This window comes from Salvelinus sp. IW2-2015, linkage group LG20 (genome assembly GCF_002910315.2).
Source record: "Salvelinus sp. IW2-2015 linkage group LG20, ASM291031v2, whole genome shotgun sequence".
Classification (NCBI taxonomy): Eukaryota; Metazoa; Chordata; class Actinopteri; order Salmoniformes; family Salmonidae; genus Salvelinus; species Salvelinus sp. IW2-2015.
The window spans coordinates 47,117,466-47,256,259 of record NC_036860.1 but is presented as its reverse complement, the minus strand read 5'-3'; the positions used below and the strand labels follow the sequence as shown (position 1 = coordinate 47,256,259).

Sequence of the window (138,794 nt, the reverse complement as noted above, 5' to 3'; positions counted from 1 at the left end):
TACTTACACCTGTCCAATGCTTGGCTAGACGGATAGACAATTGATATGCAGCCATTGACTTCATGTGGCTTCATCAACAGATGGACTGGACTGTGTCCCAAATGGCACCCTATTCCCTATACATAGTGCACAAATTTTGACCAATGGCCATAGGACTCTGGTCAAACATAGTGCATTATACAGGGCAAAGGATGCCCATTGGGATGCATTGAACCTGTTGAGCCCCACCCTGCCTATAGTAAACCATTTCTCCATCCCATTCCCCCAGTTAAGCAAATGAGGGGGAGAGGCTGCTACTATAATTGATGTAGTAAATTACTTTTCCTGTCAATTACTTTGATTGATAAACTTCCATTATTGTGTAGGTGTGTGTCCCTTTTGAAGGTTTAATAAAAACATTCTGTTAGAGCTGATTTAGACATGTATGTATAAAAGAGAGCCTTAATATGGAATAACTGATAACTGATAACTGACAAAATACACGGTTATTTTAATGTATGCTTTTATATGGTCTGTATCTCTGTATTACAGCAAGTCAAATAAAGATTAGTGCAAACTGGAAGTGTGACTTCTTTCTCCAATGATTTCCTAATGCCCCATCTAGCCTTGAAATGGAATAACTGATAACTGACAAAATACACGGTTATTTTAATGTATGCTTTTATATGGTCTGTATTATTATTCTCCAATGATTGTAGAAAGATGTCACACTTCCAGTTTGCACTAATCTTTATTTGACTTGCTGTAATACAGAGATACAGACCATATAAAAGCATACATTAAATCTCTTAACAATGTCTTAATTGCAAATGAAAGCATAGTCTTCCTTTATTCACCATTTCAATAAGGAAAGCGCTATACCAGTATTAATGGCCAGCAGGTTCAGACAATATCCATAATGACTATAGAGAAAGTACTAACACTTCAAAGCCCTATGGTCAGATGGTTTTTCTTAAAGACGTTGTGGTAAGTAATGGAATTCAAGTTTCTGGGTGTGTGGGGAGTGAGTGACTTGAGGGGGAAAAATAACCATTGGAGGCAGCAACAGGAATGTAGGAGGTAGCGGGGTCCAGTTGGGATTGGGCCAGGCATATTCAAAGCCTCGGGCCCTCTGGAAGTGGAGAAAGAGAAAAGATGAGGCTTAGTGTGAACATGGCTAAGACCGTAGTACACACCACATGCACTGGAGGTAGAGAATAATCAGTAGTGTTGCTGTGGACACTGGATAATCTGACTAACACACACACCTGTTTGACCTCGCTGTGATACTGTAGGCCTACTTATGTATATTTTCTGAGTCAATTCAGGTAGCATTCAATGTCCTGTGTTTGTGTTAACCATGGCAGCCAGCATTACAAATAAAGACAGGGCTGCCAACTTTTGAAGAAAGCTTGGAGTGAGATTTGCTATGTGAATTTCATTGCCCCCTAGCACAACCCCTAGACAGGGAGGACATTTTACTGTTTTAAAGTGGATTTCCTGCAATTCTACTGTTTTTACATGGCTTAGGCGTATGACCAGGGTGGATAAAAAAAAAATTAAACACAGGTCAGGTGTATTCAGGATGCTTTGAACATTAATTGAATGCAAAAAATTGGACGACTTTGTTACTTTGCGATTTTTGAGGGATGATATTTAAAGCAGGGGCGCAACATTCACTGGGACATGTCCCCCCATTCTGAAATTAGATTTTTGTCCCCCACAGTTTTATCATTGGCTCCCGAGTGGCGCAGTGGTCTAAGGCACTGCATCTCAGTGCTAGAGGTGTCACTACAGACCCTGGTTTCGATTCCAGGCTGTATCACAACCAGGCGTGATTGGGAGTCCCATAGGGCGGCTCACAATTGGCCCAGCGTCGTCTGGGTTAAGGTTTGGCCGGGGAAGGCCGTCATTGTAAATAAGAATTTGTTCTTAACTGACTTGCCTAGTTAAATAAAGGTAAAATAAAATAAATTGGAATGTGATACAAAACAGGGTAATGTGTGCTTTAGGACCATGCGGATGCCTCCGAGCAGTCGGGTAGGCTGTTTGGAGTGTTTAATGTGACTGAATTTAAGACCACGTGGACACCAAGGGCGGGCTGACAGGCTGTGTGAAGGCAAAGCTTCTGTTTTGACTGGTTCTGGTTGCACTTTTATAATTATGTTTGGGTGAAAATGAGCTTTCCCAAGCTTCGCCTTCTCAGTGCAAGAGCAGCAGATCTCTGACACAGACACTCAAAAATGAGTTCCAAACAGAAAATGCTTGTTTGTGAGAAGGAAGTATGTTTAACAAATAGTTCTTAAATATAGAGCTTTTTTTCAAATCAAATGTTCTTGTATTTCTTCTTTTTTAAAGGTCTGACAAGACTAAAGTTTGGGCTGTTTTTACTTGATTCTTTGACTGTCTTGAATGTGTTTAAACTGTGCGGGTCAATCTGACCCATACCACAATGGACGTAATTGTTTTCCAGCAAAGCACAAGGGTTAATTTAACAGAAAAAAACGAACCTAGTGTTTATTCGCATTGCTGCGCTAGTATTGTAACTGACATGTAACATTAGCTAATGTTTCATCCCCTCTCGACTGAGGTGGATGAATAAGCTACAGTAAGTAGTGAGTAGCTACCACAGCCAGGTAAGCTCTAGCCTCTAGTTATCTATCAGATAGCTAGCTATATGTAACCCTGAGCCCTAGGACCATGCCTCAGGACTACCTGGCATGATGACTCCTTGCTGTCCCCAGTCCACCTGGCCGTGCTGCTGCTCCAGTTTCAACTGTTCTGCCTGCGGCTATGGAACCCTGACCTGTTCACCGGACGTGCTACCTGTCCCAGACCTGCTGTTTTCAACTCTCTAGAGACCGCAGGAGCGGTAGAGATACTCTTAATGATCGGCTATGAAAAGCCAACTGACATTTACTCCTGAGGTGCTGACTTGCTGCACCCTGACAACCACTGATTATTATTATTTGACCATGCTGGTAATTTATGAACATTTGAACATCTTGGCCATGTTCTGTTATAATCTCCACCCGGCACAGCCAGAAGAGGACTGGCCACCCCTCATAGCCTGGTTTCTTCCTAGGTTTTGGCCATTCTAGGGAGTTTTTCCTAGCCACCGTGCTTCTACACCTGCATTGCTTGCTGTTTGGGGTTTTAGGCTGGGTTTCTGTACAGCACTTTGAGATATCAGCTGATGTAAGAAGGGCTATATAAATACATTTGATTTTGATTTGATGTAACGTTAGAGAGAGAGCTGGCCAAAAGTTGGCTCATTAGCTCTTGTTTTTGCCTCGATCAAACTAGATCCGAATCAAACGATTGAAGATTGATATTCTGACGTTTTTTCAGTGCAATGGGAGTTTTATTAGTCAGTATATCAATGTAACGTTATTGATCTGTCAGTTTACCTAGCTAATTCCCTACTTTTCACACTGACACAATAATGAACAGCTCTAAAGTGTTACAGGCTTCACTGTTATGGTGCACAGTAGAGGTATGCACGGTACCGATTTCTTCATCCCGCTCCTACCCGCTGGCTTTCTGCCCGACTCCCACCTGCTACTGCAAGGACTGGTCCCAAACCCAACCGCATTCCTGCAATGTTATTTTAGGCGTATGTGACGCAGCTCACTTGCCAGCCATGGTCCCAGCTTTTTTGCGCCCTATATAGGCAAATTTAAATCCGCAAAATTAATTTAAGAAATACGTTAAATTACCAGAGATTCTCACATGGCCCTTACATTGTATTAAAGGGCTATATCGGCCAATATGCTAGATGTGTAGATTGAAGAGAGCAGATTTGGAGAGACTTGCACTTTCTATTGAGCTATATTTATAGCCTACTTTTTAGAAGTGGGAAGATTCAGAAATATGGGTAATCAATATTTAGGCCTATTTCTAGGCAATGTAGTAAACTATGTAATCATATGCCTATTTAGGAAGTACATTTCCTTGGAAAGATAAAACTGTCCCGTGCTTCTCAGTCCATGTATAAATAGGCTAGCCTACTCTATTTAATTGAGACCACACGCGCAACTAATCTCGCCGGTATGGCTACTTAACTGGAGGCAGCAAGACGTTGGTTGAGCGCCCTCCACTTCTTTTCACTATCAATATTTATTTACAGACACATATTCAAGTTAACTGCCAAGTGATTATCCGCCCATGTAGGCAGCCCACTCTATTTCAATGAGACCACACATACTTGGCGCACTTGAACTCTCACGCCCAACTAGTAGAGGTAAACTACTTAAATTGATGCAGCGAATTGTGAATAATGCGAAACATATGTGTTTTTAATACAATAGGTAGGCTAACGCATACAAAGCAGAAAGAGGACCATTTCAAAATAATCTGTGGGACAACAAAAATATTGTAATCCCAACGTCGTCAGTCTGACCCCTGGTCCCAGCATGAAACAGTCTGGGATCTGAGAATAATGGTCGTTTCAATTATTGAACCATTGATTCTATTCTTGGATAATATAATGTATAAATGTACACCAAGGTAATTATTTGTCATGTCTCATTTTAGGAGGATCAGATGGTGACGGGTCTCAGAGTTAGGCAGCCAGGGAAGACCAGTCTGACAGGTGAGGTGAATTTTTGAAAATACAACACTTTATTCCTGCAAACTGGACAAGCCAGATGCTATTTTAAGGCAGTCTGACAAACCTCAAGTTGATTTCCAAGCTGTATCAAGGGTTGATAGGGGCTTTTCCCGATGACACAAAACATGTAAAACAAAAATGTGAGGAACAGGGCTCCGGGCAGCCGAGCGGAAATGGAGGAAAACTCGCCTCCCTGCGGACCTGGCATCCTTTCACTCCCTCCTCTCTACATTCTCCTCTTCTGTCTCTGCTGCTAAAGCCACTTTCTACCACTCTAAATTCCAAGCATCTGCCTCTAACCCTAGGAAGCTCTTTGCCACCTTCTCCTCCCTCCTGAATCCTCCTCCCCCCTCTCCCATCTCTCTGCGGATGACTTCGTCAACCATTTTGAAAAGAAGGTGCGACGACATGCCATCCTCGTTTGCTAAGTCAAACGACACCGCTGTTCTGCTCACACTGCCCTACCCTGTTGCTTTGACCTCTTCTCCCCTCTCTCTCCAGATGAAATCTCGCGTCTTGTGACGGCCGGCGCCCAACAACCTGCGCGCTTGACCCTATCCCTCCTCTCTTCTCCCAGACCATTTCCGAGCCTTTCTCCTTACCTCACCTCGTCATCAACTCATTTCCTTTACCGCTTGCTACGTCCCTTCCGTCGTTCAAGAGCGAGAGTTCGACCCTCTGAAACAACCTACACTCGACTCATCCTCGATTCAACAACTACAGACCAGTATCCCTTTCTTTTTTCTCTCTCAAAACTCTTGAACGTGCGTCCTTGGCCAGCTCTCCTGCTATCTCCTCAGAATACCTTCTTGATCCAAATCAGTCAGGTTTCAAGACTAGTCATTCAACTTGAGACTCTCTCTCTGTTGTGTCACGGAGGCGCTCCGCACTGCTAAAGCTAACTCTCTCTCCTCTTGCTCTCATCCTCTAGACCTATCGGCTGCCTTTGATACTGTGAACCATCAGATCCTCCCCTCCACCCTCTCCGAGTTGGGCATCTCCGGCGCGGCCCACGCTTGGATTGCGTCCTACCTGACAGGTCGCTCCTACCAGGTGGCGTGGCGAGAATCTGTCTCCGCACCACTGCTCTCACCACTGGTGTCCCCCAGGGCTCTGTTCTAGGCCCCTCCTATTCTCGCTATTACACCAGTCACTGGCTCTTCATATCCTCACATTGTCTTCCCTATCATTGTTATGCAGACGACACACAATTAATCTCTCCTTTCCCTCTGATACCAGGTGGCGAATCGCATCTCTGCATGTCTGGCAGACATATCAGTGTGGATGACGGATCACCACCTCAAGCTGAACCTCGGCAAGACGGAGGCTTCCTTTTCCTCCCGGGGAGAACTGCCCGTTCCTGATCTCGCCATCACGGTTGACAACTCCATTGTGTCCTCCTCGCGAGTGCGTAAGAACCTTGGCGTGATCCTGGACAACACCCTGTCGTTCTCAACACATCAAGGCGGTGACCCGTTCCTGTAGGTTCATGCTCTACAACATTCGCATAGTACGACCCTGCCTCACACAGGAAGCGGCGCAGGTCCTAATCCCGGCACTGTCATCTCCCGTCTGGATTACTGCAACTCGCTGTTGGCTGGCTCCCTGCCTGTGCCATTAAACCCTACAACTCATCCAGAACGCCGCAGCCCGTCAACCTTCCCAAGTTCTCTCAGTCACCCCGCTCCTCCGCCTCGTCCACTGGCTTCCAGTGAAGCTCCGCACCGCTACAAGACCATGGTGCTTGCCTACGGAGCTGTGAGGGAACGGCACCTCCGTACCTTTCAGGCTCTGATCAGGCCCTACACCCAAACAATGGGGTCTGCGTTCATCCACTCGGTGGTTGACTCGCCTCCCTACCTCTGAGGAAGTACAGTTCCAGCTAGCCCAGTCAAAACTGTTCGCTGCTCTGGCACCCCAATGGTGGAACAAACTCCCTCACACGCCAGGTCAGCGGAGTCAATCACACCTTCCGGAGACACCTGAAACCCCACCTCCTTTAAGGAATACCTAGGATAGGATAAAGTAATCCTTCTAACCCCCCCCCACCCCCTTTATAAAAGTTAGATGACTATGGGAAAGTGTTTTCCATTATATCATAAGGTGAATGCACCAATTTGTAAGTCGCTCTGGATAAGAGCGTCTGCTAAATGACTTAAATGTAAATGTAAATGAATGGATACAGATATGTTAGAATGCCCAGTCATGTTTATATAATCTCAGACATAAATTACGGCAGTTTAAGACCATCCATAGAACGTACTATATGCCAGTGAAACTGAATATCATTCACTCAGAAATTGTATTATTCTGCTGGAGGTCTAAAACACTAAAGGGGACGTATTTGCATATGTTGTGGTCTTGTGAAGGCTGGCTGAATTCTGGCAAAGAGTATGTTCTTTTGTCTCAGCATGTCTACAGATTCTCATTTCTACCTGTTTTTGTTTGCTTGGAAATGTTGATACTGGAGACTGTTATCAGAAGAATCTGTGTAACCTTGCATTTATAGTGGCTAATAAATGAATTGCCAATAATTGGAAGGTTGGTTATCCTCCCACAAAGTATGGAAGAAATGTCAAGTTATGTACAGTATCACTAGATTTGTTTTAAGATTAAGGGTATACTGTGCAACTTTCATACGGTCTGGATGTCTTATATGGATTACTATATGACAAAAGGAGTCTGTATTGAAAACATGCCCACGTCAGGGGAGATTTAGGCAATCCCTATCTGCTGGGCTGCTCAGTCCCGTTGTCACTCTGGCAACGCACCTAACACACCTGAAACCAAAAACTCATGTTTCTCTAAGATCCTTAAGCTGAGTGGGGTGTGTTGGGTTGGGGCGCTACAAGGCCGTGGACCCTTAAGGGCAGGACCGAGTGATTCAGTTATATTGTGTGCAAGTATAAAAAGAGCTCTACAGTACTATTAGGCCTATGATATGAATTATACGGAGGGTGTACTGTTTCTGTGTGTTTGTGTGTTTTCATTCTACTTTTGTTTTCCAAACCTTTCCCTTGAGACATAAAAAAAGATGGGAAAGAAGTTGTGTTGGAGAGAGAGTTGAGTTATTGATTAGACTGGTGGGGGTCGGGCGTGTAGGCGGCRCGGGTTGGCTGGGCGGTCTTGCTGAAGTTTGATACACAGTGCCTTCGGAAAGTATTCAGACCCCTTGACTTTTTCCACATTTTACAGTAGGTTCCAGCCTTATTCTAAAATTGATTATATGTTTTTCCCCTCATCAATCTACACACAATACCCCATAATGACAAAGCAAAAACAATTTTTTCGCAAATGTATTAAAAATAGAAAAAACTGATGTATCACAAAACATAAGTATTCAGACCCTCTACTCAGTACTTTTTTGAAGCACCTTTGGCAGCAATTATAGCCTCGGGTCTTCTTGGGTATGATACTACAAGTTTGGCACACCTGTATTTGGGGAGTTTCTCCCATTCTTCTCTGCAGATCCTCTCAAGCTCTGTCAGGTTGGATGGGGAGCTTCACTGCACAGCTATTTTCAGGTCTTTCCAGAGATGTTCGATCGGGTTCAAGTCCGGGCTCTGGCTGGGCCACTCAAGGACATTCAGAGACTTGACCCAAAGCCACTCATGCATTGTCTTGACTGTTTGCTTAAGGTCGTTGTCCTGTTGAAAGGTGAACCTTCGCCCCAGTCTGAGGTCCTGAACACTCTGGAGCAGGTTTTCATCAAGGATCTCTATGTACTTTGCACCGTTCATCTTTACCTCAATCCTGACTAGTCTCCCAGTCCCTGTCGCGGAAAAACATCCCCACAGCATGATGCTGCCACCACCATGCTTCACTGTAAGGATGGTGCCAGGTTTTCTCCAGATGTGACGCTTGGCATTCAGGCCAAATAGTTAAAAATTGGTTTCATCATACCAGAGAATATTGTTTCTCATGAGTTGAGTCTTTAGGTGCCTTTTGGCAAACTCATAGCGGGATGTCATGTGCCTTTTACTGAGGAGTGACTTCCATCTGGCCACTACCATAAAGGCCTGATTGGTTGAGTGCTGCAGAGATGGTTGTCCTTCTGGAAGGTTCTCCCATCTCCACCGAGGAACTCAAGAGCTCTGACAGAGTGACCATTGAGTTCTTGGTCACCTCTCTGACCAAGGCCCTTTTCCCACGACTGCTCAGTTTTGGCCGGGCGGCCAGCTCTAGGAAGAGTCTTGGTGTTTCAAAACCTCTTCCATTTAAGAATGATGGAGGCCACTGTGTTCTTGGGGACCTTCAATGCTGCAGAAATGTTTTGGTACCCTTCCCCAGATCTGTTACTCGACACAATCCTGTCTTGGAGCTCTACGGACAGTTCCTTCGACCTCATGGCTTGGTTTTTGCTCTGACATTAATTTTCAAAGACACGCGTAGGCATATGAGATTGGGAAGAAATGCAAAATGGTGAAGTGGAATAATAAAATAAGTGTTCGGGAATAACAAGCACAGCAATTACACTATATTTTAGCCTGTTTTTAAGAATAAGAATTGTTCCACGGATCAGACTAAATCAAGTAAATAGAAAATAAAATCTCCTGAAAACAAAATTTCATAAAATCTGCCCCTACACCCTAACCAAATAATTTTAATATTTATTGTCCCCCCTCTAGAATCAATCGTACACTTTGGGTTCACAATCTGTTTGACAAAATTATTACAAATCGGGTCACCCTACCAAACTCCCCTGCTAAAACTTACTGTAGGTCTGTTTGCTGCCTTTTCATTGTCACAGCCTAAATGCCAATCACCAAACGAGGGGAATGATGCAAGTGCCGATTAAATTAAATCGACTTTAGTACATGCCAAAAGGCTGCATTCTCCAATAGGAACGGGAGTAAAAGCAACCAAATCTTGATGACAACWTTGTACATAAAACAGCTCTACCATCCTATTCTTTACAGTTCTATAAACTCAGCGGAGAATGTTCTTGCTCACATTCAGCTTCACGGCTTGTGTACACTAGTACGCGGTAAATTGCCGCGTGCCGCTTAGGCCGCCCAGAGAATCTCGCTTGTGGGCGTGCTGGCAGCATATAGCAGCATGTTGTGCGTCAAGAATTCAGCATAGCAAGTTTGTATGAAAGTCTGGTTATTAAATGGATAAATACCCATTAAATGGGTAAATCCATTCTCCATTTCATGAATTTATTCACAGGTAATAGTAATATGCTCTAAAACGCTCTGGTGACAAACAAACTTTGCTGCCATGTTTCCAATTGTCCACATGGCTGGYAGAACCTTTTCAAGTAAGTAAATTGTGGACTACAGAAAAAGGAGGACCAAGCATGCCCCCATTCTCATCGACGGGGCTGTAGTAGAGCAGGTTGAGAGCTTCAAGTTCCTTGGTGTCCACATCACCAACAAACTATCATCGTCCAAACACACCACGACAGTTGTGAAGAGGGCATGACAACGCCTATTCCCCCTCAGGTGACTGAAAAGATTTGGCATGGGTCCTCAGATCCTCAAAAAGTTCTACAGGTACACCATCGAGAGCATCCTGACTGGTTCCATCACCGCCTGGTATGGCAACTGCTCAGCCTCCGACCGCAAGGCACTACAGAGGGTAGTGCATTTGGCCMAGTACATCACTTCCTGCCATCCAGGACCTCTATACTAGGCAGTGTCAGAGGAAGGCCCAAACAATTGTCAAGGACACCATCCACCCTAGTCATAGACTGGCAAGTGGTACCGGAGTGCAAAGTCTAGGTAAAAAAGGCTTCTTAACAGCTTTTACCCCCAAGCCATAAGTAACTTGTACAGCTAATCAAATGGCTACCTGGCCTATTTGCATTGTCCCACCCCACCCCCCATTTGTACACTGCTGCTACTCTGTTTATTACCCATGCATAGTCACTTTCTCTACCTACATGTACACTACCGTTCAAAAGTTTTGGGACACAGAAATGTTCTTGTTTTTTAAAGAAAAGCACATTTTTTGTCCATTTAAAATAACATAAAATTGATCAGAAATACAGTGTAGACATTGTTAATGTTGTAAATGACTATTGTAGCTGGAAACGGCTGATTTTTAATGGAATATCTACATAGGTGTACAGAGGCCCATTATCAGCAACCATCACTCCTGTGTTCCAATGGCACGTTGTGTTAGCTAATCCAAGTTTATCATTTTAAAAGGCTAATTGATCATTAGAAAACCCTTTTGCAATTCTGTTAGCAGGGCTGAAAACTGTTGTTCTGATTAAAGAAGCAATAAAACTGGCCTTCTTTAGAGTAGTTGAGTATCTGGAGCATCAGCATTTGTGGGTTCGATTACAGGCTCAAAATGGCCAGAAACAAAGACTTTCTTCTGAAACCTGTCAGTCTATTTTTGTTCTGAGAAATGAAGGCTATTCCATGCGAGAAATTGCCAAGAAACTGAAGATCTCATACAACGCTGTGTACTACTCCCTTCGCAGAACAGCGCAAACAGACTCTAACAAGATTAGAAAGAGGAGTGGGAGGACCCGGTGCACAACTGAGCAAGAGGACAAGTACATTAGTGTCTAGTTTGAGAAACAGATGCCTCACAAGTCCTCAACTGGCAGCTTCATTAAATAGTACCCGCAAAACACCAGTCTCAATGTCAACAGTGAAGAGGCGACTCTGGGATGCTGACCTTCTAGGCAAAGTTCCTCTGTCCAGTGTCTGTGTTCTTTTGCCCATCTTTATCTTTTATTGGCCAGTCTGAGATATGGCTTTTTCATTGCAACTCTGCCTAGAAGGCCAGCATCCCGGAGTCGCCTCTTCACTGTTGACGTTGAGACTGGTGTTTTGCGGGTACTATTTAATGAAGTCCATTTAAAGGATTACTGTAGATCATGAGTTATTATTTTTCCTATTGCCATTATTTAAGTTTTTTCCACGTTCATTTTATATCCTGAGATTGTTGAGTATTCTGAAAATATTTTTAACAAGTGGGGCATTGAGTTTTCAATATTAGTCAGGTATATCAAAAGATCGTTGGCAAATAAGTTTACTTTATAGCCAATACTGATACCTGTTACACTTGGCTCCTGTCTAATTCTTTCTGCAAGTGGTTCAATTGCCATTGCAAACAGGAGGGGCAGACAGAACGTCCCTGTCTCGTGCCCCTTTCTAAAGCAATTTAATCAGATAATGTATTATTTGTGTATATGTTTGCTGTAGGATATTTATATATTTTTATGAAATGTATTATTTCAACTGGAAAGTTGAAGCTTCCAATGTTTTGAATAGAAAAGCCATTTCAAGACGGTCAAAAGAGTTTTTGGCATCAACATCCATTATTGATAAATCTACATCTTGTTTTTTAGCATATTGTATTATACTGAAACATGTTCTTGTATTGGTTTGTAAGTGTCTATTTTTAATAAACCCTGTTCAATTAACATGTATCAAGTCTGATAAGACTTTTGCCATTCTGTTGCTTATGAGTGTTATTTTATTGTCACAATTTATTACATTTATGGGTCTGTAGTCTGCCAGGGAACTCTCCAGATTTTCCTGGTTTTAATATACACTGAACAAAACAATAAACGCAACATGTAAAGTGTCCCAGGTTTCATGAGCTGAAATAAAATATCCCAGAAATGTTCCATACGCACAAAAATCTTATTCCTCTCAAATGTTTTGCACACATTTTGTTTACATCTCTGTTAGTGAGCATTTCTCCTTTGCCAAGATAATCCATCCACCTGACAGGTGTGGCATATCAAGAAGCTGATTAAACAGCATTATCATTAAACAGGTGCACCTTGTGCTGGGGACAATAAAAGGCCACTCTAAAATGTGCAGTTCGTCACACAAAATGTTGAGGGAGCGTGCAATTGGCATACTGACTGCAGGAATGTCCACCAGAGCTATTGCCAGATAATTGAATGTTCATTCCTCTACGATAAGCCGCCTCCAACATTGTTTTAGAGAATTTGGCTGTACGTCCAACCGGCCTCACAACAGCAGACCATGTGTAACCATGCCAACCCAGGACCTCCACATCCGGCTTCTTCACCTGCGGGATCGTCTGAGACCAGCCACTTGGACAGCTGATGAAACTGTGGGTTTGCACAACCAAAACATTTCTGCTCAAACTTTTATAAAGAAGGCCCTCATTTATCAATGTTGCGTACCAACAGAAATGTTCGTAAACCATGCGTGCGATCATTTCTAAGCAAAGTGTGGGATTTATCAATTTGTACTTATACTTGAGAATGTGTGTACATTTAATAACACATCTGATCATACGTACGCACAGCACCTTCTGGTAGAAAAGTCAAACTGCTAACGAAATACCATCCACCAAATGGAGAAAGGATACATACTGGACCAAATCATAAACTATGAAGAAAAAAGATAATAGATTAATAGTTTTAAGTGTCTAAAAGAAAAACATGAATAAACTATTAATAGTTTTCTCAGGGTGTTATCGAATTCATAAACATGAAACCATTTAAGCCTAATTGAATAATAAAGTCAATTAGAAAGAGAGTGGAATGCAAGTTGAGGCAATTTAGTTAAACCAGTTAAATAATATAAAACGCAACACTGAGGCATTGTGACTTGTCCAAAATGGCAAATCTTGCATTGCTGGAGGATCTGGCACAAGCTGCATTATGCAGGGAGCGTGTTTTTAATGAGCATGCAGATTTTTTTGCTGAGAGCGACACTTGGCTTATTAGTAGATTTTGTTTTCCAAGGCAAATTTAATTGTCTCTCTGCAACCAACTCTCTCCAGTATTAGAAAGGGAGACGAAACTCACAAATGCCATCCCAATGCATACCTAAGTCCTCGACACCCTGGGATTTTTGGCCACTGGAACATTCCAACGGGAGATTGTGGATCGGTCTGGCATTTCACAACCAACCATGAGTCGAATATTGCCTGCAGTCCTTCATGGCATTATTTCATTGACCCCACAATACATACAGTTTCCGAACACTGCTGTGCAACAGGCCAGAGTGAAAAGGGATTTCCATACCACAGCTGGATTTCCCAATGTCATTGCAGCAATTGACTGCACCCACATCGCAATAAAAGCACCATCATTGAACAAATGAAACTTTGTCAACAGAAAAGGTTTCCATTCTGTCAATGTGCAGGTCTTCTGTGATTCACATTTGGCTTTGTTGAATGTAGTGGCCAAATGTCCAGGTTGGACACATTATTCGTTCATTGTGCAGAACAGTTCAGTCGGCCTTAACCTCCAGGACGGAGCTGTTGAGGAGGGATGGCTTATTGGTAAGTGACTTATGTTTTATTTGCAAGGTTTATTTGCCATGTTAGACCTCTACTGGGAAACAATGTCTGAATGTTGTGTTCATAGCTGCAGGAGACCAGGGCTACCCATTAAAAACATGGCTTATGACTCCCCTCACAGACCAATAAGAGGCAAGGTGGCAAGCCCACGCATGCACAAGAACAATCGAGCACACCATAGGCCTGCTGAAAGGGCATTGGCTGTGCTTGTCTGGTACAGGAGGCACACTACAATACTAGCCTAGCAAGGTTTGCCTCTGAAATGACATTCCTTCAAATGCCATTACGTGAATGTAATACAATGTGTTTGCTACATTGTCAAGGCTTGCAGTGTGCTCCACGACATTGCAATCAAAAATGGCATTCCGCTGACCCGATGAGCCCATGCCTGACAGGGAGTGTTTCCATCCACCCATAGCTCTGGCACTGAAAACAAGAGTCAATATCATGCAACGGTTTTAGGTATCTGTTCTTCCAAATATTGTAATCAAATCGACAAGGAAAACACATTTACATTGCACCAGAAATGAATGTCTCACATGTTTGACACAATCAACAAGTTCTTTCAATTAATGATTTCTCTCAGGCTGTTACATACATCCTCCAGCTGCTGTTTGAGTCCAAGAATTGATGTGTTGATCTCTTGTTGTTTCAGGACTACGTCAAAACATGCGGTGCAGCTGAAGCTCTCGCCAAAGAGGACACCCTTCTGGTAGGCCTGGGGCTGAGGGGTCAGGCACATCTGTGAAGATTATGTTTTGTTATATATATTATATTTATTGACAAAAAATATTTAGTGGTCCATTTCTGAATATTGTAGCGAAAATAAAGCTTGACTTACCATCAGTTGGTGTGTCTGGTATTCCTTCAGGGTCTGGGAGAGGGTTCTCAGTATCACCATCACAAATGATGCCAGACACTGAAGCCATTGAGGACCAAAGTACTGCTGGCTCTCGTTCTCTCTTAATCAGGAAAATTGGATAGCAGGTGGGTGGACTCTGGCCAATCAGTGAATCTTTACACCCAGGTAGAAAACCTGTATAAGCAGAAAACCTGCATTCAAGTACTTGAGGGCAATAGGCAGATTTAATAGCTGGACTAGGGGTTGGTCCTGGATCAGGCCCATCTCTAAATTAAGGATTGAGGGTGGAAGCCCTACATGTTTGTTGGAGTAGTTAGGATTGGTCAGACAGGTCACGTTCCTGGCTGAGACACCAGACAGATATACTGTACAACATTTGGATAGGTATTTAACATATCAGCTAACCACATGATTTAGTAGTCTGACGCCTGACTGTGCGGTCGATGATGTGGCACCCAAGTCCTTTGGTTGATGTAATTCATCATCTATGCTATGTTGATGGCCTGGAAATCAACCAAAGTCTGTCATGGGACGTGATAAGGGTGTCAAAAGAGGTACTTGGGTGTCATCTTCAACGTCATGGTTTCTGGCTCTGGAGGGTTTGAGTGCTGAAATGAATGTACAATCACAAAATACACTCAGTGACCAGTTTATTAGGTACACCATCCGCTCACGAAAATGTTTCACTCCTACAGTGAGTCACGTGGCCGTGGCAAGCTATATAAGGCAGGAAGATAGGCATCGAAGCATTCAGTTACCGCTCGATTGAACATTAGAATGGGAAAAACGACTGACCTAAGCGACTTTGAGCGTGGTATGATCGTCGGTGCCAGGCACGCGCGTCGGTTCCAGTATCTCAGAAACTGCCAGCCTCCTGGGCTTTTTACGCATGACAGTGTCTAGGAATTACAGGGATTAGTGCAACACAACAACAAAAAATACATCCAGTCAGCTGCAATCCTGCGAGTAAAAACAGCATGTTGATGAGAGGTCGAAGGAGAATGGCAAGAATCGTGCAAGCTAACAGACGGGCCAGAAACAGGCAAATAACGTCGCAGTCAGGGTTCGGGTAGTAACGGATTACATGTAATCTATTACATGTAAGGGATTACAAAAAACGTAACTGTAATCTGTTGTTACCAGCAAAATATTGTAATCAGATTACAGATACTTTTGAAAAACTAMAGGATTACTTCGAGAGACTGAAAAACAGCTTCTATCTCAAGGCCATCAGACTGTTAAACAGCCATCACTAACATTGAGTGGCTGCTGCCAACATACTGACTCGAATCTCTAGCCACTTTAATAATAAAAAATTTGATATAAACAATGSCACTTTATATAATGTTTACATWCCCTACATTACTCATCTCATATGTATATACTGTACTCTATACCATCTACTGCATCTTGCCTATGCCGTTCGACCATATATTTATATGTACATATTCTTATTCATTCCTTTACACTTGTGTGTATAAGGTAGTTGTTGTGAAATTGTTAAATTACTTGTTAGATATTACTGCACGGTCGGAACTAGAAGCACAAGCATTTCGCTACACCTCACATTAACATCTGCTAATCATGTGTATGTGACCAATACAATTTGATTTGATTTAGCTATTTGTGCCTTACGGATTGTAGTTGTTGTGGATGGCTGTTCACAAATCTAAATGTGTATTTGAACCCAATAATGGTTGAATTCAAAAAGTTTAAGCTGCCTATCAATCATTGTTTTTTAAACCAGTGGACAGCCAGTAAAAAATAATAATAATAAATAAAAAATAAATAAATAAAAAATATTACAAAATAAATCGCTCTTGCAACAGCTGCATAGTTCGGATCCCAGCCTATGGAAGTGGGATTTTTATTGCTCAATGTAATTAATTCTGATAAAAAAAATAAAAATCCATAGGCCTAATGGGCACATGCTCAAACTTAAAAACAGGCAATCTGTAGTTGCTACATCCATTTTTGAACTTAAAAATGATATATACAGTACCAGTCAAAATTTTGGACAAACCTAATCATTCAAGGATTTTTCTTTATTTTTCTATTTTCTACATTGTAGAATAATAGTGAAGACATCAAAACTATGAAATAGCACATATGAAATTGTGTAGTTAACCAAATAAGTGCTAAATAAATCTAAATATATTTTATATTTGAGATTCTTAAATGTAGCCACCCTATGCCTTGATGACAGCTTTGCACACGCTTGGCATTCCCTCAACCAGCTTCATGAGGTAGTCACCTGGAATGCATTTAAATTAACAGGTGTGCCTTGTTAAAAGTTAATTTGTGGAATTCCTTTCCTTCTTAATGTGTTTGATCCAATCAGTTGTGTTGTGACAAGGTAGGGGTGGTATACAGAAGATAGCCCTATTTGGTAAAAGACCAAGTCCATATTATGGCAAGAACAGCTCAAATAAGCAAAGAGAAATGACAGTCCATCATTACTTTAAGACATGAAGGTCAGTCAATACGGAAAATTTCAAGACCTTTGAAAGGCCTTCATGGTTGAATTGCTGCAAAGAAACCACTACTTAAGGCCACCAATAATAAGAAGAGACTTGCTTGGGCCAAGAAACACGAGCAGTGGACATTAGACCGGTGGAAATCTTTCCTTTGGTCTGGAGTCCAAATTTGAGATCTTTGGTTCCAACCGCCGTGTCTTTGTGAGACGCAGAGTAGGTGAACGGATGATCTCCACATGTGTGGTTCCTACCATGAAGCATGGAGGAAGAGGTGTGATGGTGTGGTGGTGCTTTGCTGGTGACACGGTCAGTGATTTATTTAGAATTCAAGGCACACACCAGCATGGCTACCACAGAATTCTGCAGCGATACGCAGTGGTGGAAAAGTATTCAATTGTCATACTTGTGTAAAAGTAAAGATACCTTCATCGAAAATTACTCAAGTAAAAGTGAAAGTCACCTTGTAAAATACTACTTGAGTAAAAGTCTAAAAGTACTTGGTTTTAAATATACTTAAGCATCAAAAGTAAATGTGACAATGGTCCAACCGCCTTGATTCAGGGTTATGTAGCAAAATTTGAAATAATGTTTTTTATGTTGGATAAAAGCAGAGACCGAGCTACAAAATTGTATTTCATACACTGCATTTGAGGAACAATGGGAAAGTAATTCTGCTTTGAAAGTTGATAAACTTGTAACCTCACTTTTGAGAAAATGGCTTTTGAATGTTTTGGTACCAACTGGAGAGCTCTTCAGTTTCTTGGCAATTTCTCACATGGAATAGCCTTCATTTCTCAGAACAAGAATAGACTGACGAGTTTCAGAAGAAAGTTCTTTGTTTCTGGCCATTTTGAGCCTGTAATCAAACCCAAAAATGCTGATGCTCCAGATACTCAACTAGTCTAAAGGCCAGTTTTATTGCTTCTTTAATCAGAACAACAGTTTTCAGCTGTGCGAACAGAATTGCAAAAGGGGTTTCTAATGATCAATTAGCCTTTTAAAATGATAAACTTGGATTAGCTAACACAACGTGCCATTGGAACACAGGAGTGATGGTTGCCGATAATGGGCCTCTGTACGCCTATGTAGATATTCCATTAAATGTCTACATTGTATTTTTACTTAAGTACTTTACACCACTGGTGATACGCCATCCCATCTGGTTTGCGCTTAGTGGGACTATCATTTGTTTTTCAACCAGTGGCGGTTCTAGACCATTTCAACTGGGGGGGCCAAGCTGGGGCCAGTTGTATTGTTAGAGGGGCCAGTTACATTAGACGTTATTGTTGTCATATCGTTTTCTTCACTGCATTGCAGGCATTAGCAGGCAAAAGACCATGTTCATAATCATTCAACTATTTATTTGCATTTCCATTCTAATTTTTATTTGCATTACATATTCAGTATCAGGTCACATCAACTGTATTCTCCGGTTGTGTTTTTTTGCAAAAAGATCAGCAAATTCATCTAGACTCAATGCTTTTGCCCTCCTTGACTCAATACACCTAAATTGCTTAATCTGTCATCTGACATTGTGGACCTGAGATACATTTTCACCAGCATTAGTGCAGAAAAACTCAGTTCACAAGAAGCAGTACTAACATGGATTGAAACAGCTATCTTGCACAGTTTAAAGAGCTCAAAGAAAACTTCTTTATAAGGCTCAATGAATAATGCCTGCTCTACTACACTGGAGGGTCTCTGCATGCCACTCTGTATTTTCCTTTCTAAAATTCTTCTGAACTGATGTAGTTCATGACCCAAGTCCTCAATATTTGATACATTCATACATTCTAGCAAATGGAAACACAAATGGTTTCACAGTGAGAAACACATCACTTGTAGGGTTTAGAGTTTGGATGCCATTCATTATGTCACAGTTTTTGCTAGGGAACCTTCTGTTAAGCTCATTGAGCATATGATCTAAAACAGGGTAGAAAAGGGTTGTACGAAAACGGCCTTCTTCTTGTTCTGAATCTGACCTCTGACCCACTGTACTGAGTACAGTCTCCATTAAATTGAGAGCTTAGCTTTTTTGGTCGTTTTGCAGGGGGGAGTATTGCAGTATCACATTGCTCAGCTGTGGTCAACACAATCAAAAAATGACTCATCCCTGTAGTCATTCAAAGTTTGAACGAAGGCTTCAACTAAATCAACAGCCTTTGACAGGTCAAGTGATGAAGACTGTAGCATATCTGATAGAAATGTTGCTTCTCCAAACACTTTATGGAGTGTAACAAGGCACACAATGATTTGTAAATCTATCTGTGCAAGCAGACCAAGTGCCTCAACAGATCTGTCACCATTGTGTTCTTGGACTATGTCTTGCAGGACTCGCTTAATGGCAAGTAATCTATCCATAATAGTATGTAGAGCCATATATCGATATGCCCAGCAAGTGTCACTTAGTCTCTGAAGCTCTCTAGGTGCACCTGGGTACATCTCTTTTTGTATGCTAAGCCATTTTTGATTCACATATGACCCAGATGTGAAGATGTAAAGTCTTTCTAGTAAGGAGAAGAACTGTCCTACATCAGGAACAGCTTTGACTGTATCCACTAAAACTAAGTTTAGACAGTGTGCACTGCAGTGGATGTTTAAGGCATGCTTCGCTTGTTCTTTAATGCGTGCCTGGACGCCTGAATGCTTGCCACTCATAACAGAAGCACCGCCATATGCTTGGCCTACTGGGTTGTTTTTGTATTCAAGACCATGACTTTCTAATATGTGTATGATTTTGTCAGAAATCCCTGCTGCATCTAGTCGATCAGCCGATTCAAAGTGGAGAAAGCTCTCATGGACAGCTCCTCTGAAATAGTACCTGAGTACTAGAGATATCTGCTCCTTATTTTTACATATTTTGTTTTGTCTGCCATTATGCTAAAGACCTTTCACACATGCTACGACTTTGTATGTCTAGTAGCAACTCCTTCATCACCCTGTTTTCCCTGAGTAGAATCGTGGATTTTGACCTTTGCTGTGAGTGCCTTGTTCTCTCCTTGGAGCGTGAGAATTTCACTCTGGCTAAACTCCAAACTTCCTCTCAGCCCTGCTACCTCCTCACACAACTTTTCCAGTGTTGCATAGATTCCAGCCAGAGCACTAGCCTCTACTTCAATGGTAAGTAAATCGTCTGTGTCTGTAAATAAATCTGTTTTTCTTTTTTTGTCAGGTTAAAGTTATTTTGTGAGGTAGTCAGATCTTTCCATGATGGAATATGTTGTTCCTCCATAGAGTAAAGCTGTTGGTACTCGTCGATTTCCCTCAGGATCTCCTTAGTATCCAGGTTGGCTCTTTACTGCAATCAGTTGTTTTGTGAAAAGATAACAATGAGTCTTTCCCACGACGACAACAGGTGTCTGTAGTACAGCCAGCTAGCACTCGCGGAATCCACGCAAAAACACGTTAGGTCTGTCTGTGTCTTGCTTGCTTGCCAGCTAACTAGTGTTAGTGCAATGACTGGAAGTCTACTGGAGCAGCTGGTATGCAACTAGACCACGTGTCAAACTCATTCCACGAAAGATAAGGAGATAGAAAACCCCTCTCAATGTGAAGCCCTTGGCGTAGAAATGTATTGATCTGCATAGGCCAGAATGCTGTCGCCAGAAGCTGTCTAATCACTAGATTCCAAGTGAAATGATCTATTATTATTATCTATGCATAGTCACTTTAAAAGCTCTACCTACATGTACATATTACCTCAATTACCTCAACACCTGTACCCCCAGGGTGCTCTTCAATCATTTGTTATTCTTATCTCTTACTTTTTTAGGTATTTTCTTAAAACTGCATTGTTGGTTAAGGGCTTGTAAGTAAGCTTTTCACTGTAAGGTCTGCACCTGTTGTATTCAGTGCATGTGACAAATACAATTTGATTTGAAAATCAAATCAAATCAAATGTATTTATATAGCCCTTCTTACATCAGCTGATATCTCAAAGTGCTGTACAGAAATCCAGCCTAAAACCCCAAACAGCAAGCAATGCAGGTGTAGAAGCACGGAAACCCTTGTTTGCACATATTATATCTCCTCCATCCATGCCTCCTGGTGGAAATGTTCTCTCTTTTCCGTTGTGACTTGTCCACCCCTCCTTACCTTGAGGGAAAAGGGAGGATACAACTAGAGTTGTAGAATGCACCCTGTGTATTTCCATAGCAGTGTTTTGTCTCACCTCCTCCCCAGGTTACATTTAATAAATATTCAGTTGTCTTCCTCTCAGTGGTAGACATTCTTACTCCTCTCACTCAATTACTGAGCATGCTGACCTTGGGTTATGCTGTTACCACAAACAATAGATACACAACATAATATTTTTAATTTGGTTGGAATATTGTTGTTACATTCAACATTCACACATATTCCGATTTCTCTGTTATTTAATTAAAATGTGTGCAACAGTGGATAAGAAAAGTATATGAATATACCTATTGTGCAATGTATATTCCATGCAAATCATGTGTTACAAGACAATACACCAGGATAGTCTGAACTATTTCTCATAAAGAGAAAACGATTGAATGGTGCCATCTGCTGGACTAAGAGCTCTATCAGTTGTACTTCCTTGTGCCAAACCACTAAACATAACATAGGAATAGTTTATGCCATAAAGGATTTTAAAATTGTCTGGCCTACTAATTTATCCAGATAATTCAAACTAAACAGTTTTTACTAAAACTTGATGATAATTAGGCCACTAGTTTGACTGGTCCATGCAAGACTTCTAGAATCTAGAGTAGATCGGTGCGTGGGTAAAATCACTAGGGAAGCCAAGCCAAGCAAAACAAGCCATATTACAACATAAGTGTTGTGATAATTGCGTTGTTTGCTCTATAACCCGTTAATTCTTATACCTTGTTGCCACCGTGATATATAGGCCTAAGGCCGAGACAATAAGAAGACACAGCGGCAGAATATATTCAACCACACCTTTGTTTCATCACAAAACCAGAGATCAACATCTGTCCGGTGGATTCACAAAGCATGTTGCATGTAATAAACAGTTGGTCAATGAAGTTGATGTTTCCAGCACTACTAAACAACTATTGATWTAGAACACCGGAGTTGCTGCAAGTCGCCAAGAAATCAGGAGCTGCCTCCACTATTCCAGGACCATTTCAACTTCAACATTTCAACATCATCAAATCACCTATGCTTAATCTAATTCAGTGACAACTAAAAGATTCCAAAAACAACGTAGTCCAATCAACATAAGCTAAATATCATGTGGCTTTCCATGGTACTGATTTCTCTGTGTGTGTGTGTGTGTTTATGTATGTAAGTAGAAAAAACATGTTGACTCACCCTAATGCCAATACCACCCTCCTCTCTTTCATGGATCAGAATCACCATTGTAATCATTGGCCGGTACAGAGAATTAAGTAAAACCACAAGTAAAAATCCCTATCTCCATCCATGGCTAATTTAGGACAGGGTCAATTTTAGCTAGCTAGCTAGTCACCAGAGGACAACAACACAACAAAATGCAACAATTCAAGTTTTTTCTGTCTATGACTTTTGGCTATTGATGTGATGTGATTGGTGTGAAGCCAAATCCAAACTGGCTTCCCTTGACACTTTTCTTTGGTGCACTAGGACCATTCACAATTGAGCTCACTCAGTTTGTTGATTGGTTATTATTTTATACATTTTTTTTATCAAGGGAGGCCAAATTCTCGCTTGCTTCCCTTGCATTCAATGACCAGACATCATCAGCTAGATGGGCTACACATACAGAGACAGAGGGGAGCTGTTTTGCACGCTCAGATGCTTTCTCCGGTGAGATACATTCAACCTCTTGTGAATTGAAGGAAAATAATGAAACACAAGAGAGATAAAATATACATTATTTTATGTTTTTTTGTGTTTTTGTAAATTTTGCAGGGAAGCCATCCATGAATATACGCCACTGGAATAGATAGATTGTAGTCTCTCTAAACATGTGCCTATTCATCAAAGCAAAATATCTGAAAATAAAAATTATATGAAGTAACATGTTTAGCATTTTGTGGAGTCCTGGGAATGAATCTATTTTCAGACATGCAAACACATGCACAGACTACAATAAATATTTGAACACTTCTTGAAATCTTCAAGATGCATGCAACATAAGGACTGTATACATTCTCAGAAAGAGGTCAATACAGTCCCTACAGAGACGAAAATGGAGACCTCATCTGAAAGCAGCAATCAAAAGCTCATTTTTATTTGATATTTATTCCATAAACATTATTACAAAACTCAGCAAGTTACCAATATTACATTGTCACCATACAGGCTTGTCCACAAATATTTAAACCTTTGCAACAGTTACAACAAAACAAAATAATACTAGAATGATTTACATGAAAATCTATAAAACAGCAATAAATTCACAAACATGTCTTTATTTCAGTTTTTCTTTTTGTTTTATCATACTTTTTACACAGTAGCACTACACTCCCACAACAAGATTGGTCTGATTACAAAACTTCCAACAAAATGTTACAGCTTTTTTCCCAGTGTTTTACCCTCTCCTTTTTTGGAGTTTTTTTGTCATGTTTGTTATTTTGGTTTTTAAAACCAGAGGCATGTCATTACGCATCCCTTTCACTGCCTGTAAAGGTGAAAAAAGAGTATCCACACTCACAAATACTTCACAGCACTTTCTAAGAAAAATATACACTTAGAAAATATTTTACAAATCGTTACACTGAAAAATATACAAGATTCATCGAGGACGTCAAGAGTTCTTTTGGAATCCCTCTGGCAACAACTCTGACAATATTTATAAAGCTCAATATTCTTTTCAACAAAAAAGGCAAAACATAATTTCAATTAATGTCAAAATCATGGCAGAATTAGGCTACATCAAACATAACAGTATCTAATACATTCATAAATAGGGCACAGAAGATTTCTTCATCCTTTTTTCAATTACCTGTAAATTAATTTGCTTTCAAGCACCTTTCCGAGGCAGCTCAACAGTGGTACATCATATACAACTCTTGTTGGAGAGGAAGTACAGTACATTCAATTGACAATGGGCAGGGATGATATAAGGCAGTTTGCTCCACACCACCTAGTGGTGACACTTGTCCTGGTCCCACATCTAAATGGCTAGCCTGGCAACTTGGAGAAGATGGAGGGGAAGGGAGGTTGCGAGAGACAAAGGTCTTCACAATAAATATTGATCTCTGATGGATAGTATCAATTTATGTCAATTGAAATAAATTGTATAAATCTAATATAGAGCTCCATGTTGGTGCAGTGGTAGGTGAATGCATGAGATTACATTCATCTGTGTGCTCATCTTGAGTATAGTACAAATGTAAACCTCAATATTTTGAGCGCTTGGGACTATAAGGTTCTATTTGCAAAAATATGATTCTGAGAGAATTGGCTTTAAAGATCCGAACCCTCATTGGTGTCAATGGTGTCAGCAATTTTTATCTTGTATTCTTTAAAACTTAACAACATGAATTGGTGTATTTACAGTACTATATAGGTAGAGAACATTGAACAGATCAAGGCTATGCCAATAACTACATTTTGACAAAAATGCAGATAGAACCTTGTAGTCCGATGATCTCGATGTAATTAACCTGTTAGAGCATATTTAATCCCCTTCTCTGTATCTCCATGCTGGCTGTGGATTTGGAGTTCAGATGGCAATCATTTCAGAAGAATGTATGAAAGAAAAGACAGTAATTTGCATTTTGGTAAAAGGTGTATCACTGTCAGCTGCAGGTGCTTGGCAAACGGAATAGATCCCAAGTGTAAGATCTCTGGAATGTCGACCTGCCACCATAGTCCAGAACCCCCACCGCACAACCGTAACAAAAAGAACATGAAACAGCCAATATACATACAGATAGAAAATGTTTATACAGGTACTTGATCAACGTTTGGCACATTAATTCCATTTTCAACATTATAATTATTGTCATATTCTGCAAATAGTGCATATGTCTCTGTACAATAGCATTAACAAATTGCAATTTTGGGTACTTACTCCACTTACCCTCCCACCAACTCTCCCCAAACCATGGCAATAAGCCAATGACAAATAATACCATTTAAAGATATTAATACAATTAGGACAGTTTGATAAATTTGTCTTATTGTTAATACAAAAAGAGTCCCTTTTTTAATTATGAAGTCTGGTTCCCAGCAGAACAGCGATACAGTTCTCCAACACCAGTGAAACATCCACAACTGGAATGGCAGGGTGATATCAGTAATGATAGGATAGGCCTACTGTAACTGTTCACTTGTGACTCACTCCACTCTCTCTTCTTACACTGAAGGAAACCACTGTCTGAATGTAAGGATGAACAACTTTTGAACTGTGATTTTATTTTGTGGAGAGCAACAGACGGAATTTTGACATTATTAAGATGGGGCAAGCTGTTCTGCTGAAATGGAGAAATGAAAAAACAAAGCAAACCACTAAGTATCACAAAAAAAATTTTCAAAACAGTTTCAAGGTAATCTTTCTTATTATACAAAAGTCAAACCTAAAGTAACAAAAAAACAAAACAATCTAAAGACCAAGAAAGGTGAATCAAGCAGCAGTCAGAAACAAAATGTAGCCACGGTAGTTTGAAAACCCAGTCAAGCTGAAGACAATCAATCACTCAATAGGTAGTTTCTCAGGAACAAATAAAATCTTACATGCAAGTTATTTCTGCTCTATTTAGGGTAAAATAAGCAGGTGGGGTAGTCAAGGTTAAAGTCTTTGCCATGCAACACTTGGATTTAAGTCAAAAAGGGAGAGCAGTAAGGGAACCCAGGGAACTGAGCAAGGGGCAGGAGGAAATAGAGTGAGTGGGACATACTTTGCAGCCACTGGTACAAAATATTACCTCCGTTTCTCATAAGAGGCCATCAGAGCCACGTTCTTGCTCGAGTCCCGCTTCCCTGTATTGTTTTCGTCTCGAGCAAATTTTGCACCGGTTTTGTGACGGTACATTTTTTTGTGTGCGGGCCCACAGATGCCAGGTATACCGAGGCTGGACTTGTTGAACACGTTGCAGTCCAGCATGAGAGGGGGGAAGAAGGGGTTTGAAGGAATTAACTTGGCTTGGTTTTTGGCTCCCATGCCAGCTGCCTTCCTGCCCCTTCCTGCCACAGCGGAGGTGGTATAACCACCCTTTTTCCTGACGTTAGCTGTTGTTCCCGCCAGGATTTTAAGTGTCTTAGTTTTAAGGCTGTTGGCATCTGGAGGCTGACAGAGTCCAGACATGGGGTCCCACAGTGGCTCGATTGACACCTTCATAAACCTCTGGACCTCTGCCATCCCAGAGGCTATGTTGGACAGGATGTTGGAGGGCTCTTCAAACTCTCGCTGGTCGTCATCCACAGGACTGTTGTTGTTGCCGTCTGCCCAGCCCCCACCATGCTCCTCCAGTAAAGGCCAGTCTTCTGATAGTCCAGCAAGGCCTTCACTTTCTTCACCTTTTGCATTTGCCTTTGCATCAAGCAGGGCTTTTAGCTTTTTGGATGAACTAGAATTCTGTCTAGGGGCTTTGTTCTTCTCTGTCTTGGGGGCCCTTGGAGCCTTGCTTTTCTGTTTACTGGTTGCTTTCCTTTTTGACTTGGGACCTTTAGTTCGACTTCCGATGGATTCGGGCTGCTCATCAAAGACGTTGGGGCCATCAATCTTACCTGTGCCGTCATTGTCATTGAAAGTATGGAACTGGAACTGATGATTGTTTATCGCTCTGCCATCATGGTTTTGTTGTGGCAGGACATTACAGTCCCACTTAGTCCCATCAGGTGTAGCTGAGAGAGTCATGTCTCCTGTCTCTCCCTGAAACTCCCTGGCCTTTCCTAGGCTTTCCATAATTTCTGTCCCCATCACCTGTGGGGAGAGATTTGGTGTGTCAGGTGGCGACATCTCTGACAACGGCGAGTGCCTGAACTTATCAGGGGTGAAGTTGGAGATGTCCAGTAGGTCTGTAGACTCCCTGAGGGGAGTGATTTCATCGGTACTTCGCTGGATCACCAGTTTGGGACTGCAGTGGGCCAAGAAGTTCTCGTTCACATCGTCTTCACTCTCCTTCTCACAGGACTTGAGACTCATAGAGCTGTAGTTGCTGGAGGTGGCAGACAGTGAACTCATAGAGTCATAGCTGGCTAGCCTGCCGTTCTCTGTGTTTAGAGTGACTCTATGGAACTGCACTTGTTCCTCTTTAGCTGACTGGCTGACTTGTAGGCCTGAGTCTAGTCCTGGTGGCTCCTCAGGCAAATATGCCTTATCATACAGCAGTCTGTTGCCATCTACATTGACTTGACTATATCCTGACAACGGCAAGTTGTTTGTCATTGGCAAAGAAATGGTGCTGGAAAAGTCAGAAGGTTCAGGTTTAATATCAGGTGTAAATGATAAATGTTTACCTTCAGACTGCCATGATGTGTGAGTGAAGTTTGGCTCCATCTGATTGGAGCAGTTAGAGGGGGACTGTTGGAGCTCAGACTCTGAGGGTGGGGATAGAACACAGCTCTGGGCCAGCTGTAGGTTAGTGAATGGATTCTCCTCCTGGGAGAAGCCATGAGGAAACTGCTGTCGGGGATGCTGCTGATGCTGCTGGGAGTAATATGTCAGCCCAGTGTTACTGGATGAGTCAGAGGCCTCTAGTAATGTCTGCAGGTAGCCTCCAGGGATGACATGTAGACCACTATTCACATTTACAGGATGGGTCATTGTACTGGAAGGGGAGCAGGGGGCTGGTATAAAAGTGGACTTTTCATTGGGGTCGACACTGACAGTAGAGTCATCACAAATCTGGGGGCTGCCTGCAGTGGAGTAAACTATGTCAGGGTGCGGATTTGGGGATAGTGGGCCAACCTCTTGTAGCTGTATCACAGTTTTACCAACCTCCTGCTGAGCCTCGTTCATTCTTTTCAACCTCAGTCTGGCCTCGCTTTTAAATTTCCTTATTTGCACAGTCTTATTCCCAAGTCTTTTCCCCTCCCTCTCTAGCGATCTGCTTTTTCCTGTCACACTGCCTTGGTCTAATCTAGCAGCACAGTCAGAGGTCGTTGTTGTTATAGATTCCATATCTGTACAGGCAGCTTCATCCTCAGCTGCGCCCACCTCTTGCTTGTGATCGGTGTGGTTTGGCGAGAGCTTTACAGAGTGAATTCTTTGAATCCGGACTCTATTTGCAATCCTGTATTTTCGTTTTGTCAGGCTCGAATTAAGGGAACGCCTGCAGCCATTTGGAAATGTGTTTTTATCACCAGCAGCCAGCATGCGCTGCTCCTGCATTTCCTGGCGCCTCTTTTGCCAGTAGTCTTTCAGAGGAGCCATTCTCTGGTACTTATGAACTAAGTCCTTACTTAAGCTTACTGTTGTCTCTGATGTGTCAATTTTGCCAAGCTTTAATAACATGTGCTTCTCCCCTTTAAATCGGTTTATGATGATGTATTTGATTATCACCGGAGGCTCTTTTCGTGAGGATTTTCTCCTCTTCTTTGGACACCAGTCATCATCCTCCTCTTTTTTTGGGACCACCGTCTGCTTGTCTTTTTTCTCTGTGTTCCTCTCGCTCTCGATAGAATCCACGTCGTACAGATAGTCGTCGCTGTATCTGACTTTTCTCTTGGACCTCAGCCCATAGCTCAGCTGGCTGGAGGAGCTGGAGTTCTCCCTGGAGAGGAAGCAGTGTTTCTGTTTGGTCTGGCAGGTGTCAAGGGAGGATCCAGTACAGGAGCTGTCATCGCTGTACTCTCCAGAGTCCACTGTGGAATTGTTGAAGTCAAACAGGTAGCTGCTCTCTGGACTGACATTCGGCGTCACCTCAGCAGAGCTGCTGCTGTTGTTTTTGTCAACCTTTTCTCCAGCCGCCCAGACTTCAACAATCTCTCCCTTCACCTGTGCTCCTTCAGCTCCCTTCTTCACTGCTCCCTCACCCTCCTTTTTGGCCARGACACTTGGGAAGAAGTTGAACTGGGTTTCCTCCTGAATGGGGTTGGTCTTTTCTCGGACGTTGTCCTGGAAGGACTCGTAGCGGATCTTCAGCGAGCACACGTCGCTGCCCAGGGTGGAGTCCTCGTCCTCATCATCAAACATGTAGTTGTCTACGTCCTCTTCTGAGAAGAGGTTGACAGAGAGCTCGTTCTTAGAGCAGAGGTCCAGCAGCTCGATCTTACTCTCGCTGATAAAGGACTCAAAGCAGCCCCAGTCCTGGCTGGAGTTGGCCAGTAGAGCCTCCTCACCATTGCACTTGTCCAGGAGCAGGCCTTCGTAGATACTCTTCGGCGTGGTGTCCTCCGAGTCGCTGTCCTCCACTGACTTCTCATCATCTGTCTTCTCCTCTGCCCTGATCTTGTGCTCTGGGTAGCTGAGGAGCTGGTCTGAGAGCAGCTGATCCCCGTAGCGGATACCATCCCCAGAACTCATGCACTGCATGGCCATGTCAGGACAGGAGACAGGACAGGGGTCATAGTCCCGGCRCAGGTCCAGCCCTGGCTCAGGCTCTGTAGCGTCCTTGGTCTCGATGAAACAGCCCAGGCATGTGCGGCTTTGTGGCATGAGGCAGTCTCCTCCAGACAGGGCTGATACACTCCCTATCTCCATTATTGTGAAAGCTGCTTTGTTACTACAGTCCTCTGGAAGAGCCCAGGGACTCACCTCTTTTGTTGTGCAAGAGGAGGTGAGGGAGATGGCGTGGATGGAAGAGGAGTCATCAGTGGTAGTGGTGGTGATGCTGGGCTCAGAGGTCTCTGTTGAGCTGAGGGGTGAGAATGGGTTCAGTGAGGTCCTCTCACTCTCATGGCCTCCTTTTGGTTGATTGGCTGTAGGTGAGACGGCGGTGCTGTCTGGCTGCAGATTACTGTCCTGGATGTGTGATTCTGTAGAGCAGAACAGAGAGATGATATCAGATAATAACTAATTCACCAGTGAACTCACTGATGGACAATGTGAGAGTACTTTAATATACTGTCCTATATGGAAGGACATTTTAATATACTCTATTATTTCCTATCTTTAATTATTTTTCATTTTCAGCTCAATGAATGTTCCTAGGCTCTCTTACAGCTGATAAAATGCACAGGTCGTGTTTTTTTAAACAGGCTGCACAAAGTCATCCTTTTGTACAAAGACACYGAATAATATAGCTAATTCAAGCTGAAAAGGTGAATTCTGCTTTTTATTGAGGAAAATGAAATGCTCATCATTTTCTCATCATTGTGTTTCTTGTGCTTTATAATTTGTGATAAGAATACATTGAGAATAAAATACCCAATAGAAAGTAATGGGACAATTATAGTGGAAATATGCCATTAGCCTATTTTTCACTCTTAAATAAGGCCTCTGCTCTGCCTCTTCTATTACTCTGGTTCATGTATTTGTAGGATACATGGAAGGAATGACAAAGGTAATAACCTTTCCCCTGCTCTTTGTGAGTGGTCTTCCCCCTTTGACATTCAGGATCGTTAGGGGTGGGAAAGGATGATAAGTAGTTTCAGAAGTAAAAAATGGAGGAAAACATTCCACACATTGGACCGTCTCTGAGCACTGAAACATTGCTCATCCATTCAGATGCAGCAAAGGTTAAGGTCACTAAATATCAAGYKTGGGGCTTCTTGCCTTTCAGTTCTGTGAAGGTAACAGGTAAACTCAATAGCAGAGGAGGTGAAAACAATGCATAGCATCTTGTTCCATATAAGAACTCTGTACCTCCTTGTAACCAGCAGGACATAATGTACTGTGATAATGTAACAGCATTCCCTCTGTTCCTTAATAGAAACATTTTAAAATGCTAAAACATACAGTATGAAGTGTTGATATACACCTGTGGTGAGGAATTACATCTTGGTGTGTCCATCCTTTTTTTGATTCAAGTAAAGTGTTTCTAGCAAAGCAACATACAAATGTCTTTACCATTCTCATCCTCTTTGTTGATCTGTTCCAGGTTTGGAGCCAGCACAGAAAAGTTGGGTTCTTGAAACACATCCATCAATTTAGCTTGGTTRTAGTTGTCCCTTACACTATTGCCACTATCCAACCTGCAAAAACACAGAGAAAGAGACACAGGAAKAAATAAAAACACTGGAGCTGACAAAAGGAGAAGGCTTATTATGTTATCATAACAATATACACTGTCACATACATCTTTGTGGACCCTCGTCTTTGTCAACTACAATGTATGAAAGGCTTCAAAAGAGCCTAGGGAATGGAGATTTTATGTATGAAAATGTTTTTTTTTAACTATATTTCTCCTCAATACCYTGGCTTTTTGCCCAAGATTCTATTCTTTGTTCCACTAAAATATCTGTCCCAATCTACGGGCTATCAAGGGATATTGGGCACCAATATAGGAGACTGACATATATTGTATCTAGTAGGCTTTTCAACACCTGAGCCTCAGGCTGTATGTAAATTGCAGGCAAATCCTCCTGGCCTTTTGTATATTGCTTTAATCAAGCATTTCTCAGGTCTCAAAACTCCTCAATAACTTGCTTTATGAGAATTGCTCTAAGCAAATGTCAGAAGTAACAATAGTATAAAATCACACCAACAAGATCCGATTTCTGTACCATATTCAATTTTCTTAGCTTGTTCTTAGCTTCTAACTCTCCTGTTTACTCTTTCCCACTCCCCGTCCTCCTCCCCCATCCATTTTCTTGCAACCAAGGAGCAACAACAAATGGCCAGATTAATGAAGATGGAGAAGAAGCAATAAGAGGTTGCATAAAATTAGCCTTCTGTCTAACGATCATGTCCAATTTAACACCTTATTAAGCCATGTTGTTTCATCTCCTGGAGGCCATTTGCGACAAAGATTTGTGAGCCGCATGAAACCAGACTTTCTGCCAGTGCAGTGCTGACTCACTGCCAGCTGGAACGATGCTGGTAACCTGGACTGGCTCTCTGTCTCTGTGTAATTAACCTGGGTCTCTGTGTTAACCTGACCATGGGTCTCTATGTTAACCTGGCCATGGTTCTCTCTCTGTGTTAACCTAGCCATGGGTCTCTGTGTTAACCTGGCCATGGTTCTCTCTCTGTGTTAACCTGACCATGGGTCTCTATGTTAACCTGGCCATGGTTCTCTGTGTTAACCTGGCCATGGTTCTCTTCTCTGTGTTAACCTAGCCATGGGTCTCTGTGTTAACCTAGCCATGGGTCTCTGTGTTAACTGGCCATGGTTCTCTCTCTGTGTTAACCTAGCCATGGGTCTCTATGTTAACCTGGCCATGGTTCTCTCTCTGTGTTAACCTGACCATGGGTCTCTATGTTAACCTGGCCATGGTTCTCTGTGTTAACCTGGCCATGGTTCTCTCTCTGTGTTAACCTAGCCATGGGTCTCTGTGTTTAACCTAGCCATGGGTCTCTATGTTAACCTGGCCATGGTTCTCTCTCTGTGTTAACCTAGCCATGGGTCTCTGTGTTAACCTCCCACTGGGCAAAAACTGGTTGAATCAATGTTGTTTCCACATAGTTTTAACCCCAAAAATGTAATGTGATGACGTTGAATCAATGTAGAAAACTGATTGGATTTGCAAAATGTCATCAGTGTGGGGGAATTGTATCTATTTTTACCCAACCTAAATCCAATGTCAATGTGATTTCACGTTATTTGACAACAAAATAGACGGTGAACTGACGTCTATGCCAGTGGGCTGGCCATGGGTCTCAGTGTTAACCTGACCATGGGTCTCAGTGTTAACCTGACCATGGGTCTCAGTGTTAACCTGACCATGGGTCTCTGTGTTAACCTGACCATGGGTCTCTGTGTTAACCTGACCATGGGTCTCTGTGTTAACCTGACCATGAGTCTCTGTGTTAACCTGACCATGGGTCTCAGTGTTAACCTGTCCATGGGTCTCTGTGTTAACCTGGTGTAACAAATGTCCAGCGTAGACAAAAAGACTGGTCTCGGCACAAGTGTAATAGATGTGATCGTATATCGTAACACTCTTGCGTTGTGATTTTCAAGAAAGGAATACCCAGTCAGCGGGCCAAGTTGATTGGTGTTTGTTCTGAGGATAGACACAAGGGTTGCCCATTAGATGTGCAGGACAACAGTATGTTGATGGCTGTAGATTTGTGATCTATCGCTTGCATGTCAATATCAGAATGGGTATTTTGTAATCAAACATAACCATGATAAAAAGAGTACAAAATACAATAAATGTAAGTACCTGATGATAGACACAAGGAATCACATTAGATGTGCAGGACAACAGTATGTTGATGGCTGTAATTTCATGGTTTGTCTGTTTCATGGTTTGTCTGAAATAACTATGATTTAGCAGGGACTAATGTGACCATTACCATCTTGATCATGCTAGCTAACTCGCTCTTACAGAAATAACATACAAAAGCACATCCCAAGATGCCCCCAATATCTAACAGGTACTGTACACATATTCTTTCAGAAAGTATTCACACTGCTTGACTTTTTCAAAATGTTGTTGCCTTACAAAGTGAGATAAACATTTATTTAATTGTCATTTTTTGTCAACGATCCTCACAAAAAACTATAGTGTCAATGTGGAAGAAAAATTCTAACATTTGTAAAACATTTATGAAGTATAAAACACTAATATATTTTGATTAGATAAGTATTCAACCCCTTGAGTCAATACATGTTAGAATCACCTTTGGCACTGATTACAGCTGTGAGTTTTTCTGGGTAAGTCTCTAAGAGATTTCCACACCTYGATTGTGCAACATTTGCCCGTTATTATTTTCAAAATTCTTCCACCTCTGTCAAATTGGTTGTTGTTCATTGCTAGACAACTATTTTTAGGTCTTGCCATAGCTTTTCAAGCAGATTTAAGTCAAAACTGTAACTCGGCCACTCAGGAACATTCACTGTCCTCTTGGTAAGCAATTCCAGTGTAGATTTGGCCTTGTGTTTTAGGCTATTGTCCTGCTGAAAGGTGAATTCATCTCCCAGTGTCTAGTGGAAAGCAGACTGAACCAGGTTTTCCTCTAGGATTTTGCCTGTGCTTAGCTCCATTCTGTACATGTTTTATCCTGAAAAACATACCAGTCCTTAACGATTACAAGCATACCCATAACATGATGCAGCCAACACTATGAATAAAAATATGGAGTGTGGCACTCAGTAATGTGTTGTATTGGATTTGCCCCAAACATAACACTTTGCTTTCAGGACAAAAACTTAACTGCTTTGCCACATTTTTTAAAGTATTACTTTAGTGCCTTTTAGCAAACAGGATGCATGTTTTGTAATTTTTTACATTTTGTCCAGGCTTCCTTCTAGAAAAACATAATTCCACTTTGACATTATGGGGCATTATTGTGTGTAGGCCAGRGACAATTTTAAATTCCGTCTGTAACACAAGAAAATGTGGAAAAAGTCAAGGGGTGTGAATAATTTCTGAAGGCACTGTATACACATTAGGACATGTATGTAGTGAACTCGTACACATTGTAGAATATAGTATTTCAGAACATGACCTACTGCTTGCATGTCAATATCAGACTGGGAAGAATGTATGTTCGCGATCTCCCCCTATCTGCAAGCATGACTAATGGCATAACACCTTATTGATATGTAAATTCAACCAACTAATAGGAATACAGAAACATCGAATACATATTTCTGCAGTGTCAAGTGGAAACATAACCAACCCCGTTAATAGGATCGGACCCTTTTTTTCAATTTCCGCCTAAAATGACATACCCAAATCTAACTGCCTTTAGCTCAGGACCTGAAGCAAGGATATGCATATTATTGATACCATTTGAAACACTTTGAAGTTCGTGGAAATGTGAAATTAATGTAGGGAATATAACACATTAGATCTGGTAAAAGATAATACAAATAATGTTTTTGTTTTTTTTGTTTTTTTTGTTTTGTTCCATCATCTTTGAAATGCAAGAGAAAGGTCACAATGTATTATTCCAGGTTAGGCTCAATTTCGATTTTGGACACTAGATGGCAGCAGTGTATTTGCAAAGTTTTAGACTGATCAAATGAACCATTGCATTTCTGTTCAAAATGTTTCCCAAATGTGCCTAATTGGTTTATTAATACATTTTCAAATTCATAACTGTGCACTCTCCTCAAACAATAGCATGGTATTATTTCACTGTAATAGCTACTGTGAATTGGACAGAGCAGTTAGATTAACAAGAATTTAAGCTTTCTGCCCATATCAGATATGTCTATGTCCTAGGAAATGATTGTGTTACTTACAACCTCATGCTAATCACATTAGCCTACGTTAGCGCAACCGTCCCACAGGGGGGACACCGATCCTGTAGAGGTTTTAACCWGGTCAAGGGTCTCTGTGTTAACCTGGCCATGGTTCTCTGTCTGTTTTATCGTGGCAAGGGGTCTCTGTTTTGCCCTGGCCACTCTGTCTACCACTGTGCACTAATTTTACTGAAAAGACTCTGGTCTACTCTTAAGTTATCACTATGAGTCATTGGGAAGCGGTATTAAAATCTTAACCGCAGAATTGTCTTATCTCAGCACTGCGTAGAGAGAGACCACTGGAAACAGAGTAGTACAGGGAGAGAGTTTGCAGAGATATGAAACATTATCTTCAGCGGGAGATGCTCAGCATCCTTTTACAACTAAAAACAACACCTGGCAGGCCCAAGATGACAAATGCGTGAAAGTATAACTGCCAGACTTGAATCCATTACTGGCATGGAGTAGCATCTGTGGTTATCAAACCCTTGTGAGGCACATTCAATTTATATATATATTCTTTTAAATGTATGTTTGCAGAGAAAAGGAAAACAGGTCCTATCATCTGAAATGAAGGCCCAGGTTATCATAGCTCTCTCTCTACTCAGAAGGTGTCACTGTTAAACAGAAAGGATCACTGCTAATGCAGGAGAATCACCTTCACTTGTACATGTCCACAATTACGTCCACATCACCTGATCCATCTGCTGCAGTCAGGGCTCTAAATGGGGGGATCTATGACACACACTGACACTACTCTGTGCCTTTCTTCTCAGGAGGAACAACTGACTTCCCAGATAAAACACTGAATTTCATATGAACCAGATATCACATTTTCTTGAAATTTGAAATGGTTACTCTTTGTACTATGTTTTAACTACAGAAGACCTTCTGAAAGACATGCCATATGGTGGTGCTAGACTACAACATAGTCAACATAACGTATAGTTGACCTGTTTCACTTAAAATAATGAAATGCTATGGATTTGTAGTAGGGCATAGCAGTATCCCATTACAGGAGTATGGTGATGTTATAGCAAATTGTCTTCAACATTCAACTTTCAAAATTATACAAAGTTCTGTTTGCAAGATACAACTGAAAACTGTTGTCCTGATTAAAGAAGCAATAAAACTGGCCATCTTTAGACTAGTTGAGTATCTGGAGCATCAGCATTTGTGGGTTTGATTACAGGCTCAAAATGGCCAGAAACAAAGAACTTTCTTCTGAAACTCATCAGTCTATTCTTGTTCTGAGAAATGAAGGCTATTCCATGCGAGAAATTGTCAAGAAACTGAAGATCTCGTACAACACTGTGTACTACTCCCTTCGGAGAACAGAGAAAACTGGCTCTAACCAGAATAGAAAGAGGAGTGGGAGGCCCCGGTGCACAACTGAGCAAGAGGACAAGTACATTAGAGTGTCTAGTTTGAGAAGGCCAGCATCCCGGAGTCGCCTCTTCACTGTTGACGTTGAGACTGGTGTTTTGCGGGTACTATTTAATGAAGCTGCCAGTTGAGGACTTGTGAGGCGTCTGTTTCTCTGGCTGCTCCTGACTGAAGCCCGTCGCTGGAGGCTCCGGACTAGAGGGCGTCGCTGGTCGCTGGAGGCTCCGGACTAGAGGGCGTCGCTGGAGGCTCCAGGAGGCTTCTTGCCATGGAACATCACTGGAGGCTTCGTGCCATGGATTATCACTGGAGGCTTCTTGCCATGGATCATCACTGGAGTCTTCGTGCCATGGATCATCACTGGAGTGGAGAGACACCCAGGAGGCCTGGCTCTGGGAGAAGGCACAGGACTCACCAGGCTGGGGAGACATGCAGGAGGGTTAGAGCTTAGCACATGCATAGAACTCACCAGGCTGGGGAGACATGCAGAAGGCCTTGTCCTGGACCGTGGACCGTGGAGGACCGTGGAGGCGCTGGACCGTGGAGGCGCACTGGCGGTCTCGAGCGCAGAGCTAGCACCACTCGTCCTGGCTGGATCCCCCCTGTAGCCCGGCAAGTGCGGGGAGTTGGAACGGGCCGCACTGGGCTGTGCTGGCGAACTGGGGATACCGTGCGTAGGGCTGGTGCAGTATACCCCGGGCCGAGGAGATGCACTGGAGACCAGATGCGCTGAGCCGGCATCATCCCCCCTGGCTCGATGCCCCCTCTAGCCCGGCCGATTCGAGGAGCTGCGATGTAGCACGGTGCCTGCCCAGTCACTCTCTCGCCACGGTAAGCACGGGGAGTTGGCTCAAGTCTCCTACCTGAGTCCGCCAATCTCCCCGTGAGCCCCCCCCCAAAAAAATTCTGGGGCTGCCTCTCGTGCCCATTACCTCGCGCCAACTCCTCATAGTGTCGCCGCTCCGCTCTAGCTGCCTCCAGCTCCTCTTTAGGACGGCGATACTCTCCCGGCTGTGCCCATGGTCCTTTGCCGCCCAAAATTTCCTCCCATGTCCAGGAGTCCATGTTCCCACGCTGCTTGGTCCTTTGTTGGTGGGGGATTCTGTAACGATTGTCGTCGGGAGAAGGAGAGGAGGACCAAAGTGCAGCGTGGTACGTATCCATAATACTTTTATTCAAGATGAATACACGAACAAAAACAACAAAACGACCAACGAACAGTTCTGACAGGTGCAACAAACACTAACCAGAAAATAATCACCCACAACTCAAAGTGGGAAAACAGGCTACCTAAATATGGTTCTCAATCAGAGACAACGATAGATAGACAGCTGCCTCTGATTGAGAACCACACACGGCCAAACACAAAGAAATAGACAACATAGAACACCAGACATAGAATGCCCACCCAAACTCACGCCCTGACCAACCAAAATAGAGATAAAAAGGATCTCTACGGTCAGGGCGTGACAGTTGTCCATTACTTGAATTTAGAAGCCATTCCAATAGTGCAGTGTTTTAATTCATAGTAATGTTGGCGTAACTTGCTGATGTATTCATATAATTTCTGTAATTAACAGAGAAAAGGTTTCACCCGTCAGATATACAGCAGATTGCAGTATAAAGGGGGAAAACATTTAAAAAGAAAACAGGACTGGGGATTTATTGCAATTTTTTTTTAAACTGAGATAATCAAACCTTCCATACATATCAGGAGGATTATCAAGGCCAAGGAGGAGCAGCTTTTTTTCATATCAAAGCAGCTAATATGAATTCTGATAAGAGAAGCTCTAATCCGTAAATCCATAATAGCACTTTATTGTGACTTCCACAAGCAGCTTAGAAGGGCAGCATACATTTTTATTGAACAGGTGTACTACAGGATTTCAAAGGCCATCTGGGCGACGGGCAACCTTGTACTGTAAATACAGAGTAGACAGGTAGGTTGCAGAGGTGGAAAACCTGCAGTGGAAAACTGGAGGTACTGAGGAGGAAAATATGTTTTATGCTTTTTATTGGATATTTATTACCCCAACCTATACCATTACTTTGAGCATACAGACGATTATATCTGGCGTGTCCCTTCTGTCTTGCATCATATCATGATTAATTGAATCTATTTGCGTGATGGATGGACTACCCGTGCAGACTCGAATTGACAGTCACACTTAGAGTCTTAACTGTATATACACACATTTTGTGTGAGAGTGTGTTTGGTTTTCAACCTGGGGTACTGCAGGTGGTCTAGCCTTATTATTTTTGAAAAATGTTTTCTTCCAAAAATAATAACAGTTGGGAGTATTACCAGTGTTATAAGCGGAGAGATGGAAGTGAAGTGACGTAGTGAGAGAGAAGACAGAGAGAGAGAGAGAGAGAGAGAGAGAGAGAGAGAGAGAGAGAGAGAGAGAGAGGAGAGAGAGAGGAGAGGAGGGGAGAGGGGAGAGAGAGAGAGAGGAGAAGAGAGAGAGAGAGAGAGAAAGAGAGAGAGAAAGAGAGAGAGAGAAGAGAGAGAGAGAGAGAGAGAAGGAAAGAGAGAGAGAGAGAGAGAGAGAGAGAGAGAGAGGAGGAGGAAAGGAGGAAGAGAAGAGGGGTCATGAGCAGATGAGCTCCCACATTTTTCAGCATGTTTAAAAAATAGAAAGATTTAGAGTTTGACAAACGTAGGATATTTGGCAGGACATATACAGGATGCTACGCTAAACAAAATAACTCACTCCAAGTCGAAACTCCAAATTTACAACCTGATTTTGGACGGAATTACCTGGAATGCTTCCTACAACCAAGGATTATTATTCCCAAATTATACAGTAAATGCTCTAGCAAACAAACAGAAACCTGAAAACACCATCCAACCTGGAACTGAGTAAGGAATGCTTAGCCTGAAGCAATTTCTTACTTTCAAAAGCAAGAAGAAAAATACTTTACAGTGATATATTTTACTTTATAAGGACTGAATGCTAAGGCTACCAAGCTTGCTAGGACAAAGAGATACAACTGAAATTAGCACGGATGTGTGAAGCGAGAGGTGTCGAAGCCTTGAGCCCAACAAATGGTAGGCCCCACCCAAATCCAGAGGCCTCGAAGCCTCCTGCGCTGTTCAGAGACCATCCGCTGGCATTTTCACAAGAAATCTGCCTCCAGAAATAAAAGCTTCTCCAAGTGGGTTGTGACACTACTCCCGTTGCCTGCTGCACTGCTGCTTGGATTCCACCTGGCGATCTGTTCACCGTCTGCCCTGGTTGTCTCACACCCCCCCCCCCCCCCCCCCCTGAGCTTTCGCTCACCTCCAGCACACACGCACTGTTGGGGCGAGTGACTCTGAACTTACAATGTCTAACCCCAAGTCGTTATATTACATTTTGTTCTTGTGCATTTTGCTATTTTGCTATTTGCCTCATGACTCCTGCATGCTTTGTTACTACGAACATTTCTACCCAACCGTGGGACAGACTATGTTTGTTCCCACACTCGGGACTCTGACTCTCTATTAATTACACAGACTTTTGGCCTCCCATCCCATTCTAACCATCTCTCGCTGGCTTTATATTCATGTTACCTGATGAAYTTGCTGTACAATATGATCTTGTTGCCATCTGATGCACATTCAGATGTCATAAATCAGCACCGCAGAGCTCTCCCTGTACTATGCCGTGCCTTGATTGTATTACTGTTGATGATATCTGGAAATGTGCATGTACACCCTGGCTTATCTACTGTTGCTAGCCCCAATTCTGACTTGTGCTCAGATATCTGCTTCACTGATTTCTGCTCTCGTAAAAGCCTGGGTTTTCTGCACGTTAACACTAGAAGCTTATTACCTAAAATGGATCAACTGAAAGTGTGGATCCCTWTGTGTTGGTCATTACTGAGACGTGGTTAAGGATGAGTGTTTTGAATACTGATGTTAACCTTTCTGGTTATAACCTTTTTCGGGCAAGACAGATCTTCCAAAGGTGGGGGAGTGGCAATCTTTACCAAGGATCACCTTCAGTGCTCGGTTGTCTCCACCAAGTCTATCCCCAAACAATTTGATTTGCTGGTTTAAATTTTTTTTTTTACTTTCAAATAGCTCTTTGTTGAATGTTGCGGGGTGCTATTGTCCTCCATCAGCACTGGCCTGTACCCTACCTGCCCTAAGCTCTCTCCTGGCCCCTTACACACTGAATTTGTCTTGCTAGGTGATCTAAACTGGAACATGCTTAAACCACCTGACCAATGCCTAAAACAATGGGAATACCTAAATCTTTCTCAGATTATTACCAATCCCACAAGGTATGACTCCAAACACCCAGAAAAGGCTACTCTTCTTGATGTTATCCTCACAAATAATCCCYATAGGTATCAGTCTGGTGTTTTCTGTAATGAACTTAGTGATCACTGTTTTACAGCCTGTGTTCGTAATGGCTGCTCAGTGAAACGACCTGTCCTGACCTGTCATAGACGCTTGCTAAAAAACRCGAATTAACTTTAACGAGAATCAGCTTGAATCCCCTCTGTTGAAGACGCTTGGACCTTCTTTTTTTATATTTTGATTTGGTTCGACCGTGATCTTGCAGAGTTACTCCACCACAAGAATTGCATTTGGCAAAAGGCTCGGCACACGCATACTCGGGCTGAGAATGATAAATAAGTGCACTCAGGCTATCCGGAAGGTCAAAGTTAGTTGCTTTAAGGAGCAGTTCTCTCTCTGTGTGTCCAACCCCAAGAAGTTCTGGAAAACGGTTAAAGACCTGGAGAGTAAACCCTCCTCCTCACATCTGCCCATGTCCCTTAAAGTTGATGATGTGGTTGTTATTGACAAGAAGCACATGGCTAAACTCTTTAATCACCACTTCATTAAGTCAGGATTCCTATTTGACTCAGCCATGCCTCCTTGCTCATCCAACATTTCCTCATCTCCCACCCCTTTTAATGTGACTAACCCCGATGCTTCTCCCTCTTTTCCCCCTGCCTGCAGGCAGTCACTGAGTCCAAGGTGCTAAAGGAGCTCCTTAAACTTGACCCTAAAAAACCATCTGGGTCAAATGGTTTAGACCCTTTCTTCTTTAAGGTTGCTGACCCTATCATCGCCAAGCCTATCTCCGACCTTTTTAACCTGTCTCTCCTTTCTGGGGAGGTTCCCATTGCTTGGAAGGCAGCCACGGTTAATCCTTTATTTAAAGGGAGAGATCAAGCTGATCCTAACTGTTATAGGTGTCACGTTCGTCATAAGTAGTAGACCAAGATGCAGCGTGGTATGTTTCCATCCTTTATTATGGAATAGAAAACTTCAAACAACAAAACAAAACGAACAAACTAAACGTGAAGCTATAATAATGCTCACAGGCAACTAAAGATAGACAAGATCCCACAAAGCACAATGGGAAAATGGCTACCTAAATATGATCCACAATCAGAGACAACGATAAACATCTGCCTCTGATTGGGAACCATACTAGGCCAACATAGAAATATAATTCACCTAGATAACCCACCCTTAAATCACACCCCGACCTAACCAACATATAGAATAAAAGCTCTCTATGGTCAGGGCGTGACAATAGGCCTATTTCTATTTTTCTCTGTTTATCAAAAGTGTTGGAAAAACTTGTCAATAATCAACTGACTGGCTTTCTTTATGTCTATAGTATTCTCTCTGGTATGCAATCTGGTTTCCGCTGATGTTATGGATGTGTCACTGCAACCTTAAAGGTCCTCAATTATGTCACCATTGCCCTTGACTCTAAGAAATGTTGTGTTGCTATTTTTATTGACTTAGCCAAAGCTTTTGATATGGTAGACCATTCCATTCTTGTGGGCCGGCTAAGGAGTATTGGTGTCTCTGAGAGGTCTTTGGCCTGGTTTGCTAACTACCTCTCTCAAAGAGTGCAGTGTATAAAGTCATAAAATCTGCTGTCTCAGCCACTGCCTATCACCAAGAGAGTACCCCAAGGCTCAATCCTAGGCCCCACGGTCTTCTCAATTTACATCAATAACACAGCTCAGGCATTAGGAAGTTCTCTCATCCATTTATATGCAGATGATACAGTCTTATACTCAGTTGGCCCTTCCACAGATTTTGTGTTAAATGCTCTACAACAAAGCTTTCTTAGTGTCCAACAAGCTTTCTATACCCTTAACCTTGTGCTTAACACCTCCACAACAAAGGTCATGTGGTTTGGTAAGAAGAATGCCCCTCTCCCCACAGGTGCGATTACTACCTCTGAGGGTTTAGAGCTTGAGGTAGTCACCTCATACAAGTACTTGGGAGTATGGCTAGACGGTACACTGTCCTTCTCTCTGTCAGGACCCGGTGCGAGAAACAGTCACTAATAATCGTCAGAACCCAGAAGATGAGGCAGACACAGCAGTACTAGAGATGGTGGTTTAATTAAAMAACAAAATCTTCAGGCAAAGAAACTAAATCCACAATGTCCAAAAATAAAGCCAAGAGGCACAAAATGGAAATCCTCCAAAATACAAAAGAAACTCCACAAAGTGGTAAAAAACAGCAGGGAAAAACAAACCTCAAAAGACTACTCAAATAATACACAAGAACTAAACCAGATAACCTCTGGAAAATCCAACAAGAGAAATCTCTGTATAAAACAAGGCTTGGGCTTGGGCTGGGGCTGGGTGCTAACTTACAAACACTGAGCAAGGAACTGGGGAACACACAGGGTTTAAATACTAACAAGGGAATGACCTACAGGTGCAAACAATAATTAGAGCAAGAAAAACAAAAGGTACAAAAAAGGTGCAATGGGGACATCTAGTGACCAAAACCCGAACAGTCTTGGCCAAAACCTGACACTCTCAGCATATATCAAAGCTGCAGGCTAAAGTAAAATCTAGACTTGGTTTCCTCTATTGTAATCGCTCCTCTTTCACCCCATCTGCCAAACACCCTGATTCAGATGACCATCCTACCCATGCTAGATTACGGACACATAATTTATAGATCGGCAGGTAAGGGAGCTCTCGAGCGGCTAGATGGTGTTTACCAATAGGCCATCAGATTTGCCACCAATTCTCCTTATAGGACACATCACTGCACTCTATACTCCTCTGTAAACTGGTCATCTCTGCATACCTGTCGCAAGACCCACTGGTTGATGTTTATTTATGAAACGTTCTTAGGCCTCACTCCCCKCTATCTGAGATATCTACTTCAGCCCTCATCCTCCACATACAACACCTGTTCTGCCAGTCACATTCTGTTAAAGGTCCCCAAAGCACATACATCCCTGGGTCGCTCGTCTTTTCAGTTCGCTGCAGCTAACAACTGGAACGAGCTGCAACAAACCCTCAAACAGGACAGTTTTATCTCAATCTCTTCATTCAAAGACTCAAACATGGACACTCTTACTGACAGTTGTGGCTGCTTTGCGTAATGTATTGTTGTCTCTACCTTCTTGCCCTTTGTGCTGTTGTCTGTGCCCAATAATGTTTGTAACATATTTTGTGCTGCTACCATGTTGTGTTGCTACCATGTTGTTGTCATGTTGTGTTGCTACCATGCTGTGTTGTCATGTGTTTCTGCTTTGCTATGTTGTTGTCTTAGGTCTCTCTTTATGTAGTGTTGTGTTGTCTTTCTTGTCGTGATGTGTGTTTTGTCCTTTATATATTTTAATTTTTTTATTGTTAATCTCAGCCTCCCCGCAGGAGGCCTTTTGCCTTTTGGTAGGCCGTCATTGTAAATAAGAAATTGTTCTTAACTGACTTGCCTAGTAAAATAAAGGTTAAATAAAAATAAATAAATACGCAATTTTACATTAATTTTTACAATGCAAATGGTTTACAATAATAATAACAAAATTATTGTTGCATTCACTGATAAAACTGACTCCAAATTTGACCACCAATATATTTTATGTAAAAACAAATCATCAAATTCGTGAATGGTGGTCTTCAAGAGCTTTTGGCTGTGATTTGGTGGTCTCAGGTTTGGAAAAGTTAGGGAATCGCTGCTGTATAGCACATATACAATAGCTGTAGGTGGGAGGTAGAAGTGATTCAGAAATCCGGTGCAGGAGGGCATCCTGACTAAGTTTAACTCCAAAGTGTTAKGATGCAGGCTGGGAAGGCACTGACTGACTGACTGATGCAACAATCGTATTTTCACTCCAGGGAAATAACCCCACAATCCACCTCACATACTATTACACTGACAGCCATCAGGACAGCACAGAGTGGGGATATGAAAGACTTTCCAAGTGATTCCACTACTGAGGCATAAACACAGAAAAAAATAAAACAAAATAGAATGAAACAAAACTCCACAGAGGGCTGGAGAGGAGGAAGCACCACCCACTAGGGATTAGCATGGGTAACCGGGATCCTCGGGATCCTCGGGAACACTTCATATTTCCAGAAAAAAAGAAAGGACAAGACCCAGGAAATTACTAATAATTTCCCCAATGTCGGCACTAATGCAATTCCACAAAATACACAACATGCGCAGTATCAGATTATCAAAAAAATMTAATATAGCACATTATCCAAACAGGTTGTTGCATGGAAGCCTTTAGCCTAGCGTATTTACTTCACACAAAATCGCCATAAATTCAAAGCGCACGCATAATTGACACTGCCGTACTGCACACGTAAGTGAATAGGGTTTATCAACTGYAGGCAGTTGATAAACCCTACAGGAAAGCTCTACAGTATAGTCTGGAAAAGAACACGTGCCTCTTTGAGCTGTCATTGTGAGTCTTTAGTCACACATTTCATAGGCCTATGCACAATTCACTACATAGGCATCTCTGTCACAGACATGAAGTCTGTTAACAATTCAGAGGCATGAGGGAAAATTATATCTCCTGTCCTATAGCCTAGGCTATTTTTCTGTCCTGTCCTAATCCCACTGATACTCAAAATCCTGACTCCTGTGTCCCATGAAAACTCCTAATTTTATTCTGTAATCCATAGGTTGCATTATCAAAGCACGTCTCTCTCCTATGCATATAAAAATACTGCTAGAACATTTCCCCAGCTTCTCTGCGCTGTCTCGTACGTGCTGCCCATATGAGACCTTCGGTAGAGAATGTGTGATCAACAAACGGTATGAGAGTAGATATGGATATTTTTTTTAAACAGTGTTGGTCCCCGTTAAATTTCAACTTCATCTCCCCATTATTCTTGAGCTGATCTGTTATCTCCATATTCATCTCCCCGTTATTCTTGAGCTGATCTGTTATCTCCATATTCATCTCCCCGTTATTCTTGAGCTGATCTGCTATCTCTATAATCACCAAGGGGTCCTGAGTGGCGCAGCGGTCTAAGGTACTGCATTGCAGTGCTAGAGGTGTCACTACAGACTTGGGTTCGATCCTGGGCTGTATCATGATCCGGAGTCCCATAGAGTGGTACACAATTGGCCCAGCGTTGTCTGGGTTAGGGATGGGTTTGGCAGGGTAAATAAGAATTTGTTCTTAACTGACTTGCCTAGTAAAAAATGTTTTACAAAAATAGATTTTTCTAAATATAGGAGATATTCTGTCATTCATTGAAGGAGGTTATCTAGCAAGTTTAGCAACTTAGGTCATTTGACTTATGTTTGACTGCCGTTACAAAGTTAGAATGATTCGACAACGCACAAAGTGAGCTCCTGAGCACACTCTGTGTCGAGATAGCCTACTGCACTGGTGAACAAAGATAGTTACTCTATCATTACTAAATATCAGTTTAATTTGTTTATTGCCAAGATGACAAGGCGGTGCAGTGCCCCTCTTATTTAGGGAGAACCCTGGCATAGTGACCATATGTTCGTTTTAAACACCTTAAATGGGCACTTCCGACTTTTGCGGTATTTCCTGGGACTCTCTGGATATATATGAATTATTACCGGTACTGAAACTTGATCGATTTAAAAAAAWATATATTTCATCCATACCACCCACATACCGACCGACCAAGACTTTTCTGGCTGAATACACTTGAGTACTACAAACACAACATTTCAGCTACTTTATTACCATCTAGTATGACCCCATTGATCCCTCTTTTTGCTGACTAGAAACACTGGGACACAACCATTGTTTTCTATCTGTCATATCCTGAAACACAAGCCTCTCAATATAGGAGCTGACAACGGATCATTGTGATACATATTTTACAGAGAAAGAATTTCCAGTGTTCAGAATAATCATTGCCCTTACCTTCCCTTCCAATTTGTGTGAATTACTAAGGAACAGTAGCTAGATAATATACAACCAATTTCTAGCTGTTACAGTTCACGTAAAACCACATTTTAAAGCCTGGGGCACTTAGTAAATGAACATACTTTCTCTGTCTGCCAGCTAATGTATGCACAGTTTGACATCACATTAGCATTGCAAATAGGGTTGGGCGATGTGGCCTAAAAATCACATCACAATTTTTTTWAACTTTTGGACGATTCACGATATATATTATATTTATATATTATAATATATGTATATATATTTTTTTCTCTAAATAAGCTTTGTTGCACAATTAAAGGTCAATACACTGCATTTCAAACCGTCCGGAATAATCAAATGAATTCAGGGCTTGTAAAATTATACCTATGCTAAATATAAGCCTTCCACAACCATAAGACCCACTAATAATTTCATTATTTTATCAAAATAGTTTAACGTGCTTTTTTTTGCAACTTTCACTGATCTGGCTTTTAAATCTGTCTATGAAAATGCAATTTTTCTTACAAATTTAACCAGAACCATGCACAATGCACATCCACTAATAATGACCAACTTCTTGTAGCAGGCATTATAGATAATTAACACAGCTCAATAACAATATCTCAAGCACAAGCTCACATGCTAGTGTGTAGCCAGCTAATCTTTATACAGTCAGGTCCATCAGTACTTGGACAGTGACACAATTTGCATAATTTTGGCTCTGTACTCCACCACAATGGATTTGAAAGGAAACAATCAAGATGTGCTTTAAGTGTAGAAGTTCATCTTCAATTTAAGGGTTTTGTCAAAATTATAGGAATTGTAGGAATTGCAACCATTTTTATACATASCCCCCCAATCTTAGCGGCTCAAAGTAATTGGACAAACTAACATAATCATAAATTAAATTGTGAGTTTTAATACTTGGTTGAAAATCCTTTGCAGTAAGGGCTGCCGGAAGTCTGGAACCCATAGACATCCCCAGATGCTGGGGTTCAGAATTCATCCTGCTGCTTTTGTCAGCAGTCACATCATCAATAAATACAAGGGAACCAGTTCCATTGGCAGCCATACATGCTCACGCCATGCTTCACAGATGAGGTGGTATGCTTTGGATCATGAGCAGTTCCTTCCCTTCTCCATACTCTTCTCTTCTTATCATTCTGGTACAAGTTGATCTTTGTCGCATCTGTCCATAGGATGTTGTTCCAGAACTGTACAGGCTTTTTTTTAGATGTTTTTGTGGCAAACTCTGATCTGGTCTTCCTGTTTTTGAGGCTTACCAATGGTTTACATCTTGTGGTAAACCCTCTGTATTTACTCTGGTGAAATCTTCTCTTGATTGTTGACATTGACACAGATATGCCTACCTCCTGGAGGGTGTTATTGATCTGGCCAACAGTTGTGAAGGGGGGTTTCTTCACCAGGGGAGAGAGTCCTTCTGTCATCCACTACAGTTGTTTTCCGTGGTCTTCCGGGCCTTTTGGTGTTCCTGAGCTCACCTGCGCGTTCTTTCTTTTTAAGAATGTACCAAATAGTTGATTTGGCCACACCTAATGTTTTTGCTATCTCTTTGATGGGTTTGTTTAGATTTTTCAGCCTAATCACGGCTTGCTTCACTGGCAGTGACAGCTCTTTGGACTTCATATTGAGGGTTAACAGCAACAGATTCCAAATGCAAATTCCACACTTCAAATCAACTCTAGACCTTTTATCTGCTTATGTTTAAATGAACTAATGAGGAAACAACACACACCTGGCCATGGAACAGCTGAACAGCCAATTTTAGTTGTTGTCCCTTAAAAAGGGGGGGGGGACCACATATAAAAAGTGCTGTAATTCCTACACCGTTCACCCGATATGGATGTAAATACCCTCAAATTAAAACTGAAAGTCTGCACTCATATTCATTATTTAATTTCAACTCCAATATGCTGACAATATGTAGACAGCTAAAATAATAATAACTTTGTCAATGTCCAAATATTTATGGACCTGACTGTATTTAAAATCTAGTCGACAAATCAAAGTTGATTAGTTTATTAGTTAACTAACATGTAGAACAGTTGAACTGTTATGAATACACCCTCCTGTCTGTCTCCAACTGTTTGAACAACACAGCCTGTTCACTTTGTTTAGATCAGGGATTGGCAACCGGCGGCTCATGCGTCCGTCAGATCAATTTAAAATGTGTTTTATTATTTTTAAACTCAGTCGGGGTCTCAATTTACTGTTGCAAGTTAGAATAGTAGAATACACAAGATGCAATTCTATCTTGTTATGTCAGTCACTGATAGTCACTCAATTAGCCAATGTCAGCTCACATTTTTTTGATTGGTAAGTTAGTCTAGGGCCAGCTATCTAAACGTAGTAATCATGGTTGAATTACTGGCCAAGGGGCCCCCATTGATTTTGTTAGTCAGTCTCACTCAGATTATAGGGATGTTGTGGTCATGACATTTTGTCAGGCGGTTATTGTCATGCAAAAGACTGCCGGTCTCACTGTAATTTACTGCTAATTATCATAAACATGTTTAGCATTTCCAGGCCTCCACACATACAAGCTGCAAGAGTCTGATGCACGCCTTTGGAACATCTACATTTAAAAAAGTTGAATAAATCAATTTAATATAGACCTTCACAGTAAATCCATTATTTATTTTAGTCAGGTCTAAAYAAACATTATGATATGAAAAAAAATTATTTCAGAAGYACAGAATATGAGTTGGCCTACTGTATGTTCTCTGGCTATGTGCCATGCCATAGGCATGCTTAGATGACCATAAGCATGCTTGGTCATTTAGCAGACAAGATATGCTTATACATCCTGTGCCATTATGTTATATTATATGATTTTATAGCAAGAAGAATATAATTGAACTTAGCTGAATAAAATAGAAAGGATATTTTCCCCATTCTGGGAATGAGTGCGCATAGCTGCCTGCCATCCAGGACCTCTACACCAGGCGYTGTCAGAGGAAGGCCCTAAAAATTGTCAAAGACCCCAGCCACCCCAGTCATAGACTGTTCTCTCTACTACCGCATGGCAAGCTGTACCGGAGTGCCAAGTCTAGGACAAAAAGGCTTCTCAACAGTTTTTACCCCCAAGCCATAAGACTCCTGAACAGGTAACCAAATGGCTACCCGGACTATTTGCATTGTGTGCCCCCCAACCCCTCTTTTACGCTGCTGCTACTCTCTGTTTATCTTATATGCATAGTCACTTTAACTATACATTCATGTACATACTACCTCAATAAGCCTGACTAACAGGTGTCTGTATATAGCTTTGCTACTCTTTTTTCAAATGTCTTTTTACTGTTGTTTTATTTCTTTACTTACCTACACACACACCCACATTTTTTCCCGCACCATTGGTTAGAGCCTTTAAGTAAGCATTTCACTGTAAGGTCTACACCTGTTGTATTCGGCGCACGTGACAAATAAACTTTGATTTGATTGTTCTGGCACCACTCAGCCAGGTCTCTGACCTCCTCCCTATAGGCTGTCTCGTCGTTGTCGGTGATCGGGCCTACCACTGTTGTGTCGTCTGCAAACTTAATGACGGTGTTGGAGTCGTGCCTGGCCATGCAGTTGTGGGTGAACAGGGAGTACAGAAGGGGACTGAGCACGCACCCCTGGGGAGCTCCAGTGTTGAGGATCAGCGTGGCAGATGTGTTGCTACCTACCCTCACCACCTTGGGGCGGCCCATCAGGAAGTCCAGGATCCAGTTGCAGAGGGAGGTGTTTAGTCCCAGGATCCTTAGCTTAGTGATGAGCTTTGAGGGTACTATGGTGTTGAACGCTGAGCTGTAGTCAATGAATAGCATTCTCACATAAGTGTTCCTTTTGTCCAGGTGGGAAAGGGCAGTGTGGAGTGCAATAGGAGATTGCATCATCTGTGGATCTGTTTGGGCAGTATGCAAATTGGAGTGGGTCTAGGGTTTCTGGGATAAGGTGTTGATGTGAGCCATTACCAACCTTTCAAAGCACTTCATGGCTACGGACGTGAGTGCTACGGGTCTATAGTCATTTAGGCAGGTTGCCTTTGTGTTCTTGGGCACAGGGACTATGGTGGTCTGCTTGAAACATGTTGGTATTACATACTCAATCAGGGACATGTTGAAAATGTCAGTGAAGACACCTGCCAGTTGTCAGCACATGCCCGGAGCACACGTCCTGGTAATCCGTCTGGCCCAGCAGCCTTGTGTATGTTGACCTGTTTAAAGGTCTTACTCACGTCGGCTACGGAGAGTGTGATCACACAGTCATCCGGAACAGCTGATGCTCTCATGCATGCCTCAGTGTTGCTTGCCTCGATGCGAGCATAGAAGTTCGCGGCAGCTCGCGGCTGTGCTTCCCTTTGTAGTTTGTAATAGTTTGCAAGCCCTGCCACGTAAGACGAGCGTCAGAGCCGGTGTAGTATGATTCAATCTTAGCCATGTATTGACGCTTTGCCTGTTTGATGGTTCGTCGGAGGGCATAGCAGGATTTCTTGTAAGCTTCCGGGTTAGAGTCCCACACCTTGAAAGCGGCAGCTCTACCCTTTAGTCAGTGTGAATATTGCCTGTAATCCATGGCTTCTGGATGGGGTATGTACGTATCGTCACTGTGGGGATCACGTCCTCGGACGCACTTATTGATAAAGCCAGTGACTGATGTGGTGTACTCCTCAATGCCATTGGAAGAATCCCGGAACATGTTCCAGTCTGTGATAGCAAAACAGTCTTGTAGTTTAGCATCTGCTTCATCTGACCACTTTTTTATAGACCAAAACACTGGTGTTTCCTGCTTTAATTTTTGCTTGTAAGCAGGAATCAGGAGGATAGAGTTGTGGTCGGATTTACCAAACGGAGGGCGAGGGAGAGCTTTGTACGTGTCTCTGTGTGTGGAGTACAGGTGATCTAGAATTATTTTCCCTCTGGTTGTACATTTAAGATGTTGATAGAAATTTGGTAGAACTGATTTAAGTTTCCCTGCATTAAAGTCTCCGGCCACTAGGAGCGCCGCCAATGGGTGAGTGGTTTCCGGTTTGCTTATTTCCTTATACAGCGGGCTTAGTGCCCGCATCTGTCTGTGGTGGTAAACAAACAGCCACAAAAAGTATAGCTGAAAACTCTCTAGGCCTGCAATTTATCACAATATACTCTACTTCAGGCGAGCAAAATCTAGAGACTTCCTTAGATTTCATGCACCAGCTGTTGTTTACAAATATGCACAGACCGCCCCCCTCTCGTCTTACCGGAGTGTGCTGTTCTATCTTGCCGGTGCAGCATATATCCCGCTAGCTGAATATCCATGTCGTCATTCAGCCACGATTCTGTTAAACTTAGGATATTACAGTTTTTGATGTCCRGTTGGTAGGATATTCGTGATTGTACCTCGTCTAATTTATTGTCCAATGATTGCACGTTGGCGAGTAGTATTGACGGTAATGGCAGCTTTCCCACTCGCCTTCTCCAGGTCCTGARGAGGCATCCGGCTCTTTGTTCTCTGAACCTGCGTTGCTTCCTCTTGCAAATAACGGGGATGTATTTGCAAGAGGCCCTGTCGGGTGTTTGGAGAATGTCCTGTGCGTCCTCCTTGCTGTAGAAAGAATCTTTGTCTAATCCGAGGTGAGTGATCGCTGTCCTGATATCCAGAAGCTCTTTTTTGCCGTAAGATACAGTTGCAGAAACATTATGTACAAAATAAGTTACAAATAACGTGAAAAAKCCCCACATAATAGCACAATTGGTTGGGTGCCCGTAAAACTGCTGCCATTTCTTCCGGTGCCTTTTTGAGGTCATTTTGGAAACCAAGTGAAATCTGTTCAGGAACATCGACATTAACATGTTTAGCACAACTAAACATATTTCACAAAACTGTTGACAGCCCCTCAGTGTGCTCAAGAAAGGAATAAAAGAGAAAGATGAGAAGGAAACTCACAGCACAGCTGTTTTTTTTCAGGTCTCTCCAGAGATTGGAGATTGAGTTCTGGCTCTGGCTGGGCCACTCAAGGACATTCAGAGCCTTGTCCCGAAGCCACTCCTGCGTTGTCTTGGCTGTGTGCTAAGGGTCGTTGTAATGTTGGAAGATAAARCTTCACCCCAGTCTGAGGTCCTGAGTGCTCTAGAGCAGGTTTTGATCAAGGATCCCTCTATCCTGACTAGTCTCCCAGTCCCTGCCGCTGAAAAACATCCCCACAGCATGATGCTGCCACCACCATGCTTCACCGTAGGGATTGTGCCAGGTTTCTTCCAGACGTGACGAGTTTAATCTTCGTTTCATCAGACCAGAGCATGTTTCTCATGGTCTGAGAGTCCTTTAGGTGCCTTTTGGCAAACTCCAAGCGAGCTGTCATGTGCCTTTTACTGAGGAGTGGCTTCCGTCTTGCCACTCTACCATAAAGGCCTGATTAGTGGAGGGCTGCAGGGATGGCTGTCCTTCTGGAAGGTTCTCCCATCTCCACAGAGGAGCTCTGTCAGAGTGGCCATCGGATTCTTGGTCACCTCCCTGACCAAGGCCCTTCTCACCCGATTGCTAAGTATGGCCGGGGCGGCCAGCTCTAGGAAGAGTCTTGGTGGTTCCAAACTTTTTCCATTTAAGAATGATGGAGGCCAATGTGTTCTTGGGGACCTTCAATGCTGCAGACATMTTTTCCTACCCTTCCCCAGATCTCTGCCTCGACACAATCCTGTCTTGGAMCTCTACGGACAATTCCTTCGACCTCYTSGCTTGGTTTTTGCTCTGACATGCACTGTCAACTGTGGGACCTTTTATAGACAGGTGTGTGCCTTTCCAAATCATGTCCAATCAATTGAATTTACCACAGGTGGATTCCAATAAAGTTGTAGAAACATNCAGGTGTGTGCCTTTCCAAATCATGTCCAATCAATTGAATTTACCACAGGTGGATTCCAATAAAGTTGTAGAAACATCTCAAAGATGTTCAATGGAAACAGGATGCACCTGAGCTCAATTTCGAGTTACATAGCAAAGGGTCTGAATACTTATGTAAATAAGATATTTCAGTTTTTATTTTTAAMACATTTGCAAAAATGTCTAAAAACCTGTTTTCCCTTTGTCATTATGGGGTATTATGTGCAGATTGATTAAGAAAAAAAGTAATTTAATAAATTTTAGAATACGGCTGTATCGTAACAAAATGTGGAAAAAGGGAAGGTGTCTGAATACCTTCCCGAATGCACTGTATATAAAGATTTTTTTTAACGTTTTCTCTAAATAAGRTTTGTTGCACAATTAAAGGTCAATACACTGCATGTACAATAATACCTAGGTTAAATATAACCATAATATCCACTATTAATGTAATCAAAAATAGTTTAACCTGCTTTTGTGCAATATGCGTTGATCTGGCTTTCAAGTTGATGAAAATAAAAATGTTGTTAGAAATTTTACCATAAACATGCACAATGCACATCCACTAATAATGACCAACTTTTTGTAGCAGGCATTATAGAAAATGAACACTGGTTTCAAACAATCTCTCAAGCACAAGCCCACATGCTAGTAAGTAGCCAGCTAATCTTTATATTTAAAGTCTAGCCACTTGGATATATTTTCTTGCTAACAAGTTAGAAGAGTTGAACTGTTTTGAATAACATCTTCTATCTGTCTCCAACTGTTTGAACAACATAGCCTGATCACTTTGTTAAGATATTGAAATCAAATGGCCTAGACTGGTTAACATTAGAACGGCCAATGATGTTTGATTTTGTAAATAAAATAAATCTGCCCCTTCAAAAAAGCTATGTCCTGATCCTTCCCTGACTTCCTAAATGTTTGTATTTTACACTGCTTATTTGTCAGAATTTTGAAATCACAAACATAAAACTATTTAGAGCCTTTTTACCTGCTTTTTTCACACCTATTCCCAACTTATCCCGCCAAGACAATGTGCTCTAGGACATTGCTACCCAGCAAGGCGCTAATGCGTCTCTCTCTCCTCACTGACTGAATAACAAATGAATGAATGGGCGATAATTGTGCACCTTACTTCACAACTGAATTTAAATTAGACCTAACTGAATGATAAGGAGGGTGAAGAGGTTGATTTAATTTAGAAAGACAATAGTGATGAGTAATAATGAGTTTGCAAATAATTTGACCGTAAGCCTTGCGGGTTGATACCATTCTCTTTTACATTTAACTTTGTAAAAAGAGGCTGTTATGGGACTGTTGTATTTACTATAACTCTATTACTAATTAAATGTATTGTAAGGGAAACGAAAACATGCTACATGTTGCAGTAGGCCTTTAGAATAATGCAACACATATCCTTGACTCTGTCCAGCGAGGCAAACAATGCCAGCCCACTGAATGAATGACAAATGGATGGAATGGACGATAATTGTGTAAGTTACTTCACAATCAAATTTAAATTGTGGTTGATTTATTTTAAAACAACAATAGTTTAATGATGAGTTTGAGTTATGCCTATTTATCAGCGTTGGCACTCATGTTAATACTGTAATTTGAGTGCACGCCTTGAGGGTTGATACCATTCTCTTTTACATTTTAAGTTGTAAAAATAAGCTGTTACATGACTGTTTTATTTACTGTAACTATATTACTAATCAAATGTATTGTAAGGGAAACTAAAACATGCTACGTGTTGCAGTAGGCCTTTAGAATAATGSAAAACAAAAGTTGATGAGCATCGAAACTACACCTAAACTATATCCCGACACGAATTTCACACATAATAAGAGAGAGCCTATAAACCAGTGGAGGCTCCTCAGAGGAAGAAGTGGAGGACCATCCTCCACATTTTCCAAAACATTTTCGATGTTTAACCAGTTTTATTTTTATGAAATTCACTGAGAATTTCATAAAAATAAAAATGGTAAAACATCGAAAAAGTTAACCTTTTTATAAAACTCTAACAAATATATTCACGTCACCAAATAATTGCTTAAAACACACTGTTTTGCAATGAAGGTCAACAGTAGCCTCAACAGCACTCTGTATGGTAGCACCATGGTATAGCCGGAGGAAAGCTAGCTTCCGTCCTCCTCTTGGTACGTTGACTTCAATACAAAACCTAGGAGGCTCTTGGTTCTCACCCCCTTCCATAGACTTACACAGTAATTATGAGAACTTCCGGAGGACGTCCTCCAACCTATCAGAGCTCTTGCAGCATGAACTGACATGTTGTCCACCCAATCAAAGGATCAGAGAATGAATCTAGTACTGAAAGCATAAGGTACAGCTAGTTAGCACTGCAGTGCATAAAATGTGGTGAGTACTTGAGAGAGAGAGATTTTGTAAATTGTTTTCACTTTCAGTTTCACTTACCTAGCTAGCAAATGCAGCTGGCTAGTTTAGTTACTCAAACACCCCGCTCAAACAGAGGGATGCTATGTTAGCTAGCTGGAACTCTTCCAAGTCAAGGCAAGCTTTTATTGCCACCGGGGCCCTCCGGTGTAACTGCTTACTGACTATACACTGTAATGTTACTGCATGATTGTAGCGGGTTTACTAACGCATTAGTTCTAGTTGAAGTCGGAAGTTTACATACACAAAGGTTGGAGTCATTAAAACTCGTTTATCAACCACTCCACACATTTCTTGTTAACCAACTATAGTTCTGGCAAGTCGGTTAGGACATCTACTTTGTGCATGACACAAGTCATTTTTCCAACAGTTGTTTACAGACAGATTATTTCACTTATAATTCACTGTATCACAARTCCAGTGGGTCAGAAGTTTACATACACTAAGTTGACTGTGCCTTTAAACAGCTTGGAAAATTCCAGAAAATTATGTCATGGCTTTAGAAGCTTCTGATAGGCTAATTGACATAATTTGAGTCAATTGGAGGTGTACCTGTGGATGTATTTCAAGGCCTACCTTCAAACTCAGTGCCTCTTTGCTTGACGTCATGGGAAAATCAAAAGAAATCAGCCAAGACCTCAGAAAAAAATGGTATAACTCCACAAGTCTGATTCATACTTGGGAGCAATTTCCAAACGCTTGAAGGTACCACATTCATCTGTACAAACAATAGAACGCAAGTATAAACACCATGGGACCATGCATCCGTCATACCGCTCAGGAAGGAGACGCGTTCTGTCTCCTAGAGATGAACGTACTTTGGTGTGAAAAGTGCAAATCAATCCCAGAACAACAGCAAAGGACCTTGTGAAGATGCTGGAGGAAACAGGTACAAAAGTATCTATATCCACAATACAACTAGTCCTATATCGACATAACCTGAAAGGCCGCTCAGCAAGAAAGAAGCCACTGCTCCAAAACTGCCATAGAAAAGCCAGACTACGGTTTGCAACTGCACATGGGGACAAAGTTCATACTTTTTGGAGAAATGTCCTCTGGTCTGATGAAACAAAATTAAAACTGTTTGGCCATAATGACCATCGTTATGTTTGGAGCAAAAAAGGGGGATACCTGCAAGCCAAAGAACACCATCCCAACCGTGAAGCACGGGGGTGGTAGCATCATGTTGTGGGGGTGCTTTGCTGCAGGAGGGTGCACTTCACAAAATAGATGGCTTCATGAGGGAGGAAAATTATGTCGATATATTGAAGCAACATCTCAAGACATCAGTCAGGAAGTTAAAGCTTGGTCGCAAATGGGTCTTCCAAATGGACAATGACCCCAGGAGTACTTCCACAGTTGTGGCAAAATGGCTTAAGGACAACAAAGTCAAGGTATTGGAGTGGCCATCACAAAGCCCTGACCTCAATCCCATAGAAAATTTGTGGGCAGAAGCATGTGCGATCAAGGAGGCACCAGCTCTGTCAGGAGGAATGGGCCAACATTCACCCAACTTAATGTGGGAAGCTTGTGGAAGGCTACCCAAAATGTTTGACTCAAGTTCAACAATTTAAAGGCAATGCTACCAAATACTAATTGAGTGTATGTAAACTTCTGACCCACTGGGAATGTGATGAAAGTAATAAAAGCTTAAATAAATAATTATCTCTTCTATTATTCTAACATTTCACATTCTTAAAATAAAGTGGTGATCCTAACTGACCTAAAAAAGGGAATTTCTACAAGGATTAAATGTCAGGAATTGTGAAAAACTGAGTTTAAATGTATTTGGCTAAGGTGTATGTAAACTTCCGACTTCAACTGTATGTTGACTAGGATGTTACTTTTGCTAATTTGGGGACAACGATCTAGGCTGTGTGTAGCGGTTATGATATGGTTTGGCTTGGAAAAGTTTTTTRGCCTGGTCACATACAGCTGATGTGTTGTTCATTGAAGTCCACAAATGAAGGGAAAGGTGAGAGGAGGAGAGTGCATAGAAGCTAGAATGAATATAACGTGGCTGCTATGATCAGGGGTGTATTCATTCCGACAATTCTGTTGAAAAACGTTACTTCAATGAAAGCAAATAAAACAGGGACTGTTGMACTAATGATTACATCCTAGATAAGCTAGATGCAGGCAAGATGGTGCCAGGCGGTATTGAATGTGTCACTGTCTGTTATTTCAAAAWTTTCTCTCAACCTGTGTGAACCTATGTTGTAAACGTTCATTCATAGGCTAGGTTGTAGCAACCACATGATAGGTATAGGGAAAATTCATGTACCATGTAGTAGCCTAAACTACGGTGTTACATTAAGCTGGGTGAATGGAATATGAATGACAACATGCTGTAATAGAAATAAGGCCATGCCCATGAAAAATAAAATTGTCCTCAATCATCATAAACGGCACTGACAGCTACTGCTATAGACAAGATTCAATTGACAATAATCTGATGAGTGACAATATTAGGCTTATCTGTTGTCAAATTGTTGTCAAGGATTTGATAAAGTGATGGTCCTTTCCATGCATCTGTCAATTACATGATGCGCCCTTCACTTCATGTAATTGACAGATGCATGGAAAGGACCATCACTTTATCAAATCCTCCTTCAGAGTCACATGCAGATGAAACATTTTGACTTCTACAGTACCAGTCAAATGTTTGGACACAGCTACTCATTTAAGGGTTTTTCTTTATTTTTTACTATTTTCTACATTGTAGAATAACACATATGGAATCATGTAGTAACCAAAAAAGTCTGAAACAAATTAAAATTMTAGATTCTTCAAAGTAGCTAGTAGTTGCTACCCTTTGCCTTGATGAAAGTTTTACACGCTCTTGAAAATGTTGGGATCTTTTATTTCTGCTCATGAAACATGGGACCAACACTTTACATATTYTGTTTATATTTTGGTTCAGTATATTATCAGAAAGAGCATATTCTGCKGTTTCTATGACACTTACGTTTGTCAAATAACAAAAAAAAAAACTTTTCCCAAGAATATCCGTGCTGTCCATGCATTCAGCACATGACCATTCGCGAGGCAGCATTGCTCTGGCAACTAAGCAAAAACTAGTATCATAATAAACTTAAAATTAAACAATGCTCTTCTGTCGCCATTGGATGAATGGGCAATAGATCCAGCTAGAAACTGATGAAGGTGCATGTGACGTGTTGCATGAACTGAATGATGAGGAAGGTGATGAGGGTGATTGAATTTAGAACAATAGTGTAATGATGATTAAGAATTGTGGGCAGTCTAATTATTTTATTATGAAAGGCTGGAAATGGTATATAATTACCCCTCGGAGATACAACATTCAATGTGTGTAGTTCACAATGGATGCACTGAATGAATGGATGCACTGACAGCATTGCAAATGCTGCAGAATTTAGATGAGTTGTAGTCGGATCAGATATTGAGCTTAAAATCAACGTTGATGATGAAGGGTCTTCATCTAATTCTGATGTTGACTTCAAGCCTCCGCCTCCAATGCCTGAGCCTCGCCGCAGAAAACACAGAACAGAGCCAACTGAGAAGGTGATCCCAACTGCCACGATGAGACAGGAGTCTGGGAGGGAGGCATGGTTTGGGTAGAAAAGAGTGACGAGTTTATGTGACATGCAGATGTTGCAGCACATCAGATATTGCAGCACATCAGATATTAGGACCTAGGACATGTCTATGGATGAACTCAAAGCATTTATTGCACTCTTGTATATCCGTGGGGCATACAGCAGAAAGAGCATGGAAGTGGAGTCTTTTTAGTCTGATAGGTATGGGGTGGACTCTTTCCGAGAGACCATGCCACGCAACCGCTTCAGAGATTATGAGACACCTGCGGCAGGTGCACATGAAACAAGGCCCATGAAAACTGTGTGCAGGGCAACCGATTTGTTTGTGGGGCTTGCTCACACAAAGCCCCGAAGCTGTATGCCGACTGTGGAGCTGAAGCATAAAGAGAAGACGAGATTGATTCATGCGTAAAGGGACACGTACAGTATAAGGGCACAACACAGTGTCTGATACAATCAACAAATTACTGTTTTTATATCTTGTCATGAATATATATCCATTAATATTTATTTATGCAATTCATCCTTTACAATTGTTCATGCACTGGTGCTTTTGTTTAGGAATACGGCAAATGATTTCACCTGTGAACCTGGCTGGTTATATTATTATTAACTTTTTAGTTTCTACTTTGTCTAAAGAAACTGTAACTGGACTTCATTAATTACTGTAACTCAATTACTAATCGAATCTACAAATAAAGTTGATCAAATGGATTACACTGTAGAGTTCTTATTTTAAGGGAAAATAAAATAGGCTATAGGCAGTGGTGTAAGGTACTTAAGTAAAAWTTATTTAAAGTAGTACTTAAATAGTTTTTGTGGGTATCTGTACTTTACTATTTATATTAACTTCTACTTTACTACATTCCTAAAGAAAACAATGTACTTTGTACAATGTACCATACATTTTCCCTGACACCCAAAAATACTTGTTTTTGACAGGAAAATAGTCCAATTCACACACTTTGTCACGTTCTGACCCTAGTTATTGTGTTAATCCTTTGTTTTGTTGGTCAGGACGTGAGCTGGGTGGGCATTCTATGTGTTGTGTTTCTATGTTGGGTTTAATGTGCCTGATATGGTTCTCAATTAGAGGCAGGTGTTTGACGTTCCTCTGATTGAGAACCATATTTAAGGTAGGCTGTTCTCACTGTTTGGTTGTGGGTGATTGTCGCTGTGTCTGTGTTTATTTTGCACCACACGCACCACACGGTACTGTCTCGTTCGTGCTTTCCTGTTCGTGCGTTCTTCATTTTATGTAGTTTGCATGTTCAGGTCAGTCTACGTTGTTTGTTTGTTATTTTGTATTTATCAAGTATAGTTCGGTTCAGTGTTCGTCTTGTCTAATAAATTCATGATGTCGACATACCTCGCTGCGTATTGGTCATCTGATCCCTCTCTCCTCTCCTCGTCTGAGGAGGACGACGACGTAGAATGCCGTTACACACTTATCAAGAGAACATACCTAAACACAAATGCTTCATTTATAAATTAATGTCTGGGTGTTGGAGTGTGCCCCTGGCTATCTGTAAATAAATAAAGAATATACAAATTGTTCCATCTGATTTGCATAATATAAGGAATATGAAATCATTAATACTTTTACTTTTGATACTTAAGTATATTTTAGCAATTCCATTTACTTTTGATACTTAAGTATATTTAAAACCAATGGGGTTGAGGTCAGGGCTCTATGCAGGCCAGTCAAGTTCTTCCACAGTGATCTCGAAAAAACAATTTCTGTATGGACCTCGCTTTGTGCACGGGGGCATTGTCATGCTGAAATAGGAAAGGGCCTTCCTCAAACTGTTGCCACAAATATGGAAGCACAGAATTGTGTAGAATGTAATTGTATCCTGTAGCGTTAAGACTTCCCTTCACTGGAACTAAGYGGCCCAGCCCGAATCATGAAAAACAGCCCCAGACCATTATTCCTCCTCCACCAAACTTTACAGTTGGCACTACAAAMTGGGGCAGGTAGRGTTCTCCTGGCATCCGCCAAACCCAGATTCGTCCGTCGGACTGCCAGATAGTGAAGCGTGATTCATCACTCCAGAGAACGCATTTCCACTGCTCTAGAGTCCAATGGAGACGAGATTAACACCACTCCAGCAGATGCTTGGCATTGCGCATGGTGAATTTAGGCTCTTTTGCAGCAGCTTGGCCATGGAAACCTATTTCATGAAGCTCCTGAGGAACAGTTCTTGTGCTGACGTTGCTTCCAGAGGCATTTTGGAACTCAGTAGAGAGTGTTGCAGCCGAGGACAGAAGCGCTATGCGCTTCAGCACTCGGCTGTCCCGTTCTGTGAGTTTGTATGGCCTATCACTTTGCGGCTAGGCGTTATTGCTCCTAGATGCTTCCACCTTACAATAACAGCACTTATAGTTCTAGCTCTAGCTGGGCAGAAATTTGATGAACTGACTTGTTGGAAAGGTGGCATCCTATGAAGATGCTACGTCTAAAGTCACTGAGCTCTTCAGTAAGGATATTCTACTGCCAATGTTTTTTTTTATTTCACCTTTATTTAACCAGGTAGGCTAGTTGAGAACAAGTTCTCATTTGCAACTGCGACCTGGCCAAGATAAAGCATAGCAATTCGACACATACAACAACACAGAGTTACACATGGAATAAACAAAACATACYGTCAATAATACAGTAGAAAAATAAGTCTATATACAATGTGAGCAAATGAGGTGAGATAAGGGAGGTAAAGGCAAAAAAGGCCATGGTGGRGAGGTAAATACAATATAGCAAGTAAAACACTGGAATGGTAGATTTGCAGCGGAAGAATGTGCAAAGTAGAAATAGAAATAATGGGGTGCAAAGGAGCAAAATAAATAAATAAATACAGTAGGGGAAGAGGTAGTTGTTTGGGCTAAATTATAGATGGGCTATGTACAGGTGCAGTAATCTGTGAGCTGCTCTGACAGCTGGTGCTTAAAGCTAGTGAGGGAGATAAGTGTTTCCAGCTTCAGAGATTTTTGCAGTTCGTTCCAGTCATTGGCAGCAGAGAACTGGAAGGAAAGACGACCAAAGGAAGAATTGGCTTTGGGGGTGACCAGTGAGATATACCTGCTGGAGCGCGTGCTACGAGTGGGTGCTGCTATGGTGACCAGTGAGCTGAGATAAGGCGGGGCTTTACCTAGCAGAGACTTGTAGATAACCTGTGGCCAGGGGTTTGGCGACGAGTATGAAGCAAGGGCCAACCAACGAGAGCGTACAGGTCGCAATGGAGGGTAGTGTATGGGGCTTTGGTGACAAAACGGATGGCACTGTGATAGACTGCATCCAGTTTGTTGAGTAGAGTGTTGGAGGCTATTTTATAGATGACATCACCGAAGTCGAGGATCGGTAGGATGGTCAGTTTTACGAGGGTATGTTTGGCAGCATGAGTGAAGGATGCTTTTTTTGCGATATAGGAAGCCGATTCTAGATTTAATTTTGGATTGGAGATGCTTAGCATGAGTCTGGAAGGAGAGTTTACAGTCTAACCAGACACCTAGGTATTTGTGTTGTCAGTTTTAGTCAGAGCCGTCCAGAGTAGTGATGCTGGACGGGCGAGCAGGTGGGGCAGTGATCGGTTGAATAGCATACATTTAGTTTTACTTGCGTTTAAGAGCAGTTGGAGCCACGGAAGGAGAGTTGTGTGGCATTGAAGCTCGTCTGGAGGTTAGTTAACACAGTGTCCAAAGAGGGGCAGAAGTTTACAGAATGGTGTCGTTTGCGTAGAGGTGTATTAGAGAATCACAAGCAGCAAGAGCAACATCATTGATGTATACAGAGAGAGAGTCGGCCCGAGGATTGAACCCTGTGGCACCCCCATAGAGACTGCCAGAGGTCGGACAACAGGCCCTCCGATTTGACACACTGAACTCTATCGAGAGGTAGTTGGTAAACCAGGCGAGGCAATCATTTGAGAAACCAAGGCTGTCGAGTCTGCCAATAAGAATGTGGGATTGACAGAGTCGAAAGCCTTGGCCAGGTCGATGAACTAAATTGCATCAGATAGATCTTCAGTCGCCACGATATTGTCACCTGGGCAGTCTTAATAACAATCTTCATAGGGAAATAAAATGAATCAAGTTGAAATACGTATAAGAGAAGTGTTCGACACGTTGCAACTAGTATAATGTGTAGGGTCTGTATAAGAAATGTATTTATATAATTTTTCTACAGATAGGAGAGTGTCAGGATTGAGTCACTAGCCCGGCTAGCTGTAAGGGTGGCTGATTTTGAAGCTTGTTATTGAGTTAACATTTAGCTATATTTAGTGAGATTCGGTTGTGTGAAAGGGTGATATTGGCATGAGGTGTGGATTTTTGTGGAGGGGTTATGCTTTCGTGGTTAGCGTGTATGTCCGGCCGCGAGTTTGTGACACAGGATATGGTCATGGTGACGTGAGGCCTAGGATGACGTAAAGCTGGCAGGTAGAGTCATCGCGTAGGTGGAAAATTCTAATTATCGTAGGAACTGCGTCGTATCGGTGGTCGTACAGTTGTCCTCTGTTCCTTTCAGCCTCAAAAGCAGGCACGTGGGCAGCTTTGTAGAGCTAGGATGCTCTGAGTAAGTATCTCGGATCTGGACTTTAAAAAGGTGTCCATTAGTAGGGCAGGAAGTTTCAGTATGTTGAGTTGGTAGCTTTCACGGTAATGACGAAATTTTCTGTTGAAGATAGTAGCTTAGCTTCTCTAGATTGCTTGTTAGATGTTATTATTAAATGCTTCTAATAGCGTGTCACTGACACGTCGCTAATTCGATGGGCAGGATAATTTGTCGCATGCATCTAAAATCAGGTCGAACGCCAATAGCATTGTTTTCTATTATGCGAGTGGACACGGGAGTGGACGAGTTAAGGATGTGAGAATGCCAGAGATGTCTTTCATATGTATTATGGTTCTAGTGTCTAATCTGTGTGTTTATTAACGGGGCTGTGTCCTTTGATGGTGAAGTGTAAGGACTTTTCAGTAAAGATGCCTTGGAATCAATCTTGCTCTGATACGGGAATGGGTCATGATCATTCCAGGATCCCGGCCAGGTCGATTAGACCGTGCTGCTCGCAGAAGTGTTTGCTCTAGGGAGCGTAAATTGATGTGATAGAGGCGGTAGGTGGCGGACAGCTTAGCCTATTATGGCATTCGGGCAGACCAGTTACCGGATGTCCACGGCAACAGAATTGGTGACTCTTGAAGATTGCCATGAGCCATGTCGATGTGGCATCGAGAATTACGCGAAACTCTTTGTGGATAGCAGCTGCTCTATGGTGTGTCTGCATGATATATAATGACTGTATTTATATTATATTTGGGAGATAGGCTGTTGGTCACATAATATATTCTATAATAGTATAGGTTCAGTTTGGAGATGCGTAAAGTACTACTGTCTCGTCATTACGATATCTCTTAGTCAATTAGAATTTGCTGCGCAGATTTTCATAAACTTGCTCTGGATATTTAATTCCTCTAAGGTTAAAATCAATATTCGGTCTTGTGTTTTTTAGAGATGCACCCACATATCATATTTAACGCATATTCGCATTTGATAACGCGAGATAATTGAAGAGAGACTTATTTTATTTCAGCTATATATTTGTTCTGTATCTAATTCCCAGAGGGTAGATGTTATATATACTCACATTTCCTAATTAGTATATATTGTTGTTTGAATTGATCGCATTTATGAATGTATATACTATACAGTGGGGTCCAAAACAGAGTCATGCGGAGTAGAATTTGCGTTGGGAATGAAGACTTGCTTAGACTCAATGATAGCGGATGAGATTCTCTGAGCGCCAGTAGTGTTGCCTGGCCGAGTATTGTGTACATAGGAGTCAGGAGTCGTCGGGTAGGTTCCGCTTAAGTCTAATTGGCTGCTATCGCATATATTAATTCGATATGATTTATACTCCGAGTCAAGTAACCATTAAATATTTATCACTGTAGGGAAGACGATTGTGAGCGCTCAGGATAGTTTGTGGATTGGCTATTCATCGTTTGTTGTTCGTTCTGAAGCTCATTCTATTGTCAGTAGAATGAATTGGAGTATTGCTATTGCGGGGTAGTATTGACTTCACTTTATATGGTACAAAGATAAACATTGTGGCGTCGTATAGTCTTATATTGAATTTAACTTATATTAATTGTTGTTGACAGTATCCGAATAGGTGTACGTAAGACGGGTTAGCAATTAGGAGCCAATGAAGAGTTTTTTTCGTATTGGGAGCCGTGATGCTGTAGAGCGTACATTCTATTCGTTCATTCTCTTATGTTGCATGTACTTGTTTTACGTCTACAGCAGTATAAAAGAAAAGTTTTTACACACAGAATAGCAATGCCATGTAGGCAAGGCGTCTGGCCTGATATCTCTAATTATATAATAAGTGCATAGTTTTATCTCTGACTCTTGTTAACAGAATTTGACTAACGGAAAGTTTATATATTTAATATATATACTGAGATGCAAATTGATTTGTAATTTTATGAAGTATGATGTGTCACATTGTTTGTCTTTGTCGAGGTGATAATGAAAGAATCTGGCAGAACATTATGCTCATTATTCTGTAACCTTGGCGAGCCACGTCAAAACTATCACTTATCCGTACTGTATTTATATACGAGCGTCGTCACGTCTGCAGTTTTGATGGTGTGTTCAAATATAGTATGACTATACTTAATATACGTCTGCAATGCTTTGGAAATGTGTGCGTTTCTATCAAAGTAAGTGCCTTATTATGTTAAAATTGTCTCTGCATGTCGTGTTATGTCGTTTCGACTGTATCATAATATTTTTGTGTATATTCCTTATAACTGCAGACACGCGAGGTAACGTTACTKATTTCATAACCTTTATGGTGTTATACTCAATGCTTAGGTAGCTAGCTACATTCTGCTATTAGCTCTGGAAAACAATGCTAATTGCGTCAGAGAAGTATTAGCATGTGTTGTGTTTTGAAGCTACCCAGGCCTTATGACTCCCAAGTGGCGCAGCTGTCTAAGCCACGGTATCTCAGTTCTAGAGCCGTCACTACAGGCACACAGGTTAAAATCCAGACTGCGTTTCTATCAAAGTAAGTGCCTTATTACGTTAATAGTTTCTGTATGTGATTTGCATGTGAACTGTATGTCCAATTACAAAAAAATCACTTGTTCAGGAATCATCTCACCTGATAGTTGGCGGTGAACTATGTGGCCACTGAGGGCTGCGTTGATCAGATGGAAAAATATCTTCTTATACCACTTGGTCGTTTTCTGAGTGCATTCCACAAAGCTGTTTATCATGTCCGCCTTATCCACTGCCTCCATTTTGAGGTTATAGTCAAGCACGCAGTCTGGTTTGATTTTTCTCTCTCCCGTCAGGTGGTCCACCTTCCCTGTGGCCGACATGGTTGCTGTATGGACAGTGGAGAGGACATGGATGTCTCGTTTGTCATGCCACTTTACTGCCAGCTGTTGACATTTCTTATTTTGTATAACGGGTCATTTAGGATGGCAGTAGCATTGTTGATGAAATGCAGTCATCACAGCAGAACTAGGAAGCAGTCTTGGGAAAAGAGGGTGGCAAGGAAGGGAGTTGCAAACATGGGATCTGTGCTCCAGTATTCTGTTAAGGAGTTCTTCTTTTCTATCCCCATGAGAAGGACTGTCACCAGGAAGGTATACATTTCACTAATTGTGATTGTCCCCCCCCCCCACTCCTGGCTCTCTCTTCTCCTGTAGCTCCAAGGCATAGCGATTGGTCTCTGCTATGTCTCCCACCAGCTCCTCTGTCAGAAACAACTTGAAGCACTCTGCCTCAGATGGAAATGGCAAGGGGCGTTGCACTCCAGACTGAGACTCATCAAAGCAAACAGCAGGGCCGGGAGGGGTGAAATGGCTGGCAGCCTTCCAGCTACCACATAACTCCTGTACTTCATCCACTGTCGGTCTGCCGCCATCACCACCAGCGTCTTCAAAGGGAACTGGGACTTTGTCAGTGGACAAGGGGTCCTCAGATTCAGGGTTCTCAATGGCTGGGGGGCAGCTCCTCACTGTCACTGTCAGAATCTGATTCCTGACTTTCAGACTCATTGTCAGAATTGTTTTAAATCTCCAGAATTTCCGCATTTGTGAGTTGTCTCCTTTTGAAAGACATTGCTAATGCTACAGCTTAGCTCACTAGCTACATACATAAACAACAACACTGAATGGCTCAGAGTGAGAATGAGAGGTTACGTGATTGACTGCCTGCACGCGCCATTTGTATCAATAAATCACTAACAGAAAATGTTTTGTGTGGTAATTATTGATATATTTACTGTTTTATTCACATGTTTTTCAAGTACCAYTGATAAATCATGCATTCCGATTATTGCATAGATTGTAATGGGCACATATTATGTGTGTAAAATACTTTTTTGAAGCTTGTACTGATTATGATGAGCTAAYCTAATTCCAGCTATGTGTGGAGCCATGTTTGTTGACATACAATACATTCTGGGTTTCACGTAATCGTCTGTCGGACCAAAGATGCTGTAACAAAATGAGGTGAGTAAGGGTTCACTCATTTTTTGAGAACTTCAGGAAGTGAATGGTGGGATGTGAACGATGATAGACGACACACCCCTTCAACATGCATACTATTAATAGACCAAACTCATCTTGTCTTCTCTTATCTTTGGTTTCTGTGTGGAAAAAAGGCATGCGGCGCGCTGAAACTAATCATTGTCGGATTACMTTCGATTTCTAGAAAGTGTTTTACTCAATTATTTCGATCAATGGTGAGCTCACCCGTGATGTGATTAATTATAAATAGTAATTTATATTAGCTAATTCATATTGTAGTTTATGTCAGCCGAGAGTTATAAAATATGACCGCTTGTGTTGCGTCAATCTTTCCTCAGTTAGCGCTAGGACAAATGTAGCCTACATTGATGATTATGTTAAGCTATAGATASTTCCAAAAATAAACTGCTCACATTCTGGACATAACTTTGTAAGGACTGTGTTTGTGTAAATAGTTTCTGAAAAAAGTGTGGCCTGCTCAAATGCTGATTGTTGCGTCATTTGAAACTGGCCGTTCTAAATTAGCGTTCTAATCACAAGGGTGTGATCGTACGCTTCAGGGACCACTGCAGAACGATCACACTCATGTGATGGCACGTTTTTAAGGGTTAACTTCCTGTCTGATGTCTTGATATGTTGCTTCAATATATCCACATAATTTTCCATCCTCATGAAGCCATCTATTTTGTGACGTGCACCAGTCCCTCCTGCATCAAAGAACCACCACAACATGATGCAGCCACCCCCGTGCTTCACAGAGATGGTGTTCTTCGGCTTGCAAGCCACCCCCTTTTTCCTCCAAACATAATGATGGTCATTATGAACAAACAGTTCTATTTTTGATGAATCAGACCAGAGGACATTTCTCCAAAAAGTACGATCTTTGTCCCCATGTGCAGTTGTAAACRGTAGTCTGGCTTTTTTATGGCGGTTTTGGAGCAGTGGCTTCTTCCTTGCTGAGCGGCCTTTCAGGTTATGTCGATATAGGACTCGTTTTACTGTGGATATAGATACTTTTGTACCTGTTTCCTCCAGCATCTTCACAAGGTCCTTCGCTGTTGTTCTGGGATTGATTTGCACTTTTGATATGATTTGTATTTCCATTAATATTTCTTCATGCAATTAATCCTTTTCAATAGTTCATGCACTATTTATCAAGCCTTGGTGCTTATGTTTGCGCACCTTGTGGGTTGATATGCTAAAGGCGACGCCCGGCAACATTCTCTCGCGGGTACTTGTAGGCTGAAAGACCAAGCGGTTCTAGTTTTAGGATGCTTATTTCTCAGAATGAYAACAGGTTGCCAATTCCTGATATAAATCAAATCAAATCACAATTTATTTGTCACATGCAACGAATACAACAGGTTTAGACCTTACAGTGAAATGCTTACTTACAAGCCCTTAACTTCACTAGGGTAGGGGGCAGCATTCGGAATTTTGGATGAAATGTATGCCCAAATTAAACTGCCTGCTTCTTGGGCCCAGAAGATATGATATGCATATAACTGGTAGATTTGGATAGAAAACACTCTAAAGTTTCCAAAAACTGTTAAAATAGTGTCTGTGACTATAACAGAACTGATTTGACAGGCGAAAACCTGAGAAAAATCCATTGAGGAAGTAGTTTTTTTTGGGTTTTGTAGTTTTCTATTCAATGCCATTACAGTATCCATTGACTTAGGACTCAAATTGCAGTTTCTATGCCTTCCACTCCTCAACAGTCTTTAGAAATAGTTTCAGGCTTGTATTCTGAAAAATGAAGAAGTAAGAGCAGTCTGAATGAGTGGACCCTAAAGTGTCACGGAGCTTTTTCATGCGCGCGACCGAGAGAGTGCGTTTCTTGTTTACCTTTTAAATTGACGACGTTATTGWKCGGTTGAAATATTATCGATTATTTAGGCTAAAAACAACCTGAGGTTTGAATAMAAACATCGTTTGACATGTTTCTATGAACTTTACGGATACAATTAGGATTTTTTTTGTCTTCCTGTTTTGACTGCGTTTGAGCCTGTGGAGTACTGAAGAAAACGCAGGAACAAAACTGAGGTTTTTGGARATAAAGAGACTTTATCGAACAAAAGGAACATTTATTGAGTAAATGAATGTCTGCTAAGTGCAACCATATGAAGATCATCAAAGGGATACATTTTATCTCTATTTCTGACATGTGTAACTGTTCTACTTGGCTGGCTACTGTTTGTAATGATTTGTCTAGTGGGCTATGTTCTCAAATAATTGTACGGTATGCTTTCGCCGTAAAGCATTTTWWAAATCTGACACCGTGGTTGGATTCACAAGAAGTTKATCTTTAAACCTATGTAAAATATGTTTTGTTTTCTGAATTTTTATAATGAGTATTTCTGTATTTGAATTTGGCGCCCAGCAGTTTCACTGGCTGTTGAAGAGGTGGGACGCTACCGTCTCACGTGCCCAAGAGAGGTTAATTAAAGTACAGTGTATTCGGAAAGTATTCAGACCCCTTTACTTTTTCCAAATTTTGTTACATTACAGCCCTATTCTAAAATGTATTACACAAACCTGTTTTTGCTTTGTCATTATGGGATATTGTGTGTAGATGAGGCGGGAAAAAACTCTGAATAATTTCCGAATGCACTGTATTTACAAAATTAGTTTTGCAGCAAAACAACTCGAATGGAAGGCTACAGCTACTTTTTTTATTTGCGATTCACAAATTATTATTTTGATTCCCATGATTCAATTCACCGCGATTTAACCGGACCCTGAAGCGCATCATTCAATTTGTCATAAATAATAGTTKAAAAATATTTTCATATGAATTAAATGAATCACTATTTATTAATTCGTGTTTACTATTTTGAGAAATGTAAAGAGGGGCATGCGTTATTTAGTAAATCAAATTTGTATGGCCTAAATATGATAAATAGGGGAGCTTTTTGAGCTGTGTGTCTCATGTCTTGACTGCTCTTTCATGCCCAATGACGCACCTGGCCTCTCCGCTGCCTATCAGCTACCTCTATGTTCTTATGGATTTATATAGACAATTGGTGCAGATTTGAATGATTTTATGTGTGGTATGTTTAGGGCTGTGMTGGTCACGAAATTTCGTCAGCCGGTGATTGTCAAGCAAATAACTGTCTCACGGTAATTGACCGTTAATTAACATAAACGCATTTAGCATCTCCTGGCTTCCACACGCCTACAAGCCACTGATGCAGACCTTTGGAACATCTACATTTTAAAAAGTCTAATAAATCCATGTAATATAGCCTACACCTTCACAATAAATCCATTATTTATTTTAGACAGTTCTAAAGAAGCATGATATGAAGAAAACATAGTCTATTTCAGAAGAACAGKATAGCATACTCTGAGTTATCCATGTTAGGTCCTGATGTGGCTATGACAAATAGCTGTGGGCTACACTAGTTCATTTAGCAGACAAGATTTGCTTAGAATTCCGTGTCATTATTTTATATTATTTTATAGTATGAAGAATACAATTGAACACAGCTGAAAAAACTAGAAAGGATATTTTCTCCAAAAGATTTGAGGGAGTGTGTACATGCGACTATTCTGTGTTGATCGGTTAACACCAGGTAGGCTATACTCCTGTTGTAAAGATAAGCAATGTGCTTAATATTAGGAAAGTTGAGAAATAAATATAGCAGGCCTATCCTATTTTTTTTTATGGAGGCCATCACTCTGCCTATATAAATGTTGCGCAACATGAGCTCATGGGCTCTCATGAAGTGTTTGATTAGATTTTCAAATACATTTGCATTGATGTCAGAGTGATTAGAGGGACAATATAGTGCTGAGTACCAGGCAGTTAGTAAGTTAGGTAGGCTACTAATGACCATCAGCAGCATCAGAGCTTGGAGAAGCCTWATTACCGTGACTAAACGGTCACGTGGAATTTGACTGCCTTCATGACCGGGGACCGCCGGTGTGGCGGTAATATGGTCACCGTAACAGCCCTGGGTATGATTGCTAGTTAACCTATTGCAGATCTGGACAAACGATCCACTTACCACTATTGTCACTATGGATAGAGGGCAAGATAGAGTTGACTGTATAGTTCGCAGAAAAGCGTAGTGCATAAGGGAAGTCCCAAAACACCTTGATAAGGGAGGCGCATGCAAGTACAAGAGGGAATTTGGCTATATGAAAGCAATGATGTAGTAAAATCTGTAAAATGGGGAATGTAAACCACAAAAAAAATGCACTACTCTCCCGTGTCCAATAAAAAAAATCACACAAGCCTACCCCAAAGCAATTTTTTTTTGTTATAACACTCCCTATTTTGGACCAGCCCCCCCACCCCAGTAAATTTCGAACTGCCTCTAATTGCAAAATGATCTTGCCCAGAGAGCGACCAAAAGACAGAGAGAGATAAAATTGCTGTTGTACTCATACATACACAGCATATTTTCTTTGTGATCCTGCTCATGGGGATGGGGGTATGGCTGGAGAGTGGAAAATMTAAAATTACACTTATGTATCCTCCTGGGGAAATACCAAAGCTGCAACTGCTTTCCCTTTCTGATGTGGGGCTGTTTATGCATGCAGGCTAGCTGAAATAGTATAGTAATGCACTGGCTACTTAGCCTTCTGACTGCAACCATGTTGTCATTGAATAAGACTGACTGAGAGAGTCGCTGGATTCAAACTTCATATAATTGAAGAGCTAATTCCGAGACATTAAATAATTTTAGAGCCTTCAAATAAATACTGGATAAAATATCCTGAAAGATYTCAGAAAATAAAGCAGAGAAAAAAAGGTTGTAGGCTAGTCGATATGTTTTGGTGACGATTGAAGCACATTTAAATCCTGACAGACTATATTTTGCCCAGTGTCTTTTGTTGGAAGCAAATAGTTGGCGCTCCAATCGACACCCCCGCCCCCTCCAAGCATGGTGTACTAGACTTGGAACGCCTGCKAATTGCCTGCCCTGCATAAACAAAGCAACACAAAAAAAGAAATCAGGTCTTAACAGCGCAGTCAAATGCATCCACCCTCAACTGTCAATTCACCAACTGACTTTTGGAAGGAAAACACAGCACAGGGAAAACACTTGCTGAAGTTATACTCCAAAGTTATACTCATCACAATACGGTTGGACTTTTAGTCTCAATTCTAGATCCAGGAATACCTCATGTACAGATGTTGTATCTTAATTTGATCACTCTGTTGTCGCAAAGAATTGTCCTGCGCAACAGGAAATTTAAATGAACCTTGTGATTTAAATGAACTGAAAACCGCAGTTATTTTTCCCTCACTACATCTCACATGTAAACTATAGCCTACAGTGCAGCCTATCAAAACTAATTCCCATTACAAATTATATTTACATAATTTTTTTTAGAATAAAATCCTCCTGCTGCAGGATTATTTTACATCTGCGAAAAAAATGGGTCAAATTATGATCCGACACCTACATAGGCTATTTCAACTACCCATCCTCTGTATGACCAGACAGCACTGCATCCATCCAAAACYTTCCTTATGTCTGACAAAGACTGCTGTGGCAGACTCACTGCATATGGGACCCTGACAGATCGGGAAACCCACATGGCCGACTGGTCCAGAACAGAGCACAGTCAGAGAGAACAAAAGAGAGGGACCGCATCTAAAAACATCTCAGTAGATCAGCTAGAAAGCACTTGGTTGGTGGTCCACATGCATCTCACTTTAGGAGAATGAACACAAGGCATTTGCGCATGATAAAGCAAGCCAAATGAACTAGCATAGGTTTGGCTAAAAGCATTGAAGCATGTGCAATGACGATTGGATGGATTGGCCAAGATAAGATAAATGTAGGGCCGACATGTAGGGTCCCATAAAATCCGCATTGCAGAAAACGTGGACGGAATCACAGAATCCAGACAATAAAACGGAATTTAACAATATTAGAAAATGTGTTAAACTTAGTAGGAAATCAACTATTGTATTGAACTTATTCGAAAATACATTCATTTTCCCAAGTTGGTCATAAGACATGAACAAAATGCATCAGTGATTCTTATTTCCACGCAACTTTCAGAAACGGCACAGGACTGCCCAGTTTCTGTGCGCATGCGTGCGGGGCGCGCGCATGTCTACACTTTGTGGAGCCGTTAGCTTATGAGGCTAATGATATAACCTTCTTCTGGTAGAAAAGGAAAGGCTTCCCCCAAAACCTTCTCAATTAAAAGTTAACTGCAAAGTAGCCTGGCAGAATTATATCATGATTATTTGCATCAATCCAGTGGCCATTTGTTTTGCAAACTCTGCATTCACATGAGTGCTACAGAAAAATTGCTAACCAAACAACAGTCTCTTCCTTGTTTGCACTTGCATTAAAGGGTAACTACACCCAAATTCCAAATTTCCTATATTTTTCCCAGACCTCAAGTGGTCTCCTGATGCGGTTTAATCATTGTTGTGGACTTACAACATTCAATTTTGTTGTTTTTCTCTTCTCTTTAAAAGCGAACACCTTAGAAAACTGGTGGGAAAACGGAAACGGAATTTGGGAAAAACTAAACAGAATCAGGCAAAAAATACAACAGATTTTATAGGGCCCTACACATGTTAAAATATTGACATCTGTAACTATCATTTTTTAAAGCCACACAGCAAGTTGGCCAGTGTTACCTAGTTTAGATTTTTCAGTAACAGTAACATTTCTAGTGTTGATTCAAGTGTTAAATTAACTCTGTAAGTGTCAAATAAACACTCATTGGTGTAAAATAACCCAAGTGTTGGTGTTAATTTGGGTGCACGTTTTGGTTTTTGTCTTAGCACTACACAGCTGATTCAAATAAACAACTTATCATCAAGCTTTGATTATTTAAATAAAACGTGCACCCAGGGGGGGCCCAAGGACCGAGTTTGGGAAACCCTGGATTCATTAATCTTATGCTACTCAAATATAAAAAAGCATACATTTTTCTAAACAAATTGTTCCAGTTAAGATGGTTTAGGTAGTCTCATATCTTAAGACTTCCCCGCTCTGGCTGGATTCCAAGAGGAATTACACTTCACTTTGCAAGCCAGTATAATGTGACTTGCAGGCCTGAAAACCAGCAGTTTCAGGCCCTCAAAAWAATGCCTTATTAAATAATTCTGTGTTGAATAATTTAATTTTAATGATGACATATTTGCTTAGGATCTCACTTGGTGAAAGCCAAAGGACAAAAAAAAATWGACTGCAACGACCATGTCTCTGTCACTAACAAATACWGTCATGGGGGGTAACTCTACAATTCACCAGAAAGGCAAGGTACTCCGGGAAATTTGAAAATAAGCCTTTACACTAAGCAGTGTATTAATTTAACACTGAAAAGTGTGGATCCGTATAGACACTGGACCAGTGTTAAATTTAACACTGTCYGTAGCTAGGTTTCCATCCAATTGGTGACAGATTWTSAGGCAAATATTCTAAAATCCAAATAAAACAATGTGCGCATTTTGCCACCAGAGATGTGTTTCCATCAAATTGACCTGTTGCGGATAAAAGGCAGTYCGTGATGACTTAGTGCATATAAATAGAACTTTTGTGGTTCAATTTCCATGTACAGAATAAAGAATACAAGTTAAATGGGTTTACATCGCATTTTCAACTCTATTGATGGTTTTGTCAACAAAAATGTTTTCCGTTATATTGCGAATGTGCCCACTCTGGTCTAGGCACGTGGGCTCGAGCCAACAGCTCACAGTGTGAGTAGGATAGCCTATATGATGAAATTATTATGGACAAGAGAGCGAGATCATTTTAATTTGTCAAAAGGCAGCTAAGCATCGATCATCATGTCTCAATCACTGCATGCACTTTCACCACCTTGTGAAGTTCATCATAACTTATTCCATCTGTAGCCTAATAAACTGCATTATTTCCCGAGTCGTAGTGGGAGGATCACACAACATATCGTCGCGTGACTCCAAGTTTATATATCAATATTTGCATTCCCTACATTTCTTTGTGTGCGCCTACATTTTRCAAATTAGGCGAACACATGCTTCTTGTAAAAAAGGTCAGCGTAAAGCCCTGCAGTCATTCAGAGGCCAAGCCCTGAAATACATGACTCTACCTCATATAGAGTAGGGTGTTCAGTCACTGCTGTATAGTGTAGAGAAAAACAGGGCAATTCAAGAGGGTGTTACAAAATGAATGTCAAAACGTAGTTTTCTTTGCCTTATGTCATTATAAATTACATAGAATTAATAATTTGATTGTTCTCCACAACAGTATACCTTAATAAACTTGTCCTTGACAGTGTTGATGAAATAGGAACGTTAATTTGCTGTGACAGTTGCTAGTTTAGACTGCGCTGCTCTTGGTTGTATCTCTTCTATATTTGGTGGTACCATTTGGAGGTGTTTCTGCTGGTTGGACCAATCAAAATCAACTTGATACCTTCATAATTTTCACCTCCAGGGCGCAGATTAACAAAACCTTCTTAAGAAGAAATGTCTTCTTAACTGGCATTTTTCCTTAACGATAGAGTTAAGCAAAGTTGCTATTCCTCAAAAAGGTTCTTGGACATTTTATTTAACTATTTCTTATGTTTCTCCTTAAGCAAAAAGTTAAGAAGAAATTAAATTATTGAAAATAAAGTTCTTGGAAATGTTCTTAATTCCAAGATGGCTAAACCCTTTGTCATGTCTACTCCTGCTCCTCCACTCCGGGCGTTCGACATTGCCGGTTTACTAATCACCGGTCCTGGGAACCATCATTACGCTCACCTGGCTTTCATCATTATGCGCACCTGTGCTTCATCATTAAGCACACCTGGACTCAATTACCTCACTCATTACCTTCCCTTTATCTGGCACTCCCTTAGGTTCCTTCTCCAGGCAGTATTGTTTCTGTTGTTCATGGCTAGATGCTATGCCTACAGTGTATCGCTGTTTGTTATATTAACGTTACCACCTGCTTCATTACAGAATACTGCCTCACAATATGGAAGCAGCATGAAATCAGAACATCTGACGGTTGACGAGCAGGGATACCTACTTTGTCAACACCACGACCAGCTGGCACAACTGGGGACGGGTATGGAAGAGGTTCTTCATTGTTCAATGTCTCGAACATACCCGAGAGGCGTTGCCTTCARCTAGCGGAGGATACTCTACCACCAGTCGACCCAGCGAGCCAGCACACCAGCCCATTCAGTAACCTGCCCAGGCCAGCGATGCCCATTTGTCCCTCCCAGATAAATGATGGCAACCCATCTAAATGCTGTGGCTTTCTACTACAGTGCTCCCTCTACTTTGCACACCAGTTGGGAGCTCCTACCACTGAGAGGTCCAAGGCTGCCACAGTTATTTCTCTGCTGACTGGGAGGGCGTTGAAATGGGCCAATGGGCGAGAGGAGCTGAATTTGTATGAGGGGTTCATGGCTCGGTTCAGAGGTATCTTCGATCCTCCACCGGAGAGCAGAAAGGGGGGGTGAGCGCCTACTCCAACTAGGGCAGGAGGACAAGACGGCTGCCGAGTACACGCRAACCTTCCGGACAATGGCAGCATCCAGCGGATGGAATGAGATGGCGCTTCGTACACTATTCAGAAGAGGACTGCGTGAGGAGGTTCAGACTGAACTGGTCTGTCGAGGCGACAACCTCTCCTTGGCTGCACTCATCGCGGTCGCCATCCATCTGGATAACCTTCTTTGGAAGCGTCGGTACTCATCACTTCTCTCCCTCCCTCAGTACTGTCACGTTTACTCCTCCCCCTCCGGCATTCAACATCGGCGGTTTACTAATCACCAGTCCTGGGAACCATCATTACGTGCACCTGCACTCCATCATTAAGCACACCTGGACTCCATTACCTCCCCTTCTTCTGGCACTCCCTTAGGTTCCTTCCCCAGGCAGTATTGTTTCTGTTTATGTCTAGACGCTACTCCTACGTTGTATCGTTCCATGTTATTTCTTATATTAAACTTACCACCTGCTTCTTGACTTCCAGCGTGTACAGTGGTTCTTCCTTTTAAAAGTTACTAGCTTATGCTGTTAGTGCGGTGCAATGACAGAATGTCTCTTCTCTGGCACTAGAGTCCTGTATCAGGCAAGAACAAACTGTTGGTGGTCCTGGAGTTAGCTTCTTTGGGATAGGGGGCAGTGTTTGGATGAATGAGGTGCCCAAAGTACACTGCCTGTTACTCAGGCCCAGAAGCTAGGATATGCATATCATTGGTAGTACTGGATAGAAAACACTAAAGTTTCCAAAACTGTTAAAATAATGTCTGAGTATGGCAGGTGAAAACCTGAGGACAATACATCCAGATTTCCCCCCCCCCAGCTCACCATTGATTATAATGGCTGTCAATGGGAATATAAAAGTAATACCTCCCAGATTGCAGTTCCTAGATGTCAACAGTCTTTAGAAAGAATTTCAGGCTTATTTTTTTTAATGAGCTAGAGTTTAGTTTTTGTAAGTGGCTCCCATTTTGGCTGTTATCGTTATTTATCTCCGGTAATGAATATACTATTCTCCGTCTTAAATTTTATCATTTATTTACATATTAAGAGAACTTGGGGGAATTACACTTGACATGTGGATTGACGATTTTTGAGAAATTGGCACGGTGGGCTTTTGATTTCTCTCCCTCTAAAAACAAAATTGTAAATAACAAACTGGCTTTATTTACAAATTAGTAAGAATGTCTCACCCCATGTTCAAGAAAGGCTTTTATTCAGTTTACAACCGCTCACTTTCGGTTATTTGAAAATTAAATCTCAAATATATATATATTTTTTAACAAGCCATTGAAAGTTGCTTGCAATTTCAGTTTAATCCAGAAAAGACAGAACAAATAATACAACCAATATTGTGGTTAAACTTAAATATACTAATTGATCAAAAACTTTATCAAGTGGAAGGGGGGAAAGTAAGGAACTTGTCTGTCGGGCCAGCATTAAAGACCAAAATTGGTTAAAGAAAATTGTGATAAAAATGTATACCATTTTCATTTAAGGACCAAAAAATTGATAGCTGTGCCATTTAGATTTGAAAATAGTTGGGAAGAGATTTTTGATGTACCAATTACATGGTTTATGAATTAACATGCAATTTTCTGTTTATGATAACCTACTGCAGGCCTAAAACCTATGGGTTTAACCTTCTGACTTAATGATTATATTGAAGATAYAAGCTGCCTCTTAATGAGTTCCGAGAGCCGATCTGTTATCCAACGTTTATTATTATTATTAACCCTGCATTATAATTATATAAAATCCCCTTAGTTATTCTGTTTTTATTTACAGTAGTGATGAACAGCTTGAGTCATTTTGTTTTTCACAAGCGTAGCGGGCTGTGAATTCTGCAAACGTTTCCAGGATGGGCTATTAGCGGGACAACCTTTACCAAAAAAAAGTACTCTAAAGGTTTAACTCCAAACCTCATGCAACTGCAAAATGTCAGATCAAGGATATACTGTACAGTATTTATGCTTTCGTAAATTATGATAAAAATACTATTTCAAAATGCAGATGTTTATTTCAACTATCAGCAGGACAATAGGGTAAATTGATTGACAAATCAATCAGATTTTTATTTGGAAATGTTAGGATTATTTGGCTCTTCAATGCGTCTTTCCCCGCACTAACTCACTTGCAGTCAGTTAGTAGCTTAGGCCTACTCCCGACCGGTCCCGTTGTACAGTGCCATATTTTCCTAACTGAAACCCTTAATTAAATCGCTTTAGCTGTGATTGTAAAATTAATCAGCTGATGCATTTGTCCAGAGCCAGGTGGTATTGGCAGAGAGTCACTCGTCATTGGCGGCGAGTAAGGCGGCATTGGCAGAGAGTCAGGCGGGGAAAGACGCATTGAAGAGGGCGAGGAATGGGATGGAGTCACAATCCATGCCAAGCACACCTGTGAGCTCTGGAACTCCACCTCCTGTTTGTGGACTATGCAAACAACATGTCCTTGATGGGCTAGAATCCATCCACCCTTGATGGGCTATCAGCAGGACAATAGACGCTTGCCAAGTTTAGGGAATTTAAATGTACAGTATTAATGGATGTTTGCGAGGCATGTCACTTCTCCCATATCTTTTGCATAGCCCACCAAATGCACTGTTTTCTTACCACATCTGGATGGATSCATAACGAATTACTATAGGAATAAATATCGCTGAATGACAGAGCATGGGGACTGGTCTTTATAAATCAATCAGATGTMTATGTGGAAATGTAAGGATTATTTTGCTCTTCACTTGCAGTCACTTAGTAGCTTAGGCCTACTCCCAACCGGTCACGTTGTACAGCGCCATATTTTCCTAACTGAAACCCTTAGTTAAATCGCTTTAGCCGTGATAGTAAAATTAATGAAGGCTCCCATTGTTATTTGGTTTTATAACTAAAATGCTTGACTATATTTAAAGACATGGATGACTTGTATGATGTGTGATGACATACACAAATTAGTGAGTGATTGATTGATGTACTCTATATTTAAGTAGGCCTTCATGCCAATAAGTAAGTTACGCTAAAACAGCTACAGTAACAAATGCATATTCGTTTTCTTGGAATAGAAACACATTGTACAGTGTCATATTTTCCTAACTGAACCCCATTAGCATACAGTACATCGGCTACAGTAAGAAATGCATTTTCATTTTTCTTGGAAGAGAAAAACTATAATATTCATCAAATTAATTAAGCTACATTTGTAAAAATCAATCCCATATTGTCTGTTCTATTCAAGGCTCCCTTTGACTCTTAGGCCTACAGCTATATGTCTCTGGTGGGCAAACTAGCATTAGCTACCATTAATGGCAACAATGGCTGACACTTAAATAACGTGTCACTTAAATAACGTGCCATAGAATTTTGCGGCTAACGACACTACTTTTAAAGGAAGAACCAAAATGTTTAATTCATGTAAGACATTTTTGAAGAAAATCATTAAATCTTAAGATTGTTGAGGAATTGCACTTATTAATTTTTTTAAGAAGCTTCTTACGTTTTTGCGTAAGAAGTGTTTTGTGAATCTGGGCACAGATCCTTGGCTTTCATTGCCTATATTGGCGATCATCTACCTTGAATCAGAAATGCACAATGAAAACTGGTACTGCTAGTCTTCACAGAGTTCTATTGAGCAGTGACAACTTTTTGATCCTGCCTGTGAYGAAATTCCAATCACTCTAAACATGCTAAATTCTCAGAGTAAATCGTATGTAACTTTTTAACCTTATTTGGTAGAGACATGGGGTTTGTACTAGAGGTCGACCGATTATTATTTTTCAACGCCGATACCGATTATTGGAGGACCAAAAAAAGCAGTTACCGATTACTCGGCCGATTGTTTGAATTTATTTGTAAGAATGACAATTACAACAATACTGAATTAACACTTATTTTAACTTAATATAATACATCAATAAAATCAATTTAGCTTCAAATAAATCAAWTTGGTTTAAATAATGCAAAAACAAAGTGTTGGAGAAGAAAGTAAAAGTGCAATATGTGCCATGTAAGAAAGCTAACGTTTAAAGAAATTTTAGGTTGTAGTTATTATAGGAATTATAGGACTATTTCTCTCTATACGATTTGTATTTCACGTCCTGCACGGTGTTGGGCTGTAAGCACAACCCCCACCTGTGGACGTCGGGCCCTCATACCACCCTCATGGAGTCTGTTTCTGACCGTTTGAGCAGACACATGCACATTTGTGGCCTGCTGGAGGTCATTTTGCAGGGCTCTGGCAGTGCTCCTCCTCCTCCTCCTTGCACAAAGGCGGAGGTAGCGGTCCTGCTGCTGGGTTGTTGCCCTCCTACGGCCTCCTCCACGTCTCCTGATGTACTGGCCATTCTCTGGACACTACGCTGACAGACACAGCAAACCTTCTTGCCACAGCTCGCATTGATGTGCCATCCTGGATGAGCTGCACTACCTGAGCCACTTGTGTGGGTTGTAGACTCCGTCTCATGCTACCACTAGAGTGAGAGCACCGCCAGCATTCAAAAGTGACCAAAACATCAGCCAGGAAGCATAGGAACTGAGAAGTGGTCTGTGGTCACCACCTGCAGAACCACTCCTTTATTGGGGGTGTCTTGCTAATTGCCTATAATTTACACCTTTTGTCTATTCCATTTGCACAACAGCATGTGAAATTTATTGTCAATCAGTGTTGCTTCCTAAGTGGACAGTTTGATTTCACAGAAGTGTGATTGACTTGGAGTTACATTGTGTTGTTTAAGTGTTCCCTTTATTTTTTTGAGCAGTGTATTTAAAAACTCGGCAAAATTGGCGTCCAAAATTACCGATTTCCGATTATTATGAAAACTTAAAATCAGCCCTAATTAATCGGCCATTCCAATTAATCGGTCGACCTCTAGTTTGTACTATTGCTTTTCTGACTGAATGTTCTATTGAATGGACATATTTGTATAAACCTTGAAAATGACTCTATACAATCACTCTAAACATTCACCCATAAGAGGATAATTCATTCAAGTATTGAGAAAGGATTTCTGCTGAAGAACGCATGGAAAGTTTAACCAGAAAGAGAGACAACAGAATGTCAATGTGATGTAGGCCTAGTCCTTGACAGAACCCAAAAGAGGGGCCAAAGATTATAGCAACAACCTTGTAAATTAAACAGTTTTGTTTTCAGCCATTCATTTTTCTCCATAAAACATAACGAAGCTAAGGTGACATATTTAACTTTGCTGTAAAGTCAAGACTTTGAAAGCCTCGGCTCTCATCTGGTTCAATAAGCAATTATAATGGCTACAGTTTGAGGCATGACTCATGATTCTGGATTTCTCTTGTATCTATATTATTTCTGCCTTTTAGATATTAATTTAGAGAGAAAACAAATGGAGCAATAAAGGTTATTCAAGGACGCTAAATAGATTTTATTTTAGATTAAATTACAAATACGTTCAAACAACGAATCCACAATATGTGAAATTTTCTGGTCCTTTTTTTCCTGTCTGACGTCTCTTGTAGTTCAAGACTCTTTGGCCCATTTGTGCTGCTGTATTGAGAGGCAAAAACTCAAGCTAATTGAGATTCAGCCTCTCATCTCTGTACCCATACAACCCCCTCCACTAACCCCCTCCAGTTACACAGGCAGGCCACATCTCAAACAGAGTGGGGCGGGTAAGGAGGTGGGTGGAGTGGGGCTAAGGAAGGGGAGTGGGGGGAGGGGTGTGTGACAGAAAGGGGGAAAAAGAACAGAGAAGTAGAGGGGTTGAATGCCGATTGCACGATACAGCCCATATAGGAGATGTCCTGGGTAGAACTGGAGACGTGATGGTTGAGCATGTTTTCTCCCTCTTCCTTCAYGTGGGAACTGGGAAGGAGTACAGCTACATGATAACAGGAGCCTCTGCAGTAAARAGGAGGAGCMCTTCCTTATTACAGTCAATAACACCTCCAGCACACAAACAAACCTAATACACACATAGTGGAAGGGTGCCATTCGCTATCACTCTGACCAGTTTCGGGTGTTAGATTTTGTATTGAWGACAACTGTCAACATTGCTGGCTGACCTGCCCTTTCATTCTCCCATACATCAGCCTCCTCTTATGTTTCACTCCAAATCATTAAACAGCACGTCACAATTAAAAGACGAATGAGCAATTAGGTTAACCTCTTATGAAACATACTGTATGCAATGCATTATTAGAGTATAATCTAATAGAGTATATAATTTAGGCCTTCATGTATTGTGTACATTTTGTACATCATTGAAGAAATGAATTATATTCTTCCCACATTTCCAGTGCAAGAAAAAAAACAAGCAAAAACAGAATTGCTGGTGACTGCATATCCCTTTGTCCTCCATTGTCACAACTTATTTGTCATCATGCGTATGATTATCATTTTATTTCAGATCAAACCAGAGGACACAAGAAGGAAAAACATGGTGACTGTAACAAAGGAGCAAAAGCTCAATATGCTCATTAACATGCAAACGGCCCTCGTCCCAGGGCTTTTGAAATTAGTTTTTCCTTTTACAGTCACAAATGTGATAACTTTTCCATTATAAAGCACAAAGACTTCATTCCAGGGTGCCTGATGCCACAAATGACGGAAATAAAAACAACTCTACAGAGTGAGACATGTCTATCACAAATGAACTTGCCACTTCATCCAGTTTAGAGTGTATCTTTAGTATCTAGAGTTTTCAAAACATGTTTTCAGGAGGGCATTGTGAAAAGGACTAATATACTGAACAAAAATATAAACACAACATGCAACAATTTCAAAGATTTTACTGAGTTACAGTTCATATTAAGAAATCAGTCAATTGAAATAAACTCATTAGGCCCTAATCTATGGATTTCACATGACTGGGAAAACAGATATGCATCTGTTGGTCACAGATAGCTTAATACAAGGTAGGGGCGTGGATGAGAAAACCAGTCAGTATATGGTGTGACCACCATTTTCCTCATGCAGCATGGCACATCTCCTTCGCATAGAGTTGATCAGGCTGTTGAGTGTGGCCTGTGGAATGTCCCACTCCTCTTCAATGGATGTGGGAAGTTGCTGGATATCGGCGGGAACTGGAACTCGCTGTCGTACACGTCGATCCAGAGCATCCCAAACATGCTCAATCTGTGACATGTCTGGTGAGTCTGCAGGCCATGGAAGAGCTAGGACATTTTCAGCTTCCAGGAATTGTMTACAGATTCTTGCGACATAGGGCTGTGCATTATCATGCTGAAACATGAGGTGATGGCAGCAGATGAATGGCACGACAATGGGCCTCAGGATCTTGTCACGGTATCTCTGTGCATTCAAATTGACATTGATCAAATGCAATTGTGTTCATTGTCCGTAGTGTTCATTGTGTTGTGTGTAGTGTTCATTGTGTTCATTGTCCATGTCTGCCTATACCATAACCAATCACCACCATGGGGCACTCTGTTCACAATGTTCACATTAGCAAACCGCTCACCCACACGACGCCATACAGGTGGTCTGCGGTTGTGAGGCCGGTTGAACATACTGCCAAACTCTCTAAAATGACGTTGGATGCGGCTTATGGTAGAGAAATGAACATTCAATCATCTGGCAACAGCTTTGGTGGACATTCCTGCAGTCAGCATGCCAATTTGCTTGCTCTCTCAAAACTTGAGACATCTGTGGCATTGTGTTGCCTCTCCATGTAAGGGGGTTAAAATGGGGGTTAGAAATTAAACAAAGGACTCATAAGGGAAATATTTTGAGTAAATTGGAGGAATARACATGCACGCACGCACGAATACACAAACACACAAATTACATTGCACATACACAATTATTCTGTGATACTGTACTTTTCGATAGATCTTAAAACCTGTTTACTTTGTTAATTTAGTTTAATAATGATGTTTATTTGGTATATCAGTCTTCAAAAAAAATGGATAACTGAAAAAAAGAAAGCACTAAAATCATAATAAGCCATCTGGCTTGCTCACGCTTAACGTAAATGAAACACTAATATTTCAGATAGTGTTGTGAACAATTCACTATTGGTTGACAGTACTTTGGTTTGATTATCATTGTTGCTGAAGAAAACAGCTTCATTCATACATTTCAATTTCTTTCCTGGAGCCGAATACTCCCACTTTATCTTCTGATATAATCATATTGTAACATATTCAGCACCCAGTAGCCTGGATTATGTTAAAATATGAAAATATTGTGATGAATTAAACATATTTGTTGTAAGAGATTAAATAAAATCCTAGACTCAAGGGTTTAAGGCCTCTGCCTCAGGATGAGATGTATTCTGAGATAAACTGTCCTTCTGGCCAATACAGTACAAAGGACATACAGTACAGCTCTGGTGTGGATGTGTAACTGTGAGCATATTGACGCCACCTCTCAATCACTGTACCACAGTAAATATCTTCCTGGGTAAATAATGAGCAGGGGAGCAGTTAACCACCAATCAGAGGTTAGCATGGGGTTAGGCATGTTGCATGGGAGGAGGTGTTGATTTCTCCTGATAGAGTACTGGACAAATACAAACAAATGAAGCATGGCGTGGTGACTCACAGCTCTAATGAAGCAGTGTATTGACTCACTAAATTCCCCCTCTGTCTGCGAGGCGTGCATCCCAGCTGCCCTTCTGAATACCAATTACTGTACCGATGGGCTGCTCTGTCACTCAGCTCAAATGCCAGTGAGCTGGTGTGTGTGTGAGTATGAGAGAGAGAGAGAGAGAGAGAGAGAGAGAGAGAGAGACAGAGACAGAGACAGAGACAGAGACAGAGACAGAGACAGAGACAGAGACAGAGACAGAGACAGAGACAGAGACAGAGAGCTGTGGGTCAAAAGCTCAGAGGATGCAGAGAGGAAGGAACAGAGTGTGTGAATCTAGAGCTTTAGGTTTGCCATCTAACTGAATTCCTTTTCAGTTCCATTTTCATATCCTATCAAACCAACTATCCTCAGAAGATCTTGGAGCGCTGTAATCTATTACTCCTCAGTAATAGAGAACAAAATGCTGATGAACAAAGAGGCTCAAATTGCTACAGAGCCCTTTTCTACTTATATTTGGTGTGATGACGTGCTGACATAATTAGTCAGTAGCATAGTGAGAGGAGAAGATGACAAGCATTTGGCATCTACAGAATCATCGGTACATTGGATTGGTAAAGACTCCCATAATAGTACTGTACCTGAGGCTCAGACTGGGGACAACAATAACTGTTGTTCAATATTATAGCTCCTCTAATTCCCTCCGCACGGTTTTGTGGAAGGTCTTTGTTTGATATCTCTCATCTTCGCCCCAAACAAAAATGAAGGAGCCGAATAAAGAGTGGGCAATATAAATAACGCTGAGCAGCCCAAGGGCAGGGCAGTACAAAGCCTAGTAAACAGCAATTGATTTGAGCAGGGCCAGGGCCGGTCCTCTCTCCGAGGAGGTGCCTCCGCTTCTACTGATGGACGGGCCTGACAGCAGCTCCTTCAGCAAACTCTTTTTATAAAATGTTTTATTAATATTTATCCAGCATTAGAGCCATCCTTAAGACTGAAACTAGATGGACTAGACAGTCCCCCCCCAGACAAGGAGTTATGGAAGAAGGGAAAACCAGCTGAAAGTCATTATTCTTTTTCAAGCCTTGAAGATTTATCTGAATAATGATGTATTGTGTACCATGGTTCGATTGTACTGTATGTCCACGAGGCTGGAGAAAGGAATTTTAGGAATATTAGTTAATCCTCAATAAAAGTGTTATGCAAAGGTCCTGACAGAATTACAGTACATAAAGGTAAATGTCTATGCCGTCAATTTCTTTGTGGGAGGTAGTATTTGCATTTTCTTTATCATATGCTCGATGTAGGGTTTGAAAAGATGATACGTTTCTAGCCATTTTGCTCCCGAGTGGCGCAGCTGTCTAAGGCACTGCATCTCAGTGCTAGCATCTCAGTGCTAAAGGCATCACTACAGACCCTGGTTTGATCCCGGGCTGTATCACAACCAGCCGTGATCGGGAGTCCCATAGGGCAGCGCACAACTGGCAAAGCATCATCCGGGTTAGGGGAGGATTTGGCCGGGGTAGGCCGTCATTGTAAATAAGAATTTGACTTGCCTAGTTAAATCAAATAAAAAGTAGCAGAACAACATTGAGTACAACTTTTTATCCCTACACCGCTTAAAGGTTAATCAAACCTATGACCTATGCACCACTGAACTTTAACCTACAGCGCCTTCAGAAAGTATTCAAACCCCTTGACTTTTTCCATATTTTGTTGTGTTACAGCCTGAATTTAATGGATTCAATTGATATTTTGTGTCACTGGCCTACACACAACATGCCATCATGTCAAAGTGGAATTATGATTTTATACATTTTTACAAATTAATTCATAATGAAAAGCTGAAATGTCTTGAGTCAATACGTATCCAATCCATTTGTTATGGTAAGCCTAAATAGGAGTAAACATTTGCTTAACAAGTCACATAAGTTGCATGGACTCACTCTGTGTGCAATAATAATGTTTAACATGATTTTTGAATGATTACCTCATCTCTCGACCCCACACATACAATTATCTGTAAGGTCCCTGAGTTGAGCAGTGAATTTCAAATACAGATTCAACCACAAAGACCAGGGAGGTTTTCCAATGCCTCGCAAAGAAGGGCACCTACTGTATTGGTAGATGGGTAAAAAAAAAAGCAGACATTGAATATCCCTTTGAGCATGGTGAAATTATTAATTACACTTTGGATGGTGTATCAATACACCCAGTCACTACAAAGATACAGACGTCCTTCCTAACTCAGTTGTCGGAGAGGAAGGAAACCACTCAGGGATTTCACCATGAGGCCAATGGTGACTTTAAAACAGTTACAGAGTCGACAACTAAGAGGTTTTAATGTCCCCTGTTTTGGAGAACTGCTTGGTTCTGGWACTGGTTCTGAACAACATTTTCACTTATAAATCGATCTGTGGACACCATAGATTGGAACGGCTTGCATTGAGCGTTAGCCCTGATTCTCACAGACGCAGGAGTATGTCTCTTTTGCCTGTGTGAAGCAGGATGTGAAATCTGTCACCACTAGAATCTGGGATGTCCCTCCTACCATTTCATTGGCTCTTCAGACTTTCCATCAACTCCTTGCTGAACCCTACGTCACAGCCACAAACAATGCATAAGCCTTGACTCCTTACATCGTAGCGCAGCAGGAGAGAGTGATTTTGTCGCTGAAGCACATTCAGAGATCGATTTAGAGCCAGTAGTCTAATATGAGCCACGATTAATATGAGATGAAAGGTGAGTTCCTAATGAGTTCATGAAGCCACACTAGAGCTCTGTGAGAAGTTCACAGCAATGGGGGCAGACGTTTTMATCAAGAGAGACCTTTAGAAAATATGCACATTTTCTCTAACACTAGACATACAAATATGCATCTTACAGTTATAAGGAAGGTGAAATCTTATAGTTATTCAATTTATAATTTGATTATACTATATTTAGAAAGCATATATGTCATTTCAAGCCTTAGTCATACAGTTTTGTAGAATAGGAAATACATCATAAAATATTTCATATTTTCATATTTTTATCATATTTGTACTGGATACTTGAGCTTGTGTCCTCAAAAATGACTACACCACAGCAATTTATAACCCTTTTTACCAGAAAGGTGAGATTTGAACCTTTCTTGGAGTATGCAGCATTACTAGTTATTGTTTATGGCCCTCTCATAATAAATCATTACTTTGGGGGATTAAGTAGATTACATTTCCGATTACATTTTGTAACGTTTTACTGGTTAATGGCTGTGATAGGAGAAAACTGAGGATGGATTGTGTAGTTACTCCACAATACTAACCTAATAGACAGAGTGAAAAGAAGGAAGCCTGGACAGAATAAACATTTTACAATAAGGCACTAAATTAAAACGGCAAAAATGTGGCAAAGAAATAACCTTTATGTCCTGAATACAATGCGTTATGTTTGATGCAAATCCAACACAACACATCACTGAGTACCACTCTTGATATTTTCAAGCATGGTGGTGGCTGCATCATGTTATGGGTATACTTGTCATCAGCAAGGATGGGGAGTTTTTTAGGATGAAAAGAAATGGAATAGATCTAAGCACAGGCAAAAACCTAGAGGAAAAGCTGGTGCTGTATGTTTTCCAACAGACACTTGGAGACAAATTCACCAGTCAGCACACCAATAACTTAAAACACAAGGCCAAATATACACTGGAGTTGCTTAAATCGGCTTGAAATATATATTTTTTAAGAATAATGTGCAAATATTGTACAATCCAGGTGTGCAAAGCTCTTAGAGACTTACCCAGAAAGACTCACAGCTGTAATTGCTGCCAATGGTGATTCTAACATGTATTGACTCAGGGGTGTGAATACTTATGTGAACAAAATGTGGAAAAAGTCAAGGGGTCTGAATACTTTCCGAATGCACTGTATCAATACAACATGTAATTGAGGAAACACTGACTGAGAGACTGGAGAGTATGGTCAWTTACTGAGAGGTTGACCTGAGAAGTTAACCAAAATGTTGAGGTATCTGATTGTGAGAGACAGGATATAACAACAGCCGTACCTTTGAAACTTGGGCCCTTTCAAAATAGATACGTGAAACATTTTTTTTGTCTGAATGCAAGGAGGAACTTTTCTGATGACGCAAGTCATTAATGGCTGGCAGAACGACTCCTCCCCCTTCACAGCTCTAGTGCATTAAACTGGAGGCTCAATTTTCAAGGGGGGGGGGGGACACACACACACAAAAGCCTCTTGCCAATCCTCTCTGAGTGCATGCCCCTACAACAACAGCACTAGGGCCTCTTTACAGAAAGACCTCTGACGGACAGCCTGACATTCTGCAACAGCCCAGAATGCCAACATGCACTCAGCCTACAATAGCAACACCTTCTCCCTAAATATCATTGTGAACCAAAGCCAATAGTCASATATTTGTTAATAATAGAAACGTGCAAGAGTCCTCAGCTAAGAGACATTGGTAATAGGTTATTTAGCAAATAAGGGTGGAGCTGAGAGAATTTTTTTTTTTTCTAAAGGTACAGATGTAACAACTGTCTTCACTGCTTCTAACTCTCTAATGCCTGGAAGCCTTAGGGAATCTACAAAATGTTAGTTCTTTTTAGAGTGTGTGTGCCATATTTATGCCTTATTAATATACACTGAGTATACAAAACATTAAAAGGGATAATCCACCCCCAGAAATAAAAATCATGAAACTCCAGTCGATTTGGTGAAAGCCTATGTTCTGCCAGTGTGTAAAAAAAATCCCTATGATTTAACTTCTAAGTCAGTGGTCGCCAACTGGTCGATTGACTGGTCGATCTTCCAGGCATTGCTAGTCGATCACCAAACATTTCTGGAGAAAAGCCAACGATAAAGGGGCCAACAGTAGGTGCAAAAACTGGTCAGTCTCACCGGAGGAAAAGAAGGAGAGAACAGGGACCGTGAGAGGCGGACCCTCTGCTGCTCTCTTCCTCCCTCCACTGAGACTAATGCTGTGTTCAAAACAACTGGGAACTCCTATATATCCGACTTCAGACTTCAGTGCGTTCAAAGCAACTGGGAAATCGGAAATAGAAATGAGATCCAACTGGGAATAATAGATTTGAACGGTCATCCAACTCGGAATTCCAAGTCGGACACTCAGGCATCTTTCTAGAGGGCAGACTTTTCAAACTGAATATCACCAACGTCATGATTTGACCTCGTTTTTTCCCCTGAGTTACCGCTATATGTACAAAAGTATGTGGATCCCCCTTCAAATTAGTGGATCTGGCAATTTCAGCCAAACCCATGGCTGACAGGTGTATAAAATCGTGCACACAGCCATGCAATCTCCATAGACAAACACTGGCAGTAGAATGTCCTTATTGAAGAGCTCAGTGACTTTCAAAGTGTCACCGTCATAGAATGCCATCTTTCCAATAAGTCAGTCCGTCAAATTTCTGCCCTGGTCAACTGTAAGTGCTGAAATTGTGAAGTAGAAACGTCTAGGAGCAACAACGGCTCAGCCGCGAAGTAGTAGGCCACACAAGCTCACAGTCAATTTGCTTACCGCGCCAATAGATCCACAGACGATGCAATCGCCATCACACTGCACACTGCCATCTGGACAAGAGGAATACCTATGTAAGAATGCTGTTCATTGACTATAGCTCAGCATTCAACACCATAGTACCCTCCAAGCTCATCATTAAGCCCAGGGCCCTAGGGTCTGAACACGGCCCTGTGCAACTAGGTCCTGGACTTCCTGACGGGCCGCCCCCAGGTGGTGAAGGTAGAAAACAACACCTCCACTTCGATGATCCTCAACACAGTGGCCCCACAAGGGTGCATGCTCAGCCTCCTCCTGTACTCCCTGTTCACCCATGGCTGTGTGGCCACGCATYKCTCCAACTCAATCATCAAGGTTGCAGACGCCACAATAGTAGTAGGCCTGATTACAAACAATGACGAGACAGCCTACAGGGAGGAAGTAAGGGCCCTGGGAGTGTGGTGTCAGGAAAATAACCTCTCACTCAACGTCAACAAAACAAAGGAGCTGATCGTGGACTTCAGGAAACAGCAGAAGGAGCACCCCCCTATCCACATCGACGGGACCACAGTGGAGAAGGTGGAAATCTTAAAGTTCTTTGGCGTACACATCACTGACAAACTGAAATGGTCCACCCACGCAGACAGTGTATTCAACATCAGGAGGCTGAAAAAATTTGGCTTGGCACCTAAAACCCTCACAAACTTTTACAGATGCACAATTGAGAGCATCCTGTCAGGCTGTATCACCGCCTGGCACAGCAACTGCACTGCCCGCAACCACAGGGCTCTCCAGAGGGTGGTGCGGTCTGCCGAATGCATCACCGGGGGCAAACTGCCTGCCCTCCAGGACACCTACAGCACCTAATGTCACAGGAAGGCCAAAAAGATCATCAAGGACCACCCAAGCCACTGCCTGTTCACTCTGCTATCATCCAGAAGGCGAGGTCAGTACAGGTGCAAAGCTGGGACAGAGAGACTGAAAAACAGCTTCTATCTCAAGGCCATCAGACTGTTAAATAGCCATCACTAGCACTTTAGAGGCTGCTGCCCTATATACATAGACTTGAAATCACTTCCTTTAATAATGGAACACTAGTCACTTTAATAATGTTTACATATTTTGCATTACTCATCTCATATGTATATGCCGTATTCTATTTTATTCTACTGTATCTTAGTCTATGCCGCTCCGACATTGCTTATCCAAATATTTATATATTCTTAATTCCATTCCTTTACTTTAGATTTGTGTGTATATACAGTACCAGTCAAGAGTTTGGACACGCCCACTTATTCAAGTTTTTTCTTTATTTGTACTATTTTCTACATTGAAGAATAATAGTGAAGACATCAAAACTATGAAATAACACATATGGAATCATGTAGCAACCAAAAAGTGTTTTGAGATATTTGAGATTCTTCAAAGTAGCCACCCTTTGCCTTGATGACAGCTTTGCACTCTTGGCATTCTGTCAGCCTGTTTTGAGACCCGCATTTCTTTTTTTTTGGGGGGGGGGGGCTTGCCTGTTTTGCATGTTATTTTGGCATTAATACGTGCTACATATCAGTTTGCAAACAATGTAAAAATATATATACACTACCGTTCAAAAGTTTGGGGGTCACTTAGAAATGTTCTTGTTTTTGAAAGAAAAGCAAATTTTTTGTCCATTAAAATAACATAAGATTGATCAGAAATACAGTGTAGACATTGTCAATGTTGTAAATGACTTTTTATGGAATATCTACATACAGCGTACAGAGGCCCATTATCAGCAACCATCACTCCTGTATTCCAATGGCACGTTGTGTTAGCTAATCCAAGTTTATCATTTTAAAAGGCTAATTGATCCTTAGAAAACTKTTTTGCAATTATGTTAGCACAGCTGAAAACTGTTGTCCTGATTAAAGAAGCAATAAAACTGGCCATCTTTAGACTAGTTGAGTATCTGGAGCATCAGCATTTGTGGGTTCGATTACAGGCTCAAATTGACCAGAAACAAAGCACTTTCTTCTGAAACTCATCAGTCTATTCTTGTTCTGAGAAATGAAGGCTTTTCCATGCGAGAAATTGCCAAGAAACTGAAGATCTCGTACAATGCTGTGTACTACTCCCTTCACAGAACAGAGCAAACTGGCTCTAACCAGAATAGAAAGAGGAATGGGAGGCCCCGGTGCACAACTGAGCAAGAGGACAAGTACATTAGAGTGTCTAGTTTGAGAAACTGTCTTCACTGAGGACTTGTGAGGCGTCTGTTTTTCAGTGTCTTCACTGTCACTTTCCAACCTTGTTGAGGATGGCTCGTTGTCATCCTCAACAAGGTTGGAAAGTGACAGTGAAGATGAGTCCTCAGAGTCTGATGTTCAAGAGGTAGGCATTGAGGAGGTCCAGGGAGAAGACATGGAAGCCTGAGAGGAAGACAACCAAAGCTTTAGTTTCTAGACTATTATTCACAGATGTATGTTGAAAACGTTTTTGGGAGATGCGATGAATCATTGGGGATCATTCAATATTCCCTTTCTTTGTTGTTCAGTGAAATCATCCCATGCAAAGAGTCAACTCATTTCATTAAAGTTCAATTCGTAAATTGTAAAAACTAAATTGTTTTTAAAAATTTGTATTGGAAGGATTTAATAATTTGRAGTTATATCTACTTATGATCATGTAAAAGGTTTATGTTCCTGTCTCCATATGATATGGTAAATATATGCTATGCAAACAACATCTACATTTAAATGGTATTAATATTACTTTGCATATATTTCCATTAATTCACATATATACTCGTTAATTCCCATATATTCCCGTTAATTCTCACAGAAGGTTTCCACCTCTGAATATTCCCCAAAGTGTGCAACCCTAATAAGGCAGCTCCATAATGCAGGTGTTTCAGCCTAGCTCAGTGATTTCTGTGGTGGTGGGGCAAGCAGAAGATACGGAGCATTGCCCCGTGATTGGCTCAGTGTTCTGTCACTCGTGGGAACACTACGTCACCACCAAGTCTAACGGTAGAGATCGAAAATTCAAGCCCCTTGGGTGCTGCCATAGAGTTACATTAGAAGTGCTCATCCAAGAAGGCTCAAGGTCATTGGCCACAGATAAAATTAAGTCAAATCACGTTATATCTACAGTAGCTTTGATTGGACTATCAACATCATACTTTCAAAATCTTAGCTAGCAGTCATCATCATGAATCAATTCAACAATCTACTGGCAAATCCTTTTAAATCCTTGTCATATGAAGATAAATAATTATAGATAAAACATATCGGTGCTCATCGGCCATTGGACATAAACATTACACAACAAGTTGGAAATTGCAAATTCAACAATGAGTGGTTTGGAAGGAATCAGTGGATAACTGCAAGCATTGCAAAGCAATTATTAGCCTGCTATTCAGTGGAGTGGCTGTGTGGTCCCAAGTCTAAGTTTAATGATCTCTTTTCCTAGTTTAAAATGATATACATTCATCATTGGCCATGCTGTCAATGAAGCATGATTTGTGCCTCGCTCAAAACAACTGTTAACTCAGAACTACAAAATCTGACTTTCGTGAGTTCAAGATAACTGGGAACTCGGGAAAAACGAGCTTCAACTGGAAAAATACGTTTTGAACTTTCATCCAACTCCGAATTGTAAATCGGGATCTCAGGCCTCTTTCTAGAGCTACGACCAGAAGATCAATGATGTCATCATGATTCAACTTTTTCCAGTTGAGTTCCCAGTTGTCTTGAAAGCACCATAAATCCAGAGAATGCCAGACTTTGATGACAAAGTTTGATGACAAAATTTGCCCACGAAGGACCGCTGCGCCACCTTCCTGTTCAAGTGAGCACAGCACAAAAAAGTGAGTCCAAAAATGTTTTGTATGRTGCTGCATAAATGATGTAATATGCCAGGGAGATATGTATACTGTAGCTAAGAAAGTAATACTAAGTGTATGTTGTGTAGTAAGCTGTTAGTAGCCCATGTGCCTCACCCTAATAATTTGGTCTTTCACCTCTTAATTTCGCCTACTGTTCTGACTTGGTGGTGCACATGTAGCCTATAACCTGTTTTTGAGAAATGTAATCATCAAATACTGTAAGAGCTTTCATTGTCTGCTTATATGCCCCCTTTATTTATCCTACGGTTCTGACTTGGTGTACAGGGAGAACACTGTAAGAACGGCCCATGTTCTGAATTCTGTCYCTGTACATTTCAAAAGTGCTGAACAAATAGTTATACTGACTACGTACGTCCAAGCTTTCTCATTAATGTCTTAATCGAAATTACGGATTGCATCTTATCCGCCCTTATTCCATATTTTGTACATCTCAATTATCAATAGAAACCACATTTGTTTAAACAAGGCAGTAGATGAGGCTGAAAGGCAGTAAATGAGGCTGAATTAACTGTTTAGCTGCCAGACAAGGCTCTGCTGATAGCCAGGTGTAGCAGTGGTAAGGTGTTGGGACTGCTGTTGGGACTCTGCTGTTGGGACAGCTTTAGGTAGGCCCTAACAGTTTGTGGGCACCGTTTGTCACCGTTATAGTGCAATTAATGTATTGTTTAGTGTTGTGTTGTGTAGTAGCTTTGCTGGCATGCATCCCACATTATAATTTGTTTGCCCCACCYAGATTGACGTGCTAAAACCGCCATTGGTTAACTCCAATGCTTCCCACAGTGGTGTCAAGTTGGCTGGATGTTCTTTGGGTGGTGGACCATTCTTGATACACACAGGAAACTGTGACAAAAACCTGTTGCAGTTCTTGACACAAACTGCTGCGCCTGGCACCTACTAGCATARATTGTTCAAAGGCACTTAAATCTTGTGTCTTTCCCATTCACCCTCTGAATGGCACACATACACAATACATGTCTCAAGGCTTAAAAATCATTCTTTAACCTGTCTCCTCCCCTTCATCTACACTAACTGAAGTGGATTTAACAAGTGACATAAATAAGGGCTCATAGCTTTTACCTGGATTCACCTGGTCAATCTATGTCATGGAAAGAGCAGGTGCTCTTAATGTTTTGTATACTCAGTGTATAATACCATATGCAAAAGTCTCACAGAGGATATTTTCAATAAAGAAATACAGCTAGTGATTCCTTCATAATTTGACATAGAGAGAAAGACAAGAGTCATCCAGGACCACAGCAGTGGGGTTGGTGTTTGTATCTGCCTGCCAGTGAGGAGGATAGTGGTTAGAAGCATTGTGAATGTTACAGGCCCAGCATGGGCAGCTAAAGATCTCAGCACTCTGCTCTGCTCTAGTGTCTGTCTGTCTGTCCCACTAGAGAGGAAGCTCAGTTCAGACTCTTTCCCTGGTGTCATGAAAGTAATCAAAAAGGGCTGAGCCACCCATCTCACGGGGTCGTTACCTTTCTGTTAATTACAGCATGCTACCTCAACTCCCTCCGATGCCGAGCAGCACCAGTCACCGCAACAATGCAGTACTGAGGGAGGGAGGGGGTTATCTCTGAGTGAATTAATGAATGAATGACAGATAACCAGGCACAAAAACATTTGCCCACTATTCAACAGGTTAAATCGTATGAAAACATGTCTGTTCATGTTCTGTATGGTCATTTTAACTGGTGGGAAATACCGGTTGATACCATACATACCGGCTCCTATATAGAAGACTGAAATGTGTTAATCAGTGTGACGTCTGCCCAGGTATTGGTACAACCTTTCACCCAACCTCCCAGGCAGCCTCGCTCCTCCCCCTCTGGCACTACTTTCAGATAAACACAATGCAGTGCTGTGTGCAGCCCAGCCTTCAAGGACCTGCTCTCTCTCTAGTTCTCTCTGAGAACCTTGGGCTGCTGAAGTAAGGAAGACAAAACCCATAGAACGGAGGCACAGAGGACTACATTAAGTGGATTGTTGTTGTCTCACCCTGAACATGCCTAATCCTATTCACTTTCAAACATAATAGGCAAAATGGGATGGGGAAAAACAGCATATTTCTTCAAAACTATTTTAGTACCTTATAACATCAATGGAGTGACCTGGGGCTGGGCAACCAAACAACACCTTGGGACAGTAAAGGAAACGTACTAGGTCTGGCACTGGGATGGGTAGCTCTTAGCAGGAACCCTGCTTGAGTTGATATACAGACCTGATCAAATGAAAGGATTTTCAGTGCCGATTGTTGGGGACACTCTGGGCTAAATTAAGAGGGTGTATTTCGTCCTCTTATCTACTGTATTTTCAAAAACATGAAACCAAAAAAATGACCTTCAATTTCAAATTAACACTTGTGCATAATTAAGCCTGATAAACAATTCCCCAGCCCTTTCACAAAGGAATGTTGTTGAGTTAAACTCTGCCTCTTAGGGACAACCACCTGTGAAAGATAGCTTTATCCAGGCATTATTCTGGAAAGAGGGTGAATCATTTAGTTGAGCTATCCCTGCAATTTGGCAGAGAGCTCCATATATGTTATTGCCATCCATGTGAGAAGTAGGATAGAGATTACATCTTACAATGATAATAATACTGTAATAACAATAATGTTGAGACAATTTTTATTTGCTTGTCCTTTTTGTAAACCCTAAGAGTGTATTTATGCGAGTTCGACAGGTCTGACCTTATGTCACATACAAATATGAACGGAAATTGAACACAGCATCTAACCACAGGGAAAGAAGAAAAGCTGGGAACTCCATGCTGAAAATAAATGAATCTGGGAGCACAGAGCAATGGTCGATTTCATGCCAAGGGGAGCACATTATTCAGTGAAATGTTCAAGTTTAAGCATCTTGTTTATTGAACTAAGCACTGCCAAATACTGCAAAGGTTGTCCAGGATCTGGACTGACAATTCTCATATTGCCTGTGTGTTGTGTGTCTGTGTGTTTTGGGGGATGGGATATGGGGTGCAGTTTGCTGGTACCTCTAATGCTCCAATGTAGGGTATCACTTTTTTCTTAATAAGGAATGTTGTCTTTCAATGCATTTTATGACAATTGCTTTTCTGCACAGTTTAAAAGTGAAGTAACTGTATTCAATTAAATACATTCTTAAAGATACAAACACAACAGATTAATGTTGATTTAACGTGATACATGAAATACCCTCCCCCCTTTTCTCTCGAATGCAGCCGAAGAAATTGTAGGCTATTTGACGTTGCATATTCTTTATGCAAGTGTGTTGCCCTGAGCTGAGAACCATATTCGTCATTGTACAACATTTAACTTACCTCTCTTTTCACACGGGCTGCGCTTTTCCCGTCGCCATCATTCCATTTACAGTTATTTATTTGACAGATGGAAACTGTATCTTCTCCTCAATGCAGCGAGTGCGACCTCACCATATTTTTCCCAAGCCCGGACTCCCTGTATCAGCAGGTGGACGCGCCTCCCTATGATGGAGACAGCGCGCCTTTACCCCCCTACCACTCCATTTTATTGTACACTCTTCTTCGTAGTCCAGCAAACAAAAAAATATATTGGCCATTCCATGTGTCGTGTACATTATGTTATATAAAGGAGCGCCATGTTCGTGTTCGTTTTCTATGACGCACCCTGGATCAATGTACACCGAAACTGGATGATGCTATTGTTATGTCCTATCTTTTTTTCCACAGATGCACCCCGTCCCTGACAACGACGGTAGGCTCGTGKCAGTTTGCTCCCCCTCTTTTGCGACGTGCCATAAAGAGCGCGCCCACAAATTTCACTCGGGACCGCGCTTCTCCATGCCCAGTATAACAGGTGCAGTTTGGTTCTCAAGGAAATTAACTATTACAATATCATCACTCGAGTTGACACTTTAATTGACAAGCAGAGCTCTCTTCTCTTACAATTTATATTTAGCTAAACCCGGAGCCTAGTTTTGGGGCTTTATAAATTGGATGGATTGTATACTGAACAAAAATATAAACGCAACATGCAACAATTTCAAATATTTGACTGAGTTACAGTTRATATAAGGAAATCGGTCAATTTAAATACATTCATTAGGCCCTAGTCTATGTATTTCACATGACTGGGAATACAGATGTGCATCTGTTGGTCACAGATACCTTAAAAAAAAGSTAGGGGCACGGATCAGCAAACCAGTCAGTATCCGGTGTGACCACCACTTGCCTCATGCAACGTGACATGTCCTTCGCATAGAGTTGATCAGGCTGTTGATTGTGGCCTGTGGAATGTTGTCCCACTCCTCTTCAAAGACTTTGCAAAGTTGCTGGATATTGATGGGAACTGGAACACGCTGTCGTACATGTTGATCCAGAGCATCCCAAAATGCTCAATGGGTGACATGTCTGGTGAGTATGCAGGCCATGAAAGAACTATGCCATTCTCAGCTTCCAGGAATTGTGTACAGATCCTTGCGACATGAGAGGACAGTTAGAACAGTTAGTTGCTAACCAGTCAATGTTCAGGTCACCCAAAAAATAGACCTCTTAACATCACACACACAATCAAGCATTTTACACACATTATCTAGATACTGACTGTTAGCACTTGATGGCCTATATAAAACACCCTAAAATCATAGGCTTTAGATGAGGCAGGTAAACTTGCAACTACAACACTTCAACACTTGACATGAGATAATCTCTAAGTATTATAGGGATATGGCTCTGAACATATACCGCAACAGTGATGTGTTGTGTTGGATTTGCCCCAAACATAACGTTTGTATTCAGGACATAAAGTTAATTTCTTTGCTACATTTTTTGCAGTTTTACTTTAGTGACTTATTGCAAACAGGATGCATGTTTTTGTCAGATCTCCCCAAGGAGATGTGGGTGTGGAGTCAGGCGCAGGAGAAACAAGTTCCGAAGGAAAAGGGCGTTTTATTCAACAAGCTCAAAATAACAGGACACCGGACTACAGCAGTAGCCAAAAAACCCACTCAGACACAGTCCAGGGAAAAACCACCTGTTAAAAATGAACTAGAGAAAATGCAACCCAAACTAACTGACAGTCAAACGAAAACAATCCCGCACAAAAACCCAAAGGAAATGTCGAGATAAAACCCCCCCTAATTAACCAAAATGAAACCAGGTYGAACACAAAACAGACATAACCAAAAGAAAAGGAAAAAGGATCGGTGGCAGCTAGTAGACCGGTGACGACGACCACCGAGCGCCGCCCGAACAGGGAGAGGAGCCATCTTCGGTAGAAGTCGTGACAGTTTTGAAATATTTTCATTCTGTACAGGCTTCCTTCTTTTCAATCTGTCATTTACGTTAGTATAGTAGAGTAACTACAATGTTGTTGATCCATCCTCAGTTTTCTCCTATCACGGTCATTAAACTCTGTAACTGTTTTAAAGTCACCATTGGCCTCATTGTGAAATCCCTGAACGGTTTCCTTTCTCTCCGGCAACTGAGTAAGGAAGGACACCTGTATCTTTGTAGTCACTGGGTGTATTGATACACCATCCAAAGTGTAACTAATAACATCATCCTCAAAAGGATATTCAATGTCTGCTTTTTTAATATTTACCCATCTATAAATAGGTGCCCTTCTTTGCGAGTCATTAGAAAACCTCCCTGGTATTTGTGGTTGAATTTGTTTTTGAAATTTACTGCTCGACTGAGATACCTAACAGATAATTGTATGTGTGGGGTCCAGAGATGAGGTAACTTGCAACTTATTATGTGACTTTTTAAGCACATTTTTACTCCTGAACTTATACTGAACATAAATATAAATGCAACATGCAAAGTGTTGGTCCCATGTGTTATTAGCTGAAATAAAAGATCCCTGTAATTTTCCATACGCACAAAACGCTTATTTCTCTAAAATGTTGTAAACAAATTTGTTTACATCCGTTAGTGAGCATTTCTCATTTGCAAAGATAATCCATCCACCTGACAGGTGTGGCTGTTTAATCAGCTTCTTGATATGCATGATCATTACACAAGTGCGCCTTGTGCTGGGGACAATAAAAGGCCAGTCTAAAATGTGCAGTTTTGTCACACAACACAATGCCACAGATGTCTCAAGTTTTGAGGGAGCGTGCAATTGGCATGCTGATTGCAGGAATGTTCACCAGAGCTGTTGCCAGAGATCTGAATGTTCATTTCTCAACCATAACCTGCCTCAATGTCGTTTTAAAGAATATGGTAGTACATCCAAACGGCCTCACAACCACAGACCACGTGTAACCACGCCAGCCCAGGACCTCCATATCCCGCTTCTTCACCTGCGGGATTGTCTGGGACCAGCCATCGAAGAATTTCTGCACAAACTGTCAGAAACAGTCTCAGGGAAGCTCATCTTCCGTGCTCATCTGCGTGCTCGTCGTCCTCACCAGGGTCTTGACCTGACTGCAGTTCGGAGGTGTAACCGACTTCAGTGGGCAAATGCTCACCTTGATGGACACTGGCACGCTGGAGAAATGTGCTCTTCATGGATGAATCCCAGTTTGAACTGCCTAAAGTGCGCAAAGCTGTCATCAAGGCAAAGGGTGGCTATTTGAAGAATCTCAAATATAAAATATATTTTGATTTGTTTAACACTTTTTTGGTTACAACATGATTCCATATGTGTTATTTCATAGTTTTGATGTCTTCACTATTATTAGTAAAAATAGTAAAATAGTAAAAATAAAGAAAAACCCTTGAATGAGTAGGTGTTCTAAAACTTTTGACCGGTAGTGTATATGAACTGTAAGTCATTAAAATCTTAGAAATTGTTGCATGTTGCGTTTATATTTGTGTACAGTGCATTTAGGCTTTCCATAAGAAAGGTGTTGAATACTTATTGACTCAAGACATTTCAGCTTTTCATTTTTAATGAATTAGAAAACATTTCTAAAAACATAATTCCACTTTGACATTATGGGGTATTGTGTGTAGGCCAGTGACAAAATCTAAATTTAATCCATTTTAAATTCATGCTGTAACAAATTTTTGGGGGAAAAAGTCAAGGGTTGTGAATACTTTCTGAAGGCACTGTATATGAAGGTTATCTGACGTTAGCAAGTTATTGATTTAATTAACCTTATTTCTAAGCAGTGGAGGATCCTGAGAGGAGGAAGGGGAGGACCATGCTCTTCAGTGAATTTTAAATAAAACTATACTAAATATATTCACGTCACCAAATAATTTATTAAAACACACTGTTTTGCAATGAAGGTCTACAGTAGCCTCAACAGCACTGTAGGGTAGCACCAGGGTGTAGCRATAYGACAGCTAGTTTCCATCCTCCTCTGGGTACATTGACTTCAATACAAAACCTAGGAGGCTCATGGTTCTCACCCCCTTCCATAGACTTACACAGTAATTATGACAACTTCCGGATGACGTCCTCCAACCTATCAGGGCTCTTGCAGCATGAAATGACATGTTGTTCACCCAATCAAAGAAAATGTATTTAGTACTGAAAGCATAAGCTACAGCTAGCTAGCAAAGAAAGAAATACAATAGTTGAAGAACAGCTTTAAAACAAAATAACTTCTTTAAAAATGAAGGATAAGCAAGGGAGAGAGAGAGATAGCTATATTTAGTTGTATTTTCTTATTTTCACTTTGACTTAGCTAGCAAATGCACCTAGCTACTTTAGCCTACTCAAACATCTGRCTCAGAGAGGGATGCTATGTTGCTAGCTGGCTATGGCTATCCAACACTGGAACTCTTCCAAGTCAAGGTTAGCGTTTGGTTTTATTTATTGCTACTGGGGCCCGCCTGTGTAACTGCTAAACGGCTTGCTGACTGTACACTGTACTGCATGATTGTAGCGGGTTTACTAAGGCGTTAGTTCTAGTAGCTATGTCGACTATGACGTTACTAATGTTAGCTAATATGGTGACAACGATGTAGGCTGTGTTTAGCGGTTAGCGGTTATGATATGAAGGTTTGMCTTGGAAATGTTTTTTCGCCTGGTCACTGACCGCTGATGTGTTGTGCACTGAATTCCACAAGCTYAGGAAAAGGTGGGAAGAGAGCACGTAGATGCGAGAAGGAATTATACAACAAGAAAAACGTTCATGCTGTTTGTAAATGGCTGCTATGAAAGTGAACTGTGTTTACATGTGATCAGTATTCTGTTGAAAAACATTTCTTAAACGGAAGCAAACGGAAAGAAACAGGAATAAACATATCTGAATTTGTCCAATAGAAACTTTAATTTGTAACTGTAATGATTACACCCCTGATCAGCTACAGTTGAAGTCGGAAGTTTACATACACTTAGGTTGGAGTCATTAAATCTAGTTTTTCAACCACTCCACAAATTTCTTGTTAACAAACTATAGTTTTGGCAAGTCGGTTAGGACATCTACTTTGTGCATGACACAAAACATTTTCCCAAAAATTGTTCACAGACAGATTATTTCACTTATAATTCACTGTATCACAATTCCAGTGGGTCAGAAGTTTACATACCACTACAGTTGCCACCCTGTGGTCATATTGTGTTTATCATGATAAAACTAACTTCAGTAAAAGTATCTCAAAGAAATAAATCATGTCAGCGACCCAGAGGAGTGCGTGCGTGATGAGAGCTAATATAGACATCAGGTGGAGGTCAATTGGAGGTGTACCTGTGGATGTATTTCAAGGCCTACCTTCAAACTCAGTGCCTCTTGCTTGACATGATCCGAAAATCAAACGAAATCAGCCAAGACCTCAGAAGAAAATGGTGTATACCTCCACAAGTCTGGTTCATCCTTGGAGCAATTTTCAAACGCCTAAAGGTACCACGTTCATCTGTACAAACAATAGTACGCAAGTATAAACACCATGGGACCACGCAGCCGTCATACCGCTCAGGAAGGAGACGCGTTCTGTCTCCTAGACATGAACGTACTTTGGTATGAAAAGTTCAAATCAATCCCAGAACAACAGCGAAGGACCTTGTGAAGATGCTGGAGGAAACAGGTACAAAAGTATCTATATCCACAGTAAAACGAGTCCTATATCGTCATAACCTGAAAGGACGCTCTGCAAGAAGAAAACCACTGCTCCAAAACTGCCATAGAAAAGCCAGAATACGGTTTGCAACTGCACATGGGGACAAAGATCATATTTTGGGAGAAATGTTCTCTGGTCTGATGAAACAAAAATAGAACTGTTTGGCCATAAATGACCATCGTTATGTTTGGAGGAAAAAGGGGAGCCTGCAAGCCGAAGAACAACCATCCCAACCATGAAGCACGGGGGTGCAGCATCATGTTGTGGGGGTGCTTTGCTGCAGGAGGGACTGGTGCACTTTACAAAATAGATGGCATCATGAGGAGGAAAATGATGTGGATATATTGAAGCAACATCTCAAGACATCAGTCAGGAAGTTAAAGCTTGGTGGCAAATGGTTCCTCCAATGGACAAGACCCCAAGCATACTTCCAAAGTTGTGGAAAAATGGCTTAAGGACAACAAAGTCAAGTCTTGGATGGCCATCTAAAATCCCTGACCTCAATCCCATAGAAAATGTATTTGGCTGAACTGAAAAAGCATGTGTGAGCAAGGAGGCCTACAAACCTGACTCAGTTACACCAGCTCTGTCAGGAGGAATGGGCCAAAATTCACCCAACTTATTGTGGGAAGCTTGTGGAAGGCTACCCGAAACGTTTGACCCAAGTTAAACAATTTTAAGGCAAAGCTACCAGATACTAATGGAGTGAATGTTAACTTCTGATCCACTGGGAATGTGATGAAAGAAATAAAAGCTGAAATAAATCATTCTCTCTACTATCAATCTGACATTTCACATTCTTAAAATGAAGTGGTGATCCTAACTGACCCAAGACAAGGAATTTTTACTTGGATTAAATGTCAGGAATTGTGAAAAACTGAGTTTAAATGTATTGGCTGAGGTGTATGTAAACATCCGACTGTAGATGCAGGCAAGAGTGTGCAAGGAGGTATTGAATGTGTTACTGTCTGTCACCTCGATTTCTCACATTTTTCTCTTGACCTGTGTACCTGCATTGTAAAGATTTTTTAAATTTAATTTAAAAAAAATGTATATACATATTTTTTATGTTTTATTGAATATCAGAAACATACATTATACTTGTAGTGAAGCCGCTAAAAACTACACCACACCAGTCATCCAACAGACTCCCATTCAGAGCGACACACAGAAGCATCCAGGGTCAATATCCTGCTCAAGGGCACGTTGACAGATGTCCCACCAGGCCAAAAGACATGAACCTGAACCCTCCAAGATCCCCCCCACAGTTCCGCAATAGCTGTCCCTCAACCATTCGAGACCCTTCCCACAGTCCCCCCAAGAAGAAGAAAAAAATATAAATATATATACAGTATATAATTAATACCATTCCCCACCCCCAAGAACCCCCCGATGCACCAACAACCAAGAAAATGAACTAAAGAGAGAAAATGAAAAAGACAGAAGAAAACAGCAAACAACAATGCAGAAAGAACAACAACAGAAAACGAAAAAACATAGGACATCAAGGACAACTAAAATCGTACATGTAACACCAATGCCAACTGTATATGTTTGTGTGCATGTCTGGCACTATTAAATGTATGTGTGTGTTCTTGTATGCATTTATTTGAATGAGTGTGTGTATACGCATGTGTACAAACACCTGCACGGCATCAGCCTCAGGGAAAACCGGCATTAGCTGTAAAAACACTGACCCTCAGTGTCATTCAAACTTACTTTTTATTATGTTTTATTTTTTACTTTTATCTTTGACAGTCATTCTATCTCCCGCACAGCGTCTCCACTCCCACTTGTCTCCAATTCCCCATCCCAACCCTCACCTTCCCTCAGCCCATCCCACCTATCTCTGCTGGCCAACCTCTTCGGATTTCTAAGCAACATATATCATTCAACTCTGCTGTGATGTTTCGCGAACAATTTCAATCTATCTAATCGAATATAATCCACAGATTGCGAGTTGAAGATAAATCATTTTAATAAGAATATTAGTAGATTAGTAGTCTCTCTTCTGGTCTCTCCAGWTCTTCTAACAGTACTATTTCTAGGGTCAATTTTAGATCAATACTATGCATTTTCAGCCATTCCTGAACCTGAGACCAGAAACAGGCTACCTGAGGGCAATATCAAAATAAATGGTCTATTAATTCTGTGTCCTCATAACAAAATCTGCAGAGCTTTGATGATTTTATGCCCCAAATATTCAAAATTTTGTTAGTGGCAAGAATTCGATATAATAATTTTAGCTGAAAAGCACAAAGTCTTGAATCTTGCATTGTTTTATATATCAACTCATACATCCTGTACCATCGAATCAGTACATCAAAAATCTCTTCCCAACTATTTTTCAATCTGTATGGCACAGTTGTCAACATCCTGGTACTCAAATGAAACTGGAATACTTTCCTATTTATGCTATTTTTATTCCTCCACCAGTTTTGATCCTTTATATTGGGCAGACAGACCAGTTCCCTACCTCCTCCCGCTGCCACCTGCCTCCTCCATTTTTGGGGTAATGCTGTAATCAATTGGTGGTACTCTTGGATTGAGCAGACTTTCCCGTACAATTCTGATAACTCCATGAAGGACATAACTCAACGATTCCAATTTACAATATAATTTAAGAACAAAATACCCTAGCAACAACAACTTTCCCATAAATAATGGTATTTTATCAACCAGCACATTTGAGTTCAGCCATAATATTTGTTGTAATATTTGTTCTATCTTTTCAGAGGGATGAAATTTAAATTGTAGCTCTGCAATGCTTGTTAGAAAAGAGAGATGCTTTGAAAAAGGTATCATTTTCAATTAATCGAAAATGAGACATGGCAATCTGCACAAAGGCAAAAAGGCCATTTTTAAACAATGGATGTGTCACGCCCTGACCTTAGAGATCCTTTTTATGTCTCTATTTTGGTTTGGTCAGGGCGTGAGTTGGGGTGGGCATTCTATGTCTGGTGTTCTATGTTTTAATTTCTGTGTGTTTGGCAGGGTGTGGTTCTCAATCAGAGGCAGCTGTCTATCGTTGTCTCTGATTGAGAACCATACTTAGGTAACCTTTTTCCACCTGTGTGTTATGGGTAGTTGTTTTCTGCTTTGTGTCTGCACCAGACAGGACTGTTTCGTTTCATTCACTCTCTTTGTTGTTGTTTCAGTGTTCAGTTTATTTACTAAATTACAATGAACACTTACCACGCTGCGTTTTGGTCACCTTCTTTCCAGGACGATCGTTACAGGATGAGCTTTTCTTAGTGGTCTACTTGAGAACCATTTAGGGTTATAGTAAAACTTTTGAATAGGTGAAGCTTTTAAAGAGAGGTTTAGTGCTTTTATATTTAATCATCTCAACCCACCCAATTCATATTCATTATATAGATAGGCACACTTTATTTTGTCTGGTTTAGCGTCCCAGATAAAGCGAAATATTTTTTGCTCATATGATTTGAAAAACGAATCATCAGGAGTAGGCAGCGCCATAAGTAAGTGAGTAAACTGAGATATGACTACAGGTATTTACCTCTCCAAGGTTGCAGGATCTTGTCTATTTTTACGTTTTCTATTGAAATTCACTGTGGAGAGCTTATTTATATATTTTGTGATATGAATACCAAGTATGTCTACTTCACCATCAGCCCATTTTATAGGTAAACTGCAGGGTAATGTAAAAGTTGTATTTTTTAATGATCCAATATGTAATATTGTACACTTATCATAATTAGGTTCTTGTCTAGAGAATACAGAAAAGTTATCTAGATCTTCAATGAGACATCGCAGGGATCTAGATTGCGGGGTTAATATAAAACTTGAGTCATTGGCATACATGGACACCTTTGTTTTTAAGCCTTGGATTTCTAATCCTCTAATGTTGTTATTGGATCTGATTTTAATAGCTAGCATTTCGATGGCCATAACGAATAGAAATGGTGACAGCGGACATCCTTGTTTAACTCCTCTTGACAATTCAAGACTACTCTTGACTACTTTCTGAGAAGTAGCCGCTATTTACTATTTTACACCTATACATTATTTTTAACCATTTTATAAGAGAATCACCGAAATTGAAAAAATCCAGGCATTTATAAATAAAATCCAGTCTTACTTTATCAAATGCCTTTTCAAAATCTGCTATAAATACCAGGCCTGGCTTCTTAGATGTTTCATGATGTTCTATTATGTCTAGTAGTTGTCGTATATTATCTCCAAGGTATTGTCCATGTAAAAAAAACTGTCTGATCAGGATGAACAATACCTGGTAAAACCCTTTTAATTCTGAGTGCTATGCATTTCGCTAGTATTTTGGCATCATAACATTGAAGTGTAAGGGGTGCCCGTTTTTTAGATAGACTTGATCTTTATATTTGGCATCTGGGTCTTGTTTAAAATAATAGAGAAATCAGACCTCCTGCTGAGTACCTGACAGACTACAATTTCTATAGGAGTAGATCAAACAATCTAACYATGGATCTTTTAGTATATCAAAAAAGGCTTGATATACCTCTACCGGTATGCCATCAAGCCCTGGGGTTTTTCCAGACTGAAAGGATTTAATAGCCTAAAAAGTATTACTCTGTAATTTGGCCTTCTCAATGATTTTTCTGTACATTTGTTAACTTTCAATTTTTTATATTATTTGGAAAGAATTCCTTACCGTAATCTTCATTCAGTGGAAGAGGATGAGACAGAAAAGAGAACATCTGCCTACAATATTTAGCTTCCTCTTTTAAAATATAATTTGGAGAATCATAGATGACTCCGTCTTCAGTAACAAGTTTCAGCAAATTATTTTTGTTAACGTTCCTGTATTGGCGATTCAGGAAGAATTTTGTGCATTTTACTCCATATTCCATCCAGTTTGCTTTATTTTTGTAATAGATTACATTAGATTGTTCTTGAATAAGTTCCTCAAGTTCTTTTTGTTTTTCTTCTAACTTATTTTGTATCGTTTTTATTGCTATCTACCTGTACTATTAGTTCATGTATTTCCCTTGTTAGTCTTGTGTCACGATCGTCATCAGGGTGGAAATGACCGGACCAAGGTGCAGCGTGGTGAGCGTACATTTCTTTTTATTATGAATGTCGCCAACAAAAACAAGAAACAACAAAAAACGAACGTGAAGCTGACTAGGGCTATACAGGCCACTAACACAGACAACTACCCACAACTAAGGTGTCAAAACAGGCTGCCTAAGTATGATTCCCAATCAGAGACAACGATAGACAGCTGTCCCTGATTGAGAACCATACCCGGCCAAAACATATAAACTGAAAACATAAAAAATAACGAAACTAGAATGCCCACCTTAGTCACACCCTGGCCTAACCAAAAAAGAGATAAAAACCTCTCTATGGCCACGGCGTGACAGTACCCCCCCCCCCCCCCCCAAAAGTGCTGACTCCGCCGCAAAACCTGACTCATATAGGGAGGGTCCGGGTGGGCACTACCGGTGGCGGCTCCGGTGCGGGACGCAGACCCGCCCCACCTCTGCTCCCCACTTTGGTGGGAACCTCGCTGCAGGCCCCGGACTGGGACCTCGTTGCAGCCGCGCGACTGGGGACGGCCTCGTTGCAGGCCCCGGACTGGGACCCTCGTTGCAGGCCCCGCGACTGCGGACCCTCGCTGCAGGCTCCGGACTGGGGACGTCGCTGGGGCTCCGGACTGGGACCGTCGCTGGAGGCTCCGCTGACCACAGATCGGATGCTGGAGGCTCGTGCCCTGCGGATCCTCACTGGAGGCTCCGGGCCATGGATCATCACTGGAGGCTTCGTGCCATGGATCATCACTGGAGCTTCGTGCCATGGATCACACTGGAGGCTTCGTGCCATGGATCATCACTGAGGCGGTTCGTGCCATGGATCATCATCGGAGGCTTCGTGCCATGGATCATCACTGGAGGCTTCGGGCATGGATCATCACTGGAGGGAGGAGATGTATAGGAGGGAGGAGATGTATAGGCAGCCTGGTGCGTGAGTGCCACAGGGCCTTACCAGGCTGGGAGAACATGACAGGAGGCCTGCGTTCTGGGAGCAGGCACAGGGACTCACCAGGCTGCCAACAACTGGAGGCTTGGTTCTTGGAGTAGGCCCCGGATACACTGGGCCGTGGAGGCGCACTGGAGGTCTCGAGCGTAGAGTCTGCACAACCCGTCCTGGCTGGATGGTTACCTTCGCCCGGCAAAGGCGGGGCGCTGGCACAGGACGCACTGGGCTGTGCAGACGCACCGGAGACACAGTGCGCAGAGCCGGCGCAGGATATCCTGGGCCGTAGAGACGCACTGGGGGCCAGATGCGCTGAGCCGGCACCATCCGTCCTGGCTGGATGCCCACTCTAGCCCGGCCGATACGGGGAGCTGGAATGTAGCGCACCGGGCTGTGAACGCGCACAGGAGACACCGTGTGCTCCACCGCATAACACGGTGCCTGACCAGTACGACGCTCCCTACGGTAATCACGAGGAGTTGGCTCAGGTCTCCAACCTGACTCAGCCAATCTCCTCGTGTGCCCCCCAAATTTTTTGGGGGGGAGTGGCCTCCCGGTCATTCGTGCCAGCTGCGACCCTGTGTAATCCTGGGCCCTTTTACTCGCTGCCTCCGCCTTCCTCGCTGCTTCCACCAGCTCCCACGGCAGGCGATCCTTTCCCCCCAGGATCTACTCCCACGTCCAGGATCCTTTCCCATTCAGGATGTCCTCTCATGTCCAGTCCTCCTTACCACGCTGCTTGGTCCATTTGTGGTGGGTAGTTCTGTCACGGCTCTCTTCGTAATGGTGGAAATGACCGGACCAAGGTGCAGCGTGGTAAGCGTAKATTTCTTTTTATTATGAATGTCGCCAATAAAAACAAGAAACAACAAAAAACGAACGTGAAGCTGACTAGGGCTATACAGGACACTAACACAGACAACTACCCACAACTAAGGTGGCAAAACAGGCTGCCTAAGTATGATTCCCAATCAGAGACAACGATAGACAGCTGTCCCTGATTGAGAACCATACCCGGCCAAAACATAGAAACAGAAAACATAGAAATAATGAAACTAGAATGCCCACCCTAGTCACACCCTGGCCTAACCAAAATAGAGAATAAAAGCCTCTCTGTGGCCAGGGCGTGACATCTTGTCTCTTTAGCCAGAAACTGCTTTTTCATTATTGATGAATATTGAATTGAATGACCTCTGAAGGTACATTTAAACGTATCTCAAACAATAAGGGGATTTGCTGAACCTATATTATACTGGAAAAATTCWGTTATAAATTATTTTGTTTTAGTTAAAAAATAAGTTATATATACTTATTTCACCCTTACCATAACTAGATACTATTCTCAGTCTAAACTGACCATAATTAGTGCTTGTAAAGTTACTGCCATCAGAGGTATTATGACGGTCAAAATTAGAGCTTTCAAATGTCTGATATTTAGAATTCAAGAAATAGGTTCTAGCAATATTTGTTTTATTCCCTTGCCTGTTTGCCTGTGAGCCAATGCCACAGATGTTAGAAAATTGAGACAAGATATTATGTGTGTCGTAAATCTGAGTAGGTTGATGTGTATGACATTGGATGTGATRTAGTGAAAGTATGTACGATGTCTGTATAAGAGTAAGACTATAATGTTTGCTGTCCAAATAAATAATAACTCTGCCAATTTGCATGGTTGAGTGTCTATGTGTGTAACATGTAGTGCGTATAACCTTAACATTCATGATGATAATTGTAATCCATATTGTATRACCGTCATAGTTGCATCATAATTACCTTTAACATCATTGAAAAACACATCCCAGCATTTCCATAGCAATTGACGTTTCACATGATCATGAAAGAGACCTTGCATTACTATAGAGACGGCTTCACTACAGTACAAATGTATTCCGTACAATATGTTATTATTCCCCAATGCCCCTATTCTGATATCTTCCCCTTGCTTGTTGTAAACATATATACACTTGTAGACAAATATATAAAAAAGATTGACAAACAAGAAACATATTAAATTATAAACCAGTTCTCGACAATAGAGAGAGAGGTGAGAGAGGGAGAGGGAGAGAAGAGAAAAGAGAGAAAGAGAGAGTGAGAGATTAGGTGTGTGTGTGCATGTATAAGTCCGTATGTATAAGCGAGCATGTAATTGAGTACGTGTGTGTTCATATCCACTTCATAGTGTTCAGATATATATATATATATTTTTTTTTAGACTGAATTTGGTCCCTTTAAGCTCCCTTCCCCTGCTTTTGATCAGCTCCTTTTGTTGGTAGTCTTCAAATTTTGCGATGATCGGTCGGGGACCCTTGGTCTTGTCGCTCCAAGTCTGTGTACTCGGTGGAAAGCCACCTTGTTTACAGTCTCAATAGTAAGTTTCAAGACGGATTGCATGAATTCTCTGATCGCACCCTCTGAATTATTGGATGCGTCCTCAGGAAATTCAGAAAAAAAATGATTTTCACGCATGCTACGACTTTATATGTCTAGTAGCTACTCCTTCATCACCCTGTTTTCTTGAGTAGACAATCCATGTTGGAATCGTGGATTTTAACCTTGGCTGCGTGTGCCTTGTTCTCTCCTTGGAGCGTGAGAATTTCTCTCTGGCTAAACTCCAAACTCCCCCTCAGCCCTGCTACCTCCTCACACAACTTTTCCAGTGTTGCATGGATTCCAGCCAGAGCACTAGCCTCTACTTCAACGGTAAGTAAATCATCTGTGTCTGTTTTTGTCGCGTTAAAGTTATTTTGTGAGGTAGTCGGATCTTTCCATGATGGAATATGTTGTTCCTCCATAGCGTAAAYCTGTTGGTACTCATCGATTTCCCTCAGGATCTCCTTAGTATCCAGGTTGGCTCTTTACTGCAACCAGTTGTTTTAGAAAAGATAACAATGAGTCTTTCTCACGACGACCACAGGTGTCTGTAGTACAGCCAGCTAGCACTCGCGGAATCCACACAAATCACGTTTGGTATTTGTTTTTCATTAATAGCGGTTTCGTTTGAATCAAAACTAACAAACCGAGTGTTTTTCCAGCATACAGTGTTCAGCCTGTTGTAAACTTTAATTCATAGGTTAGGTTGTAGCAACTTCATGATGGGTATAGGGAAAATGTGAGTATCATGTAGTAGCCTAAACCTATCGATGTTACATTGAGTTGGGGAATGGAATATGAATGACAGTCATCCAATATGGTGTAATAGAAATAAGGCCATGGTTGTAAAAAATAATATATTGTCCTCCCTCATCTTAAACGTCACCGACCGCCACTGTTTCTAATGTGACATATGTTAATATATGTTATTTTTAGCCCTTTCCTGGGTAGCTTATCAGAGATAGACATATGGAGAAGAAGAAACAAAGCAACCCAAAAAAATTCAGCAGTCCATCAACCAGTTGGTGTGTGTAAGTGTTTGTGTGTTGTGATGTTGACATTATGAACCCACAAGCTTGGCTCTCTCATCCCTTCCAGGCTTTTGGGAGGGAGGGTGGACAATGAGCCTGTCATAGCGGATGCAAGCAATGTCCCCACGTGCTCTGCAAGCTTTTATGGCTGGGATAAGTTCTTCCTCTTCTGGAAAGAAGAGAAAATAGACCCCTGGACTTGGCACCCTCAACTCAGACGATGATAATTGACAAACAACTAGACCTGCAATTAGGATTATGTTAGGAGAGGCTGCAGGATCCGCTTGAATTAAGTGAACAATAAATGTACTTAATATGCCACGTAATAGCACTCCATACTAATCTATACTAACCTTTCCTCTAGCTAACAACATTTCTTTCCTTTGAGCAGCATTTTTTCCAGGTATCCTTGAGAGATCACATGAATGTACAAGGCAACTGAGCTCTCCTCATCAATGATGCCTCACTCACTATAACCACATGATACATATTTTATAGAAATAACACCAAGAGAACTGAACTGGCAGTTCTGATAACCTGCAGTGACAGTTTGAGGAGATTGTGCAGATCCGTTGTATCCAATTTTATGATGACAATACATCAATATATTAGTCCTACTGAATGATCATCTTAGGGGTCCCCCCATTTCTATAGCACATTCAAGGCAAATATTTTTTTTAATGATTCATTCAAATTACATTTGAAAGAAATGAAAGGGTCTTGGATCAATGAGCGGAGCATAGAAAAGCAACTGGTTGATGATATTGGTGCTCAAAAGCTTRGGATTTCATTATCAATCACCAACTGATTCAGTTGCATTGCAATCCTTCTCATTTTGGTTAATACATCAGCTTTGTGTATACTCCAACACATCGACTTGCCAGAAATCTTTTCATAAATAGGAATCACCATGAAATCGATGATTCAGCGTTGCATAATATCTCTAAACTGTTGTTATTGTGATAACGKTCGCTAGACCACCAGCTTGATGCTGCCACCCTCTTTGTTTGACCATGTGGTCCGGTGACAAAGGATAGGACACTAAAACTCAACACAGATATAGCAAACAATGATCTTTATTAACTACACAATTTCATAAGACAGCATGCCTGAAATGCTATGCGACCTACTAAATACCTGCAGTCTCTGTAACCCAATCTGAAGAAGGTGTAAAGCACTCAGGCTATTAAGTGCAATAACAGACTTAAACATMACATTACACACACTAGTGAGGTATTCGGTTAAATAGAACTGAACATCCATGGTTCTACTACCACTTCACTCCAAACTGAGCCTAGCCCAATGAAACGCAATTGTACACACATGCAAATTCATTGCACACAGGTGTATCCTAATCACAATTCAGCCCCCCCCCCCCCATGGGGTCTGGGTGTGTGCACCACCTTTGGGTTGGTCAGCTTGGCTAGTGGCAGACTGACAGAGAATATGGTGTACTGAATAGGCTACAAACTGGACAGGAACAACAACTAGGCTATAATCACCATAGGTTGTAGCCTGATTAATTACATATAATAGAGGAGCGCACTACATTCGCAGCACGCTCTGTTTACAAACACTGATAAAGCCTAGCTAATTAATTTGAATGTCCAAGAACACGCTACAATGCGCAGCACAGTCTCTTCCCAAAAGCCGGGGTGATGGCTCACACTCTTAGCAACCCCACTAGCTTATCTGGTTTCCAAAATTCCCCCTCACTACCTGTCTTCATCACCGGCCACCCTACCCAGCAGTGAATGACAACCTCCCCGTTAAGGTGAGTGCAATGTGGATACTTGCAAAGGCCACAAGCTCAACATTCATCAAAGCACAGCTCCCCCGCCAAGACCTACCTAAACTCTCTGCCTTATATCAGTTTCCCAGTCCAAGGCAGTCTTACAAGCAGGCACAGGTGCGAGCAATTAGTTCATGATTTAGTGGCGACCTCCCTTACAAGCTGTCCCACAGCTTCACCACACTATGTCTCCATGTACTTTCTATATATTAACACTCCTGTTGCTAGCAGCGCACTCCCATTTGGGTTCAAAGTAGGAAGCTGTCATTCAGGAATCCATGCTGGACACAGCGGGGAGCCATCATGTGACCTCCATTAGTTTCAATACCATGGTATACGTTTGCCAAGCTGGCTGGGCAAGTCTCCAAGCTCAGTAAACAAAGCTGGCTGCTCAGTTCTCACCTCCCTGTGGAGAGGCTGGAGAGGGAAATTATTGCCCTGTCCTCATTGGCAAACATGCTGTCTGTCCACTCAATATCATGTTCACTGAGGCCGTGTCTAGACTGATGGTTCATGCAGCTTTAGTATTCAGAACTATATGATCGTGGAATTCCGAACGGGCATCTACACCTACATTTAAATGTGTCTACCGTGTCCACAGTGTGTCCGGATGACATTTCCCGCGCTATATTCAAATGCCAGTATGCATTCTACAAAATATGATAATAACACAAAAACAACTGATGGCAGTTGCTAACTACTGTTGCTTACTAGCCAGCTAACCTCTGTAGCTAGTCAGCAACCTAGCAAGCAATGTTAAAGAGATCGCAAACGGGTTAGCATAACTCTAYCCTCTCGGGCCCAAAACACAGGTTTTCTGGAGACTTCTGGGAGGAGTGCTGATGACATCGGCCACTGTATAAGCTTTTGGTAGCCTGATTGCATCCAGACTGAGGAGAAATCTGTACACAATGCATCCCTGACCATCTCCTGAAGTGGTCAGCCAGATCGGAACACACCCGTCTTTTCAATGCGATCTTCGTATTCTGATAGCAGAAGACTCACGTAAGTGTCAAGTGTAGACACGACCTGACTGACACCAGGCCTTGTGGTGTTCTAACTGAAGAAAATTGACAGAAGGAACAAGGCTATTGCTTATGATGAAGCTGCTATAGAGCAATGCATGCATAACCCATGAACCTAGCATATGCAGAACTATAGGAAGAATAGCTCAGCCTTCTCTTTGGAATCATGCGAGTAGGAGACAGATGCCTGCAGGTTCAATAAGTGACCTTGGATCTATTTATCTCTCATTCTGATCAAGAATGTTTCTTCTCCTACTCACAGCCAATAAATGAATCTTGTCTTTAGAGTCCTTATAGAAATGTTCCATACTGAATATCTGTGCATTGTTATCAGAAAACAACAGTAATTCTGATGATTTATTGAAAGAATGGTTGAAATATACTACTTTCATATCTTTCTAAAYTGGTCACATTTTTATGTTACTTTTTTGTGAAGGTGATCATATGTTTTCTCACATGCCGGAGGAATGCTATGTCTGACTTCACAGAAATCCATTTACCGGGTATGATTTCATAGGCCCTTTAGTTGTGACTCTCACCATGCTGCTCAGGTTATAAACTGTCAATCTAAACCATCAATCCCACCCTCTCCCCATTATTTTCCACTTATCTGATGTGTTTTTATATGTAAGGGGGACAATTAAATGGACTTAATAGAGCTTAATTGTCACGATCGTCTACTGAAGAGAGTGAGGACCAAGGCGCAGCGCGTGAAAAGAACATCTTCTTTTATTCAGAAGAGAGAAAACATGAAACGAACACTATACAAACTATACAAAAACAACAAACGACCGTGAAGCTACAAACGCAAGTGCACACACAAACTACTTACGTACAACATAGACAATTCCCCACAAACAGCTAAAGCCTATGGTTGCCTTAAATATGGCTCCCAATCAGAGACAACAATAACCAGCTGTCTCTAATTGAGACCCAATTCAGGCAACCATAGACTTTCCTAGATACCTACACTCAACCATAGACACAGCTAGACTACTATACTAAACATAAACCCAACTACTCTAATAAACCCCCTAAACCTTACAACCACCCTAGACACTACAAAAAACACATACATTCCCCATGTCACACCCTGACCTAACTAAAATAATTAAGAAAACAAAGAATACTAAGGCCAGGGCGTGACATTAATAAAGGCTAAATTCTGACTGTTGACTGAGAAAGACAACTGAATTTCAGTTTGAAATCAATCCATCGCTGAAATGTTATTAATAACAATGTCATAACTCAATTTAGTTGTATGCTGCATAGCCTAGACACAGACATAATCAGTCTATTTTGTCTGGAGTAAGATTATCCTTATGAGATATCTTATGAGAGAGATGGTCCTGCGGAACAGAAGCAAGCCATGCTGGCAGACTAGGAGTTTGGTGTTACAGTCAACCTGCCCCCTAACCTTCTCCATATTTAATTTACTGAAAAGCACCACTCAAACATCTGCTATATTCTGTACCACAGATGCTGCAGGTGCTCTCTTCATACCATGCCCTGAGTAGTGGCCTGTCTCTTTTGGGAACTTTATTTAATACTGCCATACTGTTGTTGTTGTTCTTATACTGCTCTGCCAAACTAGAAATGTTCATACTGTTACGATACTTTTCTGCCCAACTAAGTGTTGGTTCTCCCTTCCTCATTACCCCACAGAGTTACACAGACTGTGAGTGGGCGGCTGGCCCTTTACAGTGGCAGCTTTAAACTGGGTCTTTAAACCTGCTCAGCACTTGGATGGGGGCAAAACAAAGCCTTCACTGAGGGAACAGTTGCTTCTGAGATCACAGATGCAGAGTGGGAGAAAGGAATGATTGAGCAAGTAAAAATGTATGTATCCCTGTATCTACAGTGTAATTAAATTTTTCTGATTGTCTGTCTATCGATTCATATGATTGACAACAATAATGTCAGATATCATAACAGCACATGGCTTATAAAATCTATCAAGTTACAAATGCCCCCGAATTCTGGTCCAGTGTTTCTTGTGTAAACTCATAAAAACATGTACATATTGTTAAAGGCCCAGTGCAGTCAAAACTAGATTTCCCTGTGTTTTATACACATTTCCATACTGAGGTTGGAACAATACTGTGAAACTGTGAACATGCCTTTTTAGTGTAAGAGATTTTTTTAAAGACCGTCTGAAATTTCTGCCTGTTTTGGTGGGATGGAGTTTTGGCCTGCCGGTAAATTTGTCAGGTTTTGGCCAAGACTGTTCGGGTTTTGGTCACTAGATGCTGTCTCTTATACACATCTAGATGTGTATAAGAGACAGGACCAGCCCAAGCCTTGTTTTATATAGATATTTCTCTCGTTGGATTTTCCAGAGGTTCTCTGGTTTAGTTCTTGTGTATTATTTGAGTAGTCTTGAGGTTTGTTTTTCCCTGCTGTTTTTTTACCACTTTGTGGAGTTTCTTTTGTATTTTGGAGGATTTCCATTTTGTGCCTCTTGGCTTTATTTTTGGACATTGTGGATTTAGTTTCTTTGCCTGAAGATTTTGTTCTTTAATTAAACCACCATCTCTAGTACTGCTGTGTCTGCCTCATCTTCTGGGTTCTGACGATTATTAGTGACTTTCTCGCACCGGGTCCTGACAAAATTAGTTAGATATAAAAACCAAGAGAGTCACAAACTCTATATATAAACTCTGAAGATCCTGAAGAAGGCACAGTTATGCAGAAATTGTCACGACTTCGACCGAGGCAGGCTCTCCTTCCCGTGCGGGTGGCGTTCGGCGGTCGTCGTCACAGGCCTATTAGCTGCCACTGATCTTTTTCTCCCCCTCCCTATGTGGTTATTGGGTGCACCTGTGGTGTATTAGGGTTAATTAGTTGGGCTTATTAGTCAGCCGGCCCGCACGTTTCTTTGTGCGGGATTGTTTGCTTGTAAGTAGTGGTGTTGATTGTGTGCTACGTGTTTTCTGGACTGTGTTCCTTTTCCCCGTGTCTGGGGTTGGTTAGATAGTACACCCAGTGTGTTAATAGGGTGGACTAGATGGTCCGTGTTCATTAAAGAACATTTTGTATTTGGCACCTGCTGTTTCCTGCGTGTTGACTCCACACTCCGACACCCAGGCCTTACAGAAATGTTGGTGGTTTCCCCAATAAATTACTGGGAGTTTATACATAGAGTGTGCGACTCTTTGTTTTTATAGCTTATAGTTTATTCACCATTAGTCAGGACCTCTACACCAAATCATTTTCTCTGGGTGTGCGCCAGCTCATGATTTTTATTGGTAAATTAGTTAGACAAATAAGGCGAGTTCCAAACCTCTTTGCCAATAACAGCTAGTTTTAAGCTTCCCCCTCAGACCACTCCCAGACAGTCCTATCAAAAGTATTTCTTTAGAAATTGATCTTCGATAGGAAGCTATTGTCACGATCGTCGTCAGGGTGGAAATGACCGTACCAAGGTGCAGCGTGGTGAGCGTACATTTTCCTTTATTTTTAAATGTCGCCAACAAAACAATAAACAACAAAAACGAATGTGAAGCTCCGTYAGGCTATACATGCATTAACGAAGACAACTACCCACAACTAAGGTGGAAAAACAGGCTGCCTAAGTATGATTCCCAATCAGAGACAACGATAGACAGCTGTCCCTGTTTGAGAACCATACCCGGCCAAAACATAAACAGAAAACATAGAAATAACGAAACTAGAATGCCCACCCTAGTCACACCCTGGCCTAACCAAAATAGAGAATAAAAGCCTCTCTATGGCCAGGGCGTGACAGCTATTGTTTATTTTTGATTGTTTTGATTGAAAACAATCACAGTATGTACTTAATTGTTATCCAGAAATGATTTAATATTGAGATAAAAATTGCTGCATTGGACCTTTAAATACATTTGTTAAACTATACATGTAAGCTCCCCCTCAAGGCGACACAGCGATTTCACTAATAACTTGGCTCACAACAGGCTACCCTCTGGTTACCATGTTCCTAATTCTTAATGATTTTAACTTTCCATTGACATTAATGCAGAGTTATCCCCAAAGGCTTAGATGTATAATGGCAATTTACTCGTTAAACTGCCATTTTAAATAGCATATACTTATGCTGTTCAACTACCAGTAACCACATGCAGTTAGTTTATGCCTGTGTCCTTTGTAGAAGAGAGTTACTAAAGCCTAACAAAGACCTGGTTGAAACGTTGCACTCAATAAAACAGAAGTAAAGGACTAGAACGGACTGTAAGGTAGGTTCAGGACTGTTTCTGCCACCATGGTGCATCAGTCAGAATGCGAATCAGGAGATGGAGCATGAATCCAGGTTTAGGGGTATTTATTACACAGGAACGAACAGAGGCACATGGGGAGGGTTTGGAACAGAGGTATGGCTTGTAAGGCCGGTAGGAAGGATATGCTTTAGGATGTGGCTTGTAAGGCCTTGGAGATAGGATTGGATGTGGTGGTCTGGAAGGGTGATAGAAAAAAGAAACATTAGGAACACATCAACATAAAGGTGCAGACATGACAAGGTAGTGGCAGGTGACTTACAGGGAATGGGCTTAGCATTACTAGAAACCAAGGAGGATGCCAGAACTAAACATAAAATTGGCATTAGTATAGCATGGATATAAAGAATACACACATAAGTAATCCTAAAATATAAGACACTTACTTAAGCATATCATGCACAATGGAAGGCGGAAGTCTAGGGCCACCCTGTGGCATCACCAAACAAACTATTCTAGTGTATAGGAAGGAGCATGATGCTTAAATAGGGAACTGAAAGGGGTAAAAAGGGCAGAGGAGAGGTGATTTGGGAGTGAAAACAGGTGTGGAGGAAAAGGGCGTGGTCTAGGGTAATTGTAAGCAACTGGAGTCCTGTAGGGGTACAATGACCTTTTACAACAAAAACAAAGAATGCATTCAACAGCGTGTAGAGAAATGGGAGAGATGGCGGAAGCGGAAGTGCTGGTTGATGGTGTGTAGTTGAGTGAAGTCGGTGAGAATGAATGGCAGACAGTGGCAATAGAAAATGGAGCAAAAAGAGCAAAAGTTAGAAACGAACATCAGTTTCTTGTAGGAGTGCGATTCATCAACAATGATGTATTTGGTTAAGGAGGCACTAGGAAAGGTAGAGTCAGTCAGAGTGACCAGGAGTGGTTTTGTTTGATTTCCTGGGTCTCAAAAGTGCAGAAGGCATTGTGTCTCCATAAGTTATCAGGAGTTTTGATCACAGATAAAAGGTGTTATATCTGCAGTCTTGTTGGACATTGTGACTAGTTATCGGACGAAACAGATTCCAGGAGTGATTGGAAAACATCATCTAAACCATGTAGTAGATGAATAGAAAGAGAAAGTCAATCGGTGTTACTGATGTTTGAAGAAGAGTATCTGCCTACTCATATGAAGCTGGGATACATAAGATACACAGTGAGAGCATTTGGGAATAAACCTTTACAGTGTCAAAATTACAAAAGGTATGGTCATGACTCATGTATCATGTGTGTGCCTTTGGAAGCAATATCTTGGTGAAGTAGGTGATGATCTAAGGTGTTGCAATTGTGGTGGAAATCACGTTGCCGAATTCCCGGACTTCCCTGCTAGGGTGAAGGAGTTTGAAGTAGCACGGATCCGGTTGTACAGCAGGTCTCCTACARGGAGATGRGTGAAATTGTTGAAGGAGTGAGTAGAGCTGAGGAAGTTATGACAGTGGATGCTCAGCAGCCAGTTGAGATTCAGAATGTTTTTCATCAGTTGAAGGATACATATACATTGATAGTGAAGAAGGTGGATTTTGTGGTGTTTATTGCGCAAGGGATTAATTGTACTGCCCAAATGAGCAAGAAGTCCAAGAAGCTGGACATGATTGTATTTGCGGCTGCAAGGTTTAGGGGTATTCAAGAATTAACAGCTGAAACATTGCAGGGAATACTGACTGAAGATTATCCTGAGCCTCTGTAGGGGTGTGATTTGGATTGGACTAGTATGTTTATTTTATTTTTTAAATCTATTTTTGTCTTTTGTGTGATGTTGTTTTATTTTTCCTTTGCGCAATGGATTTCTCCAGTTCACTACCTGTACATTTGGTGGCGGCATGCACATTAAATTAGTGTAAACATCATTATATCAGAGAAGAAGAAGAGTGTGCGGGTATCTTATTTATTTTTCAGGGTGGAAGTTAATAAGCCCAGGTATAAAATATGAGCCAGGGAGTTTTTCTGTCTATTATACTCATTTTGTAGTACAATCAGAAATAGGTTGGAGCTGCAGAGTTTCATACCCCATTCCGAGGGGTTATTTCTTAATAATGAGGGTTAATCCATCCACATCAGATTTCTTAGAAACCCAGTGTTCAAACAGACAGACAGTGAGAGCTACAGCAGTCAATCAGGTGACACTGGTGAACCCAAAGCTCGTTATGACTGGAGCAGCAGGAGCTGTTACAGGAGGTGGGACTCAGGTGACCTCTGACCCTGGATGTTGTCTGTACACAGTGTCCATGCAGGGACCTTTTGTAGACAAGGCTCCTGTAGTCAATATCATTGTCTACAAAGGTCAATTTAATGTAGATTATTTTCACAATCATTCAATTTATTTTGCCATTTTCAACATGTCATTTATAAGGCTTAATTCACAGTCAACTAACATGGGATGTAAGGCAAGGTTACTATAGTAAACAAAAACTGAAACTAAAATAAATAAAAAGTTAATAAAAAAACATTTGAAAAACTAAAACTGTACTGAAACTATTATCTTTGACTGCAAAACTAACTAAAATAAATAAAAACATCATACATTTGATTTATTTTCTAAACTTTGGGCAAAAATCGAATGGGTTTTCCAGCTTCTGAATCTGGCAGGTAAATGCTAGCAGTAAATGCTGATGTTTCAAATAGCTCTAGCTTGTGCAAAACTATCACTAGCTATAACTAGCTAACAGGGAAGAAATCTGAAGGCGAGCATAAGGTGACTGGGCCAAACTAAAACAGCTTGTGAAGTTGCTGGAGCCGTTCACAATCCACACCGACCAACTTGCTGACCAGTGACTGGGTCAAGCTAGAGCAGCTTGTGAAGTTGCTGTAGCCGTTCACAATCCACACCGACCAACTTCAAACTGACAGCCAGTCGCTGTCTGATGTGGTACCGTACCTTCTCAACCTTGGAGGCACACTTGCAGTCAACTACTGCTGTAAAACAGTTGGCACAGGTCCTACTGAAGTCACTGCATGAGGGCTTCGCATGCATACTGAATCCTCTGGCAGCCAATTTCGAGCCAACCGATGCAGCAGCTTGTCTGACGGACCCAAGTGTGTCTCTGGCACTTCACTCAACAAAGCTGGAGCCACTGATGAGAGAAGAGTCTTTTGTATGCACTTTAGCAAATCTGAGAGTACAGCCACGGAGAAGTAGGAACCCAGGAAGATGCCAGCACAATGAATCCAGCAATCATCTCGACCACAGTGCTTCATAAAAATAGCTTCCTCGCATCAAAGATTGTGTCTGAGGTCACTGTGCAGCCGGAGGGTCAACCTGACAGTGCATTAAGTGCCCAGTATGAACTGCGAAAATACCTGGAATAGGTAAAGGGTGCATGTTTACAGAGTCACCTCTCCAGGTCTGGCAGGCAAGAACGGCTATTTATCCAAAGCTGTACCCTGTGGCACTGGATCTGGATTCTGCACCTGCATCTCATGCGTTTGTAGAAAGAATATTCCATGACACGGTTGGAGTCGTGATAGCCGGGTCATCGGGAGGAATTAGCCAATTAATTTTACTTTTGAAGAAAATTGACTAATTCAAGATGGAGATGGCCTCAAAAACACTACCCATGCTCTCACTACCCAAACACTACCCATGCTCATGACACTACCCAACACTACCCATGCTCTCACTACCCAAACACTACCCATGCTCATGACACAGATACAGAGATGCTATGTCTATCTAAGTCTATGGTCCTGGCCCATCACCTTGTGTATTACAGTCCCCCAGTGGCAAGAAGTGACATCCCCAAACTATAGGCCTACAACACATAAATGGCTCCTAGCCTCCCACGCATAGGCTATTTTCTGTCCCTAACACTAAAACTGAAAACAAATAATATAAAAACAACTTTTTTTTAAATCAAACTGAAACTTAAGAAAAACTAGTTAATCAAGTTTGAAAACAAATTGAAACTAAACTGAATTTCAAATACATTTCAAAACTAATAAAAAAAATGAATATTAAATCACTAAACCATAATAACCTTGATGTAAGGGCACTGAAGCTGTCCTATTATGTAGATATGGGATTGGCTGTTGGAATACTGTAAGTGTATTCACTGCTGACTTTGGGACTGCCTTGCCAGACATGGTTACTCAGACCTGGTCCCATTGAAGCCAGCCAGGATTTTTGCATCTCTTTTTGCTTTCAGTGTTGATGGTTTATGGAAATCTGAAAACCCACAAGTTTCTACAGGACCAGTGTGTGATGAGATTTCATACTTTGTATGGCTCACTGTGCCCAGTGTTTTATTGCACAAATGTAACATATTCAGACATGAAACACACAGCATACTGACATAATCTGACAAAATAAACTCTCCTGCTAACTGTCATTAAAGAACAGAAAAGTCCGCAGCACAATTCCACTCAGATGCTGAGGTGATTTGGAAGCATTTCAAATAAGCTGCTTACATGAATTCTATTTGAGGAGCCAGGCTTTCTGTCATATGTAAAAAATAAATGTTTTGCCTTTGTTTCCAGCAAGAGCCATTCCTCCCTTTTCACAGAACCAATTAATCTCCACAGAGTTCCATGAACAAGACTTAAAACGGTTTCATTAAAATATTCAGCAGAGGCAGAGATTGAAAGTGAGGCTGCTGTGCTGCATGTTATTCTACAAAAGACTGACTTATACATCAAGAAATGCTGCTGTTGATAGATGCTGTTTAGAATGAATTTAAGGTATTTGAAATTAACAGAATACTATTAATTTAAACGTTACAGAATTTATTGAATGAATGCACAGATGCTACAGTGGGTGTCTTTATTGACCTCCATGTATATTGCCATCCAAATCAAATATACAGTGCATTTGGAAAGTATTCAGACCCCTTTACTTTTTCCACATTGGGTTACGTTACAGCCTTATTCTAAAATTGATAACATACATTTTTCCCTCATCAATCTAGACAGAATACCCCATAATGACAAAGCGAAAACAGGTTTTCAGACATTTTTGCAAATGTATTACAAAAAAAAACAGAAATACCTTATTTACATAAGTATTCAGACCCTTTGCTTTGAGACTCGAAATTGAACTCAGGTACATCCTGTTTCCATTGATCATCCTTGAGATGTTTGTACAACTTGATTGGAATACACCTGTGGTAAATTCAATTGATTGGACATGATTTGGTAAGGCACACACACACCTGTCTATATAAGGTCCCGCATGTGCATTTCAGAGCAAAAACCAAGCCATGAGGTTGAAGGAATTGTCCATAGAGCTCCAAGACAGGATTGTGTCAAGGTACAGATATGGGGAAGGGTATCAACACATGTATGCATCATTGAAGGTCCCCAAGAACCCAGTGGCCTCCGTCATTCTTAAATGGAATAAGTTTGGAACCACCAAGATTCTTCCTAGAGCTGGCCGCCCGGCAAAACTGAGCAATGGGGGGGAAGGGCCTTGGTCAGAGAGGTGACAAAGACCCGATGGTCACTCTGACAAAGCTCTGGAGTTCCTCTGTGGAGATGGGAGAACCTTCCAGAAGGACAACCATCTCTGCAGCACTCCACCAATCTGGCATTTATGGTAGAGTGACCCAGACGGAAGACACTCCTCAGTAGAAGGCTCATGACAGCCCTTTGGAGTTTGGCAAAAGGCACCTAAAAGACTCAGACCATGAGAAACAAGATTATCTGGTCTGATGAAACCAAGATTGTACTCTTTGGCCTGAATGCCAAGAGTCACGTCTGGAGGAAACCTGGAATCATCCCTACGATGAAGCATGGTAGTGGCAGCGTCATGCTGTGGGGATGTTTTTCAGCAGCAGGCACTGGGAGACTAGTCAGGATCGAGGGAAAGATGAACGGAGCAAATTACAGAGAGATCCTTGATGAAAACCTGCTCCAGAGCGCTCAGGACCTCAGACTGGGGCAAAGGTTCACCTTCCAACAGGACAACAACCCTAAGCAAACATCCAGGACAACGCACGAGTGGCTTCGGGAAAAGTCTCTGAATGTCCTTGAGTGGCCCAGCCAGAGCCCGAACTTGAACATCTCTGGAAACCTGAAAATAGCTGTGCAGTGACTCTCCCCATCCAATCTAACAGAGCTTGAGAGGATCTACAGAGAAGAATGGGAGACACTCCCCAAATACAGGTGTGCCAAGCTTTTAGCGTCAAACGCAATAAGACTTGAGGCTGTAATCGCTGCCTAAGGTGCTTCAACAAAGTACTGAGTAAAGGGTCGGAATACTTATGTAAATGTGAAATTTGCTAACATTTCTAAAAACCTGTTTTTACTTTGTCATTATGGGGTATTGTGTGTAGATTGATGGGGGACAAAAAAAATTACATCTATTTTAGAATAAGGCTGTAACGTAACAAAATGTGGAAAAAGTCAAGGTGTCTGAATACTTTCCAAATGCACTGTACATCTCTAACCAAAACAACAGCAAAAGAGAATTGGATAGTATATAAAAAGCCAAAGCCACTTATTTCCCCTTGTCTACAGGTACATTTGGCTTTGAAACCAAACAACCCTGCAGTCACAATTAAGCACATTAACAGGTAGGTGAACAATTGGCAAGCCAGACCCATGCTATATTAAGTGACAGGAAAGGGGCAGAAATAAGAGCAACATTAAAATTACTTTTCTGGAAGAAACCAAATGTTGCGTAACATTCAGGAACCTTTTTGACAGGAACCAGCCCCTGCCAAGGGACAACTAAGCTAAGCTGGCTCCCCAGCCATGCAGCCAGCCAGGGGAGAGGTTGTCATGAGCAATGCGGTTTTTGTGACTTGGTGCCAATCCACTGTATTTCAACATGACATCTGGAACTGGCCCTTCACTGCCTGCAGATCAAAACATGGCAGGCACCATGCTGATCACCTCTTGAATAGAAATCAATAAAACAGAGGGGGATAGTTTTCATTCCCTTACACAAAAACATGCTTGTTATCTCTCTCATTCGCTCCTTTTCTCATTACATGTATACACCCTGCTTAAGATGAACCATAGATCGAGACTTTAATTAATATCTTTAAAGATACGTTCAACTAAATTAAAATGGGACGGTGAAATGGGTGAAAGAAAATGGTTTAGGAATATGTTGTCTTTGTGATTATCGGCCAGGCCAAATGAAGACCGTTCATTGAAACAGAGCACAGGTCTATTCACAGGCTTTTCACACACATGCAGTATGGTGTTAATCGTTTAGGAGCTACTGCCTGATTGGGGCCATAGGAGCCTTGGGCACATTCTATGGTGTTAATGGTCTGTCGTCAATTTTCATTTGGCCCTCTACTTTGGCAAGGCGCTCTACGGATTTATCACACAATAATCTCACGCCATGAACAATACCTCCCACATTCTTGAAATTCGGTCGCCACCTTTTTCCATACAATAAACATTCATACAATTCAATCATGTTAGTCAATTTGACAAGAAAGGTTGACTCCACATGAAAGTAAAGGACAGGTGAATGGAATATACGTTTCTCTTATCACCAGAGTGCTTTGAAAAGCACTAACTCCCACTCTGCCAATGTTGCTGTCACATACTGGGCTAATAACCCCAGGGGGATGACATCTAATGCTTTAATATTGGTTTGAAAAGGATATACAAACAACTGTACCGTGAGCAGACATCCTACTCAAAACAGTAAAACAGTTAATTCATCAAAAACATGAATGTTCATCATACATTAAATAGCTAATAAGCATAGTTTGTGATAAGTAAAAGGGAACTGTTTGCACTATCGTGGCATTCCATCAGTATCAAATCAAAAATAAGCTTGATTTATATAGAACATTTCAGACATGAATGCAATGCAATGCGCTTCACAGGAAAAAATAATGAAAATAAAAACAGAAATATCAATGGCCTCACATTATATCAATCAAATCAATCAAATGTAATTATAAAGCTGTACAGAAACCCAGCCTAAAAACCCCAAAGAGCAAGCAATGCATATGTAGAAGCACAGTGGCTAGGAAAAACTCCCTAGAAAAGCAGGAACCTAGGAAGAAACCTAGAGAGGAACCAGGCTCTGAGGGTCCTCTTCTGTCTGTGCCGGGTGGGGATGAGCATTTACCAACTAAATAAACTACAACAGTAACCTTCCTTCCCCTCACTGATTACAACTCTGAAGGACACAACCTACAGTCTGGTCCAAAAGATCCACCACCATATTTTACAGTAGGCTTGGGGTTATTTTCTGCTTCTCACATCCTTCTTTCGACGCCAAACCCACCAAATCAAATCCAATTTATTTATAAAGCCCATCTTACATCAGCTGATATCTCAAAGTTATGTACAGAAACCCAGCCTAAAACCCCAAGCAGCAAGCAATGCAGGTGTAGAAGCACGGTGGCTAGGAAAAACTCCCTAGAAAGGACAAAACCTAGGAAGAAACCTAGAGAGGAACCAGGCTATGAGGGGTGGCAAGTCCTCTTCTGGCTGTGCCGGGTGGAGATTATAACAGAACATGGCCTAGATGTTCAAATGTTCATAGATGACCAGCAGGGTCAAATAATAATAATCACAGTGGTTATCGAGGGTGCAACAGGTCAGCACCTCAGGAGTAAATGTCAGATGGCTTTTCATAGCCGATCATTCAGAGTATCTCTACCGCTCCTGCTGTCTCTAGAGAGTTGAAAACAGCAGGTCTGGGACAGGTAGCACGTCCGGTGAACAGGTCAGGGTTCCATGGCCGCAGGCAGAACAGTTGAAACTGGAGCAGCAGCACGGCCAGGTGGACTGGGGACAGCAAGGAGTCATCAGGCCAGGTAGTCCTGAGGCATGGTCCTAAGGCTCAGGTCCTCCGAGAGAAAGGAAGAATTAGAGAGAGCATACTTAAATTCACACAGGACACCAGATAAGACAGAAGAAATACTCCAGATATAACAAACTGACCCTAGCCCCCGACACATAAACTACTGCAGCATAAATACTAGAGGCTGAGACAGGAGGGGTCGGGAGACACTGTGGCCCCGTCCGACGATACCCCCGGACAGGGCCAAACAGGCAGGACATAACCCCACCCACTTTGCCAAAGCACAACCCCCACACCACTAGAGGGATATCTTCAACCACCAACTTACCATCCTGAGACAAGGCAGAGTATAGCCCATAAAGATCTCCGCCACGGCACAACCCAAGGGGGGGGGGGGGCCCAACCCACCACTGGTGTACATGGCTAAAGAGTTTTATTTTCACGTCATCCAACAAATATAAATGCCTGGAGTTTGCTAAACGACATTGGCACTTGGATTGAAACCAGTGGTATTTTCAGATGACATGAAAATGGAGGTCTTTGGCCAAGCACACCAGTTGTGGGTTTGGCGACGATGGATTTGATAGGCAGAAAATAACTCCATACTTACTGTAAAATATGGTGGTGGATCCTGGGGCCCTAGGTAAAGTTAACGGCATCATGATCTTTACCCAGTACCAGGACATTTTAGCCAAAAACCTGGTTGTCTCTACCGGGAGGCTAAATCTTGGCCGCAAGTTGATATTCAAGCAAGACAATAACCCCAAGCACACAAATAAATTGTTAACTGAACACAAAATCTACATTTTGCAATGGCCATCTGTCTCCGGACCTGTGGTTTGAATTCAAGAGGGAAGTCCATAAGCACATAAATGGAGGAATGGTCTAAGATCCCTCCCAATGTGTTCTCCATTTATATTGAAAAAGGCTCAGTGCCGTTTTCCTCGCAAGGTGAGGTGTATTGAAAGATATTGAAAACGGGTGCAAATAATTTTGACCCCTATCTTTTTTAGAATAATTTAAAAAAAACTTTTAAAACAAAATCTCTTTCTCTGTGCAATTGTGTTAGTATAAAATAATAACATTTCCCAATTTTTTGGAGCATACAGTATAGCTCAGTATTTTTATTATTTATTTTATACAGTATTTTTTGCTAATCCTTATCAAGGGTGTTCCTGCCTTCTTCTTCTCATGTGGCAGTATTCCAAATCAGATMTTTTGATTTACTATTCTTGTGGGGAACAAACAATTGATTCCCATTCAAAATCCTATTTTCCATAACCTCTAACCCCCAAGTGGCGCAGCAGTCTAAATCAATGCATCACATCCGGGCGTGATTGGGAGTCTCATAGTGCCGTCATTGTAAATAAGAATTTGTTTTTAACTGACTTGCTTAGTTAAATAAAAACATGTAAATTAAAAATCTAACTGTAACTCTATACCTAAATAGCCTTTTTACTTGTGGGGACCAGCGAAATTATGTTTGTTTTACTATACTTGTGAGGACTTCTGGTCCCCACAAGGATAGTAAAACCAAACACACACACACAGTTAGCAACAGGTGAAATTATAGCTAGGTTTCCATCTAAATTGCGACAGATTTTCATGCGAATATTCTCATCTACCTAAAACAGTATGAGCATTTTCCCACCAGAGATGTGTTTACATGAAATTACTGATTGCGTTTAAAAGCATGTGCGTGATGACGTGGTGGTGGTGCACATAAAAATAACTTTGACAGTTAAATTCCCATATATCGAATAAAAAATAGAAATTAAATGGGTTTCCATCACATTTTCAACTCTCCTGATGGTTTTGCCACTCTGGTCTTGGCACATGCATTCTAGCCAACAGCTCGTAGATAAAGTGCGGGTAGGCTACCTACATTATTAAAGATTATTATGGATAAGAGCGATATTATTTGTATTTGTCAATCGGCAGCCAAGCATCGATCATCATGTCACCAGAATAAGACCKTCGATATCTATTCCAAGCTCATTACCTTGCACATTCCCCACCCTGTGAAGTTCATCATCATTTATTTCACCTGTAGCCTAATAAACTGCATGTTTTTCCAAGTCGTAGTGGTAGGACCACACAACATATCATCGCGTGACTCCAAGTTTGCTTCGATATGATGAGTATTATGTTTTTCAATATTTGCGCATAAAGGCGTTTCCACCGCCATTACTCGCATAATTAATTTTACCGACACATAAAGATCCTACCATGTCGAACGATCAAATTATCCATCGGCATTTATAAATTGTAAATCAATTTCATGTTTCCATCAGCCCGGTCATGACTTTTTTCATGCGTCAGATAATTCATCTGGATAAAATGGTTGATTGGAAACGTGTTTGGTGAGCTTCAGCCGAAAACTCATCAGTTGTGAGAATATCACCAGTACTAATGTCCTTTCTGAAAGTTGAATCAGTAGTGCTACACGACAGAACAGCAACTCAGGTTCCAGATGATCGGSGGTGCTTGTCTGTTAATAGAGACTTAATAGAGACGCAAGCAAGCAGGCAGAGGGATACCAACATGACTATTTACTCTGCCGCCTATTGTCTAACGCTTCGAACACACCGACTGCGTTTCGATACACCAGAAGTACATTCATTTCCATTTCCATTTCCAATGGAACGCTGCATTTGCCTTGCAGCATTGCGTTGCAGAGGCAGTTGCAGTGCGTTCTGTGTGGTGCATACGTTCGATAAATCGAACGTATGCATCAAATTGTATGAGTGGACTTGACAGAAAGTAGCAAAATATGAATGTAGATTTTTTTTTGCACACACATTCAGTAAAAATGTGTGATTACATAAAAACAGTTTGATTGCATAATTTCTTTACATTTTTTATAAATTTATTTGCCAAGTATATTATTTATTCGATGACATCCTCAAATTAATTGTGAGAGCCTATAATATAATTTCCCTCCAAAATGCAGTTTTGGAGCGAAATGCAATAATAAATAGTAAAGATAGGCAGAGTAGGCTCTTTCAACAATGAGACCAACGACCACCTCATTGGCTAGGTTAGCAAGCTAGCTAACGCTAACTAGCCACATCTAGCACAAGCTCACTACTAAACTGACCTGGCAATCCTACTATCGTGGACACTTGTCTCCAAGCAGCATTTTTTTGTGTTTATGTCCCTGTAGCTGTCAGCAGTTGTGTCAAAAAGACACGGTTTTGAGGATACTGCGAAAATTATTCTCTCTTCCATGTGTCCAACCGCATGCGACCATTTGCAAAAGGTACCTGCATCAGTATAGTTGCCTAGCTGCGCAAAATGTTATGCAGCAGTGATGCAATGACGCAGCCGGTGTGTTCGAAGCGTAACGCAGCTGCCACTGGGACGACTGCGGTCGCAGATGCAAGTGCAAATTCCTCTAATCCAGGCAATATTGCACCCTACAACTGTAACATGGTGTTAATATATCTAATCTAAAAATAAACAAATTTACGAAAGCACTCCTGAAAGAAAACGAAACCTTCTAAACTAAACCTCCAAAGGCCAAACATCACTACTAAATTAAGTGATGATGAGTCTATTTTCCTCAAGAAGGTAGATATTTGTTTAACTATTGTCAGGTGATCAATTTGAAAGATCTTTCATTTTCATTATTGGAACCACGTTACAAAAAATACTGATCATTTTTTCAAGAGTACATTTTTGTCCATTATTTATGCCGCGTTCAAGGGCTAGTCGGAACTAGGAAACTCGGAAATGTCCGACTTGCTAACTGGTTGATCGCCTCAAACCATAGTTTTTCAATAAACGTTATTCAAATCCAACCACCGACTGTTTGCTGATTGCTGTTGCTCTAAGACGGAGAAGAAGCGAAGCGAGAGGTTTCACTTTAGCTTAAATCTGTACTAAATAAGCCCAATGCGTTTCTATGGGCTTATTTTGGACCGAAGCTTGTGGACCTTTGGCAAATCGATGTAGGCCACTTGACTATCATCATCATCATCATCTCGCCCATTGTATCGTAGGCATTAAAAATAGTCTCATGCACTCATTGACAGAATGCGCTCTCAAGCGGTCCATACGGACAGAAATTCTGGCCATTCAGAGGTGAGAATTAGGTGTGACCTAATTTCCTGTTTATGTGCCTGTAGCTTCATGCTAATAAGGATATTTTTTGATACCTCCACCCAGAAACGGGGAAGACAAAAAATGTCTACAAAGACATTAATATGAATAGCAAAAGGATATAGCGCTTAAACTGCTTATTTAACTATTTAACGTGTTCTTTATTCAATGAGAACGTATTTTGACAACGGTAACGTTACTGGTACGGAAATCAAAATGCCTTGCAAAATCAGCAGCTGAACAACAATGACAGTCATGAGCACGCGGCAATGAGCAGCACCAAGCATGTTCGGTTTAATAGCTGCGGCAACAGCGTCCTGCCAGAATCGCATAGAGATGCAGAGGTCTCTGAAACTTGAGATCATGTGTTCAACAATGAACTACCGAGGAAGACTGGACCGCAATTAAAACTGCTTCCTTTGAATGACCAAATACGAGAATTATCATTAGAGACAAGTGAGTAATCTTTTGTCAATACATAATAATACCACAGAGTGCGTGTCTGGCACTGGGTATTGATCTGTATTATTATGCACCAGACGATGACTGTTTGATAATGTGGAAATTACACATAGTATACCAAGTGAATGGCCAATCGACACCATGTTACTATTTATAACTGTCATATTACACTGGATTTATAGTACCAGTCAAACGTTTGGACACACCTACTCATTCAAGGGTTTTTCTTTATTTTTACTATTTTCTACATTGTAGAATAATAGTGAAGACATCAAAACTATGAAATAACACATATGGAATCATGTAGTCACCAAAAAAGTTTTAAACAAATCAAAATATATTTGAGATTTGAGATTCTTCAAAGTAGCCACACTTTGCCTTAATGATAGCTTTGCACACTCTTGGCATTCTCTCAACCACCTTCATGAGGAATGCTTTTCCAGCAGTCTTGAAGGAGTTCCCATATATGCTGAGCACTTGTTGGCTGCTTTTCCTTCACTCTGCGGTCCAACTGATCCCAAACCATCTAATTTGGGTTGAGGTTGGGTGATTGTGGAGGCCAGGTCATCTGATGCAGCATTCCATCACTCTTCTTCTTGGTAAAATAGCCCTTAAACAGCCTCAAGGTGTGTTTTGGGTCATTGTCCTGTTGAAAAACAAATGATAGTCCCACAAAGTGCAAACCAGATGGGATGGCGTATCGCTGCAGAATGCTGTGGTAGCCATTCTGGTTAAGTGGTGTGCCTTGAATTCTAAATAAATCACTGACAGTGTCACCAGCAATGCACCCCCACACCATCACACCTCCTGCTTCATGGTGGGAACCACATGTATATAAAAATATATATTGATTTGTTTAACACTTTTTTTGGTGACTACATGATTCCATATGTGTTATTTATAGTTTTGATGTCTTCACTATTATTCTACAATGTAGAAAATAGTACAAATAAAGAAACTATATAGCACAAGGTTTCTAATACAAATAATGTTAGACCTTACAGAACAATCGACACTATACTGATAACTGAACATTAAATGATTGCAATAATCACAATTTGAGTTTCCATTTTGAATAACAAGCTGTTGTAAGGTGATACCACGAATAGGCCTACAGGTTTCTTTTTTGAAAGTTGATCATGGTCGTCACTAGTTTTAGAGAAACAGAGTTTAATAGTCACATGTACAGGGTTGCATATGTAGTTACAGGACACAGTGAAATTTCTGAGCTCCAACAATGCAGTACACAGTTAAATAAAACAATAAAAATAATAAAAATAGATCATACAAATAATAATATATAGCGATGATAAATGGGAATGTCCATAGGAGGAGCAGAAGAGGGGAGGAAGTCCGGAGGGGGGGTGGGGTGTATCTGACTAGTGGTGGCTATTCAGCAGCCTGATTGTCTGGGGGAAGAAGCTATTGGCCAGTCTTTCAGTTTTTGCCATGATGCTCTTATACTGTCCTGAGTGATGGAAACAGGGAGAATATTTATGGCTAGGGTGAAGGCTGTAAAGCCGAAATGTCTGTGTACGCTATGCTATCCCTGATGCAGTAAAAAACTAAAAAAACATTGAATAATGAAGTAAGCTTCAATTGTGCGTTCAGCTGAGCGTACCACCCTCTGTAGCGCCTTGCACTCAGCGGCCGTACCAGGCTGTGATACAGCCTGACAGTATGCTCTCGATGGTGCTCCTGTGGAACACTGAGGGCCCTTGGAGACAGGCCGATTTCTTCAGCATCCTGAGGTTGCCTTCTTCACCACAGTGTCCATGTGGTTTGACCATTTCAGCTCCTCGAAGATGTGTACGCCGAGGAACTTGAAGTTTTCGACCGTCTCCATCATGGGCCCATTGATGAGGATAGGGGCGTGCCCAGCCTGGTTCCTTCTGAAGTTCACAATCAGCTCTTTTGTTTTGCTGACATTGAGGAAGAGGTTGTTTCCCTGGCACAATGCCGTGAGAGTGCCTACCTCCTCCCTGTAGGCCATCTCGTTGTTTTTGGTAATCAGGCCTACTACTGTCGTGTCGTCAGCGAACTTGATGATGGAGTTGGAACTGTGTGAGGCCACGCAGTCGTGTGTATACAGGAGGGGACTGAGGACATACCCTTGTGGGGCCCCTTTGTTGAGAATCAGTGTACAGGACGTAATGTCACCACCTGGGGGGGGCGGCCCGTCAGGATGTCCAGGACCCAGTTGCATAGGGAGTAGTTCAGGGCCGTGAGCTTAGAGGGCACTATGGTATTGAAGGCCGAGCTGTAGTTGATAAACAGCATCCTCACATATGCATTCCTTTTGTCCAGGTGGGTGAGGGTAGTGTGCAGTGCAATGGCGATTGTGTCGTTCGTGGACCTGTCAGGGTGGTAGGCAATTGGAGCGGGTCGAGTGTGTTGGTGAGGGAGGAGGTGATGTGGTCTTTGTCTAGCCTCTCGAAGCACTTCATGACTACAGAAGTGAGTGCTGTGGGTCGGTACAGTTACTTTCCCTTTCTTGGGCACAGGGATGATAATGGACATCCTGAAGCAGGTGGGGATATCAGCCTGTGCTAGAGAGAGATTGAACATGTAAAAAAACAGGGGTTGGGACCAAATAATTTTCCGATAGTTTTGTTCTGAACAGAACCACTATTTTTTTGTTACGTTCCACTGTTTCCCACCAGCAAAAAAAGTTCAGAACCGGTTCGAACCCCAAAAAGTACTGGTTTATATTGTTCCTTTCTGTTCCTTTTTTTAACCTGTGAAATCAGTTTTTGTTGATTTTGCTCATTAAGTTACTTCACCAGTCAGTGTGGATAGAACAGGCAATCTAGTTGTTTACATGTGTGGTGGACAGATAAGGGTAGCCTATGGTGCAAGATGTGACAAACATTTTACGAGTGGAGAGAAAGCGAGAGAAGGTTGAGGAGCAGGCTTGAAGCACTAGGCATCTTGTTATGACATGCATTATCTGAATTAGGTCCACAGAATTATACCAATGTGATAACTAGGCCTATAGTATCCTTAACTAGCATTGAAAAAGTTCATCCATTCATCTGTAGCTAATGAAAAAAAATCGAGCCCTATTTTCTCATGCTTCTAACGTCAGTAAAGTAGCCTATGCTTCAGAGGGGGGAGGGGCAGGTAGCCTAAACACGCACACACAGTGGCAAAGATTTTCAGCTTGCAGGCAGATGCTGGAGTACCTTTTCGAATGACAGAGTGAGGGCTTTGCATAGTTGCTTTGTTGTGTTTTTTTGTGGGACTAGAAAAAAATGCCTGGAACGTAAAATAATGTTATTAACCGGTTTACTTTCTTTTAAAATAACGGTTCTGTTCCAGAACAGTATAGATCATTTTCGTTCCCGGTTCCGTTTCTGTTCCTTGGATAAAATTATTTTACTGTTCCCTGAACCAGTTCCAACACCTGCCAAAAACACAACAGGCAACTGGTTAAACATGTTCTGAGGGCGCGGCTAGGGATGTTGTCTGGCCTTGCAAGGGCTAACACGTATGTCCTACATGGAGACCGTAACCACGAAGACCTCGTTGTCCTCAGGGGCTCTCTTCGACTGCTAGTCATCGATGTGCTCGAAGCATTAGAAAAAGCTGCTTACATGACACCTTTCTAGATACCCAAATCTCTTTAGTTTAATAGGAAACTCACCACCCTAACCCCACTTATATACAAAAGTAACTTTGTTTTACATTTTGGTTTTTGAATTAGAGGGTGATGCCTCTGAAATATATGCACTGATTGAGTAGGTAAAGTTATTGAGATTGAACACCTTTTAGAGAGATGGTGAGAGAGACAATTCCTCAGTTTAGGGTTCTTTAATATTAATTGGAAATTAACAATGTTTGAAATTCTGTGCAACGTCACTCAGCTGTGATTATCCAATTAACTGTCCATTTATCCATGCAAGATGTGGTAGTTTTGGTATTCACGCACAGTGATGAATAAATTGGTCAGAAAGGAAATAATGTCCAAAACTGACATTTGTGTTCACAGCAGTACAGTGGTTCTTCTTTTAAAGTTTTAAGCTTATGCTGCGACCATTAGTGGTAGATGGTGGCATTCTGTCATTGCACCACACTATCACAAGGGGGAGTTGGAACGCTATCGGTAGTCTAAACTGTGGCACAAATTGACTATCTGTTCGTAATTAATGAAAATGTGTTTTCAGTCTGATAGTCTTTAATAAATACATGTTAGACTGCTCAAGTTAATCTGCTAATGTTGTGTGTGTTCGATTATTTGGGACATTGTGGTTACAATGAAGAATGTAAACAAAATAAATCCTATTCATTTTGAATAATCAGATGTGTGTTGCAAGCTTTATTTTTCCTTGTTTATTTTATCTCCAGCGCCCGCATCACTCTCCGCCTCATGGCCTCAAACTGCACCATATATTACATATTGGATCACAAAAAAATATAACTTTTACATTACCATGTAGTTAACCAATAAAATGGACTGAC

The 138,794-nt window shown here is 41.4% G+C and overlaps 2 protein-coding genes and 1 long non-coding RNA gene across 3 annotated transcripts in view; 1 reads left to right on the top strand and 2 right to left on the bottom strand.

Moving 5' to 3' along the window:
- Positions 1-12,062: 12,062 nt before the first annotated feature.
- Positions 12,063-14,774, bottom strand: LOC111980172 (uncharacterized). Its single transcript, XR_002879409.2, has 3 exons — positions 14,685-14,774; positions 14,442-14,585; positions 12,063-14,269 (listed from the first exon to the last, which is right to left on the bottom strand). It is a non-coding gene; the product is annotated as an uncharacterized lncRNA (long non-coding RNA).
- Positions 14,775-23,356: 8,582 nt separating this feature from the next.
- Positions 23,357-99,364, bottom strand: LOC111981218 (neurite extension and migration factor-like). The gene is made up of 3 exons (XM_024012388.2): positions 98,944-99,364; positions 31,053-31,177; positions 23,357-30,019 (listed from the first exon to the last, which is right to left on the bottom strand). The coding sequence occupies exons 2-3, from the start codon at positions 31,126-31,128 to the stop codon at positions 26,022-26,024; spliced, it is 4,074 nt and encodes a 1,357-aa protein (XP_023868156.1). The 5' UTR covers positions 31,129-31,177; positions 98,944-99,364; the 3' UTR covers positions 23,357-26,021.
- Positions 99,365-133,863: 34,499 nt separating this feature from the next.
- LOC111980149 (uracil phosphoribosyltransferase homolog) overlaps positions 133,864-138,794 on the top strand; it is a 13,618-nt gene continuing 8,687 nt past the window's right edge. The window contains exon 1 of the mRNA XM_024010804.2: positions 133,864-134,327. The gene's annotated coding sequence lies outside the window, so the exon portion shown is untranslated. The remainder of the gene's footprint in view (positions 134,328-138,794) is intronic.